Raw genomic sequence first — 119,668 nt, 5'->3', positions numbered from 1 at the left:
CTAAAAGTATAATTTTTTCGTGTTTATGGTTGGTATCTATGTTTTCAAGTAATTTCTAACCTATTTTTAAGTTTTGATTTTTTTCGATCCAACTGTAGTACATTAAAATTATTGTTCAAGACATGCAGCGAACTTTAAGCTTCCAATATCTCAAGAAGGAAGCCTCGTAGAGATTTTTAACAAAAGACCTTTTTTCCTTAAAAATGTAGGAAAACACAAGTTTAGTCATAAATAAATTTTATACCGGGTGATGAAAAAGTTATGCCCTTTTAAAGAGGGTTCATCGAGCGTTGACAACGTCCTCTACATTGTGCATCGAAAATGTAAACGGATTCTGATTTCTCATCCCCAAAAACCGCCCGATACGACATTTTTTATAGATAGCAGCATTACCAACCAAGAAATTAATTTTTTTGCTTTTTTTTTGTTTTCACTTAGACGCCCTGTATTTCGAAAACCGTCCCCTTTTGGACTAAGGTAAATTGGGTTAAATCGTCATGTTTTGACCTCAGAAATCTGTGGTAGAATTTTGTACAGACCTTTTAGAGACACCCTGTATTGCCTCCGCCATGCTTGACTGTGGGTATCAAGTTTTCAGGTTTCAGTTCTTCATTAGCTTTTCGCCATATTTTTCCTTTACCATTGGAACCAAAAATAATGTACTTATTTTCATCAGTAAACAAGACCGAACTCCAAAACTGAAGACCCTTTTCTAAATACTTTTTTGCAAATTCTAGGCGTTTTCTTCTATTTTGCTGCGAGATTAGGGGCTCTTTCCTAGGAGCCCTCCCATGAAATCCCTTTGATTTCAGAACTCTTCTTATAGTTTCGGCACTGACACGTTTACCAGTTTCTCTTCGAACTTGATCAGCCAATTTCGGAGCTCTAATTTTCGGGTTTAACGCAACTTCTCTAATAATAGTACGAATTTCGCGGAGGCTCATTTTTTTAGGGCCTTCAGATCGGGGTTTATTATTAGTTTGAATTTAATAAATAAAAGTTTTTTATGATAGTGTGCACTGTAGAACGAGCTGACTTGAGAGTTTTCGCCATGTCACCGTAAGATTTTCTTTCGTTTCGTGATGAAGCTATTAGTTCTCTAATTTCTTTTGCAATTTCTCTTCGCATTGTGCTGCTAGAGATTCATAATTCGATTTAATGAATTTTATTGAAAATTTTACACTAAATTAAAATATTATTTGTGCATATTTTTGCGATAAAATCTATGAAACCCAAAAAAAATTGTAATATTTGTGGTATTTTTACCTGTATATTTACTTTTGTGAGATCAAAAATTTCGATTTTAATTTTTTTTCTTCCAACCTATTAATCGAAACCCAAATTTTTAATTACCAATAATAATCATTTATGAGAGGATTTCAATATACAGGGTGAGTCGGGAGGATCGTGCCAATCTTCCGGAGCGTGTTGTACATGAAAAATAAATGTAAAAAAACTCAAATGTTTTTATCCGATTTTCATTTGTTTACAAGTTATAGCGTAAATAAAATTAAAACATAAAATTTAAAAAAATTATAAATTTCATAAGAAATTTCATAAATTAACGTTCTGATATCATAGTAAATGTTCAAAAATATTGCCATTAACTTCTAAGCATTTTCGGCTTTATCTATGAAGAGCATTCGTTATGCTCCTGATTGTTTCATGTCTTTCTTTAATAGCAGCTGCAGCATTTCTAACGCGTTGAATTAGCGCATCTTGAGTGTCCACTTTTACTCTGTACACTTCAGTTTTAAACCAACCCCACAAACAATAGTCTAGTGGTGTCAGGTCTGGAGACCTTGGAGGCCAACTAATAGGGCCACCACGACCAATCCAACGTCCAGGAAAGGTTTCGTCTAAATGTTGCTCAACCTTTATGTTTTAATTTTTTTTACGCTATAACTTGTAAACAAACGAAAATCGGATAACAACATTTGAGTTTTTTTACATTTATTTTTCATGTACAACACGCTCCTGAAGTTTGGCACGATCCTCCCGACTCACCCTGTATTTAAAAATATTTTTTGGATCATGATTCCAACTATGAAATGATACGAATTTGCCAGGTGTACGTAGACTTATGTGACTGACTGTATGTCCATTTCTAAAGTTATGTTTTTAGTACCGTGGAGTTTTGATCGCTATATCTTTCCGCCTTTTAAGATCGATAGTTTTATCGAAAATTTCAAAACTCGATTCGCCCTCTTAATGAAAACATGTAAATCGAAACTCAAAAGGAAAGTTCTGATTTCACGTTTCATACTGTCCAAACGGTTTTCACTTTGCTGAAGGAGCAATTCCGAACCGCTCTGAAACGTATAAGCGGTTTTTCATGGCTTTCCAACACTGCTGTGCTTCATACACCTGAATTGCTACAATTTTCCATTCTCCTTACATCTCTTCTTACAATCCTTACAAATTCGTTTTGACTTGAATGTCTCATGTAGATCTGTTTACTTTGTACTGCGCTGTTCAGATCTGCAGGCCACGTTGATCATGATATTTTCCTTGTATTCAGAGATAGCATGCGGCACCCGTTGCCGTAAATAAACAAGGGTTTCACGTTGTAAATGTTAGGAATATATTTTTTGTTAATTTAATATCGATTATATCTACAGGGTGTCCCCCGAATGTGGTCTCTATCCATATGTTGGAAACTATGACTAGAAAAAATTTCGAATTTCGGTCCCATACTAAAGTAGAGGTGATCTAGTAGTTAAAAATATTTTTATTAAAATACCGCTTCAGATTATACCGGAAATGAACATTAGCTCTTTTATTTTCAATGAAACGCCCTGTATATTTTATCAAACTTCGATTCTACGGAACGTTATGAACATTTTAAATGTATGATGTTTCGTACCAAAATTTTACGATTTTTGAAATATTTAGAACTTTCTGCAAAAAAATGACTGTTCTAGCCATTAATGTGTTTTCTAATAATTCACAAATTACCTTTTCAGTTATTTCATCACCAACTTGTTCCTTGACTTGTTTCTCCCGTAAAGTAGCAGATACCCTAATTTTAAAAATATCTACTTAGTATGCTTTTTAGTACTTTTCGTGTTGGCCCCGTTTTTTCTGGATAATAAATACTAATTTTGTGATATGTTTTTTTTATATTTCGTTACATTCGCCATGAATAATATACCGGGTGGTCCATTTAACCTGACAAATCGGGATATCTCGAAAATTACGCATCAGATTGAAATAAGTTTCAAATGAAAGTATTTTGTCTCGAATGGATAACACTAACGATGACTTCCCAACTCTTTCACTTGGGGTTGGGGCGGGGGTAACTTTGAAATCTCAAAGGGCAACCCTCATTTTTTATTGCAGATTTGAATTTTACGATAAAAATTACTTGGAATTTGTCCGAAACTTTTTTTTCAATTCGCCACAGATGGCGCTGTAATCGGAAAAATTTGCTTTATTCTGATTCTGAAAGAAAGCATCGTGTCTTTCATATTTTTAATGGAAACTTGTTGTTTTTTTTAGAATAATTATTATTATTCATTTTATCTTACTGTTAATCTCGATTTTACAGGAAATTGTCTTACTGATCTGTCAAAATTAACAACTACCGACATGTGTAGGTCTGCTTGTTTCCATAGACATTTTTACGACGCACTTGTTTTCATGGCAAGCTTCGTTAAAGTTTCTGGTATTTTTTTCACGTTACATGTTACTTTACATGAACTGTTTAAAATTTGAGATGTTTTTATAAAATCCAATTCCCGTTAAAATAAATAAATAAGTAACAATAAATAAACATGGCACTTTGCATGAACTATTTAAAATCCATATTACTCGAAAACGGAGCCTTATTTCGAAGTCGACAAAAAGCACCTTTTTAATCTAGAAAACCATGCTTTTTCAATTCGTGTAGTCAAAATGTAGGAAAAGTTACGAGTAAAAAAGTTAGGGCCTAAAATAACCTAAGCCAGCCCTGTTTAACACACATCAAAACAAGATGTTTAAATTTCGTTTAAATTTTCTAATTTACCATAAAAATCTGAGTTAACAATCAAGATTTCATGACTTTATCTCAAACCGTTTCGAGTATATCGATAAAAAACCACCTTCAGGGTTCACCTTTTAAAAGTGTCTAGCTCCCTTAGGGTCCATTTGCCGACCTATGTTTATATGAGGTTTTCTGCCTATTTTTTGTCGTACAACCACCCCCTGAAATATTTACCTCTAATTTCCGGACACCCTGTATTTTCTATGACCAAACATAGACTCGTCAATCTAAAATGTAATACTATAATATTTATTTATCAATGTGTTTATGTAAAATTGAATCATAAAGAGATTCTGGAACTAACCCGAACTAACCTGAACTACAACACCTTGACCTCCAGTTTTAGGCATTTGTTCCTGCATTTTGGAGAAAGCTTCTGTTACCATTTCCCTACAATATCTTACACGATTGGAAATTGTGTCTGTAGCAAGCAGCTTTTCCCCATCTTGCGTACAAGCTCGTTGGATTTGTTCATAACTTGAACCGTGAGCGTAATGGTAAAGTATACTAGTATAAAAAGATTAAATTAAAAAATATATATGTATATATATTAATTAATTAATACTCACATGAATTCACTTTGAATTGAAAGCCGAGAATTTTCAAACCATGTGCCACTGGAGGCGAATATGTCAGGTCGACATTTATTCCGTTTTGGACATCGATATCGACCCAAATTAGTGTCAGAGTCAAAATAATGCGAAAAACGCGCAACTGGTTCGGAATGACCTTTTGTTTTGCTTCTACAAAATGGCGGCTTCGGAAGAAGTCCTTCTCGTAAAGCTAGTTGATAGCCTTCTTCACGGGTTTTAGGCAACATATTATCAAACCATTTATATTCCATGATTCCAACTTTAAATTTCCAAATAAAATCGTTTACCTATATCGGTCCTATATAGGTCGGACTTTCTGCGCCATAAGGGCGCCTACCATCATAAACCCAACCGTCGGGCGCATACCTATATCGGTCCCTTTTATAGGGGCATTGGAGACACGCTAAATTGCGGATCTCAGCATTAGTTCAATTTAGACTGCGTCTATTCACAAGTAGCGTATTTCCCAAACATAAAATAACCTTCGGTATGGCTTTTTGGGTGTCGTCGTCACTCCCTCCACATAAAATCTCCCCAACAAATACTGACATACATTGGCGTAGCTTAAGGGACTAACTACGGCTAGTTTACAATTAAAATTAACTAATTACCTAACTCAAGGCACCAATAATACTGCAACTTACCTAAACTTACTTCAACTTATCTCAATTTACTTTCATTTATCCCACCCAGCACCCCTGTTCGCTCCACGGTCCCGTAAGAGAGCCAAGTATTGAAATAAATGTGGAAAAGCAAACTTTTGAATAAAGCATTTCCGCACCAAAAAAAACATATTGGTGAACTACTAAGCGAGTAGATTACGGGGAAAAAAAAAGTAACGCTCTAAGTGGTTTCCGTGATATCCAAGTTGATCCGAAGATGGCAATAAAACCTAGTCGGCGGGTCAACAATAGCTAAAGTCCTCGGGAATAACATGGAATTCCCGTAAAGAGGTACGCAAAGGGCCCAATTACGATTACAGAGCAAAGAGCGGTGATACCGTTTGACTCTGATAATTAACGACCCACAACTACAGCGACCCAAAAAGCGCGATTAAGAATAAATTGAGTTTGCTCAACTCTTCTTTGAATTTATGGGATTTTTTAGTGGGTGAAACCCCACACAGGCTGGATGCACGGGCACCAGTATCGTCTTCCGCCAAGATTTTTTATCCCCAGGGTCGCGTCCCCAAAAAAAAAAATGGGCTATCGACCTTTTGGTCTTTCTGCCCTTGAGTGTATACATTTCATTTTAGGGTCTCACTATTTGCAATTTTTCTTAAACTAGGTGTTGTGTAAGCGGGACTAATGCAAGGGGTAAGAGAATAAGGTGTTAGGATAGGGTTTATGTTTGGAAGTGTTCTAAGAGGGTGTTTGTGGGAGAATGGAAGCGTGATTGTCTAGTTTGTCTTGTTAGGCACAGTGGGGTCAGTAGTGCTAGATTGTGAGGATTGTTTTTCCATTTTGTTTGGATGTGTTGTAGTCGTTCCGTTATTCTTGTCATGTGCGTGCGTTCGTATAGTAGTTGGTTAGATGGGTTGTGTAGTGGGTTTTTGGGGTTTCTTATTTTTGTGATAGTTCGTAGGGCGATATGTTCTGTTGTTTGTATGTGTTTTATGGTCTTTTCCGGTGTGTTTGCTCTTAGGATGTGTCCGTAGTCCAGGAGTGGTCTGCATATGGATTGGTATATTTTTGTTGCAGTCTTTGTGCTGACCCCTTTGTCTTTGTATGTTAGTGACCGGAAATGCTTTGCCCTTTTGATTGTTTCTGTTCTCATGGTCTTTACATGTTTAGTGAACTTCAGTTTAGAGTCGAGTATCATTCCTAGGTATTTTACGTCATTCTTTGGTTCTGTTACTTGTCCGTCCGCTGTTATTATTGGGGAGTTTGGTTTAATTCTGTGGTTTAACAATAGAAGCTGGTTCTTGCCAGCATTTGGTATCAGCCTCCATACGTAAAACCACTTCATTGTTTGGTTAGTAAGTGTTTGAAGTCTTTCTACAGCCTTCTTGGTGTTTTTGTCGTGTACTATAAGCGCCGTGTCATCCGCGTATTGTAAAATGTATGCTGCTTTGTCTATGTGGTCTTTGTCCTGAAGGTTATGATTGTACATGTCATGGCAGTATATGTTGTAGAGTAGAGGAGAGAGTGAAGAGCCCTGCGGTAGGCCTTGTTGTGGGGAAAAAGAGAACAATAGAGTATTGTCTATACGAACTTCTAGTTGTCTGTTTCCAAGGATGTTTTTTATAGTTGTTATCAAGCATTTTGGTGTTTGTATTATAGTTCGAAGAGTTTGTACAATAGTCCTTTGTGCCAAACGGTATCGAAGGCTTTGTTGATGTCCATGAATAGACTTGCTGATTTTCCTCCGTTTAAGTGTGTCGTCTGTACGTTGTTCGTTAGGACCAAAAGTGGGTGGATTGTCGAGTGTTTTGGTTTGAATCCGAATTGATATATTGGAATGTGTTGTCCGATTCGTTTTTCAAGTCCGTCCTTTATGATGTGTTCGAAAAGTTTGCTGATAGTAGATAGTAGGGCGATTGGCCTGTAGCTTTGGGTTTTAGTGTTGTCCATCCCATTTTTTGGAATGGTTATTATTATTCCATTCTTCCATGATTGCGGTATCGTGTTGTTCATAAGACAGTTATTTAGTTGATTCCGGATTTCGGTGTGCCTTTCTGGCGTCAGACCTTTTAGTACTTTACTCTTTATTTTATCTTTTCCAGGCGCTGTGTTTTTAATTTTGTCCAGGGCTTTGGCGTATTCTTCGTCCGTAATTATCTCGTGTCTAGGGTTAGTTTGTTCGGTGAAGTAATTGTCATACCAGCAGTTTACTCTGTTCCAGTTATCTTTATCAAATCAAAAAAAGTCTAAAACTATTTTACCTATTTACAGGGTGTCCCACAAGTATTTCATTATATTTCAGTGGGTAATAGTACATTGAAAAATAATATGACTCCTTATATAAACATATTCCAATAATGCTTCATTAAGAAGATACAGGGTGTTAAACTTTACTTAAAAAATCCAACTTTTATTGATATATTCAAAACCGTTTGAGATATGTCGATTATGTATTGAACAAAATGGCCACCAATTTGAACAGTTTCTATAATGTTATAGCAAATAAATAATATTTAAAACAAACTTAATATTATTAAAACCATTTAGAGAATATCGTGCATATAGACGGTATTCAATTTTTTACTGGCAAACGATGCGTCGGACGAAAGAGAGTCAAGTGAGCATTTCTCTTCTAAATGAAATTAAACTTCTAAAAATAATTTTTATTTTGATAAAAAGCAGTGGCGCACCATGTTTTTCTTTAAAAATGTGCTGAGAGGAGTCCGTACGCACGCCACTGGAGAAACGAAAAATAGCCCTTTTACATAAATAAATGCGTCTACATTAACTCTCAAAACATGCCAAATTTCACTTACATATCTCAAACGGTTTTGAATATATCAATAAAAGTTAGATTTTTTAAGTTAAGTTTAACACCCTGTATCTTCTTAATGAAGCATTATTGGAATATGGTTTATATAGGGAGTCATATTATTTTTCAATGTACTATTACCCACTGAAATATAATGAAACACTTATGGGACATCCTGTATATTCTTATGAAATGCAATACAAGCATAAATAATTTTTAATGCATAATTGGGTCCTATAACTTACTAGAAACAGCTTCTTCAGATTAGTTATTATCCTATTTCTTAATATATGTAATAGTTTATCATATAACTCGATCTCTTGAAGATGACACTCACGGCTTGATTGGATCTTGCTGAGTTTTCCTGGATAAAGAGTCATTTAATAGGTGTACAAAATGAAACTGAGCAATGAAGTTATATACAATAAGAAAACATACTTAGAAACGTTCAATTCGCCTGCAATTGTAAGCAGGTGTTGTTCATTTATGACTTTTTATATGATAAAAGTTTCAGTTGCTTTGGAGCTGTAGTTCAGTGCACAAAACGTAAATAGAGACGTGGACATAGCAATATTTGAGAAAATCAATGTTCTTCAGTTTTAAACTGGGAAAAAATGCTGCTGAAACAACAGAAATGGTTAATTCGGCTTGGGGAGGTTGGAAAATCCACGCCAAACTGAAAAACAGCTTGCAGAGCAATGAAGAGTAACTCAACGAGCAGCTTCAGTTCGATTGCATGGAATGGGAAAAATTCAAAAAGCAGGAAAATGGGTTCCTCGTGAGCTAACCGAAGACGATAAAAATCGAAGAGTTGACATCTGCATGAACTTGCTTTCTCGGTATAAAAGAAAGAATTTTCTGCATAACATTATTACGGGAGATGAAAAGTGGATTTTCTATGACAATTCTAAGCGCAGAAAACCGTGGGTTGACCCAGGCCAGCCATCCACATCGGTTGCAAAACCAAACATTCATGCCAAGAAAATCTTACTGTGCGTCTGGTGGGATTGTAAAGAAGTCATTTACTATGAGCTTCTGGAACCCGGTCAAACTGTTACAGCTGACCGTTATCAGGCCCAAATGGTCAAATTAAGCGATGCTTCGGAGGAAAAAAGACCATTTACGGGCCAAGGAAGTCGGAAAGTGATATTGCTCGTCCGCATACAGCTAAATCGACCCAGGAACTCGTCTTCTCGTTAGGCTGGGAAATACTCCAGCATGCGGCGTATTCTCCAGACTTGGCTCCTTCCGACTTCCACTTGTTCAGATCCATGCGGTCTCCTTTAGCTGACCAACGATTCTTTAACGTTGAAGATATTCGAAAATGGCTCGATAACTATTTTTCGTCGAAACCACTGAGCTTCTATCACGAGGGCATCCATCATCTACCCAGTAAATGGCAAAAGACCATGGACAGTTATGGAAATTATTTTGATTACTAATATTTTCAATAACTATGTTTTTAATGAAGCTTAATTTCACCAGAAAATGCTCAGTTTCTTTTTGTACACCTATTATATGCTCATACACACATCGTTCGTCACTTTTCAAACTTTGAACTTCAATAACTTCAGCAAATTTGGACCAAATTTTATCAACAACGACTCAAATGAATCAGTTCGAAGATCTCTTTAACGTGATAGAGACAATTTGATTGTATTTTGTCGAGTTTTCAAGATAGAGAGTTATTTATGGGCTCAAACACATATTTTTTGTGACTTCGAATTTTGAACCTTAATAATTTCGGCAAATGAGCTCCAAATTTCTTAAAAATTGACTCAAATGAATCAGCTCGACGAGCTCTTTAATATGACTCGTGCAGTTTCATTGTATCTTATTGAGTTTTCCTAATACAGGGTCATTTATAATTCTTTGACAGTCTTGCACGAGCACGTGCACAATTTTTCCGTCGTATTATAAGAATTCGTCATACAGGGTGGCCCATCGAAAACAGTCCAGCAAAATTTACTGCTTTATATGTGAAAATTTGGAAAAAGCCTCGGACCCGTAACTTTTGTATTCGGGGGGACAAATTTCCACATTAATTCTATCGCTGTAACTGCAACCCCTTAGCGGGGGCGGCATTCGCCCTTATTTCTTCAAATGGAAAGGGGTATGTTGTGATACATCATTTGAATGGGCATTAAATTGTCTTTCAAATGGCGTTTCGTTTTTTACATTTGAGCTGCGCGTCGCCGAGAAATGTAATTTTCAACATTTTACTGGACTTTTAATTTTCAAATAGGTTTGTGAGTAACAATTTTTTGTAAACTAACAAATACCGGTGGAAAATTCGATTTTACCTTCAGTAAAGTAGTTTATGTGGGTAATTCGTTATTGCTGTGCAATTCTTTTCTTTCGGTTCGATAAAAATGGCTTATTCTGTTGCGGAGAAAGTGGAAATTATTGAATTGTGTTTTATAAACAATCAATGCGCAAAAGTAACGGCAACTTTGTTTAATGAGAGGCATGCAGACAGACACATACATCATGGTTACATCCTACAATTAGTAGCAAAATTCCTTTGAGGATGTTGTGTATGCGCTTCGTGGAAGATATGTGGGTTAATATCTGACCAATATCTACAATTGTGACGATTAACAATGCCATTTAAAGGAAAACTTGCTTCGTCCGAAAAGCAAATATTGAAAATAAAGTTCTGATTTTCAGTGGCTCGTTGGCTTATGAGTTCGCAAAATTGTAGTCGGCGGTCAAAATCGTCTTCGTTTAATTTTGTAGGGGTGAAATTTGTGTGATTTTAAAATTCTGCGAATGCTGGTTGCGCTTATTCCAGTGGAAGTCGCCAACTGTCCTGTACTGGTTGTTGGTTCTAAAACCATATGTCCTAAAACTCCTACCTCCACCGCCTCATTTCTGACCGGGTGTCTACGATTCTTTTTTACGTTAAGAATTGAGCCAGTTTCTCTAAACTTCGCTACTAAATCCAGCACATACTCTCGGCTTACATGCTTGTCCCCATAACGTTCGTTGAAAACATTAACTGCTTGGTTCGCACATTTTCCATTTACAAAAAATAATTCAATAATCTCAACTCTCTCTGCAGTTGAATAAACCATTTTTAACGATTAACACAGACGATGAATTACCAGGTCACCTGAGAGTCACAAACCAAACGGGTTTAATTTTCGATGTTTTCGATACTTCCAGGCAAGAACTTGTTGATAAGGATTTTATTTTTAGTACAGCAAAAAACATTAAACTTTGTTCATTTTGAATTATTTATCAAAAATGACTAAATCGCATCTAACTTCAATAGAGAAAAAGAATAAATGTTAATTTGATTATAATATTTAATTTTTTTTTAATTCATAAAACCCATTATTATTACCTAACAAAATCCATGATTTTAGCTTTAAGTGTGGTTCATGAAGAAATAATGGTTTTACTCATCCATCAGTGGTTGTTCGAAAGTAAGACATTTTGGTATCACCATAAAGCCCTTCAAAAAACCTTTAATTTGATGCATAACTCGACCCCCCTTCCCATTTAAAATTCCAGGGGTGGTTCATCCCCTGCCCAGGGGGTGAAGGCAACCACCGTAAATATCTAATAAAAAATCTTCCCCCTCCACGTTAAAGTTGACGTGTCCGAGCATTTTTGCATAACTTTTTTATTAACCGAGAAAACAGCTCTGTTTAGTTTTAGTTGGCGCACCCTGTATGTACAATCCTGCACTTAAAGTAGGCAACTATTTATACATGCAACGCGTGCGTCTTGGGTCTTGTTATTGGGACCAGACGAGACGAATTAGTGACGGACGGCCGATGGGATTCGGAATAGGTTAGGACGCATTGAACCAGTGATAAAAACCAGTGAACATAGTTTTTATTTTAGATAAAATGGATATGAAAAAACTGATAAAGGATTTTCGTCAGTTCCAACGTGAACGACAGAAGGCTAAGTTAGTGAAGAAGAAAATGTCGAGCTTCAATGTTGTGAAGTTCCAAAGAGGGGCTGTCGAAATGGCAGACGTACTCGTAAAAGTTAATCAGGGCGTTGATATTACTTTCAGAGACGAAAATGGGGAAATATTTTTTGGTCTAGAAGACACCGATATAACGGCATTTGATAACGGTGAATCGGACGACGAAGATGAACACACACTGAGTGTAGAGCTTTACATCTTCCATGGACGGGACACTGTATCATTACAATTTGCAAGTCTGGTAGAAAAGCAGAACTTCGTGGCAGTATTGGAAACGTTTTTACGGTTTAGGTGAGAAATTACATACATACAGGGTGATTCTAGATAAACGGGACAAGCAAATATCTTTAAACTGCGAAGAACTACAAAGAAATGTTCGAAGTCTTCTTTATTTTTGGGGCCTCAACTTTCTATGTCAATTTGTTTTTTCCAAGGTCACCTTCACCTGTCATTTGGGGTCAATTTGATTTTTTCAAATGTAACACTCAATTTTTTTTTTGGAGATTCGAATTCTTTGTTGCAGTAAAAATATTTTTACTTGAAACATTTTGTGCTAAAATTAACGAAATTCATAATTACAGGCACAAAATAAAAAACATTTCATTAAACTTTATTAATTTATTATAAACAAATTCAGTCCAACAGATGTTTGAAGTGGTTCCCCTACGGTTCAAGGCACTTAACAATTCTGTTTTGAAGTGATTGTTTGGTATTGTCCAGCATTTCAGTTGTAACGTTTCGGCAAGCGTTTTCGATCCGAATTTTCATGTGTTTGGAAGTACTTGGTACTCGATTATAAACTACTTGTTTTAAGTGACCCCACAAAAGGAATCTGGTGATCGGGCTGACCAGTTAACTTCACTACCGCACCCAATCCATTTTTGTGGGAAACGTTCGTTTAAAAATTCTCTGACATTTCTAGCATAATGAGTGGGGCAACCGTCACGTTGAAACCACATTGTCAACCTTTGCCCCGAATTAACTTCTTCGAGAAGGAGTGGCAGATTTTCTAACAAAAAATGACGATATTTCTCTGCATTCAGGTTTGCATAAAAGAAACATGGCCCAATCAGATATGTACCTACGCTGTCTTTTGTCGGAGTCCCGGGGAAGAATACTCTGATACCGGGTGTTATTTTATACGTGGATACCGCCACGAAAAAGCAGGACGATGGGCGAGAGAAACTTCACTACTTAACGTCAACAAATGTCTCTATTAGTTTCTAAAGGTTGAATAGTACAAAAAAAATGGTTATAAGGTGAGGAAAAACCGTTTGTGTGTTTCTCGTAAAAACAAACTGTATTTTCTTCTCTGGTTTCCCGACCTCGTTAAGTTTGGATCACCCTCCTTTTTCTTCGTTGACCAATCCGGGCCCTGGTGGGTACCTTCCCATGGGTCAGGATTTTCAGGGTGAAAGTGATCCAAACGTGTACCTTAATGGGATTTTGCCATTGATGTGTCAATTCATGAGTTCTGCGAATGGTCGAGTCGCTGATATTTATTTAACATACTAGGTGGTACATGTCGTGGGTCAGTTTTATGTTTCTTCTAATCAAACGCAGAACCGCCCTTTCGGTTTGATACTTTTATGAGTTTTGCTTTGAGACATTTAACATATAACGGACTCAACCATAGATAACATGGCGATGTGGATGGGAATCCAACACTTTCCACTTCACGAAACCGGCGTGGATTCTCAACCGAGTAATGATGCACGTTGTGGCGAGTCACTTCACCGTGGTTCGTGAAGCAGGATTCATCAGAAAATAGTATATTTGAAAAAAAATGTGCATTTTCATGGAGTCTTCTTTGTGCCCAAGTACAAAAAGTCACTCGATTTCGGAAATCATCACCATGTAATTCTTGATGCAGACTTCCGTGGTATGGATGAAAATAAAGAAGACTTTGTTTGAACATTTTCCTTGTAGATCCTCCCGATTTCAAGATATTTGCTGGTCCCACTTATTTAGAGTCACCCTGTACATGTATACAAGTATATTTAGGTTTTGTTCATTTTGTAGCAATGGTTCCAATAACCCAACCGACTCGGGAACCTCAACACTCTCACAATAAATATTTGTGAAGTTTCGTATCTAAATGAAAGTCACACAATTTTTGACCATCGGGAATGGAATCTCTAGAAACTTGTGACCACGTCGAGGCCATAAAACAATCACCCCAGTGCCCCATTCCAAGAAGAGGGGCGGACCCGATAAGGGACGATGGTTCTTGTTGGTAACTAGACAGGGAGGCAATCGAGAAAGGACCCTGGTAATGCTAACTTGGCCTGAGAAAAGGGGCTGACTATTTCAAATTTGTAATAAAGCTAATAGAAACAAACATGTTGTGTGTTAATTAGTGCCATTGTTTAAGCCAGGGGCTTCCCGAGTTCCTGCCTAACGGTGGCGACTGCCTCACTAGGCACTCAAAGAGATATCCAAATGCGCCGGAGGGGTTTTGTACTTGAGCCGAAGGATCAGACGGGCCACCGTCAAGAAATAATGGAGATCCGAAAGTTCGAGAAGGTACAGAAACTCTGTTACACGAATCACATTAAATTTAATCACAGACTAGTTGGAATGCAGGGTTTGATTGACGATTAAATGATTAACTACAGATTTCTATTGCGACGAGATGTGTTAGAAGTTGGTAAAGTGATTTATTCTAACTTGTGAAATCGAGAGAGGAGAGAGAAGTGGCTGTTAAAGCGACGAGATGAGAAACGGTTCTGTTTTCCGTCTATTGTTATTTATTGCCCAGATGTTAGGGCATTGCGTAAGAGCGATTTTTATGTTAGAGTTTCTCCAACAGCCTTGATCTAGCTCTTGCAGATTCCCTTCCGAACCATTACAGTTTTTTTCCATTTCTATATAGCCCTCCAGCTAGAAGCCAGGGGCACGAGCTCCGATAGGCACCTTCTTCCCTGTTTTCTCTTCTAGTCTCATGTTCCCAATTCTCTTTGGCAGATTCTTATCTCTCATCCTTCTCCAGTCAAACAAACCACACACCTGTTTCCCCAAACCGGAAAAAAACAACTATGATCTAAACTTTGGCACATATCTATGGCTTCTTACCCGTTCAAGCAAATATAGGGTGCGCCAACTAAAACGAAACAGAGTTGTTTTCTCGGATGATGAAAGAGTTGTGCAAGAATGCTCGGACATGTGAACATGGATTTATGCTACTCTTCAAAACACTCGCCAACGAATAAACCCTGCTCAACAGGGCATGGGGCGCAGTGACGTGCTGAATCTTCCATAACTCCTTTATTCCAACAAACTTTCCATTTTTTTCGCATTATCCTATTGCCCTTACCTTCGCGAATTTCGATTTTCCGAGGGGTGCGGTTATGAGAGGTGTTCGATTGCCTTTCAGAAGGTCCCTCTTCTGGGAGCGTTTCCTCTATGATTGCCAAACGGAATTCGTGGCATGACAAACGTTTTCTGGAGTTTTTCCTGCGGAGGAGGAAAGAATTATATAAAAATGTCTGGAACATGTGAATTCCCTCTTTTTTGTACCAACGCAACTATTTTCGAACGTGGGGATAATACGAAATCATTTGATCCATACGATCAGTCCCACCCATGTATTCGTTACACTTTGCAATAGCTTCAGGTTTGTCCCTAATGTTCCCTTTTTCATTTGGTGTTTGCACCAAGTCGATGGAAAACCCTGACGATATGCGGAGTAACTCTCTTCTGTCCCTCCGTTGTCCAGTCATTATACAGGTCTCGATATGCTGCCCTTGTCCGTCCCGTCTGCAGTTTTGTTCTGACAACAGCTTCAGGATTGTCCTCTCTGTTTGCCCTTAAGTCCCGGTACAGTGAAGTAAAGCTGTCCGTAAACAGACAATGTCCCTCCTTCAAATGCTCTCTCATTAGGTTCTTTAATAGTTTTTTAGTAGCTGCTACTCCTTCAGTCTCATCTGACGCACCTGTATACAGGGTGTCCCCCTTAAAGCTGTGATTGAAGATTGCTCAAAAAAATTATATGAAAAAAGTTTCAAATGAAAGTTGTCCGGAAGGGGGGGGGGGGTCATGTGCCACGAAGATGGCGACTTTTAGCCAAAACGTCATTTCAAGAGTAAACTTTTTGTTCAAGTAGCGACCCCGTATTTCTTGCAAATCCTCGTGGACCCTTAAAAAATTTATATCTTTTATTTAAACAATTTTTTTATTAGACTTTTTGCTGCAGAGTTATCCTTGATTTTTTCCCCGTTTTTAAGATACGCCACTGAACGTCGGTTTTTGTTAAATAACTTTTAAAGCGTTTGGTAGAATTTGATAGTTTTTAATATGATCGATACTAGTTAAGGCCCCTTAAAAGCGCACGTAATACACAGTGTGTTTCCTAAATGTTAGGCAAAAATTTAGGGGGCCATTCTCTGAGTAATTTTAAGGTTTTGACCCATTGACGATTAGGACGATAGGAAAAATGCTTCGTTTCCTAGATACAGGGCGATAAACGTTTTTCGTGAAGTTTACTAAAAGCCACAATAATCCTTCGAAATGACTGCCGTCAGTTTGGACGGATGCACTTAATCTTTTCCTTACCGACAGACGAACTCTTTCAAAAATACCACGACTGTTTTCTATTGAATCGCACCCATTAATTATGCCATTTCTCAAATCTTCCAGGTTTCCCATTGGATCAGTGTAAACTAATGATTTTAAACGACCCCACAGGAAGTCGTCCAGAGGGTTTAAGTCTGGGGATTTAGCTGGCCACAAGTGAGGTCCGCCACGACCAGTCCAGCGATCTCCACATGTTTCCATTAGAAATTCGCGAGCGATCCTACTAAAATGCGCTGGTGCTCCATCGGGGATAAATCATGTGGCACTTTTGGTTGCCGATGGAAATATCTTTACGGAATTCAGGTAACGACTGTTCTAAAAAGTTATGATGAACTGCGCCTGTAAGTCTTTCTGGTAGAAATGTTGATGCAATTGGCCAATCGCCCACAGCTCCAAAGAAAAATTGCGTTGAAAATCAACTTCTGGAGCTTGGTACGGGTTTTCCTCGGCCCATTCATGATTGTTGTGGAAATTTCTTATCGGACTTCTCGAGAAATTTCCACACTCCGTGGTTCCTTTAATAAATTCCGTCCGCCATTTCATCTAGAAAAAAAGACGCAAGTTTTTCCCAGGGTTCTCCGAGGAAGAAACTGGCCAGAATTGGCTTTTCTCGATTCGACTATGTTTTTAGGAAAAATTTTGGATGGTCCCCCGTCGTTGGTTCTTCGATTCGAGTCGTCGCCAGTGTCGACTAAAACTTCCTCTAGGATCCGTCGAGTTTTGTTCTGTCCTCGTCGTTTAGTTTCCCAGATTCCGTGGTTTCTTGAATAAATTCTGTCCGCCATTTCGTCTAGAAAAATCACAAGTTATTCCTAAAAATCAAAATCTTAATGTCTGTCCAGACATACGATTCAAATTTTCCATTAACCAGCAATGAGTGACGACTGAATTAGCGTGACCTAATAATGGAAATGTCGATTCGTCCGTAAAATTTTTACTGCCAACAAAGAATTCGAATCTCCAAAAAGAAAATTTGGGTGCTAACGGGGTAATGTATGATTCCGTTACTAGGCGTGAGCGTGGGAAAGGGCCAGTATCCAAACCTGAAGAAGAAACTGACCTTGGGTACTGAGTACCCTTTTGTACTACTTGTACTATTTTGTTTTCACTTCTACTATTGCTACTCTAATTTTTCCCCACCTGTACTCTCAATCCTCGTGGAGATGATGGTCGTGCCGTTTGTTTTTTGAAGCTGCTTAACCCTTTTAATCTCCTGCCCCCGGCATTCGTCAACCGCCACTCGTGTAAGTGTCGCTTGTCAGTGCGGGTTCTCGGAGTGGACGGCTCTCGAGCGAACAGTGCACCGCACTAGAAATGAATTCACTAAATAAAATCAGCTGACAATTCTTGTTTATGTCGGATAGTGGTCGTAGGGCTTTCACTATCCGATTGTTCGCAGGATGTAGAGTGGTTATCGGTACTTGTGAATGTATATATTTATGTAGTACATAATAAACTTATGCCTAAATGTGTGCTGTTAGAATTTGTTAACAGGAAATTGTGGGAGCCAGGTTTCACCGTGTAGGGAGAAAAGAAGCGTCGCAGATGTACGAGGGTGCCCTGCCATTTATCCCCCCCCGCTGAACGTTCTGGAACGCCTTGCCGCAAGATCTGGAGGCCGTTTTCTCGCCAGCTGTTTAAATCTCCTAGGGAACCGACAGATTGTTGTGGTGCACGTCAAACTGTCATAGTCTGACGGTTGACAGCTTGACGCGCCGCCGGCTTCTCCATAACACTTCCCTCCCAGATACGGAGTACAAAATTTATTTTAACATTGTGCCTGTGCTAAAAATTATTACCAGAAGGCCTAAAGCTACTAAAAATTATAATTGGAATCATGCTAAAGGCTTTAGCATCGGACTCTGGCGCTAGACGAACCGTACCCACTTGTCTGTGTCGTGAAGGGGTTTTGGGTCGGTATAGGAGTGATCACGGGAGGTAGGATCTTGGGCTAGGATAAAAGCCGGTTTGAGACGGCCCTTAGAGATGTTGATTTCTCTGTGGTTGATTAAGATGGTGAAATACTTATCAGCACGGCTTTTTACAGGGAAGGGACCTTCATATGGGGGTTGGAGCGGTTTCCTAACTGCGTCGTTACGTACGAAGACGTGCGTACAGATATCTATTTCCGGCGCAATGAAGATTTTCCTTCTACTGTGGTTGCTTGAGGGAACCGGTTGCAGGAGTTGCATTTTTTGTCTCAATTGAGCGACAAATGAAGTGGGGTCTACATTGGATTGCACGGACTCGAAGAATTCTCCAGGCAGATATAGGGAAGTTCCGTAAAGCATCTCTGCTGGTGAGACACCAATTTCATCTCTCAACGTAACATGTAAACCCAGCAAGATTGTAGGCAAAACCTCCGTCCAACGCTCTGTTGGATAGGCCATTATTGCTGCCTTCAGAGTTTAGTGCCAACTTTCCACTTTGCCATTAGTCATGGGGTGGAACGTGCTTGTTCACAGCCCAGTAGTATGCCAGAGATGCCAAAAGGGAGCTTTTGAACTGTTGCCCTTGGTCCGTGATGATTTTTTGGAGAGAACCGAATCTGCAAATCCAATTGCTGTAGAAGGTCTTGGCAACCGTATCGGTCGTCATATCCTTCATGGGAAATGTCTCAGCCCAACATGAAAATCGATCAATACATGTTAGCCAATATGCAAACCCGTTAGAAGAGGGCAGTGGATCAACTATGTCTAAATTCACAACTTGAAATCTAGCACCTGGAATTTGGAACTGCTTGAATGGAATTAAGGTGTGTTGGTGGACTTTAGACTTCTGGGAATCAATGCAGGCCTTAGTCCAGTTGCGGATATCCTTATTCATAGCAGGCCAAACAAAATGAGAAGAGATGAGTTTAGTTGTGCTCCTAATGCCTGGGTGTGAGAGATTGTGAAACTTGCTGAAGATCATTCTTCTGAGATTCTGTAATGGAGGATCTAATCTTTGCACCATTGTCATCACAGAAGATGAGAATGTCAGAACCTGGTATGTTACATTGTTTGAGGTGTAGGGACGTTCCTTGTTGATTTTTGAGTATTTCTTGCAGCTCAGGTTCAGAAGACTGGTATCTGTTGAATAATACAACTCTAATGACAATTAGATTTTTTTAGTTATTATACTTAAGATAAGTCTCTTTTGATTACGGCATTAAAACACCACAGTGCGATTATTTATTTCGGCAAATCTAAAGCGGTTGTTGTTTGATTATTTTTCAGTGGAATGATTATCAAGCAAAACGGCATCACAAGTCAGTCCGGCTCCAACAATCATCCGAGTGAGCACTATTTAACGGGATCAATTTCTTTTTTATAATAATCACACCTTTATCAATAAAATAATTAATACTGTGTTAATTATTATACCTTTGTTTCTGGCAACAATCTGGGCTTGACCGCGGAGAAATGGAAAAAGAAAGTTTCCCACGAACCAAGGGGTGGTGTCGGCTGGGATTGGTCAAGGGCTGATCGCGGTGAACTCCCTCCAGCCTCACCTTCCTTGTGAGGCTAAAAATCGGGGCGGGTGAGAGAAGACAAGAAAAAGAAAAGAAGTGATCGCGATCGGAACGAAGCTTCTTCCCTAAACTCAACTCTATTACAACCCTAAGTACTCAAAGTCTGTCGCTCAACGCTCTCTCTCCCGTTTCTAGCAGATTGTCGGTCCGTGAACGCGAACCTCTCTATCTCCAACTTCTGTCTCGTAACTCACATGCACAACCTTACACCAACCGTACAGGTAAACCTTTTCAGATCTCGGGCAACTCATTAGCTACGGTAACTCTGTAGTGTACGCAAGTTGTAAAGTGATATCTGTAGGGTGAAGTAAATTCATTAGTTCGTGCCACGGAGTTTTTTGCTTCCTCAACCCTTGGAACCATACACCTCAATAGACGAAGCATCGTCTGGTCCTTCGAATGTAACAAACCTCATCAGCGAAAGGGAGATACCTCCTCGGGTGCCTTGTGAGGCAGTCGATTCTGTTAGGCAGAAACTAAAAACCCCTGGCCTAAACACCTGTCCACAGCCTCCTTCAGGATAAACACCTCAGTGCACTTTTCCTTTTAATACACCTCTTCCCTCACGAAGCTGTAACCCAATGTTTTGTTTTCTTTTAGTCCTCCTGCTATCTGTGTTATTGTCCGTCCTGTCTTTCCTCAGTCAGTTAACCCCTCCAACATCACTGTTATATCCTCGGAGCCAACAGATGGGGCGATCCCCTCGGGCACGGTTAAGAGCGGATGTAGCAGTTGTGGGGGCAGAGTTCAGCCACCTCGGGGATAGGTCTCGCAGGTCCATCCGGAACTGGGGGAGTTGGACGATGCGAGAGGGGAGAGTTTCCCGTTCTTGCGCCAGACCAGCACTCTGGTCAAGAGCGGGAAAGCAAAAACGAGAGAGAGAGACTCGTGTTTTTCAGAAGACTGAAAGGCACGGGTCAGAGAGAGGTGCTGGGGGCGCTTCCGGCGCTCTTCCAGACGATGAGGTTGGAGGGGAGGATCCGGGTAGTCGTCCCACTGGTGTCGGGGGCGAATTCCTGGTCTCAAAGGCAGCGGCGATGCATGATCGGGGAGACGGCCTCAGGGTTCTCCTCTGCATGCCTTTTGGGGATAAAGGGGGGGAGTGACTGTCTCTCCTACACCCGCCCAAGCAGGAGGGGGCAGGAGGGACGAAGAAGTCCTCTTTGTTTCGAAGGGGGAGAGGACTATCTACGGCGACACCCTGAAAATGGTCAGGCAGCTGGTGGTTCAAAGCGGGACTAAGGTGGAAATATGCTGCGTCAGGGAGGCGTAACGGGGCGAAGTCCTCTTGACCCTGCCGAAGGGACGGGAAGAAGGGAGGAGATCCGCTCTATCCTGAGCAAGAGGTTTGAGGAAGAGCGGGTGAGAGGAGGGGATGCCCGCCCAATTAAACGTCTCGCAGTGGAAAAAGTCGCATATGCAGCGCGGTTGTGAAATACTAAAGCCTGACGCATCGTAGATTCGTTAGTGTTGCGCACCTCGGGATTTAAGCTTGACGTGCGAGGCATAATAACTCACTTCGCAACCGCGATGCATAATACAGTATTATTTTCAACTATAACATGTATTTACAATTCGGAATAATTCTATCACGTTGTTTGGTTCGACCTCTGCCAATTAAAAGTTTTATTTAACGTTAACGAATAAAATGTGCTCTATTCTAAGGGTTACTTGCCCCTCGCAATCGTCCCCTTGTAGAGGGTGACATGCCAATAACTCGCAATGGCACGTCTCGGGAATGGAAAAACATGGAAAAAATTCATCGAAAACGTTTTTACAGTAAATAGGGGGAACCAAGATTACGAACTTACTAATCCCCTTCCCGGCCTCAGCAACATTAAATGGCAACCCCCACCTGTAATGCCTCATTTTGAAGCTCTTTAAAAGTGCTTTGGGGTGGTGTTAACTAACGTCGCATTTGTCCCAGCAGGTAGCAATATAGTAAATAAAAAAGAAACGGAACGTTTGTATTTACCTTTTGTTTAATTAAGTGTTCAAAGTGGTTTCCGCCATTGTCCTGACAATAACAGAGCCTTAAAATAGCCCGACATGCCTAAATACTTCTTTTTTGCAGTACCTCAATTGAGTTGGGCTGCTTTTTAAAAGCAAAAGATTTTAGGTGGCCCTGTAAAAAAAGTCAACGGGTGTTAGGTCTGGACAACTTGGCGGCCGCAATATAACGCCCGGTCAACCAACTCATTTATTTGAACGGTGGTCATCTAGCGATCGCCTATCTGGAACCACGTGGTGAGAAGGTAACCCGTAGTGGTGAAAATGTAGCGAATCCTCGTTTAAAGACGCATTTCCTCGCATGTCACCCTGGCTTTCTAACTCACGAACGATGAAAGGTTCAATTGCGGTCTCAATGGTGCGCGCCATTGTGGAAAAAAAAATGAAATGAACCATTTAGCGACGCTGATGCTCAATGTTTCAAAAATTAGTCAAAAATATTGGTCGAAACCTTCTTAATTGGTCTCAGTAGCAAAACTAAGTGAAGTAAATGAACGACTGAAAGCAGAGCTCCGGATAAAGAAAACTACTAATTTTGCTGGACAAAATGTCTATAATGTAGAAAATGTGCGTGTAAACTCTTCAAAATCTCTAAATAAAGAGGAAAATTATTATTTGAAAAACTACTCTGCCCTTCGATACGATTCTGAAAATTTACATTATACATTTTTTTTTCAATATAAAACTTCGATAACTGCTTGAACAAACGTGTTGTTAGTTAATACTATCGGAAACCGGTTTAAAAAAACCTTTAAAATGAGGTATTACAAGTGGGGGGGGGGGGGGTGCCGTTTAAAATTGCAAGGTTGGGGCAGCTGGGGGCTAGAGGGAAGGCGCGGATAGGTTGGGGAATGCGTGATTTTGTTTCCGCCCTACTTATTATGGAAACGGTTCCGAGAACGTTTTCAAATCTTGTTTCATTCCAAGTCTTTCAAAATCTATGTATAGTTAAAGGTCCAGTTACTAACAGATTCAACAATTTTCTAACAAACATGCAAACATTAACATGAACAAACGTACCAGAACGCTCGTTGCACTTAAAAGTAACTATAAATCGCTCGGTTGAGTGTTCTATGTACTTTTTTAACCGTCTTTTACCTGCCACGCCCGTCCGTCAGTCGTAACAATACGTCAGAGACGATTCGATTGGGCTGTTGCTGAGATGCGAATCTTGTCAAATTCAGCATTCTCATTTAGAACAAATCTGCAAAAGATAAATAAAATTAGGTTTCACTATTAATAAATGTTAAATAAAATTTATACAAAATTTAACAGTATAATTACAGCGAATTTCGGTCGTAAAGTACTCTGTAGGGAGCAAAAATTGGGTACTCTGCAACCGGAGGTACGCTATAAAAATATAATAAAAAAATTCATATTTTTCACATCTTATGTATGTTACGCACATACGCCTTTACGTATCTAAAAGTTTGAACAAATCTAATTGCACATAGTTCCTCACGCACACATTATGTAAACTTTTGAGTGTAACACATAAACGAACAAATACACGAATGAAATTTTCCAAAAAAAAAATCCTCGACTCCTTCAATTTTGTTTTCAAAAAGTACCTTCTGTGACGTGTCGTTTGTGTCAGTGACGTCACTCGTATGCAAAATATGACGTCATCAATAAATTTTTTAAACGACACCGCCGACTTTTTTTCCGGCATGCGAAGGTGCGTTATTTCTACTTCATGACTTGTGGGAAAATATTAGTGTGTTACGCAACAAAAACTTCGAGAAAATAAAACCGGAAATTTGAAAATGAATTATTTAATTTATTTGAATAAATGCTCGAATTGACCACCATTTCGAATTCGACAGCGTCCTGGGGGGTCAACAATTCCTGGTTGGATTCCGTGTAAAACCTCCGGTACAATATCGTTGCATTGAATTCTTATCCCGTCTTTCCGCTCTTCAATGTCGACCGGTGCACACTACATTTTCAAGGTGACCCCAAAGAAAAAAATCCAACGGATCGAGGTCTGGAGATCTCGGCGGTCACTCGACGATGCCACATTTTTCAATCTATTTATTCGGAAATACCTGATCAAGATATTCGCGAACGATGACCACAATAATGTCGTGGAGCCTCGTCCTGTTGAAGGCATAAATTTGCGTTAATCGTTCTCGGGTTGTTTATATCCGGAAATAAGTCTGTCAGTGCAGGAACCACATGTTCTTGGGAAAATCGAAGGAATTGGAGGCCATCTAAATTTCCTTCGCAAAAGACTTCTTATTATTCTTCCATAGGTAAATTTTTCCAAAATACTCCGAGCCTCTCCCACCCATCGAGGATTTTCCGATGCCCAGTACCTGCAATTCTGACCGTTCACTGACCCATTTAATGTGAAAGTAGCCTCATCGGAGAAAAGGACATTTTTGGAATAGAAGTAGATGATGGTTATTCATATTTATCGAAACCTCGCAAAACCACATTCTTCGATCTGGGTCGTCTTCACTTAATTCTTGTACCTGGTGTGATTTGAAAAGTTGCCATTTTCTTACCTTCAATATTTTACTCACCTTGGCAGACATGTGGTGAGAAGATTTTCGCTAATCTGACGAACGCCACTCTGTGAATTTTCTTCCACGGTCAAAAGAACATTTAATTTAAGCTGTTCATTAAATTTAGGAGCTCCATTTCCTGGTCGATCGTTAACACCCTGCCAACTGTTGATTGCGTCGTGAGCCTTTCCGGGTAGTTATTATTAAGCAACTCGCACGCTTCTTGTAGTGATCGATCTCTGCACCTCATCAGCATTAAAATTTCAATTCTTTGGGTCACAGTTAAGGCCAATTCTGAAAATAAATGGAATTAGAGTCAAACGTGGCAACCCCCGGTAGGTGAATGCAACTTTATTGCTAGAAATAGAACAATTTTATTTGAAATATTTTCCAAAATTTACACACAAAATCTGTAATTATTTACAATTTGTTTTGCTCTTTTTAGTACATTTTATTCAGCAAAAAAGCCACTCAAGGAACTGTTTTTGACTCACGAGCAAAGTATTCGTGTTCAAATGAGGTAGTTCATTTTTGGATTTTGAATTTTATTTTCTCGAAATTTTTGTTATGTAACGTACTAAGAATTTCCCATAAATCATAAAGTAGATATAACGGACCTTCAAATGCAAGAAACAAATCGGGGGTTGTAATTTAAAAAATTACGGACGCCACTGGCCCAAACGATACATCAATAGAAAGCACTTTTTTAAAGCAAAATTAACGCGTTCGAAGATTTTTTTGGAAAATTTCGTTCTTCAGAAAAACAACGAATTTATGCGTAATTTACAAACGCAGTGCATGTACATAGTCATACGTAGGTACAGTGACTTCTTTTGTGTACAGTAAAAATCGGGAAACGGGACTTCGATGTATGTGTTTGGTATTAGTTTTTGCTTAGAAGAGAAAACTAGGACATTTTGAGAATCGGCCCGTTCCCAGGGTTACCAGAATGCGTCTTATCATTCAAAATTTCGAGACGACTGGATGTGTTTCGCCCCTGCATCATAAACGCCCCCCACAAGATAGCAATGAAAGGGAGGAACAGGAAATCACGGTTTGTGCCAGTGTTGAGGAAAATCTTGATCAGTCCCTCAATGAAATGACGAACCGAGTAGATGTGTCACATACCACCGCCCGCAGAGTTTCGAGGAAAAACAGGTACACTTCGTACAAGGTGAAAAAAATGAACCAAATCTTTCCTGAAGATCATGAGATACGGCTGGTTTTTTGTGAAACAATGATGGAAAGGGCCAATAATCATGAAAATTTCATCAAAAACGTCCTTTTTACGGATGAATCGACATTTCAATTATTAGGTCACGCTAATTCAGTCGTCACTCATTGCTGGTTAATGGAAAATGTGAACCGAATGTCTAGGCAAACATTAAGATTTTGATTTTTAGGAATAACTTGTAATTTTTCTAGACGAAGTGGCGGATGGAATTTATTCAAAAGAAACCACGGAGTCTGGGAAATTAAACGACGAGGACGGAACAAAATTTGACGGATCCTAGAGGAAGTTTTAGTCGACACTGGCGACGATTCGAACAGAAGAACCGACGACGGGGAATCATTCAAAATTTTTCCTAAAAAATAGTCGGATCTAGAAAAGCCAATTCTGGTCGGTTTCTTCCACGGAGAACTCCGAGAAAAACTTGCGTCTTTTTTTCTAGACGAAATGGCGGACAGAATTTATTAAAGAAACCACGGAATGTGGGAATTTAAATGAGAAGGACGGAACAAAAATCGACGAATTCAAGGGGGGGGTTACACACTCGTACCGGAGAAGGCGAAATCCGAAGTTCCAGCAATGGGGGGCCGTTCAAAAAACTCCGAGTGTCCGGTTCAAACTCGAGCGAAAGGGGGAGCACAAATTTCTGGCTACTCCAAGACTTTGACGAGAAACTGCGCGGCGAACTGTAATAACCATCGGGAGGTCGAAATATCGGCAAATCAAGTGGGAGGTGGATGCAGTAACCCTACTGAAAGATGAAAAATAAATAAATAAATAAATCCTGGCTCTGTTCGATGGAAGAACTAGCAAAAGATAAGCAGGGGAAGATAAAGAGGCAGATCGTTGTGCTTCTTGTTTCCACACTGCACCGAACGTAACCTCGTCGCGCGACTACGAACCAACTACACTTAATCCTCCGCCTTCGTCGACGTTATATCCCGCGAGACAATCCCGAGTAGACGCAGGACAAGAGTGGTAACCCGAGGTTTCTAGTTGGTAGACGCAGCAGGCATATCCCACACTATCCAGCCGCCAGGACACCGAGCCGGACGTCTTTTGAAGATTTCCCTCGTGAAAAAAGGAGGTATTTTGGGTGACCTTGCAATTGGTCTGTTTTTCATTGAGGGTACTTTGAATAGATTGAAATACCTTGATTTGCTCCAGGCACAAATTATTCTAAAAAACCTACAATTAGAAATTAATTTAGAAGATGTATGGTTTCAGCAAGATGGTTGTCTTACCTACAATGCCGCTCCTGTTCGAGAATGTCTTGAGAGACATTTCCCAAACAGAGCGATAAGTGGACGGGAAACCATTGTATGGCCAGCAAAATCCCCTGATTTAAGTCTTGCAGATTTTTTCTTGTGGAGTTATGTCAAATCTATAATTTATAGATTTCAAGATGATAGTGCTAATCATTTTGATGAGTTGCGAATTGAAATTCGAAATTGCATGCAAGCTACTAGTCCAAAAACACTCGCAAGAGTGCGGTAGGCTTCTTATGATCGGTTCGGTTACTGTTCTGCACAAGGAGGGGGCAAATTTGAACATTTAATGTACTTTTTATTAACAACAAATGTTAATTGTTTATTTATTTATTTATGGAATTTTACACTTACATTTAAGTGTTGCATTTATTTTATTTAATTATGAGAAGAAAAATTATTTGAAATAATTTTGATGGCAAATTTTAAATAACGATTAAGCTCCCGGCCGTTTAAGAGCGAGTCGGCAACGTTGCAGAACTCCCCCTGTCCATCGTACCAAGCGAGCAGTACTGCAAATGATCTTTTTCTTTTTGTGGGGTCACGACCCAAGGGGTAAAAAATCTTGCCAGAAGGCGATATTGGTGCCCCTGCAACGAGCCTGTGTGGGGTTTCACCCACTAAAAAACCCCGTGTAGCGAAGAATTTCGAGTTTGAAAGTTCGAATTTCTCGAGCGCACTTCTGTCGTTTCATATGTGAGCTAGCAGAGTCGAGCGGAACTATCGCTTTTTACTCTGCTTTCGCTCTAGGCCTTTTCTTGCCTATCTGGGAGGCGTTTGATACCTCTCCTTTCTTTTGACTGGAGTTACCTCCCCAACGTGGAGTTCTTCTGCCCTCTTCTGTCCGTCTGGGCGCTTCTTTCTTCGTTCACTTGATTGATGTGTTTGTGCTTTTAACGAAGATGGGTCAGAAGAACCAGGCAGGCTATTTCGGTTTTTTTTTTCATCATTGCGGAAGAAGCCTTATGGCTCTGGTCTTTACCTCTAGCCTGCAAATGTTTGCTTGGTCATATGCAGGTCTGTTCTTTATGGTCATCCGTTATCTTGTAACTGATGTTTTGGTCTTTTGTGCAGAATGGCATGCTCCAGAGTGTAATCTGTTGCTTTCCTGATCAGTTCGTTTCGGTGTTGCTCCACTGCTTGGAATGTCTCGATATCATGTTCTTTCATGATGTCCATCATTGTTTTGATCTCTTTTTATTGTCTGGTTGCAAACGTACCAAGGTGCGTTTAATGCCGTTCTGAAAGCAATGTAAGGGAAAAGTAGAAACCAAAACGTGGAAATTAGGCAATATAACGGAGAATCGAGTCGAACCGCTGATGATAAATGTAGACTTTAATCGTTCTAATTTCTTAAGTTTTAACTTACTTGTCAGTACTTAAAATTAGTGTTTTCTCTATGTTATCTGTTTGTATAAAATGCATTAAATTTTGGAAAACAGATTTGTTTTTATTGGCAAATAACGATTAAAATAAATGTAAAGTTCATGCAGAATATCTAATCATAACAATAACATAACCCTCAAAGGCCCGAGCTGATAAACAAGGATTGTCAGCTGATTTTATTTAGTGAATTCATTTCCAGTGTGGTGCGCTGTCCGCTCGAGAGCCGTCCACTTCGAGAACCCGCACTGACAAGTGACACTTACATGAGTGGTAGTTGTGGTGGAGCTAGAGGACACCGACATTGTTGACGAAAGCCGGCCGCGGGAGATTAAGAGGCTTAGGCAGCTTCAAAAAACAAACGGCACGACCATCATCTACACGAAGGTCGAGAGTTCAGGCGGGGTAAAATTAGAGTAGCAAAAATAGACGTGAAAATAAAATAGTTAAATAGTACAAATGAGTAGTCAGTACCCAAGATGTGCTTCTTCGTTGGGTTTGGGTACTAGCTCTTTCCCACGCGCACGCATAGTAACGGAATCATCCATTACCCCGTTAGCACCGACTGCGCGTTGCGTTCTCCTACATCCTCTCGGGACGAACAAACTCCTATAAGCCCGACTCTAACAACTGAACAATGTCGCCAACCGTTGTATGTTTGGTTGTCTACATTGTTGATCACGTGACAGACAAACAATTCTGAAGGCACCGCATAATTATATGAACAATCCTGCACTTAAAGTAGGCAACTATTTATACATGCAACGCGTGCGTCTTGGGTCTTGTTATTGGGACCAGACGAGACGAATTAGTGACGGACGGCCGATGGGATTCGGAATAGGTTAGGACGCATTGAACCAGTGATAAAAACCAGTGAACATAGTTTTTATTTTAGATAAAATGGATATGAAAAAACTGATAAAGGATTTTCGTCAGTTCCAACGTGAACGACAGAAGGCTAAGTTAGTGAAGAAGAAAATGTCGAGCTTCAATGTTGTGAAGTTCCAAAGAGGGGCTGTCGAAATGGCAGACGTACTCGTAAAAGTTAATCAGGGCGTTGATATTACTTTCAGAGACGAAAATGGGGAAATATTTTTTGGTCTAGAAGACACCGATATAACGGCATTTGATAACGGTGAATCGGACGACGAAGATGAACACACACTGAGTGTAGAGCTTTACATCTTCCATGGACGGGACACTGTATCATTACAATTTGCAAGTCTGGTAGAAAAGCAGAACTTCGTGGCAGTATTGGAAACATTTTTACAGTTTAGGTGAGAAATTACATGCATACAGGGTGATTCTAGATAAGTGGGAGAAGTAAATATCTTGAAATCGAGAAAAATACAAAAAAATGTTCGAAGTCTTCTTTATTTTCGGGGCCTCAACTTTTATATGTCAATTTGTTTTTTCCAAGGTCACCTTCACCTGTCATTTGGGGCCAATTTGATTTTTTCAAATGTAACACTCAACTTTTTTTGGAGATTCGAATTCTTTGTTGGCAGTAAAAATATTTTTACTTGAAACATTTTGTGCTAAAATTAACGAAATTCATAATTACAGGAACAAAATAAAAAACATTTCATTAAACTTTATTCATTTATTTTAACACTTTTATTAATTTTGTAGTGAATTTTAATTTATTATAAAAAAATTCAGTCCAACAGATGTTTGAAGTGGTTCCCCTACGGTTCAAGGCACTTAACAATTCTGTTTTGAAGTGATTGTTTGGTATTTTCTAGCATTTCAGTTGTAATGTTTCGACAAGCGTGTTTGATCCGAATTTTCATGTCTTTGGAAGTATTTGGTACTCGATTATAAACTACTTGTTTTAAGTGACCCCACAAAACAAAATCTGCTGAAGTCAAACCTGGCGATCGGGCTGGCCAGTTAACTTCTTTGACATTTCTAGCATAACGAGCGAGGCAACCGTCATGTTGAAACCACATTGTCAACCTTTGCCCTGAATTAACTTCTTCGAGAAGGAGTGGCAAATTTTTTAACCATAAATAACATGGCAATGTGGATGGGAATCCAACACTTTCCACTTCACTAAACCGGTGTGGATTCTCAACCGACTAATAATGCATGTTGTGGCGAGTCACTTCACCGTGGTTTGTGAAGCAGAATTCGTCAGAAAATAGTACATTTGAAAAAAAAATCGCATTTTCATGGAGTCTTCTTTGTATCCAAGTACAAAAAGTCACTCGATTTCGGAAATCATCACCATGTAATTCTTGATGCAGACTTACGTGGAATGGATGAAATTTATGTGCGTGTAAAATACGCCAATTTGATAATTCTCATTCAGATGAAGTGGTTGAGCGGTTTCACGTTTTTCTTTCTCTCCAAATTGTCTGTTTCTAAGAACCGAGTCAAAACACGATAAAAAGTGTTACGTCCTGAAACATTTTTGTCGCAAAGGACAGGTGAAGGTGTGACCTTGGAAAAAACAAATTGACATAAAAAGTTGAGGCCCCGAAAATAAAGAAGACTTTGTTTGAACATTTTTTTGTAATCTTCCCGATTTCAAGACATTTGCTTGTCCCACTTATCTAGAGTCACCCTGTATATGTATACAAGTATATTTAGGTTTTGTTCATTTTGTAGCAATAGTTCCAATAGTCCGGTTGATTCCGGAACGTCAACGCTATCGTAATAAATGTTTCGTATCTAAATGAAAACACGAACTGTTGTGTGTTGAAGTCACACAATTTTTAACCATTGGAAATGGAATCTCTAGAAACATGTGACCATGTCGAGGCCATAAAACAATCACCCCAGTGCCCGATTCCAAGAAGGGCTCGATAAGGGACGATGGTTCTTGTTGGTAACTAGACAGGGAGGCAGTCAAGAAAGGACCCTGGTAATGCTGACTCGGCCTAAGAAAAGGGGCTGACTATTTGAAATTTGTAATAAAGCTAATAGAAACAAACATGTCGTGTGTTAATTAGTGCCACTGTTTATCCCAGGGGCTTCCCGAGTTCCTGCCTAACGGTGGCGACTGCCTCACTAGGCACTCAAAGAAAAATTCAAATACGTCGGCGGTGTTTCGTACTTGAGACAAAGGACCAGACGGGCCACCGTCAAGTAATAATGGGGGACCGAAAGTTCGAGAAGGTACAGAAACTCTGTTACACGAATCGCACTAAATTTAATCGCAGACTAGTTGGAATACAGGGTTTGGTTGACGATTAAATAATTAACTACAGATTTCTATTGCGACGAGATGCGTTAGAAGTTGGTAAAGTGATTTATTCTAACTTGTGAAATCGAGATAGGAGAGAAGTTGCTGTTAAAGCGACGAGATGAGAAACGGTTCTGTTTTCCGTCTATTGTTATTTATTGCCCGGATGTTAAAGCATTGCGTGAGAGCGATCTTTATGTTGGAGTTTCTCCAACAGCCACGATCTAGCTCTTGCAGATTCCCTTCCGAACCATTACAGTTTTCTTCCATTTCTACATAGTCCTCCAGCTAGAAGCCAGGGACACGAGCTCCGACAGGCACCTTCCTCCCTGTTTTCTCTTCTAGTCTCATATTCCCAATTCTCTTTGGCAAATTCTTATCTCTCATCCTCCCCCAGTCAAACAAACCACGCACCTGTTTCACCAAACTATAATAGAAAAAAAAAGCAACTACAATTATGATCCAAACTTTGGCTTCTTACTCGTCCAAGCAAATATATAGGGTGCGCCAACTAAAACGAAACAGAGTTGTTTTCTCGGATGATGGAAGAATTGTGCAATAATGCTCGGACGCGTCAACATGGATTTATGCCACTCTTCAAAACACTCGCCAACGAATAAACTCTGCTCAACAGGACGTGGGGCGCAGTGACGTGCCGAATCTTCCATAACTCCTTTATTCCAACGAACTTTCCATTTTTTTTCGCGTTATCCTATTGCCTTTACCTCCGCAAATTTCGATTTTCTGGGGGGTGCGGTTATAAGAGGTGTTCGATTGCCTCTCGGAAGTTCCTTCTTCTGGGAGCGTTTCTTCTATAATTGCCAAACGGAATTCATAGCATGGTTAAGAAATAGGCCCTATTGTTCATAGATAATAAGTAGGTTAATTCGTATTTCTAGATCTTAAGCTACGCTCCTGTACAGCAGAACCTATTTCCCAGCATAGTTCAATAAACATACCATCTCAAGAAGTAAAAGGTTCGTTTAGTGCGGGGAAATATGCTCATTCCCTTTTGCGGCACTAAAAATTGGGATATCTTTACGATAAGTTGAGAAAGCGTATCGTATATATCTTAATAAAAGTACGTCGTAAAAGTACCCGCCTAACGGTCGCATTTTTATAAATTAGGTACCAGATGCGTGAAAGACGACTTCAGAAGGCAGCACGCCTCTGCCTGGAGGTTCTCGAATTTGGTACTTAAGAACTGGGAGAACTGGGAAATAAACTATTTACAACAAATTTTGATTTTTCAATCCAGTGGGAGCATGCTCTTGTCTATCCTAATAGGAATACACCAAGCAGGAAGACATTTAAAAAAATTGAAAATAAAATGCATGAAACGAAATCTTTAAAAATCAAAGAAGAATTGTGCCAATTAATGTAAGGAGAAGTCTGATAATTCTAATCTATAATATTATAGGCAAAATCCCAATGCCTCTTTGCGCATTGGAAGTTTGCAAATGAAAATTTACAAGTTTACAGCTGTGCAAAAATGAGCAGATATTCGCATTCAGAACAGACTAAATTGTTGTAACTATATGTTGAATCGCTAAAGGGACAATCTAAATTTCTTTAAAAATGTGTTATAGACAGATGAGGCAATATTTTCAACAGTCGGTGTGTTTGACAGACAAAACAGGCGTACTTGGTCCAGCCGCAATCCAAATTTAATAAAAGAAGTAAAAGTCCAAGGCAGAAAAAATTTTGTCGTGCGATGTGGTATTCGACGAGTCAACGGTATTAAGGGTTTTTAAATGAAGACTTTTTTGATTTAATCGAAAATCTACAGCACACATCTCGTGTGCGGTTTCCTAAATCGGGGGAATATTACGAATGGATAACAAGAAACGGAATAATTCCATGGCCACCAAATAGTCCAGACCTCACCCCTTCGGACACCTTTTTACGGAAGTATCTAAAAAACGAGATATATGTTTGCGAATTGGATGATACATTAGATGCGATGAAAAGGAAAGTCCCAAATATAATAAATCGCATCTATCGAAGTGATACGATAACAAAATGTCTAAAAAATTTGGAAAAAATATACAGGGTGTCCCGTAAACCTTCGACAATACTTCTCCTGATGGAAGGTCCATCCTTTGGAAGTCAGAAAACGAAAAAAAAATAAAAAAAATCTTAACGAAAGTATCGTGGACTTCGAGATATTTACACTTTTTTCAAAATCGACAAGAACTGACATCACTTGATATTTCGTACTATCACTGTTACACCACTCCAAGTAGAGAAGCAAAATTTCTGTATTAGTTTCCTCAATGTTTATGGTTCAAAAGCGCATCGATAGATCTTACATGTACGCTTCGGATTAAAAAAAAAAAAAACATTTTTATCTTAACGGATTCCTGATAACTCCATTTCTATTATGTAACTGTTGTTCCTTAGTGTAGCGATTGATGTACAGCTATCTTGAAGCCCACAGGCTCAAAAAGTAGCGTCGTTCTTCTAGATTCTGAAATGGTATAACAAGTATGCGTTCCTTGAACAGAAAATATTTGCTTGACCCGTTAGAATGGATGGAACAAGTACAATTTTTCCACCACGTTACAAAACAAAGGGACGGATTGATTGTTCTCTTAAAGTCCTATGCACCGATGTTTTTGGTATATTAAGTTGAAGCCCCAGTCTTCTCATGCTGTTACGAGCATTCTGCTCCGGATTCTCCAAAATTTCTTCCTCCCGTTTTACCGGTAGCGCTCCATGGCGCTCACATAGATAACGTCGAGCAGCGAAGCTGCCAGCTTCGCGGCGGTTTCTCTCCGATCGCGCAAGAATTTTCCAGTTTGGAGTTTGCCGATTCGGAAATCTTTCCGCATAAATTCTGACACAGTCACGATCATTTCCCTGACAAAATCCCAATGTGAGCAACACATCTGTTTGTTCTCGAAGCGCATACATTTTTTAAAATTTCCTCGAACTTTGGCAAATCTAATCGATCACATGCATTCACCGACATTATCAACGATCGCCGGCGCTTTGGTCAATTACACAACACAGGCGTTGCATTCGTTGTAACTTGTTTTTCAGAAATCGATGTGAAAATTTTAATTTTTTTTCATCTAATGGAGGCTCCAAATCAAAATTCAGTAAGAGATAAAAAAAAGTTGCATTTGCAGTACTGCTCGCTCTTAACCGGCCGGACGCTTAATCGTTATTTAAAGTTTGCCATCAAAATTATTTCAAATAATTTTTCCGGCTCATAATTAAATAAGAAAACAAATGCAACACTTAAAAGTAAGTGTAAAATTCTATAAATAAATAAATAAATAAATAAACAATGAACATTTGTTGTTAATGAAAATTAAATTAAATTAAATTAAATTAAACGTTCAAATCAGCCCCCTCCCTGTGCAGAACGGTAACCGAGCCGATCATAAGAAGCCTGCCGCACTCTTGAAAGTGTTTCTGGACTAGTAGCTTGCATGCAATTTCGAATTTCAATTCGCAACTCATCAAAATGATTAGCCCTATCATCCTGAAATCTATAAATTGTAGATTTGACATAACTCCACAAGAAAAAATCTGCAGGACTCGAATCAGGGAATCTTGCTGGCCATACAGTGGTTCCCCGTCCACTTATCGCTCTGTTTGGGAAATATCTCTCGAGACATTCTCGAACAGGAGCGGTATTGTAGGTAGGACAACCATCTCGCTGAAACCATACCTCTCCTAAATTAATTTATAATTGTTGGTTTGTTAGAATAATTTGTGCCTGGAACAAATCAAGGTATTTCAACCTATTCAAAGTACCCTCTACGAAAAACGGACCAATTGCAAAATACCTTCTTTTTTCACGAGGGAAATCTTCAAAAGACGTCCGACTTAGCGTCCTGGCGGTTGGATAGTGTGGGATACGCCTGCTGCGCCAACCCACTAAAAACCTTGGGTTACCACTCTTGTCCTACGCCTATTTGGGACTGTCTCGCCGGATATAACGTCCACGAAGGCGGAGGATTAAGTTTCTTCCCCTGTTTATCTTTTGTGAATTCTTCCGTCGAACAGAGCCAGGATTTATTTATTTATTTATTTTTCATCTTTCAGTCGGGTTACCGCATCCACCTCCCGTTTGATTTGCCGATACTTCGACCTCCTCATGGTTATTACAGTTCGCCGCGCAGTTTCTCGTCAAAGTGTCGGAGTAGTGAGAAGTTTGTGCTCCCTCTTTCGTTCGATTTTCAGCCGGACACTCGGAGTCTTTTTGAACGGCCCCCCATTGGTGGAACTTCGGATTTCGCCTTCTCCGGTACCAATTTGTAACCCCCCTGGATTCGTCGATTTTTGTTCCGTCCTTCTCATTTAAATTCCTATACTCTGTGATTTTTTTAATAATTTCCGTCCGCCATTTCGTCTAGAAAAAAAACGCAAGTTTTTTCCCAGGCTTCTTTGCAGCGGCGCGTCAAGCTTTAATCGGTCAGGATGACAGTGCGACGTACCCTAGAGCGATCTTCCGGTCCCTAGGGCCTTCGGAAAAATCCTCCCACAGAACTTCCGGCAGGACGTTCTAGAACGTTCGGTCGGAATAGTACAAAAGACCGTAGCCAGCCACCAAGGCAATTCGTTCTCTCTTCCCTCGCCACCGGGAAACTTGGGTCGAACCACATAGCTCCCACAACCACTTAGTGAATACACTCGAATAATTCAAAATCAAATATAAGTTTTTTTCCATTTATTTTGTACAAGTATATATACATATTTACAAATTCCTAAAATCTACTCCACATCCTGAGAGAGATCGGACAGCGAAAATACTTCGCACCTGATATCCATCCGACAGGCTGATGGGACTCGGAATAGGTTCGTACGCATTAAACCAGTGATAAAAACCAGTGAAGGTAGTTTTTTTTTTTTTAGATAAAATGGATATGAAAAAACTGATAATGGATTTTCGTCACTTCCAACGTGAACGGCAAAGGCTGAGATAGTGAAGAAGAAAATGTCCAGCTTCGATGTCGTGAAATACCAAAGAGGGGCTGTCGAACTGGCAGACATAATCGTAAGAGTATATCAGGGCGTTAATATGACTTTCGAAGACGAAAATGGGAAAGGGTTTTTCTTTCTAAACGACACCGATATAACGACGTTTGATAACGGTGAATCGGACGACGAAGATGAACACACACTGATTGTAGAGCTTTACATCTACCGTGGAGAAGAGACTGTATCATTACAATTTGCAAGTAGAAAGTAGAAAAGCAGAACTTCGTGGTAGAAAAAAAACGCAAGTTTTTCCCAGGGTTCTCTGAGGAAGAAACCGGCCAGAACTGGCTTTTCTAGATTCGACTATGTTTTCAGGAAAAATTTTGGATGGTCCCCCGTCGTCGGTTCTTCGGTTCGAGTCGTCGCCAGTGTCGACTAAAACTTCCTCTAGGATCCGTCGAATTTTGTTCCGTCTTCGTCGTTTAGTTTTCCAAATTCTGTGGTTTCTTGAATAAATTCCATCCGCCATTTCTCTATTTCTCTCATTCATTCGAGAAAAATCACAGGTTGTTCCTAAAAATCAAAATCTTAATCTTAATGTCTGCTTAATGTCATAAAGACTATCGTTTTTTATTATTTTAGTAAGAAAATAAGCACTATTTTCCTAATTGTTTTTATTTTTCTCGCAATAACAACATATATTCAAACGTTATTTTGTTTATGTTTTTAAATTCATTAAAAAAATACTAATTTTACTAAATTTTAAAATTGAAACAAATATAATTATTTTTGAAGTAAAAAACTTTTTCACTTCCAGAAAAAATGAATTGTTTAATTAATGCTTTTTTAGGAAATACCCGAATTTTATCAAAAGTTAAAACAAAATGATAGTTTTTTTTAATGAAATAGGAATTTTAAATTAAGAGTTTCGTGTCAGTCATGAAAACATTATTATTCTACAGGGTAGTTCAGGTTACTTTCCAGTCGACCTCCCAAAAAAAAAAGGGGGAAAACAATTACCAAAATTACCAAATTCATCCATTTTTTTGAAATCGAGTTACAAATGCAAAAGTTACATTATACATTACAGGTGTTTTCATTTGAAATGAGTCACACTGTGTATAAGAGCACCAGAAATGCATGGATGGCATCCAAACTTTTTAAAAACTGGTTCTATCAACAATTGCTCCCTGAAGTAACGTTATATTAATTCTATATGTATAGTATACGCCTTTCCGGATACTAAATTAATTTCAGGTTAAGTGTTTCTTAAAGTCTTAAAATCTCCCCGAAAAAACTTTATTACTGTTAGAAAGTGAAAATGCCCCATAGCAAGTTAAGTTTGAGGTTCAGCCAAACTATTTTTTAAAAATTTATTTTACAGGAAACAACACAAAATGTAACTAACAATACGGTTACAAAAATTATGATTCCTAAATCTACGTTTTTCCCTATTTATATTAAAATATATGCTGACCATGCATAAGGCTTCCAGAACATTATGAACTTAATATTAAATCGCAATTAGGGGTAATACGTTTTCTAATCGCAAATTCTAGATGGTAGTAAACACTACGCAGTTTCTTATTATTTAATTATTAAGCAAATTGTTGTGATATAACTCCTCCATCCTTAAGAGGCAAACTTAATGGAATGGGTTTGACTGTTAGTGTTTTCTACTTCATTATATGTTTTTTCCAATGTTTTTCTCTTATTACAAAACTTTTTATACCTAACTATAAGAATACTAATTATTATTGAGATTATTATAAATGTCCAAAGAGTTGCACTTGACCACATTGATATCTCATCTAGATGGCTTTCTTCTATGGGTGGTAGATGATCGATAATGTCCTTTATATGGTGGCTTTCTATAAAATCCATTCTTGTGAGGTTGATTACTATAGATGATTGATCATTTGGCACATAATCCATTTGAACTTCTGGTAGAATAAATGCAATTCCTTGACTTATTTGCATTTTGTTAATAAATGTTTTTCCTTCTATAACGAGTTCACAATCAGTTGAAAATTCAACTAGGGTAGGTGCTCCGATTTCCGTATAATGATCCGATGGACACTTTGACAGTACTTGTATCGGCATTGAAGGAATTATTAATAATTTATTGTTTGCAACTTGTTCTATTAATGTTTGTTGCAACGATACATGGGTCTTTTGGCATCCTTTTAAGGGACGGTTTGTCAATAAGTTGACGACACACTCGTCGGCAGAGTTTTCACTTTCCTTGCAGAAAAATATTCTTCCAATGTCTGGGCAGATGTGTTTTTTAAACTGCAGGTTATCATTGCTTTGTGCCACGAAAGGGAATTTTAAGAGAAGCATGGATTTTCTTTGGATAACGGAATATAGGCGATGAAAGTTATAAACTTCTGTTTTCAGGATTGGGATATGTATTGCAAAAATTATTCTTCCTTTGACAAAAGATACTTGCGTTCCCAATAATTGATAATACTCTACTGAGTTATTTAATTTAGGTATTTTATCATCTCCATAAATGTTACTTAATTCTATTAATAGTTCATTAATTTGAGAAATGGATATTACAGTATTATGTATCGAATTGAGTTTTGCAAAAACAACAGCATCTTCTAAATTGTCCAAGAATGAGATTAAACTTTGACAATCTAAATTAATTTGCGTTAAAATATTTTGAATACTAAGGTACTGGTCTTGTTGGGGAGTGGACTGTATTCTTCTATGGTTTTTGGCTATTAACAAGCCCCGCGGGGTATTTTATTTGTAGCACATTTATTCTTTTTCAAACCAGCTTAAGAACTAACACCGAGCTGCTAAAAACGTGTCTTGATTATTATATATTCTAGGGTATTCCCCTTTTCTCGAGAAGTTCTATTATTTTCCGCTCCCACCTTCCGGCGCTAGCAGCGCCGGAACCGACGTAAGTCAGGTTGATGCCGGGGCGCGGGAGTTTCGAATCTAATAGAACCCCTGGGATTCTAAACAGGTCTTGATTCCTAATTATTCGATCTATAGTACTTTGAACTAATTCTATACCTCTTTTAAGTTTTTCTTGATTATCTGAAATTATTTGCATCGTTTTATTAAGAAAATTTACAATTTTCTGAGATATTGTTATTTGTCCATTTATAGTTTTTTCGAACCTTATTTGATTCGTTTCCAAATTTCTAATCGCCTTATCATATTGTTTTCCATCGTCAGAGTCCAAATTTCCGAATATCCATTTATTAAAGTGACCAATTACGTTTATTAAACCTCGTTTTCTTTGAAGATTTGAATTTGGATAAAGGTTGAATATTTTCTTTTCAATTGTGTTTATAAAAAATTCTGTTCTAGGAAGCAAATTTCCAATCAATCCATGATAAGATATCGGATTCGATATATTATCTTTAGTTATACAGTTCCTAATTGAATCATATGATTTCTTAATATTAATTAATTGCGAAAGTAAGGACTCCATTTCTACATAATACAGAAATGTATGTTTCGTATAGATTATTCTTGCTGATCCTAATTTAATTGGTAACAAAGGATTTGGAACTGAAATAAATTTTGCTTCTTCATTCCTTGCTGGTTGAAGGCTGATTGTCAGTATTATTAGCACAAATTTTGGAGTCGTCCTGAAAAATTTTGACTGTTGTATTTTGAGGTCTTTTAAGTGTATTCTTATGATATTCCGCATTTGCAGTTTTTACTTTAATTTCTGATTGATCTTTTAAATCATAAATTTTAAATTTTGGCAGGGCTTTATTACGATTCTTCGTTTTCACGTATATTGGTTTATCTAAGGGGTAGAGTTCTGGCTCTTCTCGTTTCTCATTTCTTTTTAAAATTGTTTGTTCTTTTATCTTGTGATTCTGCTGGGCGATTTCTCTATATAGTTCTTGACAAATTTTTTTATGTTCCTGAACGTAATGTGATATAATTACGTGATCATTCATGTCTAATGAATCCGAATTATTTATATGCCCTTTAATTATTTCAAAAGGTGTAAATTTAGTAACACTGTGGATTGAATTGTTATATCCCAATACTGCTCTCTTCATAAGTTGTTCGGGATTCAAATGTTTATTAGTTTCTTTAAGGCAACGATAATGTTCAATTATTGTTGAATGAAACCTTTCGACAGGAGAATTGGAATTACTATTCTTGGACGTGGTAAAATGCAAGTCTATTTTATATAGTTTACAAAAATCTTCTAAGTCAGCATTTTTAAACTCTGATCCTCGATCACAAGTGATTTTTAGGGGAAGTCCATGATGTGTAATAAAGTTGAACAAATTTTCAGAAATAGATATACCCGTTATACTATCTAACAAATAGGCTTGGCCGTATCTGGAAAATGTATCTATGATTGTTAAAAATGATTTATTTTCTATCCTAAATGTGTCTATATGAATATGCTCAAAAGGTTTGGAAGTTGTTGGCGTTAAGTTAAACTTAATGATTGGTGGGTTCCGGTCATATTTATTTCTTTGACATATCTCACAGTTATTAACATATTCTTCAATATCCGAATCCATTTTTGGCCAATAATATTTTTTTTGTAACGCAGTTTCCATCTCTGTTATCCCCCTATGACAAGTTTTCGTGTTATGATGCAGATCTAATTTTTGTACTTGATCTTCCTTTGTTAAAACATCCTCGCGCATTTTTGTACATTGGACAAATTTAAATGAAGTGTTTACGAAAATATTTTGCATCGTAACAGTAAAAATTTCTCCCAATTGTGGTTCTCGAAACAAAAATGCATAAGAACGTTTAGGACTGACATATTCTTTCACGAACTGAATAATCCCAGGAACTAAATTATTTCTTGGCAATATGACATTAAACCTTGTATTGTCAAAAATCTGTTCCTTTTGACACCTTACCGCTGGAATATCTCCCATTATTACAAGAATTTGATTTTTATATCCATTAAATACTCTCTCTGTGATTGGTAGATTAAAAATGGGATTCTCTAATGAGGTATGCACTGTTTCTAAATCATCGTCAGTATTCTCATTGGTTTCTTTTGGAATTTCCTTTAATTTCGATATTTCTTTATTTCCGCACTTATTATCGGGTGGTTTGATTTGTATATCAGATATAACATTAATTTTTGGTGGTTCTATATTTTCTAATATTTCTTTAACCGTTTGTTCATCTAATTGTGGGTACCTTTCTATGTTTTTGCAGAATTCTAAAATTTCTTCATCACAATCGCCTGGATTGTTAACTATTGAAGCAGTTTCTAAAGCATTTAAATCTTCTTTTGGATTTCTTGACAGTGCATCCGCTGCTGTATTAGAGTTTCCTTTTTTGTATTTAATTGTATAATCAAATTCTTCCAGTTTGAGTCTCCATCTCACTAAACGGCTATTTGGTTCTTTTAAGGAATAAACCCATTCAAGTGGTTTATGATCTGTAAAGATTGTGAATTTTGTTCCAAATAGGTATGGACGATAATATTTACATCCCCATACAACTGCGAGTAATTCTTTCTCTATTGTGGAATAATTTGTTTCGGCTGGGTTCAATGTTCTAGATGCATAACCGATCGGATGTCCATTTTGAGATAAAATAGCACCTATAGCAAAGTTTGATGCATCTGTATTGAGTTCGAATGGTTTAGAAAAATCCGGATACGCTAATACTGGTTCAGAAGTTAAAATATTTTTACAAGTTTGAAAACTATCAAGAAATTCTTTAGTGTGAACAATTTTTTCGTTTTTCTTTAAACATTTTGTCATTGGTTTGGTTATTTTAGCTAAATCTTTAATAAATTTACGATAATAACCAACTAATCCTAGAAAAGATTTTATTTCTTTAACGGTTGTTGGTAAAGGAAAATTTTGAACTGCTTCAATTTTCTTCGGGTTTGGTTTTATTCCCGATGGTGTTACTACGTGTCCCAGAAATTCTACTTCTTTACGAAGGAATTCACTTTTATCTAATTGTATCTTAAAGCCTGCTTGACGTAATTTGGAAAATACCAGTTTTAAATTTTGAATATGTTCCTGGAGGCCAGTGCTAAATATAATAATATCGTCCATGTAAACCATACATATTTTATTTTGTACATCTTTTAAAACTTCATCCATAACTCTTTGAAACGTGCTAGGGGCATTTTTTAATCCGAAAGGCATTCTGAGATACTCATAGTGACCATTTTCTACTGTAAAGGCTGTTTTTTCAATTGAATTTTGGGCCATTTCTATCTGATGGAACCCACTAGCAAGATCCAGAGTCGAAAAGTATTGTGCACGTCCTAGCTTATCTAATATATCACTAATATTTGGAATGGGCCATCGTGAATCTATAGTTTTCTCATTGATTTTTCGATAATCTACTACGATCCGCCACTTTTGTTTCTTTGTTGCATCTATCTTCTTCGGCACAATCCATATTGGTGAACTCCAAGGACTTGAGGATGGTCGAATGATTTCATTTTCCAGCATTTCTTTAATTTGACGTTGAACCTCCTCCTTATGAATAAATGGGTATTTATATGACCTAGTGTGTACAGGAATTTCATCTATTGTTTTTATCTCATGTTTAGTTTTTGACGTAAATGTTAGTTTATCACCGGGTTTGAGAAATATGTCAGAGTACTGTTTACATAATTTTATAATTTCATTTCTTTCCTCCTTATTCATGTGATCTGTTCTGATTAATTTTTGTATATCATTTATATCTTCACAATTTATATTGTTTAAAAATAACACATTACTTTCCAATTTTCTCAAGTCACATATGTTGTAAGTTTCTTCTTCAAACGGTTTTACTGGAAAGCGTTCTTCCATTGTAACGTCAATGGTTTCCTCCGAATAGTTCTGAATTTCTACGAGGGCGTATCCATTTTTGGAAGTACTTACGCCTTGTGAAATCATCATTCCGTCCAGGTCAACAGGATCTATTAAGATATCGCCCTTAAATATCGTTACCGGAATTCTCTTGACAGTCTTTTCACGTGGTTTTAAAGAAAAATGATAGAATTCATCTAATTGATGCCTAATTTTGAAAGGAATTTTAACTTTGGTATTTACTAGAATTCTATTCACTAAATCTATATTCAAATTTAGATTCAATAAATCTGTCAATCCCAAGATTCCGTCAAAATAATTGTGAAAATCAAATAATATAAATTCGATACCATCATTAATATTGAAGTCTTTTAGAATTGGAATGTTTGCGCAATATTTTGTATTCTGACTACCCAAAGCCGTTTTAACAATATTTTCTGATTCCCAAATGTTGTTCGGAAAATATTCTTTGACAAATGTTGGTTTAATTACTGAGCGACTACTACCCGTATCTATTAAAAGTTTTATTTTAAACGACTTAATTTCTATATAAGGTAGGGCACCTTTCAGTGAAATATTAACTTCTGTCATCGGTGCATTTGCTGTTTGAAAACATTTTGAAAATTTCCTTTCATTTTTTCCTCTACATTATCAATTTCTAGTACAGTATTTTGTGGTTCTACCGTGATTTCAGGGTTGTAATTAGTTTCTTGATTGTAACTATCTAACTGGTTTCCTTGATCTAAATAGTCTTGAGCAAATAATTCCTCACTGATCACATTATTAGCATTATTTCTTTGGAAATAATTAGGATTTCCAAAATTTCCTGAATTATTCCTAAAATTTGAATAATTAGTTCGAATCGTGGGGTTTTTTGATGTAGTTGACATTGGGGTTGGTTTTGGTAACTGGTCTGACCTTATTTGACCAGGTCTAAATACGTTTAAAGGTTTTTGATTTCCAAAAACTTGTCTATTCGTAGGGTATCGTCTTGGTGGTAAATCTGTTCTTGGACAGGGAAACGAATTACTTTGATTTTGATTTTGAAAAAATGGATTTGATCGTTGCGAATTATAATTTCGGGTGGTCATTTCTTGATAAAAATTTTGTCTCGCCGGTCTATCTTCTAAACGACCGTACAATGATTGGAAATTATTGAATTCATTGGCATAAGCCATTGCATCCTCTAAACTATCAGGTCTTTTTAGATGCATATTATTTTTCAAAATTCCTGTACATCCTGCAATAAAAGTATCCAATGCTGTTTTTTCATGATGTCTGATATCCCACTGTTTTTGTGTTATGTTAATGGTATTATCGTTCCCGATACGTTGGATAACATTGCTTAAAATTAATTGTACTCTATTCCCAAAATTTAAAAGATGTTCACCTTTTTCAGGCCTAGTCCTAGTTAATTCTTGCACTAAATTATCTAGGTCTCTTCTATCAGAAAAACACTGAATTAAGCAATTTTTCAATGTTATCCAATCCTTTATTTCCGTACGATTCCCTACTAACTTATCCTGGATTGATTCGAATATGTGTGTACAGTGAAATCTCCCATAAGCGGACACCGGTGGTCGTCTTCTATTTGTCCGCTTATAGGAGGTGTCCGCTTATTAGAAAATGTGAAAATATAGATGGGTTTTTTAAAACTTATTTATTAAATAAATATTTTATTCAATTAAGAGAGTAAAATAAGAATAATCTTAACTAATCAGCCACAAAAAAAGAAATATTTTAAAATGAGAAATTAACAAGTACGTATATGTATGTACATGTATGTACTACATATATACATACATATTTAGGTAACTAAAGTTTAGAAGTAAAATACTCAGTAATTGAAGTTTGACGGGTCTTTTTCTTCATAAAATCCTCTTCAAAATGTATCTCTAACTTACTTAACATTTCGAATCCTCTCAAATCACTGTTCTTCAAAGAAAACTCTTTTAATTTATTTACATTATTAAACGCGTCACTGTAAGAATGGATTTTACTATCGCTCATATTATTGTTGTATATCATCGTATCCGATTCATCTTCAGAGTCTATCTCTTCCGTGTTTTCATTAGAAATTGAAACTTCCATTTCTTGATCTTCAACTTGAACAGCGTTATCAACATTAATAAAAGCATCTGTATCAGTTTGTTCATGTCCAGCATGTCTCATCATTTTGCACACCTCCGCAAGTTTTGATAACGGGACTTCGTCATCTGGGTCCCAACCCTCACCTGATATTGGTGTAACTTCATATCTAAACCCAGCTTTAGTAAAGCAATTCTTTATGGTCGTAGAAGATACTTGTTTCCAAGCTGAATGAATGAAAAACACCGCCTCCAGTACATTTATACATTTGGCTAACTCATTAGCGTTGTTAACACTGTCCATTTTTATTAAAATGTGTCTTAATATAATTGAGCGGTAACATATTTTAAAATTCTTTATTATTCCCTGATCCAATGGTTGACACAAAGCTGTCGTATTTGGTGGTAAGAAAATTATTTTGATATTCTGCAGATTGAGGTCTCTTGGGTGAGAAGCGGCATTGTCCATAAATAATAAAATCTTCCGTTTTTCCCTGGCCATTTTGTGATCAAACACTTGTAGCCATTCTGTCATGATATTACTTGTCATCCAAGATTTGTTATTTGAATACCACGTGACAGGTAAAGTACGTAGGTCCAACTTCTTGAAACAACGAGGCCTTGCTGATTTTCCGATAACTAAAAGCTTTTCCTTCTCACCTGCCATATTTGTACAGTGTAAAATAGTGAGGCGTTCTTTGGCCATTTTTCCACCCGCACATTTTTCACCTTTTAAAGCGAATGTTTTTTCGGGTAAGGCACGAAAGAAAAGGCCAGTCTCGTCACCATTATAGATATTTCTTGGCTCGTAGTGTTTCAGTAACACCGAAATATTGTTCTTGAAAATGGCGACGTGCTCCGTATTGACAGTAGCAGCCTCTCCTGAAATTGAACGAAACGTAATGTTGTGTCGAATCCGAAATTTTTCAAGCCATCCAGAAGAAGCGCGAAAATCCTGGTACCCCATTTTTTCTGCAAGTTCTTTCGCCTTTGATCGAATTATAGGCCCTGATATAGGAAAATTTTTATTCCGGGCTTTAACAAACCATTCATAAGTTAGTTTGTCGATGTTAAATCCCTTAGTTTTGAAGAATGATCTCTTCTGCTCCGAGTTAAATGATGTAACACAACTGTTTAATAGTTGTTCTCTCTTCTTAATTATTTCACTTGCCTGGGTTTTTCCTATATTAAATCGGGCCGCTAAGTTACGTACACTAAGTTTTTCTCTATCGTAAACTTCCACTACTTGCAGCTTTTCTTTTAAAGTTAACAGACGTTTTGTTGGAGCCATTATTAACATATAAACACTAAAAACACACAAGGAGAAATACTACTACTACTACGACTACTCCGAACGTTGCGTTAAATACAAATGTAGTAGACAAAAATAGTGGCATGGTTATACATACATAATATGCCTTTCGGGAGTCCGGTAATTCCTCTACGAAAGACGTGCGGCCAGGCAAAACGTTGCCATTCGTTAAATATATTAAAAGGAACGGCAACGTTCATTCGAAAATTATTTCCTGGTCGCGGGCTAAATAAATGTCCGTTTATGAGAGAAAAAATGTAAAAATGGAGTTAGATTCAATGTCCGTGTCCGTTTAATAGACAGTCCGCTTAATAGAGAAATATTTATTAGAATATCTTATGGGAAAGAGTTGGTCCCCAGAAAACTGTCCGGTTATTAGAGAGGTCCGCTTATCGGAGGTGTCCGTCAAGGGAGATTTTACTGTATTTAATTCATCATCCTTAAACATATGGTAACTGGAAATTATACTCTCACATCTGTCAACAAATCTATTTAATGTATTGCTATCACCATCATAAGGTTTAAGTGAATTTAACCGAGATTGGAACAAATCCCAATTTATTCTTTTTTGTACTATACTAGAAGAACCGTCACTAGAAGTCATTTTTAAATTTTTTCTTGTACTTATATTACCTTTTATTGAGACGTTATTTAACTGAGATGATAATTCATCAATTGATTTATCAGTTTCACTGTCTGACATATATATGTTTGCAATACCTAATTATCCCTATCAAATCCTTATACAGAGGGTTCAATGGACAAAAGGAAAATTTGTGGCACTTACCCACGCCTCATCCTTAGCAGAGGATAGTCGTTGGTCTCAGGCTCGATTTCTTTTTCAGATTCTCGTTGCGGGTGCTTTTCGCTGCTTCCTGTTTTGGTTGTAGTGAACTTTTGGTAGTGTTTTCTTAATCGTGCAATTCGATTTTTTTTTTTTTTTTTTTTTAACACTTTTTCAAAATATCCTACCAACTGCGCCAGTTAAGTTTGAGGTTCAGCCAAACTATTTTTTAAAAATTTATTTTACAGGAAACAACACAAAATGTAACTAACAATACGGTTACAAAAATTATGATTCCTAAATCTACGTTTTTCCCTATTTATATTAAAATATATGCTGACCATGCATAAGGCTTCCAGAACATTATGAACTTAATATTAAATCGCAATTAGGGGTAATACGTTTTCTAATCGCAAATTCTAGATGGTAGTAAACACTACGCAGTTTCTTATTATTTAATTATTAAGCAAATTGTTGTGATATAACTAGCATCCAGCCATTAAAGAATTGAAAAAGTGACGGATGTTTTTTGTAGTCTTCATGCCACCAAGCGTCACCCCTCTAAACCAACCTATGGATCAGAATATACCAAGGCTTATAACTACAGGGTACTACAGAAACAGTATTCTGAGTTCCATCGTCGCTGTAGACGATACAATGGGAGAAGCTTTGAAGAAATTTACTTTATGAGATGCAGTTATTAATTAGACAGTTTCACGCAAAAAAAAAGTTATGTCCTTCAAACTATTATGAAATACTAGCAAAATACAAAAACAAAAACTAATGAGGTTGATAAAAAGGATTTGGCGTTGTCTATTATAAAGCAGCATTTCGATGAAGAAAAAGTCTTTATAATGCCCTAGAAGTGACTATCGTGCTTCTACAAGCTATAGTACCCTTTGAATGTACAATTTTTAATGTGAAAGAATAGAATAAAGACACAATAGTAGAAGATTTAAATCTGGAAGGCAAATGTAACACCGATAATGACTCTCAAAAAAGTGATGGTGAAATCCAAGAAGAACTACTTAATAAAGTTTCACACTCCGACGCAATTCAAGCTCTAAAAGTAGCAACGGAATGGATTAAACAAAATGTTTTAATCGTTACTGAAATAATTATCCTAAATATGTATGTGAGCATTCTCTGTCCATGTTGAAACTATTAATCAATTATCTGAAAGTATCACGGGGTTCTGGCTCTAAATTCCTCCAAAGATAAGTGCCACCAAGAAAATGGTAAAAGGGCTATCATGAATCCCCTACCAAGCTATTCCCCGGATTAGCGTGGGAAGAGAGGGTTGTTTACAAATTTCTTTAGCGTAGGTGAGAATAACGTTTAGGGGTTTGGTACCCGTGGGAAAAAGGGTGGACAGCCCTTCCATTTTATCGGTTCTCTCAAAAAGAGGGGACGTGTGCTGTATATGGATATCGGGTTGTATCGGGATTCCATTTTTGGTTCGCGAAGAATAAAGAAGTGCTCTGAGAATTGTTTTTTTTATCTCCACCCTTGGACATAGAATCTTACATGTATATGAAAAAGCGATTGTGGCAACGGTTTTTATTAAACAAGACCAAATTAAAATAATATCATATTTTTCATTAAAGAATTTGTCATATTTGTAAACATATATATATAATTATACAGGGTGTTCCTAATTATCGTGTACTGTTGGATAATGCTTTCTTTTATAAGGCAAAATTTATGAAGGTATCACTTCCATAAGATACATATTTTAGATAGATATGTTTGGTCTAGTCCCTCCAGGATTATATAATCACACCAGGTTCGATGTATGGGTGTCTGGAGCGATGCTTGATATTTTTTTTTTGCGTCCTGATATAATAAGACACTCTTCTATTATCTGTCGGACCGTGCATATCAGAAATAGTTGATCATTAGTAGTAACAGTTTTTTTCTTTTAATCCCCATCACCGAAGATGTACATACGAAAGGGGGGTAATTCTTTGGCTCATTTCACGACTAAAATGTCATATAAACGTAGGATCGCGAAAGCTTCGTTACCAATCTACAGGGTGTTTAAATTTTAAAAAAAGTCAGGTTTTTCTTTGCAGCTTCTGTAGTTTTTGAGATGGTTGGTTAAAATTTGTAATATAGTTTATGACGGAGAACTTACATCATTGATCAAGTCAAATAATTTTGTTAATCTATAGAATGATATTTTTTCAGTGGTCAGGGCCTCTTTTCTCTCTGACCATTTAGCAATGCGTGGATGGTAAATGCTACAATACACGATGACTTCTTAATTTTATTAATAAACTGTTTAAGATCTTGTAGTTTTTTCGTATCTACATCGGTTATTGAAAAAAAATAAATAAATGAATTTTTGGTCAGATTGTCAACATTTCCGGTAGATTGGACGTTTCAATGATTTTTTGTATTCTTATTATAACGACTATACTGTAAATAGCGATAGAAGTTAAACGGTAATTTTTATTTATTTTTTCTAAGTACTCATTTACCAATACTTTCGTGACTTTTTGGAAAATACATAAAATATTATCTGAATCTGCAAACTTTAATTTTCATTTTTGATTATGTTTAGAATCACGTGTAAATTTTTTCGGTAATTAAAAATGTATTTTTTAATAAGTAATCAACTTTTCCATATTGCATTATATAAAAGTAGTCGTTAAGCAGCATAAATAAATAAATAATGTCAATGTTCAGTTAAAAGAAACAAATCAGTTTTCATAGAGACTGCGAGCAGTAAATGGAAAAGAATGAATTAAGGCACCATTCCTTTAATTGAGTTAATAAAAATATACAGTATAAATGAAATATTAGAAATTTTGACTTTATGTGAACCTAAAAATTAAGTTATTCATTGCCAGCTGATTTGTGCTAAGCTCTTTACATGGATCCGTTTCATCATCAAAATAATAATACACCTAAAACCTTATTAATGCTTAACGAAGCTTTATAATAGCCCATGAGCCCAGGAGTTTCATTTCACAGAAATGTGTATTTGACTTCAATTTAAATTCTTTGTCAATTGTAGGTATAAAAATTTGCTGTGTAAAATTATAAAAATTACTGTTATCAAGGTAACATTGTTTTACCTTAATATGTATATTGCACATTACATACCTATTACAAAACCTGATAATTTCAAAATCAAAATGAAAAGTCTGAACTAATGCAAGAATAACATATGGATGGATGTTCTATTTCAAACTTCAAAACTTTATAATGTTGTTCTTTTGATTTTGTTCAATCACTTATTTAACAATATTTTTAAAGTTTACAATTATCAATATCCGACATGACTATTTTCACTTAAATATAAGCCAACTCCAACAAAAAGACTGTTCAGTCCTTATCAAGTGGCTAAAAGACTGTTTAAAGCAAAAAAAAAATGTATTCAACCCAAAAAAAAAGGTAAAATCTCATTCCCGAGAAATTTCAACATTTCAACCGCACAATTATCAGCTTTTTCAAATGAACCATTAATGGTAATATTATTACTTTGGTTGGATCCCTAAATATTATTGTCACTTCTGACTGAACCTCTTGGAATTCACTAAAAACTCAAACATGTTCGCAAAAGTCAAAATATATATAAAAATCCTTGAGGTGAATGGAGCACTGGGTTCTTTATTTTTTTAAATAAAGAACCCAGTGCTCAGAATATATAATAGAATACTTCCAGGAAAACAAGAAGATTTGCAAATCACTATATTGCACACTCTACTTATAAATATATTATAAATTACCATTTTACATGATGCCTCTCCTAAATAACGTTATAGCAGTGAAGTAATGACGGTGTATGATTTCGACCACAAAACATGGAAAATATATATATATATTTAAGTGGTGCTTGGATAGTAAACATTTATCAACTTTAATGTTGCTTAGGACTAAACATTTTTTTTTCTGACTACATAGTAAAGTATAAGTAGCACTTTAATAACAGTTCCAATTATTTGGATCAAAAGAAAGGATAACGTGTTATTCAGAAGAAATCTAATTGTGACCTGACCTATATCAAATGGAACACTAATGGTGACTTTTTTATTTTGAATGTATTGACATTATCACCATTGCCGACAGAATGTCCTGAAATTTTCCAAAAACCCAAGGAAAAATCACTCAGAAAATCCGGATATATGTAATTCGTGAAGATTGATAGAAGAGAAATGAAGACTTCAATGCTCAGAATACATGACTTATAGGCACTTATATGAAAAAATAATGAGGTTTGCAAATCACTACATCGCATATTCCACTCATTAACATATTATTAATTTACATTTCATGTGGTACGAGGAAAATATAGTTAAGAGTAGTGGGACTATTAAGGTGAACTATTTTAAGCAGGAAGTATGAAAAACGTTCAAGTGGTGCCTGGGTAGAAAATCTTTATCAATTATAATGTCCCTGAGGACTGGTACTGGAAATTTATTTCCATTACCTACAGCACGAATAACATTTTAATAGCTGTTTTAAGTATTTAGCAGTAAATTAATTTGTAATAATTACCTTAAAATCTCACACAGTCATTAACAAGACTTAAGCCGCTATCGTTTCGACCTTACCGCCTCACCGGCCGGGATCAAAGAAAGATTCACAGAAGTAAAGTAGTAGTAGAAATGTATTCGATACGAATCGATACATCGATATCGATATACGGAATAACATCAGTACACTATTTATTAGGTATATTATCGATCGTTCGACAGTTTTATAATTAAGTTTTTAGTATTGAGAATTTCTTACCGTTATACCTTTCTTGAAGTTGAGATTTTATATCGGCAATTCAAAAATCGATTCGCCTCTGATTGAAAAAACACGAATTGAAGCATATTGCATTCCCAATCTACTAACTCACTAAATTTAGATAGGATTACTCATCCAACTTACTCAACCTTATGTTTTTGTTGCATATTTCATTGTTCAAACTCATTTCGTCTTGTGTTTCGACTCTTTTAGGTTGTTTTTATATTTTTTTACTAACATTTAGCTCCCTTTCTAATCAACTGTACGAACAGAAGTGTTGCACGTAGTAAATACATTTTTGTAAATTTAATTAATTATCTATGGTAGATTAGAAGATAAAAATTCACGAACATTATATAATTGTTCACAACATATTTATTGATCACAATAATGAAATAAATATTGTTAAAAATAAATTTAAAAGCATTTAGAGAGTCTTTTACATTAAAAATGCAGGTGTACGAATAGAACTGTTGTATACTGTAGGTACCTTTCCGACATCGCCGTATTTTATGCCCCTGAATCGATTTAGTTCTCTGCCTCTCTACCTGTCGATCCTTTTTTTCAATTTATTTCCGTTAGTAAGCCTCGAATGGATCTATATAGTTTATACTGCGTGTTTTGTTCTATAGGCCGTATTATCGACGATATTTGTTTGATATTCGAAGGTGGTTTAAGATGGTTTTCTGGATCGTTAGTTGTTAGCAATAAATAAAACTATCATGAAAATTGTGATTTCCACAAGTGGTATCACCCGACATCATCTTCTGGATGTACGAGTGCCAGCAGAGGTTTTTATTTTTGTAACTCCGACCACTATTAACACCTTATGAGTGTTGTAATGCCCCCTTAGGCTACGCCTACGCATTACGGTGTCTTAGTAAATTGCCCTGGGATGACCGCATGTTGGGAACCCGTCATTTTTCTTTAAGGGTTCCCTTACATAAAGAACCTTTCACTCCTTACTCCTTATTAAGATTGACACTGCGGTTTTAACCATAGTGTCAATCCAACAATCTCCGTTGCATTCGTATTGTGAAACGTATACGCTTTAAATTCCTCGTTTACACAAGACTCATTTCCAAATGAGTTATTGAAAATTACCTTAAATCCTCTTTTTAACGTTATATTACTGATAATACATTATAGATTCAAAGATTTCTAGAATTATTTGATAGAAATAGGAAAAATTAATCACTTGAAAAACGTAAATACCCTACAGCAGTGGCGTGCTAATATGGAGTGTTCAATTTGTTTTAACGATTTACAGTATATCAAACGTCGAAATCGAAGGGGTGTTCGTACAGTCAGTCTCAAATGTCTACATACACTCTGTAAATTGTATATAACTAATAAATTAGTGAATGCACTTTCTTCTTTTGTTAGTTATGCAACGATACTACTCTAGTAACAATACATAAATATAAAAAAAAATTATTTATTTACATTCCTGTGTAAATAAAAATTAAAAATCAAGAATTTCTAGCCCACAAAAGTCTACATACACTCTTAAATATAATTTATCTATTAGTTTGTATTTAATATTTCCCTCTATTTGAGTCAAACTCTGCTTCAAAACGTTTTGGTATTGAATTAAATTTTCTGTAACGTCAGAGGGTCTTTTTGCCCACGAAGTTTGTAAAGCGCGTTTTAATGTTTGTTTTTTAATGTTCTTAATTATTTTAAATCTTTTAGTCTTTCTTTCTAATGCATCCCATAGGTGTTCTATAGGGTTCAAATCAGGCGACTGAGGAGGTGTGTGCAATTTTTCAGATACATTATATAAAATTGATTCACGAACAGCCCGAACTGTATGTTTAGGATCATTGTTTTGTTGAAATATTCAACGATCGCCAAACTTCAGTTTTTTGACTAATTGAATCAAATTGTCTTACAATATTTTTAAACATTGTAGATGGTTCGTGGTATTTATTATCAATGAAAACTAATTTTCCAATCTCGGCCGCTGATATTGATACTCAAACCATGACGTTACCTCCTCAATATTTAATAAACGACACTAAATTTTGAAGTGTGAGCTCTTTAATTACCCTTTCCATACTTTACCCTATCCGTCACATCCAAAAATGTTAAATTTACTTTTATTGCTAAATAGTACGGTTTTCTAAAACTTGAAGCGTTTGTTTAAGTGATTATTATCACCCTCTAGTCTTTTCTATCTGTTTGCTGAAGATATAAATAGTTTTCTTCTTTGATAGTTATTTGATCGCAATATACGTCTTACTGTATCATCACTAACAGTCTTTCCGATATCATTTTTAATCTCTATAGCAAGTTTTGGAGCACTTGTTTTGGGTGCTGAAGAAACTCTTTTTAAAAGTGATCACACATCTCTTTCATTTAATTTTCTTGGGCGACCAGATCTTGCTTTATTGCTTGTATTTCCTCGATGATTATTATAGTTTTTAATGATGGTTCGAATTGTACTGCGAAAAAATTTTACCATGGTTGGTATTTTTATTCTTCCTATAATTTTCTATATACGATTTTTAAACAAGTAGAATACTAGAGAATGTTGATCTCATACTACTTTAAAATATAATTTTATGCACCTTTCAATACATCATTCGAAAGAGCAATGGTCAAAGAGGTTTTTAAAGATATTTGAACGACTCTTCCATTTGCATGTTTCTCTTTATTTACTTACAAAGTCAAGGTTTGACATTAGAGAAATTCATTTATGAAATTTTAAAGCATCACAATTTTTTTTCATATGCAGATACTACTACATGTTTGATATCGATAAAATACATATTCAAGTTTATGCGAAAACCGATAGTCGCAACAAATGTTCTATTAAATTTTTGTTGTAACTTATACAGAAGTAAACGGCAAATTTGGTAAAATTCGGAAAAGTGTCGATATCTGGAAATGCGTGACACTTTGTATAATAGTATATGTATATGGTCAAATACGTTCACAATCATCTTACCTTTCACCCTCTTTCGGATGTGTATCGGTAAACCAAACAACCAAACACCCTGTATAGTAACATTCACTTTAATACGCCCGTCCCGTGCATGAGTTCATTGTGTTTTAAATTTTTACAAAAATTTCGGTAATTACCAAATCAAATAATTTATTTATTATGTTAATTTGTTGACGATTTGTACTTTTTCTTATTTTACTACTTATTTATTGCATTTTTTTTAAATTTAAATTAGAGGAAAATCAAACAAAAATGGATTTCGATGAATCTATGTCTATGGCTTCAGTAAGCATTTTAACCAATGTGTCTGTAGAAACTGATGTCGATGATGAAAGAATCAATTCGTCCGATGAAGAAGTAAAAAGTCAACCCTCGACATCTAAGGGCGCTATAACTATTTCAGTTGTGGATAGAACTTTTTTCAAAATTTGTTAAAGAAAAATTTATTTCCACAAAAATATAGCCCAATGTAGAAAATGTTTACGGGAAAAAATTTTAATATCGAGAACAAAATCTTCATCAAATTTTATTTCACATCTGAAAAGAGTTCATAGTAATAACGTTTATAATGATTACAAACAATGCAAACAGTATGTAAAATATTCTATATTGCCAAAAAAATGTTGGAAAAAAAATCGGTGATTTCGATAAAACTGATTTTGAAAATGTTTTGATGAAGCATGTTATCCATACTATGGCTCTATTAAACCTAGCGGATGATATTTATTTCTGAGAAATGTTCATATCTTTGAGAATATCAACATTAGGACTTCGTATTATAAGCTATAGAACTTTAACTCGAAAACTGGAAGAGCTATATATGCATATTACGATGTGTACAAGTATGAAATGCGGATTTTTTATTCGAAAAGAACCTGTTAAATTTGAAAGAACGATAAAGGATGGAGTATTGGAAAAAAAGGTTGGAACTCTTTCAAAATTTCAAATATTTTGTTAAAATTTTATAGGTAAACACTCTAGATTACTACGTTATAATTAGTATACAATTGGTAATACGAGTATATTCCAAATATAATTGGCTTTGAACTATGTATGTAAACAGGTAAATCTACAGACAAATTTAGTTTTCAGCCTGGACAAAATGGTAGAAACCGAATTTTTTTAATCATTTTTTCTAAAAAAATGTTTAATGGAAATTCCAATTTGTTTGCAATTGAAACATATATTAGTATGCCTTAAGGTGTTGCTGTTTTTAGTAATTCGCAAGAGAGAATACTACAGCTACTTAATGAGGTTGCCAAGCAAAACTTTATTGTAAGTCAATTACTATTTAGAAAAACGACAGTTTCACGAATTATAAATCACTTTAAACGTGAAGGAACTATGAAACCCAAGAAAAGTTTAGGTCGATCGCGAAAAACTTCACGTAGATTAGATAAGAAGATTATACGACTATCACGAAATAATTTGTTGACTTTATTTTCAAACATTATGAGTATCATCAATGAAACTATTCCTACTGGAATTATGAATCAAACACACAAACAAAACAATTATCGTTATAATGTTGACGTTCCCGAGTCGGTTGGGCTATTGGAACCATTGCTACAAAATGAACAAAACCTAAATATACTTGTATACATGTACAGGGTGACTCTAAATAAGTGGGACAAGCAAATATCTTGAAATCGGGAGGATCTACAAGGAAAATGTTCAAACAAAGTCTTCTTTATTTTCATCCATACCACGGAAGTCTGCATCAAGAATTACATGGTGATGATTTCCGAAATCGAGTGACTTTTTGTACTTGGGCACAAAGAAGACTCCATGAAAATGCACATTTTTTTTCAAATATACTATTTTCTGATGAATCCTGCTTCACGAACCACGGTGAAGTGACTCGCCACAACGTGCATCATTACTCGGTTGAGAATCCACGCCGGTTTCGTGAAGTGGAAAGTGTTGGATTCCCATCCACATCGCCATGTTATCTATGGTTGAGTCCGTTATATGTTAAATGTCTCAAAGCAAAACTCATAAAAGTATCAAACCGAAAGGGCGGTTCTGCGTTTGATTAGAAGAAACATAAAACAGACCCACGACATGTACCACCTAGTATGTTAAATAAATATCAGCGACTCGACCATTCGCAGAACTCATGAATTGACACATCAATGGCAAAATCCCATTAAGGTACACGTTTGGATCACTTTCACCCTGAAAATCCTGACCCGTGGGAAGGTACCCACCAGGGCCCGGATTGGTCAACGAAGAAAAAGGAGGGTGATCCAAACTTAACGAGGTCGGGAAACCAGAGAAGAAAATACAGTTTGTTTTTACGAGAAACACACAAACGGTTTTTCCTCACCTTATAACCATTTTTTTTGTACTATTCAACCTTTAGAAACTAATAGAGACATTTGTTGACGTTAAGTAGTGAAGTTTCTCTCGCCCATCGTCCTGCTTTTTCGTGGCGGTATCCACGTATAAAATAACACCCGGTATCAGAGTATTCTTCCCCGGGACTCCGACAAAAGACAGCGTAGGTACATATCTGATTGGGCCATGTTTCTTTTATGCAAACCTGAATGCAGAGAAATATCGTCATTTTTTGTTAGAAAATCTGCCACTCCTTCTCGAAGAAGTTAATTCGGGGCAAAGGTTGACAATGTGGTTTCAACGTGACGGTTGCCCCACTCATTATGCTAGAAATGTCAGAGAATTTTTAAACGAACGTTTCCCACAAAAATGGATTGGGTGCGGTAGTGAAGTTAACTGGTCAGCCCGATCACCAGATTCCTTTTGTGGGGTCACTTAAAACAAGTAGTTTATAATCGAGTACCAAGTACTTCCAAACACATGAAAATTCGGATCGAAAACGCTTGCCGAAACGTTACAACTGAAATGCTGGACAATACCAAACAATCACTTCAAAACAGAATTGTTAAGTGCCTTGAACCGTAGGGGAACCACTTCAAACATCTGTTGGACTGAATTTGTTTATAATAAATTAATAAAGTTTAATGAAATATTTTTTATTTTGTGCCTGTAATTATGAATTTCGTTAATTTTAGCACAAAATGTTTCAAGTAAAAATATTTTTACTGCAACAAAGAATTCGAATCTCCAAAAAAAAAATTGAGTGTTACATTTGAAAAAATCAAATTGACCCCAAATGACAGGTGAAGGTGACCTTGGAAAAAACAAATTGACATAGAAAGTTGAGGCCCCAAAAATAAAGAAGACTTCGAACATTTCTTTGTAGTTTTTCGCAGTTTAAAGATATTTGCTTGTCCCGCTTATCTAGAATCAACCTGTATGTATGTAATTTCTCACCTAAACCGTAAAAACGTTTCTAATACTGCCACGAAGTTCTGCTTTTCTACCAGACTTGCAAACTGTAATGATACAGTCTCTTCTCCATGGTAGAGGTAAAGCTCTACACTCAGTGTGTGTTCATCTTCGTCGTCCGATTCACCGTTATCAAATGCCGTTATATCGGTGTCTTCTAGAAGGAAAAACCCTTTCCCATTTTCGTCTTTGAAAGCAATATTAATGCCCTGATGTACTTTTACGAGTACGTCTGCCATTTCGACAGCCCCTCTTTGGAATTTCACAACATTGAAGCTCGACATTTTCTTCTTCACTAACTTAGCCTTCTGTCGTTCACGTTGGAACTGACGAAAATCCTTTATCATTTTTTTCATATCCATTTTATCTAAAATAAAAACTATGTTCACTGGTTTTTATCACTGGTTCAATGCGTCCTAACCTATTCCGAATCCCATCGGCCGTCCGTCACTAATTCGTCTCGTCTGGTCCCAATAACAAGACCCAAGACGCACGCGTTGCATGTATAAATAGTTGCCTACTTTAAGTGCAGGATTGTACATACAGGGTGCGCCAACTAAAACTAAACAGAGCTGTTTTCTCGGTTAATAAAAAAGTTATGCAAAAATGCTCGGACACGTCAACTTTAACGTGGAGGGGGAAGATTTTTTATTAGATATTTACGGTGGTTGCCTTCACCCCCTGGGCAGGGGATGAACCACCCCTGGAATTTTAAATGGGAAGGGGGGTCGAGTTATGCATCAAATTAAAGGTTTTTTGAAGGGCTTTATGGTGATACCAAAATGTCTTACTTTCGAACAACCACTGATGGATGAGTAAAACGATTATTTCTTCATGAACCACACTTAAAGCTAAAATCATGGATTTTGTTAGGTAATAATAATGGGTTTTATGAATTTAAAAAAAATTAAATATTATAATCAAATTAACATTTATTCTTTTTCTCTATTGAAGTTAGATGCGATTTAGTCATTTTTGATAAATAATTCAAAATGAACAAAGTTTAATGTTTTTTGCTGTACTAAAAATAAAATCCTTATCAACAAGTTCTTGCCTGGAAGTATCGAAAACATCGAAAATTAAACCCGTTTGGTTTGTGACTCTCAGGTGACCTGGTAATTCATCGTCTGTGTTAATCGTTAAAAATGGTTTATTCAACTGCAGAGAGAGTTGAGATTATTGAATTATTTTTTGTAAATGGAAAATGTGCGAACCAAGCAGTTAATGTTTTCAACGAACGTTATGGGGACAAGCATGTAAGCCGAGAGTATGTGCTGGATTTAGTAGCGAAGTTTAGAGAAACTGGCTCAATTCTTAACGTAAAAAAGAATCGTAGACACCCGGTCAGAAATGAGGCGGTGGAGGTAGGAGTTTTAGGACATATGGTTTTAGAACCAACAACCAGTACAGGACAGTTGGCGACTTCCACTGGAATAAGCGCAACCAGCATTCGCAGAATTTTAAAATCACACAAATTTCACCCCTACAAAATTAAACGAAGACGATTTTGACCGCCGACTACAATTTTGCGAACTCATAAGCCAACGAGCCACTGAAAATCAGAACTTTATTTTCAATATTTGCTTTTCGGACGAAGCAAGTTTTCCTTTAAATGGCATTGTTAATCGTCACAATTGTAGATATTGGTCAGATATTAACCCACATATCTTCCACGAAGCGCATACACAACATCCTCAAAAACTAAACGTTTGGGCGGGTATTTTTGGGGATCACATTATCGGACCATATTTTATTCCCGGAAATCTGACTGGCGAGACTTATCTTCAGTTGCTGGAAGACTTCGCTTATCCCCAATTAGTAGGTCTTGTGGAAAATAATCCGGATTATTCAGAAAATCTATTGACATTCCAACAAGATGGTGCACCACCGCACTATGCTTTAGCCGTTCGGCAATTTCTAAATGAAAATTTTCCTAGTCATTGGATTAGTAGAAGGGGTCCAATTGAATGGCCTGCAAGGTCTCCAGATTTGACTCCATTAGATTTCTTCTTTTGGGGTCATCTCAAGTCGAAAGTGTACTCCACTCCTCCAGGGACTTTGGAAGTTTTGCGAGAACGTATTGTTAATGAATGCCGCCAAATAACCCCCGAAATACTCCAGAAGGTACGACAGAGATTCGAAGCAAATTTATTTCACTGTCAGGAAGTTAACGGACAGCATTTTGAACAATTGATTTAGGTGATTTTATGCGTTATGTATTTGTAGTATTCATAAAGAAATAATCGTTTTACTCATCAGTGGTCGTTCGAAAGTAAGACATTTTGGTATCACCATAAAGCCCTTCAAAAAACCTTTAATTTGATGTATAACTCGACCCCCCTTCCCATTTAAAATTCCAGGGGTGGTTCATCCCCTGCCCAGGGGGTGAAGGCAACCACCGTAAATATCTAATAAAAAATCTTCCCCCTCCACGTTAAAGTTGACGTGTCCGAGCATTTTTGCATAACTTTTTTATTAACCGAGAAAACAGCTCTGTTTAGTTTTAGTTGGCGCACCCTGTATATTGGGGGCAGAAAGCTGTAAATGATGATACTAGGAATCTGTAGCAGATTGCACTACTGGTTCCTAGGTGGTGGGCTGTGGTTGAGGTAGAAGTCTGTAGTGAAATGAGGCAAGGAATCTGCAATGCATTGTACTACCGGTTCCTAGGTGGTGAGACTAGCTAGAGGTAGAAAACTGTAATGGATGAAGCTAAGAATCTGCAGTAGTTTTCACTACCGAGTCCTAGGAGGCGAGCTATGGTCGAGGTAGAGATTTGTGATGAACTAAAGCTAGGAATCTACAGTAGTTTATCCTACTGGTTCCTAGGTGGTTACATGGTTAGGAACAGGACAAACTGAATGTAGATTTTGGCTTTTGGACTTGAGGGTGACAGTAAAACAACATGGAAGATTTATTTTTATTAATGTGCTTGGGGTTGGGTAAGCGTCGTTGCTTTCCTTCGTGACTGATTTGGCGGTAATAAAACACCTTGCAAACAAAATTGCCGTTTGTTATCCGCGATTCTCGCAGGATTAAGCGCGTTGTCGTTCCAACTGTTGCTTGAGTTTGACCATTTCTACGATGGCATTCGTGCAGCGGTTCCAAGTTACTTTCCTGGTTAAAATCGTTTCTGTCAAATTCCCCGGAGTCAGGGCGTCCACACATGCCTCTAGTTCCGCTTTTTGAGCCGCGAGATCGGGACACCGGAAGATACAGTGTTCTGCGGTGTCTTCGACGTCGCGCATACTGCACTCTTGCTAGAAACGTCACAGAAGTTTTAAATGAACATTTCCCACAAAGATGAATTGGGTGCGGTAGTGAAGTTAACTGGCCAGCCCGATCACCAGATTTGACTCCAGCAGATTTTTTTTGTGGGGTCATTTAAAACAAGTAGTCTATAATCGAGTACCAAATACACTGACTTTCAAAAAAACCGCAACGCCAAGAAGAACACATCGTACACGTTTGAAATTCTGGCATTACGTTGGGTCGAGTAATAGATAAAAACGATCAAAATATCAAAAGAAAATTATTATGAATAAGTGAAAAAATTTAATAATAATTTAATAATGGGTGGTATCTCCTCTTAAATTAATGCATTCCTGTAAGCGACGTGGCATGCTTAAAATTAAATTGTCAATATCTTCCTGTGGTATTGTATCCCAGGCAATCTGCACCTGCTCGCGGAGTTCATCTATGGTCTCTGGAGGGCGAGCTAAACGTTGAAGTCTCTGACCCATTATATCCCATACATGCTCTATTGGGGACAAATCCGGAGACCGAGCTGGCCAAGGCAAAGTATCCAAATTTTCAGCTTCCAAATACCTCAAAGCATCGTTGGCTACATGTGGTGGTCGTGCATGTATGGTACAAGAACCGGTTCTAAGACACTATTAATGCACCTCTGGGCATTGAATCTATCATAAATGAAAACAAGAGGAGACCGACTACCATACTGGATGGCACCCCAAACCATGACACCTGGTGTTAAACCAGAATAACGCCTTTCCAAAAAGTCCAAATTTAATCGCTCTCCTCTGCGCCTTCTAACGCGTAACCGTCCATCAGATCGCCATAAACAAAATCGGCTGAACACGATTCTTCTCCACTCATCCACCCATTGCACTCTCAGACGACACCACTCCAGTCGGGCCACCCTGTGGTTTCGTGATAATGGAAGCCGACGCATAGGATGATATGAATTTAGTCCAAAACTTCGAATTCTGCGATACATCGTACCAAGGGAGACCCTTCGATTTAGGGTGGCCACCCAGTTAGCACCAAGAGACGGAATTGTTTCAAACAGGGCGCTTGTCGCTGAACGACGAATCGTCGGTCTTCGCGTTGGTTTGTCATACTTGGACGGCCACTACCACGATGACGATTTACTGACCCTTCGTTCGTTAGACCAATCTCTCCAAGCTCTTAGCACTGTTGATGCGTGTCGATCCAATCTACGTGCAATTTCGCGGAAAGGTAAACCTGCCTCATGCATACCAACAATTCTTCCCCTTTCAAAGAGAGTTAACTGCCGATAAACTGCATTTTGGCGTACACGAGGCACTTTGCACTACCACACATTTAATATGGTACTAACAATGATACCTTTATCGCTATCCGCCTGTAAAAAAATTTACAAAAAGAACGATCGTCACAGATAAAAAAGTAAAGAAAAACTTCATATCGCATTAAAATGCGAACTTGAAATTTTTATCATTTTTTTCTCTTTACAAGTCTAAAATCATACCAAAATTTCAAATACATACAATGCGTTCTTCTTGGTGTTGCGGTTTTTTTGAAAGTCAGTGTATATAAATAAAGACATGAAAATTCAGATCAAAAACACTTGTCGACACATTACAACTGAAATGCTGGAAAATACCAAACAATCACTTCAAAACAGAATTGTTAAGTGCCTTGAATAGCAGGGGAACCATTTCAACCATCTGTTGGACTGAATTTTTCTATAATAAATTAAAATTTACTACAAAATTAATAAAAGTGTTAAAATAAATGAATAAAGTTTAATGAAATGTTTTTTATTTTGTGTCTGTTATTGTTATGAATTTCGTTAATTTTAGCACAAAATGTTTCAAGTAAAAAAATTTTTACTGCCAACAAAGAACTCAAATATCCAAAAAAAATTGGGTGTTACATTTGAGAAAATGAAGTTGACCCCAAAAGACAGGTGAAGATGATCTAGAAAAAACAAATTGACATTATAAAAAGTTGAGGCCCCAAAAAATAAAAAAGACTTTGAACATTTTTTTGTAGTTCTTCTCGATTTCAAGATATTTGCTTGTCCCACTTATCTAGAATCATCATGTATGTACAGCTAGGGTCGTATAAATAGCACACTTTTAATATTCCACATAAGTTTTAATAAACATATACAATCTAATCATTTTCCATGTTTAAATATTTAATATATCTAGAAAATCAAAAAAGCATATAAGTTTTCTAAGATATATGAAAAAATTACAAAAAAAATATATTTAAAAAAATTATGAGACAAATAAATAGCACACTTCTAATTTCGTTCATAAAAATCTAATTTTTTTAATATTTAGTGGGATATCCATTTTGCTGGATAACTGCTGTCAATCTGGCAGGCATAGACTCTACCAATTTTTGGCAAAAGTCGTTAGGAATTCCATTCCACGCTTCTTCAATGAGCTCCCACAATTCATTCATGTTTTTGGCATTTTTGCCACTTAAATCATTTTTAATTCTTTGCCACAGATGTTCTATTGGGTTCAGAGCTGGGCTCTGGGCTGGCCAATCTAAAACATCTACCGAGTTGTCTTTAAGCCAATTCTTTACCAGTCTAGATGAATGTTTAGGGTCATTGTCTTGGAAAAACTTAAAAGTAACTGGCATAAATTCCTCCACATAAGGTTCCATAATGGTTTCCAGGATGTTTTTTTAGACAAATCGATCCATAATTCCATCTATCCTATGAATCGGCCCAACACCTTTCCAAGACATAGCACCCCAAACCATGAGAGATCCTCCACCAAACTTCACAGTCTTAATTGTGTGCGTTCATTAACACTCTGTTTAGGAGGTCGACGAACATGGATTTTTCCATCCATTCCCAGACGATTAATCTTAGTTTCATCACTAAATAAACATTTTTTCCAAAAATTAATGTTTTCTGTTAAATATTTTCTAGCAAAAGCAACCCGGCGAAGCCTATTCCGCCGAGAGACAAGCGGTTTTTTTCTGGCGCAGCAACCACGAAGATTTGCTTCATACAATCTACGTTTTACTGACTTCAGCGACAATTGGATACTATGGTGTTGAATTATTTGTCTCCTAACTTCACTTGCACTCCAAAAAGGATTTGCTTTGCTCATTCTTACTATAATTTTATCTTCTCGTTTGGTAGTTTTTCGTTTCCTAGGAGCCCTTACCGTGTTTTCATAACTTTGTGTACTATTATACAAGCGAATAGCATTGTAAACTAGCTTTTGAGAACATCTTAAATCTTGGGCTATTTGAGAAATATTCTTTCCCTCGTTTTTGAGTTGCATGATCAGTTGTCGCATTTCAGGTCCACAATGTCACTTCCTTCCCACTTGAAAACCTAGCTTATTATTTAAGATGTAAGAAAAAAACATTTACTTACTGTTTTATACAACCTAAGAAGATAGAAACTGCTTTTTAAATATTTAACTTTAAATTTAAGCCAAACATGCTATTTAAATGCCGAATGTAAAATAATAACTTTTAATTTAAAAAACGAAGAAACGTGCAAAAAGGCAAATCTATAGATGATTGTTTTTTAGGGTTTATCAGAAGAATATTCTATAGTAAAAATTCCTATTTGTTTATTTACAATTTAAAAAAATATATGAATTTAGTATGTGTGCTATTTATACGACCTTAGCTGTATGTAATTTCTCACCTAAACTGTAAAAACGTTTCCAATACTGCCACGAAGTTCTGCTTTTCTACCAGACTTGCAAATTGTAACGATACGGTGTCCTGTCCATGATAGATGTAAAGCTCTACACTCAGTGTGTGTTCATCTTCGTCGTCCGATTCACCGTTATTAAATGCCGTTATATCGGTGTCCTCTAGACCAAAAAACCCTTCCCCATTTTCGTCTTTGAAATGAATAGTAGCGCCCTGATATACTTTTACGATTACGTCTGCCATTTCGACAGCCCCTCTTTGGAATTTCACAACATTGAAGCTCGATATTTTCTTCTTTACTAACTTAGCCTTCTGTCGTTCACGTTGGAATTGACGAAAATCCATCATCAGCTTTTTCATATCCATTTTATCTAAAAGAAAAACTATCTTCACTGGTTTTTATCACTGGTTTAATGTGTACTAACCTATTCCCAGCCCTGTCGGCCGTCCGTTACTCTATCGTCTCGTCTGGTCCCAATAACAAGACCAAAGACGCGCACGTTGCATGTATAAATAGTTGCCTATGTTGCGTGCAGGATTGTACATAATTATACTGTGCCTTCATAAATGTTTGTCCGGCTCGTGATAGACAATGTAGACGACCAAACATACAACGGTTGGTGACATTGTTCAGTTGTTAGTGTCGGACCTATAGGAGTTTGTACATCCCGAAGGGATGTAGGGGTAACGCAACGCGTGGTCGGTGCTAACGGGGTAATGTATGATTCCGTTACTGGGTGAATGCGTAGGGAAGGGCCAATATTCAAACCCGACAAGGAAACTGGCCCTAGGTATTGAGTACATGATACTGTTTAACTGATTTATTTATATTGCTGTTCTGTGGTTGCGCAGCCTGTACTGTCCACTTGCGAGCCACCAACCTTCTTTTATCATGAACCCCAGTCGTAAATCTCTTGGGGTTCCCCTTTTTCTTTTCCAAGCTAACGGCTTTTTGATATTTCCGCCCCCGCCACTCGTGTAAGTGTCACTTGTCAGTGCGGGTTCTCGGAGTGGACGGCTCTCGAGTGAACAGTGCACCGCATTGGAAATGAATTCACTAAATAAAATCAGTTGACAATCCTTGTTTGTGTCGGATTAGTGATTGTAGGGCTTTCACTATCCGATTTAAGATTGTTCGCAAGATGTAGAGTGGTTATCGGTACTTGTGAATGTATATATTTATGTAGTACACAATAAACTTATGCCTAAATGTGTGCTGTTAGAATTTGTTCACCAGAGATTGTGGGAGCCAGGTTTCACCGTGTCGGGACGAAAGAAGCGTCGCAAATGTACGAGGGTGCATCGTTTTTTTTTTTTGGACGCGACCCCGGGGATAAAAAATCTTGGGGGAAAACGATACTGGCGCCCGTGCAACCAGGCTGTGTGGGGTTTCACCTACCGAGGGTGCATCGTTGCGCAACCTTGCATTTTATACCCTCCGGCCAAACTTTCTGGAACGTCCCGTCGGAAGTTCTGGTAGCCGTTTTCTGCCGGCTGTTTAAATCGCCTAGGGAACCGACAGGTTTTTCTGGTGCACGTCATACTGTCATAGTCTGACAGTTGACAGCTTGACGCGCCGCTGGCTCCGCCACAATACTCCCCTCCCAAATACGAAATACAAAACTTATTTTAACATTGTGTCTGTGCTAAAAATTATTACCAGAAGGCCTAAAGCTACTTAAAAGTTATAATTTGAATCATGCCATAAGCTTTAGCATCAGGCTCTGGCGCTAGACGAACTGTACCCGCTTCTTATCTGTGTCGTGAAGTGGTTTTGGATTGGTATAGGAGTGATCATGGGAGGTAGGATCTTGGACTAGGATAAAAGCCGGTTTGAGACGGTTCTTAGAGATGTTGATTTCTCTGTGGTTGATTAAGATGGTGAAATACTTATCAGCACGGCTTTTTACAGGGAAGGGACCTTCATATGGGGGTTGGAGTGGTTTCCTAACTGCGTCGTTACGTACGAAGACGTGCGTACAGGTATCCATTTCCGGCGCAATGAAGATCTTCCTTCTACTGAGGTTGCTTGAGGGGACTGATTGCAGGAGTTGCATTTTTTGTCTGAATTGAGCAACAAATGAAGTAGGGTCTACATTGGATTGCACAGACTCGAAGAATTCTCCAGGCAGATATAGGGAAGTTCCATAAAGCATCTCTGCTGGTGAGATACCAATTTCATCTCTCAACGCAGCATGTAAACCCAGCAAGATCATAGGCAAAACCTCCATCCAACGCTCTGTTGCATAGGCCATTATTGTTGCCTTGAGAGTTTGGTGCCAACTTTCCACTTTGGCATTATTCATGGGGTGGAATGTGCTTGTGCACAGCCCAGTAATATTGTCAGAGATGCCAAAAGGGAGCTTTTGAATTATCGCCCTTGGTCTGTAATGATTTTTTGGGGAGAACAGAACCTGCAAATACAGATGCTGTAGAAGGTCTTGGCAACCGTATCAGTCGTCATATCCTTCATGGGAAATGCCTCAGCCCAACATGAAAATCGATCAATACATGTTAGACAATATACAAACCCTTTAGAAGAGGGCAGTGGACCAACTATGTCTATATTCCCGACCTGAAATCTGGCATCTGGAATTTGGAACTGCTTGAATGGAGTTAAGGTGTCTTGGTGGACTTTAGACTTCTGGGAATTAATGCAGTCCATAGTCCAGTTACAGATATCCTTATTCATAGTAGGCCAAACAAAATGAGAAGAGATGAGTTTAGTTGTGCTCCTAATGCCTGAGTGTGAGAGATTGTGAAACTTGTGGAAGATCATTCTTTTAAGATTCTGTGTAATGAAGGGTCTGATCTTGGGACCATTGTCATCACAGAAGATCAGAATGTCAGAACCTGGTATGTTACACTGTTTGAGGTGTGGGGACGTTCCTTGTTGATTTTTGAGTATTTCTTGCAGCTCAGGGTCAGAAGACTGGTATTGGCCTAGAGCTTTGTAATCAATTGATTGTGGAGTGGAAATGAAAGTAATTCTTGAGAGGGTGTCGGCCACAATATTGTTTTTACCACTGATGTGTATGATGTCCGTGGAAGATTGGGAGATGAAGTCTAGGTGTCGAATTTGCCTTGGAGAAGCTTTGTCGGACTTCTGTGGAAACGCAAATGTAAGCGGCTTATGATCTCTGAAAATGCTGAAAGATCTGCCTTCTAGAACATATCAGGAATATTTGATTGCCGAATAAATGGCAAGTAATTCTTGATCATAAGTACTGTAGTTCCTTTGAGCATCTGACAATTTTCGAGAGAAAAAATTTAGAGCTCTCCAAGAGTTATCTTCGAATTGCTCAATGACAGCTCCCATTGCATGGTCTGATGCATCGACTGTGAGGGAAATTGGAGCTGCGGAACTAGGGTGTACCAAAGAGGTGGCGTTGGTTAGATCCAGCTTGCATTGTTTGAATGCAACAAGTGCTTCCTCAGTCCAGACTAACGGGGTTTTGTCATTCTTTTTGCAGTTGTTATGCATGTTATGGAGAATGCCTTGATGATGGGCGGCCTTGGGAATATATTTCCTGTAAAAATTGAGCATGCTGAGGAAACGTCTAAACTCCGAAACTGTTTGAGGAACAGGAAAATTGGAAATGACAGCTACCTTTTCCGGAAATGGTGTGGAGCCTTGTGCGGAGACTAGATAACCTAAGAATTTTACCTGCTTTTCACCAAAAGTGTATTTATGAAGGTTCATAGTTAACCCGAATTCTTGCAGACGAGTGAAAACAGACTTGAGATGTTCCTGATGCTGTGCCTCGTCTGTTGATGCGATAAGAATATCATCGATGTAAGGAAAACATAATTCAAGATTTCAAAGTACCTCATGGATAAATCTTTGAAAGGACTGGGCTGCGTTCCTCAAATCGAAATGCATCCTTGTGAATTTAAATAGGCTGAAGGGAATTATGATGGCTGTCTTGTGGATTGACTCTTCTGAGACCGAGATTTGATGATAAGCTCGCACCAAATCTAAGGTGGAGAAAATCGTGTTCCCGTCTAGAAAATGGGTGAAGTCGTGGAGATTGGGTATTTATCCAGAACTGTAGCTGCATTCAGACGACGATAATCGCCCACAGGTCTCCATTCCCCGGGGTCTCTTTGGGGATTAGATGCAAGGGACTGGCTCAGGCGCTCTTAGAAGGGCGGCAGATACCCATGTCGCGGAGATATTGAAATTCCTGTTTGGCTATTTTAAGCTTATCAGGAGCTGGACGTCTTGCCTTAGAAGAGATGGGGGGACCGTTAGTGTGGATCAAGTGCGTTGAACTGTGTTTGATGTCGATCGGGGTAGGAGAGAATGTGGTGATTTTGGGGAATTGTTTGAGGATGTCATAATATTTGCTGGATGAGGACAGGCTACGGATCGAGACAACACTAAAAGATTTAGTTATTCTGACTTTATGCAGATCGGTGATGCTGTTACTCATGTCGACCAAGATGTTGAAACGGTGTAGGAAATCAGCTCCTATTATTGCGTGATCCATTTTTGCTATAATAAAATTCCATGTGAATTTTCTTCGAAGATCGAGACTCACAGACAACCGTTTGGTACCAAAGGTGGGTATCTGTGTGTTGTTGGCCGCGTACAAAACGCGTGACGTTTCAATATATTGATTTTTGATTGTTCTAGGAACCAGCGAGACATCAGAACCAGAGTCGATGAGAAAGCTTATGCCTGTCATGTCGTCCTTAACTACTACCCTACGACTAACTAAACTTGATGAAGTTGGGAATGGCTGCATCTGGATGTTATGGCGATCTGGCGGTCCCGCGTCTCCAATCGCCGAAGACTGCGTAGGCAGCTAATTTTCCTGCTGGTAGCTGCAGAGTTCGACGCATCTCTTAGCCTTGTCCTTAAATTTTTGGTGGTATTAGCACGCTCCGGGGTTTGCCGGTGTCGGTTCAGCTTCGGTCCTCTGGGGCCGCGTTCTGGGCTTACTCCGTCTTCTCACCTCCCTGGTTAGCTGTTCCATTGCCCTCTCCAGCCTGTTGATTTTTTCGACAATCCGGGGGATGGTGTCTGGGGAGGAGGGGTTTGGAAGGTGCAGGCGTGTGGCTGTGCGATTTCGGAGATCTTGTCAGCCAGAGTCACCATTTTGTCCAAATGGTCGCTGCAGCCGGCCAGAATGGACTGTATGAATATAGACAGCTGTTACATCCATAGGGTCTTCAAAACTTGTGGGGAGACCGCTAATCCCCCTAGGCTCTTCATTTCGTTCAACAAATGTGTAAGGTTTTTTGTCGCCGGGCTCCATCCGCGAGAGGAGTTTTCTGAGTCCATTTTCGTCGGACTCGGCGAATAGCGAGATTAATCTACTATTGAATTCCTCATGCTTGTTTTCGGTAGGTGGGTTGTCTAGGAAATCCGAGACCTGGTCCAAGATTTCCGGGTCTACCGCAGCGACTATGTGGTGGTACTTCGTCTGGTCGACTGTGATGCGGGTCAGTGCGAATTGTGTCTCCAGGGTCCTGAACCATGTTTTGGGGTTCGCCTTCCAAAATAGTGGGTCCCGTACGGACAGTCTGCTCACCCGAGACGGTCCAATTGTCGCCTCGTCTGAGTCAGGGAATGTAGCTGGTTGGGACGTCGCCATGGCTTCTTGGTTGGACTCTATTTTGGTGTTCTTCTTTAGGGGTCACCAATTTTCGGATTAATGGTCGTAGGGCTTTCAGTATCCAACTTGAAATTGTTCACAGGATGTAGAGTGGTTATCGATACCTGTGAATGTATATATTTATGTAGTAAACAATAAACTTATGCCTAAATGTGTGCTGTTAGAATTTGTTCACCAGAGATTGTAGGAGCCAGGTTTCACCGTGTCGGGAGAAAAGAAGAGTCGCAGATGTAAGAGAGTGCATTTTTTTTTAGGGGAGGGGGGCGACCCCGAGGATAAAAAATCTTGACTCTTTATCTAGGAAACTCAACAACATGCCGTCAAGCCGTGTGTGTCATCTTGAAGAGCCCGTTGAGTTTATCCTTTGAATAATTTTTAAAGGTACTTGGAGTTCATTTGCCGAAGTTATTAAGCATCAAAGCTTGAAAAGTCACGAAAAAAGTATGTTTGAGCACATAAATATGACTCTTTATTTAAGAAACCTAACAAGATACAATCAAGCCGTATGTGCCATCTTAAAGAGCTCGTCGAGCTGTTTCTTGGAGTAATTTTTGAAAACATTTGGAGCTCATTTGGCGAAGTTATTGAGCTTCGATGATTGAAAAGTTTTCTGGATAGAGTCATTTATGTGCTCAAACACACATCTTTTGTGACTTTTTTAACTTTGAACCTTAATAACTTCAGTAAATGAGCTCCAAATGCCTTCAACAATGACTCAAATGCATAAGCTCGAACTGCTCTTTAATATGACTCATACTGATTGTTATTGAGTTTTCCTAATACAGGGTCATTTATAATTTTTGACCGTCTTTTACCGTGTACAATTTTTCCGTCGTATTATAAGGATACGTCGTATGTGAACCCATGTTAGAAGAGATCGTACTGGAGTCTATTAAACACTAAAATGAATTTTTAGAAAAAAAAATGGAATTATACAAAAATCTCTTTCCGACCCTTTCTCAACGCTTGTGAAGTGGGTCTAGGTCGAGAAAAAACAGCTTTTTAAAATTTGGCCATAATCAGCTAGACGGATAAATTTTAATTGCATTTCTTAGCCATGGGAGTGAAATTACGGTTAAAACGTACTTTCGTAGGCTCGATTAGATTCTCCTGCCTCAATTCGGACACGTTTATTTTTCAAATATTTTCGACGATCACATAGTGGAGGTTTCGTGTACTGTGGCAATCCGTGTTCTATACGATTTTGTATTAATCACTGGCAAAAAATATTCTTGGCCTTCACCTTAACCAAATCATTGCTCCCTCAAGTCCCAAAGTGATTTTACCGGTTTGAAGATTTAAGTTGTTTCTGCTTCGAGTGATTACATTCATAGTGCGGTGACCGCTTACAAAGGTAAGTTCTCAAAAATAATTTGTTCTAAACCTTTTGTACCGAAACTTACACACCGACAACACATAAATACACAACAATTTACAGTTGAGTATTTCATTGCTTTGCATCATTAGAGCTGGCTCTGTAGATCGCATCGTCGAATTTGCTCATTGCAATGTTCAAGTTTACAATGCAAAAACAGGATTTGTGATATTTCTATTAGACGGCAAGACCGAATCTCGACCACATGTGATACATCATCGTAATCGAAAAAAAAGCTGAATCCAGAAATGTGAGAATCCGAAATGGCGCCCGTAAAAAAAATTAAGTTGATGATGGTTCCGGAAAATCGAAACGTCGGATTCCCAATTTCACACTGTCAAGTTGCTGAGGGGAAAAAGTGACTATGAAAATGTGCCAGCCATTTTCATTATCTCTTCAAATGAGTCGAGAAAAAAATAAAAACCCGATATTTCGTATTTTCCCGGATATTTCCGGAAGTAATCGAAATTTTATAGTTTCTCAAAGCTCGAAAATGCGCAACTTTTCCCTAATTTTACCGACCGTTTCGTATCTCTTCAAATAACCGAGATCTCCCGTGATCGAGCTCGTGAAACGGACACTCTGTATAAAAGCGTCCTCGCGTAAAGCAACTAAGTTTCCCAATATCATTTTTTCCAGGTGTAAACTTCCTCTTTCTCACTTTCAGAATCGTCCAGAATGCAGCTGATGCAAATATGCCTAACTTTGACCACTTTGTTGGTGTTGAGTCACTGCAACGGAATTGAGCCGTTGAGTGCGTTTACCACTGGAAATTGGCAATTTACGGCACGATTGTATAACGTAAGTCATTCTTCCTCATAATATCTTTTATTCCGAGTGACGCAATTAAGAGGGACAGCGTTGCTCAAGGCTTCACGATGACGTCAACATTAGCCGTCATAGAATGGGGGAGAGGGGCGCACTTCATTTGGGGCTGGCGCGCATTAGTTGCTGACAACCTTTGAAGAATGTTGATTATTAAGAGGTTTAAGAGAGAACGTTCTAGAATGGCATATTATCATAAGAAAACCATAATTTGAGCCTTAATAAACTCGGTATTCTCTAGCAAATCGCCGCTTCCAAGCAGGATAATAGATTTCTTTCATAAGAGGGCTGCTGCCCCGACATAAGTTCCCATAGAAATCTTCAGAGTCGTCCTCGAATTGTGTAGAAGACTCGCATATGGCGCCGCTGACTAAATCCTCCACATAAGCGAGAAATATCCTAAAGCTCGGCTCTGAATAATAGTCCGTCCAAAAAGGGCAATAGGAATTTGGGCGTGCGGTCCGAAATGACCCATGAATACTTGTTTCTGTCCACCCATAGTTTTACAAATTTAGGAAAATTCAAAAATCTAAACGAGGCACTGTCAGGCCTTAATGTCCGCAGGAAAAATTAATTCTTCATGGTTCTTTTCTAGGGCTGTGATATTTGATTCTGTATAAGACATTTTACAATTCCAACACCCAATCGCGTTTTGTTCTATCAAGTCGCAAAACTGAACCTCTCCGTCGGTGACCTGAATCTAACCCGAACTAACCCGATTTATGGTATGGGCATCAGGACCTAGAATCAACATTGTCATTATCCACATTATGCAAAAATTCCACTTCGGTTAACTTATACTTGACAAATTTGTATTTAATCGCCACAAAAACTGAAATGTTGAAAGATCTAGAAGCGACCGAAAGAAACGAACCTCTTTCGTTACTTGAAGAGTAAAATTCATGGTAACTATCCTCGGTCAGTGAGGAATTGTGCGGTATTTTCGTGGATACTGCAAATTCCCTGTTACTGGCCAGAGGGCTGAAGTATAAGTTTCTGAATCCATCTGGTAGGGTTGGGGCGAGACTAAGGCCAAATATGCCTTCAGTACCTCCATTGGAAGTTCATGTTGTCTACGTTAAAGTCGCCTAAAATCGTGACACAATCGAGGGCTACCGTAACTGTTAAGAAATGTGCTTTTCGAAATGCCAATAATTTGGCACCAATTGCAACACTCAGCATTGTTTACACATGCGCGGTTTGTTGGCGCCAGATCACGCATAGTTCCAGCCTACCGGTGCCATAAAGTCCAAACGCCTTTAACGCATTTATCTGTAGGTAAGCATTATTACCACTTAATGGCACTTCAAAATTTACACGTTTACAGATGTAAAGACGTCGGCGATAGCCCACCGACCCAAAATGATTCTTGCAGGCACAAACCCTGCATAAAAGCAGTTGAATTTTTTGGGACTGGCGCCAGTGAAATTCCAGAAAATTAAACTTCCTCTAAAGCAGGGTTTACACGTGCACGAGTCATTGGCGCCAGTGTTTTTGCACGTGTAGATACGCCAATAATTCGTAGTAACAAATATATCAAAAATAGTTGAAGCGTTTGACGCTGGCGCCAATAAACCGCGCGTGTAAAACCCTGGTTAATCACTTTGGCACTGGCGCCAGTAAGGCATGTACAGGATTCGCCATTACTCCGGCCTTGGTTCCTGGTGTCTTTGCATAAATATCAATATGCAATTTTTAGTACAGTACTCATTTATATTGGAAAGCTGCATGATTTGATAATATTTTTGTTTATACAGAGTGTTCCGTTTTCGCTGGGCAGCGTAAAGTTATAATTTTTTAAGTAGCAACCCATAATTTTTTTATGCCATTTGATGAAACCTTAATTTAGAAGGAAAATGCACTAAACATTTTTTAAATTGGTTGCGGCGTTGCCATATTAGAGAAATTTCTTTAAAAATGCAGCGTCAGAAAAAAATTGTCACAAAACCGGTGTTTTTTGAAATTTTGAAACTTGTTTTTTGTAAAGTAGCAAATGAAAGTCAGAGGTACTTAAAAACTTTAAAACATTTTTTTAATGCACCATACTTTTTTTTGTATAAGAGCGCTAATTTGCAAATTTTACAAATTGCTGAAACTCATTTTTTTTTAATGATACCCATGATTTTTTTCAATTCCTAATGTAGTTTTTAATTCTCTATTAATTTGCAATAACATTTTTTCATCTAACATTTACAGTTATAGAGATATTTGCAAAAATTTCAATCAAATTGCAACAGGCATTATTATAATCCAACAGATTTATTCTAGTAGGTTTTGCTTCTATTTAACAGAAGCATAAATTACTTATTTCATTTAGTTGTCATATTACCTGTCATTATCTTCTAATATGGCAACGCTGCAACCAATTTAAAAAATGTTTACTGTATTTTCCTTCCAAATTAAGGTTTCATCAAATGGCACAAAAAAAATTATGGGTTGCTATTTAGAAAATTATAACTTTATGCTGCCCAGCGAAAACGGAACACTCTGTATAAACAAAAATATTATCAAATCATGCAGATTTCCAATATAAATGAGTACTGTACTAAAAATTTCATATTGATATTTATACAAAGACACCAGGAACCAAGGCCGGAGTAATGGCGAACCCTGTATAATTAAACCCTGTTTTAGACTAAAGCCCCAATACCTTCACATTATAGTGGATCCGGGAATTTTTGTTATCACAACTATTTAAATCTAATTTTAATTATTTATCGGTATTTTCGAGTGGAGCTCATGTGACCACCCTGCCGACAAACTAAAATCCGATTATTTTCGTTAAAAATAAGAAGTTACACAAACGTTCGTCCATGAAATAGAGATTTCCTCCCACTGTACGACGTTTAAGCCATAGTCGATGTCGAAGCGACGTTGCACGCTTTCAAGGTTTTACGAGGGATGTTTCTGCAAATGTCCTCGTGAGAAGTATTTTAGTAACAAATTACAATCAGTAAGAAGTGGAAAAGGAATTAAGCGTCATCTGAAGCCTCGTAGATTACACGAAATTCAAGCATTGGGGGGGTTCAAACTCCGTAGCACAAATTATTGAATTTACTTCACACTACAGACATCACTCTAATTTACGCTCTACAGATTTACGACTTTATACACACTACTGATTTACAGAGTCTGTACTGGGTTGCCCAAGATCTGAGAAGGGTTACATGTACGGTTAGAAAGGTGTTTTACATATAAGTTACGGAATAGAGGATTGAAACAGAGAGTTTCGCGTTCACGGATCGGGAAGTGTTAGATTCTAGAAGATAGAGAGAGCGTTCGCGAACACTGAATTTTAGATAATGTCTGGTCAGAAGTGTTAGATTTTGCCTCCCCGGGATGTTGGGGCTGGAGGGAGATCGCCACGATAAGCCCTTGACCAATCCCAACCGACACCGCCCCCTGGTTTGTGGAAAGTTTTTTCCCAAGAATTTCCACGGTCAAAGCCCAGATGTGGCTCGCTGGTTCATTTGGTATATTTATTGGTGCCCCCCATAAATCGGAAGGAACCAATGCCGTCACCGTGGCTGAGTTTAGGCACGTAGGGGTAAGTGCTACATCGCGGGGTACGATGTGTATTGGGATTGTCCCAATGTCTTTAGGGCCTAATTGGAGCACAGCGATGCCGCTGATTTATGTTGGGTTTTTTCCCAACAACGAGGAATTCGAACCATAAACCATTTTTAGAGAATCTAACGGATCGCGACATCTGGGAGGCAACAAATGCAAGATGTGCAGGGGGCAACTTGGGGTTTTAACTTGCTCGATGAAGACATCAAGACTTGGTTCACTAAGTCTTGATGTCACCACCTAAGTTTTTCTAAAAGAGTTCTTAATACTACTTCTAAAGTTCAACTTAGGAAACTTTTTAATCATTTACAAGAGTGGGAGAGTTGGATAAGCTCCTGAACCTTAAAACTATTTCTACAAACGTCCTTAATTTCACATTCCTTACTTACACTTACATTCCCCTCCTTTATCCCATTAACAGTCCTTGCGTAGTTCTCGGGGTGAGGCTCCTTTCCCGACCCTTCCTCGAGGTCGCGGCGGTGGGAATGAGAGATCTACTGATCCCCCCCGATGACGTACTGATGGCGGGAGTTACGCGGTAAGACACTTTTCACGATCGGTGTTAACTCGCGGACACTCACCTAAACTCACTTTTCTTTCTCGGTTTTACACGGTCGGCGGTGTCGTACTCTCTTTTGCCTCGTTCCTAACTCGCGGAGTGGCAAACTTGTAAAAGAAGCCAAGACAAGAGAGCTTTTTCGAGAACCAAAAACAAGCAAGCTTTTTCAGAGTCAGCAAAAGAATAACAACCCTCTTACCAAATCTTGCCTGTCCTTAAATCCTACCTCTTCAAGGGACACCCATAGGCGTACCCCGACTCTACGCTTTTTGCCGTATTAAGGCGTAGCGCTTTAATGGCTAGATTGGGCCTTGTGCGTATCGTCGGTACGCGTAATTGCACCATGATTTTGGTTCCGACAAAGGCTATTGCTGGGAATTCCAACATTTGGTTCGTCCCTCATCTGGAGATAACGGTTGGAAAAACCCGGGGTTTGTCGAAAGTCATGGTGCAGATTGTGAAGCCCATGGGCGTACCACGAGGGTATTTTTCCCGATCGTTTTCTGTTTCTTATTTTATTAAAATAATTTCTAACCACATTTACAAAGTCTTAACCTAGCCTCATGAGAAGTTAGGGGAAACCCTGGGTGTTACCCATTTTATTGTTTTGGATGGCAGGCGGGTTTTTTTCTTTAACCTTTCGGAGGTCGCGCTTAAATCGAGACATAAAAGGTCGCACGCGGACTACTATTCCGTTATAGATTATAGATAAGATAGAATATAGATTTCAGTCTATTTCATCTTTTTCTCTTTGGTAATTATCTCGATTCCCTAGTATACAGGGTGAGTCTTAAGTAATGGGACACAGAGCAACGATGGATTTATGACATAAAAACAATGCAATATAGCTAAATTTATGTTATACCAAAAGTTGATAATAACTGAGATACAGGGTGCCAAAGTTGGAAAATGAAATCAAATTTTCCTTAACATCTCTGGAACAGTTCGGGCTAATTTCACGAAATTTCTTATATAGGGGTTTTTGGAGATGATCAATTCAAATTTATCGACGATTTCGGTGTATCTTCTAGAGGGTGCCACAATCGACAATTAGGAGTCATTTAAACCATCTAAACTTTTTTGTGCCACGGCGTATGTCATTTTGTCCTCATAAAATTTGTTCCCCTACCTTTCCTAGTTAAAAAAGTTATACCTTATTGGTGTCGCTAGGAGCAACGGTTTTCGAGAAATTCAATTAAGTAACTTAAATTCCCATTTTTTCTACTTGCTGACATGTAACAACATAAATTTTTTGTATTGTTAAAAAAGCACAAAGATTATATGAAAACAACTTAATACCGTAGTTGGTCTTCTATTGATATATTTATTTAAGCTCCAAACGGATATTTTAACAATAACTAAAAAAATTAGAAATTAAACATATTTTCCTGTGACAATAAATGTTCGACGTGTCCACCATTTACTTGGATACATTTTGCAATTCTTTTACAGAACGACCTCTTTATTTTAAATAGCAATTGTTCATTTTGAAATAATGTAGCTGCATTTTGAATTTTGTTTAATAATTTTTCAGGTGTATTTATTGTATTTTGGTAAACGGAAGATTTCATGTAACCCCATACACAAAAGTCCATAGGATTGAAGTCGGGACTCCGTGGGGGCCAGGGTATTTCAAATCCACGTCCTATACAACGATTGGCAAAACGTGTACTTAAGAAATCCCTTACTGGACGGGAAAAATGTGCTTTTTTAACAATACAAAAAAATTATGTCGTTACATGTCAACAAGTAGAAAAAATGGGAATTTAAGTTACTTAATTGAATTTCTCGAAAACCGTTGCTCCTAGCGACACCAATAAGGTATAACTTTTTTAACTAGGAAAGGTAGGGGAACAAATTTTATGAGGACAAAATGACATACGCCGTGGCACAAAAAAGTTTAGATGGTTTAAATGACTCCTAATTGTCGATTGTGGCACCCTCTAGAAGATACACCGAAATCGTCGATAAATTTGAATTGATCATCTCCACAAACCCCTATGTAATTTTTCAACTTTGGCACCCTGTATCTCAGTTATTATCAACTTTTGGTATAACATAAATTTAGCTATATTGCATTGTTTTTATGTCATAAATCCATCGTTGCTCTGTGTCCCATTACTTAAGACTCACCCTGTATACTGATTTGTGTGAATTACAATATCGTTGAGAATTTTATCCGAAAAAAAGCGACTAAAAATGTCTGATTCTTTTTTTACGTGTTTTAGACAAGTTTTGACACCTGGAAGATCTTTTATAAGATTTTCTTTTCGAGTCCTTCCATACCTTGCTATTGGATGTTTTGACCAAATTGTTGTTTTGTCTTTACCAGTGAAAGTAGACCCCTGTATTGAAATTTCTTCACCACTTTCAGAATCGGAATATTCTTGTTCGGTGCTGCTATCAATACATTGTATTTCAACCAGATCATCCTCTTCCAAATCTTTATCGTCATCGTCAAAAGTATCTTGTGGTATATCTTCCCACAAACACTCTTCCATAAGTTTTTTTAAATGGTTCTGTTCATCTTCCCAAGAACACATCTAAAAAATTAATAGTCCGTAACATTTAGATGTCTTTTTTGAAGAAAAAAACCAACTTACCTTGTTTAGTAACACAATTTTTACTTAGTTGTATACTTTTATTAAACACAAAATTAAGGCAAGGAAGGTCGTATGGGGAATTACCATCCGCAATGAAGAAAGTACCGAGACGAAACGCACTAAATGACGTACAAAAGCGCATGCGCCACTATTAACGCATTTTATGAGACTACTGTGCAGCGCCACAGCAGCAGGTGACGCATCACGGAATTATTTTAAATGTATTAATCTTGCGGAGCGAGACTCCGCGCGCGACCCCCGAAAGGTTAAGGGGGGAACGGTTCCTCCACAACACAATTTACTCAGACTTTTCTAGCAGGCTGAAGCAAAAACATTCCGGAAAATTCAGCTTTCTAAATAAACATAGATTTTCATGCATCATACACAGATAGACGAAATCATATTTCCCTCATCTGTGTTAAGAATCGAGCGAAATCCACCTTTAATGCGTCGCTCAAACCCGAGACATATTATTTCTTTGCTTAAACATCTCAATATCTGGTCTCAAATATCATCTGATCATCTGATCATCTGTTATGCTGCACGAGCGGCAATACGATCAAAACAGTTTAATGCGGATGGTAGGAGGTACAAATATGGACGTTGGCCGTAGTAACTGAGCAAAGCACACACAGGTGGCGCAACTGATAACTCTATCTGGTGAAGCCGCAAAAATTGGGCTGAAAACCGTTCCAGTGCCGACCTCAAAGCCCTATTAAAAGACTAAAACTGCAGTGTAGAGGAGGGAAACCGCCACAACGAGCAAAGGCGTGGTTTCATAGAGCATTTTGAAAGTATAAGATCGAAATTTCGTCACGTACCAATTTACCGACAGTATCAGTACCAACACCAACCAACACTCACTGCTGGAAACCATTCATGTAGGCTTTTTCTTAAGTTGTCTAGGGTTTAATTTCTGGATTTATACAATTAGGGCTTACTTACTAACTTAACTAAGAGGATACTCGCGTTCTTTCGCGACACTCCCGACACTTCGCCGAATCGTCACCTCGAGAAAAAAAAGAGCGTCCCCGTTTTCTCCAATACCTTAAATGCTATCTTCGGGGCAATAAACCAGCGGCGTACCCTAACCAGAGTCCGATTCCCGATCCGCCATGTGGCCAGTCACATCTGGACATCATAAACCATTCTTTGTCAGAACCCTGGTCGACTGTCCTTCGACCCTCTTTCCTGGTTCTAACAAAGAGATGCTCGACTTTCTCTTACTTCATGTGGCTCTCGACCAAGGGTAATTACAGGGAAAATTCCAGTAATGCTGCGAACCACATGAACTCAGTGACCATACACATGGGCGTATCATCAGGGTACCTCACTCCTTATTCCCCCAACATATCCTAAATTATAGCTACTTTACAATATACATCTTCCTATTTGCATCTCGATTTGGTCAGACGGCAACAATTATACTTATTGATTAATATTTACAAAATATTGTAGCGATCTGACAAACGGATCCTACATTCATATTAGCTTCTAGTGCAAATAAGTTTCAGCTACCGGTGTTGACTGGTGCCACGCACTGTGAATTTTCCGATATTGCAATTTGCTAGTTTTTCCTTGAAATTTGAATACAATGCACATGACTTTCCCTTAATCTCTTCACATGGCCCAATCCGCATCTGCATATCCTACTAAAGGATTTCTGTTTTCATAATACCACGACGTGACTATGTTGGTACTTTCGAGTAACTTGAATTAAAATTGAACATCGAATCAAAATTTCAATAAATATTTAAAATAAACAACGAGTATCCACTTCCGGTGCAACCGGAAGTATGACGTCATTGAAAATGTTTTAGATGAGGCCGTCACGAGGCTCTTAATCTTAACAAAACCACCAAATTTTGGTTACATTGTTGTTCGTAGTTTTCCTAAAACGTCTAGTGACGGTTCCCGGGGGAACCCCCGTGTAATGCACGCGATGAAGACCATATTTTGGCAAAATTTTACGGTGGTGGTTCTCCGGTCACCCGAACGAATCTGGGAGTTCTAATTAACTGAGCATTTTACTTACAAATTGTTCACCTCAGACAGTTCCATTTTCTTTGTCCTCATCACCTACAGGACGTTCCGTTGCAGACCACGGATTTCTCTATTATGTTTGATTTTTTTGGGGGGGGGCGACCCCGGGGTAAAAAATCTTGCCGATAAGACGGTATTGGAGTCCGCAGTACCAGCCTGTGTGGGGTTTTCACCCACTAAAAAATCCCCATGAATTTCGAGAATTTCGAGCTCGTGCTCAAAACCTCAATCGCTCTTTTGGGTCACTGTTGTTGATGGTATTCCTATGAGGAGAGTCAAGGAGACTATCGCTTTCTGCCCTGATTTCAAAATTTTCTCCTTCGGGAATTTTGCTGTTTCCCGGAGCTTTGGAGTCAGTTTTCCCGCCGATTGGGGTTTCCTTTTACTTTTTTCTGGTACTATTTGTGCTTTCCTTTGTTGTCAGCTGAGTTGTTACTGTAGATCAATGGCTCGCATTAATGAATTAGAAGTACCAGAAGGCGTTCTGGCGTTCTTATTACATTATTGCGATTTTTCCTTGGCAGTTTTCTTCCAGAGTTTTTGGCTTCATGCGGTCCATTGTTGGTTGAGTGTTGCTTCTCAGCCGTTGTCCAGCAGTACGTTGCCCTTCTTATCAGCTCGTTTGGGTGTTCCTCGGTGTCTCAGAAGGTCTTTGCTGCACGGTCTTTGATGATGTCCGTCATTGTTCTGTAATTTAAATCATTTTTTATTGTTTCATTGCTAACAAACCGGGGTGCTCCAAGAGCCGTTCTCAGAGCAATGTTTTCTACTGCCTGAAGACTCTTTAGGTGCGTTCTGGCTGCACAACCCCATGTGGTTGATGCATATGTTAGCTGCGGTTGAATGACGGTCTTGACGAGCGTGATCTTGTTTTTAAAGAGCAATTTGGACCTCCTATTTATCATAGGGTACAGTGTTGCCCTTGTCATTTTTGCCTTGTTCCTGGTTTTTCTTACGTGTTGTTACCACGTAAGTTTTTCATCCAGGTTCACTCCCAGGTACGTGACTTGTTTGGTCCACGGTATTGGTTTGTTTTTTATTTTGACTTCGTCTTCTGTTTTAATCTTTTCTTTTTTCTTAAACACGATAGCCTGAGTCTTTTCAATATTATATTTATTGATGTTAATTTTCCATTTTGAAAACCATCTTTCCAGCGCCGTAACTTCGTCCTGCAGGCGTTTGACTAGTAATTTTCCATTCCAGGATCTAGCCATAATCGCTGTGTCATCTGCATAAAGTCCTAGTTGTGTGCGATCCGTTTTCGGGGGATCTGAAACATAAGCACTATACAGAAATGGCGATAGTACCGCTCCTTGAGGTACTCTATTACGTTAGAACTAACGACGTCATGCTACTTAGAGGGTAGGTGTGTGCTTTACCTACGCATGCGTCTCTCTTCCCACGTTTCTTCCGGATGCTTTTGTAGTACCGGTTAGGGGGTACTGGTACCGACCCACGTTCGCTCACACTTTGCGTTTCTTTCACTACTTGTAGAATATAGAATACCAGATGCGGGAATTCCAAAGCGTTTCATTGCCGATCAGTTTAAGTTTTACGTGAGTGTCCATGGAATTGTCCCTATCGCAGGACGAATTCTCGGAATTTAACCGCAGGAACATGCAAAATAAAGGCTATTTTATCTTATTTGCGATCAAAGTTAAAATCGCCCCGGAATAAGTAGTTTGGTGCTGCCTCTGCATTTATGGGCTTCAGTGGAAGTTCGACTAGTTCTTGGAGATTTAAGGAGGGTTGAAATTATGTTGATTTATTTAGTCTATTTCACACTAGAATATCTGCCACCTCCAGCTGAGTTTAGCTTCATCTATGCCATTAAGACGGATAACGTCGTTTTATTAGCTGGACGAATTGATACATTTCAAGCGCGATTTATATTACTCTCACTTTCATATGAAATGCACCACCCAATAATAATAATAATTATTATTATTAAGTCTTGTAATTTTGGCAAAGTGATGCTTCGTGACTGAGCATCAAACAATCAAGTTTCACTAAAAAAAAATATATTAATTAAAAAGTTAATAATGTTCTCTTCGCGGCATTCTTTGCAACGAACGATCAATATCCTCCTGGGATGTTTCATTCCATGCTATCTCAAGGTGATGTCGTAGATCGTCCAAATTGTTTAGAATTCTCGGTAAATTTCGATTGATCATCGAGAGATGTTCGATAGGTGATAGGTCCGGCGACTGTGCAGGCCAAAGCAACATGCCGTGGGCTGAGAGGATGTTGCTGAATCCCTTCTTCAGACCACGAAGACCACATTCTCGCAATAGTGGTGTGGTTCCGATTCATTCTTCGGGCAATTTCATGAACAGAAAGTTCACTCTTCTTCATGCCGATAATTCACCCTCTATCAAAATCCGAAAGGTGGGAAAAATTTCGACGCTGACTCACTGGGGGCATCTTAAGACGTCCTGCGGGAGTTTAACAACAAAGTAACTGATATTTCCATGTAGATATTATTTTATTTATTTATTATTATTATTATTATTATTATTATTAACAAATGGATACAAAAATCTAGAAGATCCCTAATAAAAAAAAACCATTGCTGTTCTTTCTTTTGTACTGGAACTTTGATCATTTGATACTCTATAATGAAGCATTACTTTACCAAAATTAGAAGATTTAATTATTATTAATATTATTATTATTATTATTATTGGGTGGTGCATTTCATATGAAAGTGAGTGTACATGTAGAGACTCGTTTGATTTTAACTCATCCTATTTGCGCACGTACATGAGTATATGGCATAGAATAACATTACATAAAGGAACATAGAAGAACTGATTGTTTTTCTCAATACGTCAAGTCCTCATTTTATCTTTGATTATGCATGATATGTTTATTTCAGCCCCGGTATCACTAATGCAGGAGCAAACGTCTGTACCTGCTATAGAATTCTTAATGGATCATCCCTTCATTTTCTACATCAAATTTCAGGACGTTTTGCTGTTATTTGGAAGAATTTCGCAATTTTAACTATGCCATAACGTGTTGCTAATTCATTGAATAAATATATTTTTTTTTCAATCATTTCGTACCCACATTTGTGCTTAACGCTGATGGGAAATTACATGTTACCAGATCTAACCTGAACTAACCCGGCTCGAACATTTATTGCAGTGTTAATGAATTTTTTGTTTTTAGTAACTGCGGTATTTCGACAAGGATTTCTTCTAGAAGAGACCGCATATTTTATCGTTAATCATCCATATATTTATTTTATGTGGATGAATGAAGTAATATCGTTATTGGGGAGATGGATGATGTAAACTAACTATATTATTTAATTAAAATATCCTCTGGTGCTCATTATATTATGACTGGTAGCATTCCCCTAATAATAATAGCCGCGTGCCATGTTGGTCTGTAGCGTCCTGTCCGATCACCAAAGTGTGGCGATTCACGTCGTGGTTAGGAAAACAGACGGGGGTGACCGCAGTTAAGGCGACCGACCCTCTCTGCATCATCACCGAACCGACCCTGCATTGGTACTTATCAAGCGGTATTCCAACTATTTTAGGAATACAGATTTTGTCTCTTATTATGAGGATTTTAGTAGTATTAAAAGCTAGAAAGAATCACCTAAATTCCTTCACGTCGTGCGTTTGGTCCAATTCATCAAAGATTGCGTGATACCGGTTCATTGAACAAACAATGCTATTTATTCGGAATATCAAGATCAGTATCTACTTCTAAAGCAGAAGAAATTTTAGCACGGATAGAGCATAATCTAGAGAGGAGTGTGCGAATGATATCAGCTGCGGTGGGAATTAGTGTTCCTCTTGTTCGGAAAACCCTCCACGAGGAGCTGCTCTATCCATACCATGTACAACGAGTACAGGCCTTAAATCCACTCGATCGTCAAGCACGTTTGGTTTTTTGTCGCTGGTTTCTACGCAGTGATGCTGACAATCCCCGTTTTCTTGCCAACATTCTTTTTACTGATGAGGCCGGATTCACACGAAACAGAGTTGTTAATTTTCACAATACACATGTTCCATAAATCCCCATGCTCTAACGGAATCTCGACATCAGACGCGTTTTTCGTTAACTATTTGGATGGGTTTTGTAGGCGACAGGTTTTTAAGTCCTGTTGTTTCACCAAACCTATTAACAGGCGCTGTTTACTTAAACTTCCTGCAAAACACAATGGGCGACCTTTTTGACGACATTCCTTTAGACGAAAGGCAACAAATGTGGTTTCAGCCTGATGGTGCTCCAGCTCATTTTTCGATTGTCGTTAGAGAGCATTTAGACGAAACTTTTCCACGTACATGGGAAGGACGGGGCGGACCTGCATTGCGGCCTGCAAGATCGCCCGATTTCAACCCTCTAGATTTCTTTTTTTGAAGATATTTGAAAACATCGGTCTATGGTCCTCCTATAAATAGCCTCGAGGAGCTGAAGCTACGGATTAATCAAAAGTACCAACAAATTCGAGCCAACGAGGGAGTTTTAGAAAGGGTCCGAATATCCTTCAGACAAAGATGTCAGGCCTGCTTGGAAATAGAAGGAGGGCACTTTGACACCTTATGTAACTGTATTTTTTTTGAGGTTCGTAGATAATAAATAAGTAATAGGGAATTAGAAATAAGTCTTTCAAAAAAGAGTTTTGCAGACCCATGTTTACTAAGACTTGTTGCTTAATTTAGTGCATACTTTTATCACTTTAAATATTTTACAATCTTTTTTTAACACCCTGTAGACCAATATGTAAAAATCCAAAATATGTATATAGCCAAAATTATAAGACCTACGCAGCTGAAAATCTCACAAGTTTCTGGATTCGTTCCAAATGACTTACGAGTATTTGAATCAAAAAAGGCCGAAGACTACCATGAAAAAATGAACGGAAGCTCTTTTGAAAAGTTGTTCAAAAGAATATTACCTAAACTCCAGGAAAATAGAGTCACGGTATTAAATAACGCCCCATATGATTTTAGAAAGTTAGAAGGAATTTCTACAATGGCATCAAGAAAATCTAAAGTATGACAATGGCTCCAATCTAAACACATCAATTTTGAGGAGGATTTATTTAAGGCGGAACTTCTGTTAATAGTTAACGAACATAAAGGAAAATACAACAAATACATGATGGACGAAGTGGCCAAGGCTGAAAATAAAACAGTGTGGAGACTCCCACCTGACCATTGTGAGCTTAACTCGATAGAAATTATATAGGCGGACGTCAAGAACTTTGCAGCTGACCATAACATTTAAATATGCCGATGTGAAGAACACTTTTGATGACGCCCTAAATGATATTACTGTTGGCAAATAGCATAGATGTGTAAATCATGTAAATGGAAAAGTAGAAACCAAAAGGTGGAAATTAGGCAATATAACGGAGAATCGAGTCGAACCGCTGATGATGAATGTAGACTATAATGGTTCTAATTTCTTAAGTTTTAACTTACTTCTCAGTGCTTAAAATTAGTGTCTTCTCTATGTTATCTGTTTGAATAAAATGCATTAAATTTTGGAAAGCAGATTTGTTTTTATTGGCAAATAACGATTAAAATAAATGGAAAGTTCACGCAGAATATCCAATCATAACAATAACATAACCCTCAAGGCCCGAGCTCGTAAACGAGGATTGTCAGCTGATTTTATTTAGTGAATTTATTTCCAGCGCGATGCACTGTTCGCTCGAGAGCCGTCCACTCCGAGAACCCACACCCTGACAAGTGACACTTACACGAGTGGCGGTTGACGAATGCCGGGAGCAGGAGATTAAAAGGGTTAAGCAGCTTCAAAAAACAAACGGCACGACCATCATCTCCACGAGGGACGAAAGTACAGGCGGGAAAAAATTAGAGTAGCAATAGTAGAAGTGAAAACAAAATAGTATAAGTAGTACAAAAGGGTATTCAGTACCCAAGGTCAGTTTCTTCTTCGAGTTTGAATACTGGCCCTTTCCCACGCGCACGCCTAGTAACGGAATCATACATTACCTCGTTAACATCAACTATGCGTTGCGTTACTCCTACATCCCCTCGGGATGTACAAACTCTTATTGGCCCCACACTAGCAACTGAACATGAAACCAACCGATGTATGTTTGGTTGTCTACATTGTTGACCACGAAGCGGATAAACATTTATGAAGGCACCGTATAATTATATGTACGATCCTGCTTCCAACATAGGCAACTATTTATACATGCAACGTGCGTGTCTTTGATCTTGTTATTGGGACCAGACGAGACGAATTAGTGACGGACGGCCGATGGGATTCGGAATAGGTTAGTACGCATTAAACCAGTGATAAAAACCAGTGAAGGTAGTTTTTTTTTAGATAAAATGGATATGAAAAAACTGATAATGGATTTTCGTCACTTCCAACGTGAACGACAAAAGGCTAAGTTAGTGAAGAAGAAAATGTCGAGCTTCAATGTTGTGAAATTCCAAAGAGGGGCTGTCGAAATGGCAGACGTACTCGTAAAAGTATATCAGGGCGCTACTATTAATTTCAAAGACCAAAATGGGGAAGTGTTTTTTGGTCTAGAAGACACCGATATAACGACGTTTGATAACGGTGAATCGGACGACGAAGATGAACACGCACTAATTGTAGAGCTTTACATCTACCGTGGACAGGAGACTGTATCATTACAATTCACAAGTCTGGTAGAAAAGCAGAACTTCGTGGCAGTATTGGAAACGTTTTTACGGTTTAGGTGAGAAATTACATACATACAGGGTGATTCTAGATAAGTGGGACAAGCAAATATCTTTAAACCGAGAAGAACTACAAAAAAATGTTCGAAATCTTCTTTATTTTTGGGGCCTCAACTTTTTATGTCAATTTGTTTTTTCCAAGGTCATCTTCACCTGACCTTTGGGGTCAACTTGATTTTTTCAATTGTAGTGTCTAACATTTTTTTTGGAGATTTGAATTCTTTGTTGGCAGTAAAAATATTTTTACTTGAAACATTTTGTGCTAAAATTAACGAAATTCATAATAATTACAGGCACAAAATAAAAAACATTTCATTAAACTTTATTAATTTATTTTAACACTTATTAATTTTGTAGTAAACTTTAATTTATTATAAAAAAATTCAGCCCAACAGATGTTTGAAATAGTTCCCCTGCTGTTCAAGGCACTTAACAATTCTGTTTTGAAGTGATTGTTTGGTATTTTCCAGCATTTCAGTTGTAATGTTTCAACAAGCATTTTTGATCCGAATTTTCATGTCTTTGGAAGTATTTGGTACTCGATTATAAACTACTTGTTTTAAATGACACCACAAAAGGAATCTGGTGATCGGGCTGACCAGTTAACTTCACTACCGCGCCCTATCCATCTTTGTGGGATATGTTCATCAAAAACTTCTCTGACATTTTTAGCATAATGAACAGGGCAACCGTCATATTGAAACCACATTGTCAACCTTTACCCTGAATTAACTTCTTCGAAAAGGAGTGGCAAATTTTCTAACAAAAAATGACGATGTTTCTCTGCATTCAGGTTTCCATAAAAGAAATATGACCCAATCAGATATGTACCTAAAATACCACACCAAACATTCAAAGTCCACGATCGCTGTCTTTTGTTGGAGTCTCGGTGAAGAATGCTCTGATACCGAGTGTTATTTTATACGTGGATACCGTCACGAAAAAGCAGGACGATAGGCGAGAGAAACTTCACTACTTAACGTCAACAAATGTCTCTGTTAGTTTCTAAAAGTTGAATAGTACAAAAAAATGGTTATATGGTGAGGAAAAACCATTTGTGTTGGATCACCCTCCTTTCCCTTCGTTGACCAATCCGGACCCTGGTTGGGTACCTTCCCACGGGTCAGGATTTTCAGGGTGAAAGTGATACTAACATGTACCTTAATGGGATTTTACCATTGTGTGCGTGTCAACTCATGGGTTCTGCGAATGGTCGAGTCGCTGATATTTATCTAACATTTTAGGTGGTACATATTGTGGGTCTGTTTTATATTTCTTCTAATCAAACCCAGAACTGCCCTTTCGGTTTGATACTTTTATGAGTTTGGCTTTTAGACATTTAACATATAACAAACTCAATCATAAATAACATGGGGATGTGGATGGGAATCCAACACTTTCCACTTCACGAAACCGGCGTGGATTCTCAACCGACTAATAATGCATGTTGTGGTGAGTCACTGGACCGTAGTTTGTGAAGCAGGATTCGTCGAAAAATAGTACATTTGAAAAAAAATTGCATTTTCATGGAGTCTTCTTTGTACCTAAGTACAAAAAGTCCCTCGATTTCGGAAATCGTCACCATGTAATTCTTGATGCAGACTTACGTGTTATGGATGAAATTTATGTGCGTGTAAAATACACCAAACAGTACTCTGCGAAGGACCTGCATCTCGAGAAATTTGACGAGTGCTGTGAACGTGAGAATGTGAGAATTTGCGGCTACTGCACCTAAGACGCCAATTTGATAATTCTCATTCAGATGAAGTGGTTGAGCGTTTTCACGTTTTTTTTCTCTCCAAACTGTCTGTTTCTAAGAACCGATTCAAAACACGATAAAAAGTATTACGTCCAGCGACATTTTTGTCCCAAAGGACAGGTGAAGGTGACCTTGGAAAGAACAAATTGACATAAAAAGTTGAGGCCCCGAAAATAAAGAAGACTTTGTTTGAACTTTTTTCTTGTAGATCTTCTCGATTTCAGATTATTTGCTTGCCCCACTTATCTAGAGTCACCCTGTATATGTATACAAGTATATTTAGGTTTTGTTCATTTTGTAGCAATAGTTCCAATAGTCCGGTTGATTCCGGAACGTCAACACTCTCACAATAAATGTTTCGTATCTAAATGAAAGTCACACAATTTTTGACCATCGGGAATGGAATCTCTAGAAACATGTGACCACTTCGAGGCCATAAAACAATCACCCCAGTGCCCGATCCCAAGAAGAGGGGCGGACCCAATAAGGGACGATGGTTCTTGTTGGGAACTAAACAGGGAGGCAGTCGAGAAAGGACTCTGGTAATGCTGACTTGGCCTAAGAAAAGGGGCTGACTACTTGAAATTTCGAATATAACTAATAGAAACAAACATGTCGTGTATTAATTAGTGCCACTGTTTAAGCCAGGGGCTTCCCGAGTTCCTGCCTAACGGTGGCGACTGCTTCAGTAGGCACTCAAAGAGAAATCCAAATACGCTGGCGGGGTTTTGTACTTGAGTCGAAGGACCAGACGGGCCACCGTCAAGAAATAATGGGGGTCCGAAGGTTCGAGAAGGTACAGAAACGCTCTTACACGAATCACACTAAATTTAATCACAGACTAGTTGGAATACAGGGTTTGATTGACGATTAAATTATTAACTACAGATTTCTATTGCGACGAGATGCGTTAGAAGTTGGTAAAGTGATTTATTCTAACTTGTGAAATCGAGAGAGGAGAGAAGTTGCTGTTAAAGCGACGAGATGAGACACGATTCTGTTTTCTGTCTATTATTATTTATTGCTCAGATGTTAGGGCATTGCGTGAGAGCGATCTTTATGTTGGACGTTTCTCCAACAGCCACGATCTAGCTCTTGCAGATTCCCTTCCGAACCATTACAGTTTTCTTCCATTTCTATATAGCCCTCCAGCTAGAAGCCAGGGACACGAGCTCCGACAGGCACCTTCCTCCCTGTTTTCTCTTCTAGTCTCATATTCCCAATTCTCTTTAGCAAATTCTTATCTCTCATCCTCCCCTAGTCAAACAAACCACACACCTGTTTCCCCAAACCAGAAAAAAAAACAACTATGATCTAAACTTTGGCACATATCTATGGCTTCTTACCCGTTCAAGCAAATATAGGGTGCGCCAACTAAAACGAAACAGAGTTGTTTTCTCGGATGATGAAAGAGTTGTGCAAGAATGCTCAGACACGTCAACATGGATTTATGCCGCTCTTCAAAACACTCGCCAACAAATAAACCCTGCTCAACAGGGCATGGGGCGCAGTGACGTGCCGAATCTTCCATAACTCCTTTATTCCAACAAACTTTCCATTTTTTTCGCATTATCCTACTGCCTTTACCTTCGCGAATTTCGATTTTCCGAGGGGTGCGGTTATGAGAGGTGTTCGATTGCCTTTCAGAAGGTCCCTCTTCTGGGAGCGTTTCCTCTGTGATTGCCAAACGGAATTTATAGCATAACAAATGTGTCCTGGAATTTTTTCTGTGGAGGAGGAAAGAATTATATAACTATGTCTGGAGCATGGAAATCCCCCCCTTTTTGTACCAACGCAACGATTTTCGAACGGGGGGGTAATATGAAATCATTTGATCCATACGATCAGTCCCACCCATGTATTTGTTATACTTTGCAATAGCTTCAGGTTTGTCCCTAATGTTTCCTTTTTCAGTTGGTGTTAGCACCAAGTTGATGGAAAACCCTGACGATATGCGGAGTAACTCTCTTTTGTCCCTCCATTGTCCAGTCATTACACCGTCTCCATATGCTGCTCTTGTCTGTTCTGTCTGCAGTTTTGTTCTGAACAGCTTCAGGATTTTCCTCTCTGTTTGCCCTTAAGTCCCGGTACAGTGAAGTAAAGTTGTCCATAAACAGACAATGTCCTTCCTTCAAATATTCTCTCATTAAGTTCTTTAGTAGTTTTTCGGTAGCTGCTACTCTTTCAGTCTCATCTGACGCACCTGTATACAGGGTGTCCCCCTTAAAGCTGTGATTGAAGATTACTCAAAAAAGTGATATGAAAGAAGTTTCAAATAAAAGTTGTCCGGTAAAGGGGGACATGTGCCATGAAGATGGTGACTTAGCCAAAACGTCATTTCAAGAGCAAACTTGAAGTAGCGACCCTGTATTTTCTTGTATATCCTCGTAGACCCTTAAAAAATTAATATCTTTTATTTAAACAATTTTTTTATTAGACTTTGCTGCAGAGTTATCCTTGATTTTTTCCCAGTTTTTAAGATAGTCGAAATTATTGCATTTTTTTCTAGAAAAATTTTGCAATGCACACCTGTATATACATACAGGGTGTCCTGGAAAATGTGGACATGCTTTCGGATATATATATACACAAGATGTCAAAATAACATAACAAGTTCTCATAAAAAAAAATTCTATAGACCCTCCCTATCAAGACATGGGCCCCTAAAATACGCCACTGAAAGTCGGTTTTTGTTAAATAATTTTTAAAGTGTTTGGTAGAATTTGATACTTTTTTAATATGATCGATACTAGTTAAGGCCCCTTAAAAGCGCATGTAATACACAGTGTGTTTCCTAAATGTTAGGCAAAAATTTAGAGGGCCATTCTCTGAGTAATTTTAAGATTTTGACCCATTGACGTTTTTGGGAAAAATGCTTCGTTTCCTAGATACAGGGCGATAAACGTTTTTCGTGAAATTTATTAAAAGCCACAATAATCCTTCAAAATGACTGCCGCCAGTTCGGACGGATGCTCCTAATCTTCTCCTCACCGATAGACGAACTCTTTCAAAAATACAACGACTGTTTTCTATTGAATCGCACCCATTAATTATGCCATTTCTCAAATCTTCCAGGTTTCCCATTGGATCAGTGTAAACTAATGATTTTAAACGACCCCACAGGAAATAGTCCAGAGGGTTTAAGTCTGGGGATCTAGCTGGACACAAGTGAGGTCCGCCACGACCAGTCCAGCAATCTCCACATGTTTCCATTAGAAATTCGCGAGCGATTTTACTAAAATGCGCTGGTGCTCTATCGGGCACAAACCACATGGCACTTTTGGTTGCCAATGGAAATGTCCTTACGGAATTCAAGTAACGACTGTTCTAAAAAGTTATGATGAACTGCCTCTGTAAGTCTTTCTGGTAGAAAAGTTGGTGCAAGTGGTCAATCGCCCACAGCTCCAAAGTAAAATTGCGTTGAAAATCAACTTCTGGAGCTTGGTACGGGTTTTCCTCGGCCCATTCATGATTGTTGTGGAAATTTCTTATTGGATTTCTCGAGAAATTTCCTTCGTCGACAAAAAGAACCAACGACAGTGGTCGTGGAATTTGCACCTGGAAAAGCCACTGACAACATGGAATCCCCAAAGGAAAATCTGTAGACAGAAGAGCCTGAGCACGTTCTACGTAGCACGGGTGCAACAAATTTTCTCTTGAATCTTTCCACACAGTCTTATCCCTAACATCCAAAGCCCTTCCAGTTTTACTAGTAAAAGTGCCTGGATTGTCCTGTGCTATGTTCAACATGATTTCTTCCAATTCTACCATCCTCACTTTCGCTGGTCCTCCTGCACCTCCACAACGTACCTGTTTCACGAAGGCGCAGCTGAATTATTTCGGACATTTTCCGATCGGGAACGTTACGATTCATTCAATTCGACGCATGTCGGTCATCTCAGCACTGGTAGAGGTGTCCATGATGAAAAAAAGATTAAAAATGACAAATTTGAACGAGTGTTCAAATTAAATGGTGTTCAACGTGTTCAGTGGCGTAGTTTTCGAGCTTCACACCATCTTGCTACGTCTATTTTAACCATAAAAAAATTGTCAATGAACATTTATGGCCTTGTGCCTAGGGAGCGAAGTATTTTTCCTAAGATCGTCAAAAGGTCAAAAATTTTGAACATTTTTAGGAGAATAGCCCCCTAAATTTTTGCCTAACATTTAGGAAACACGCTGTATATGAATTTTGTCTTTGAGATAGGGAGGAGTAGAATATAGACATTCGTTTAGGAGATTGTTTAGGGATGGGCGGCTTGTTTCGCCTAGCTTAGTTCTTGGTTTAAGAGGTGTAAAGGCTCCACTTCTGACGTTGTGCATTGTCTCGCCATGCTTACACCAACCCCTCCACCTTGGTATTTGGTCAGTTCTTGTCCTTGTCTCCCCAAACATGCCCCCGTCCACGTGATCTCCTTTAAGGCAATTAAACGCTCCGCCCCTTTTCCCGTTGATGCCGTTTGGGTCAGAGTAAATCAATTTTAAGGGTAGTTCTGCATGTTCGATCTTGTCTGTTCTGTGCTGTCTTATGGTTCTGTTGGTGAGTTTCCTTGCGGGTCGTCTATGTCGAACATCAGTATGTACATGAAGTTATCAAAAAATACTACTTTTGAGTCAACTCCGAAGTCCTCGACGGACCTCTTTCTCAGCTTGCGGTGAAGTCCCCATTGTTGTTTCCGTTTTTATTCATGTCGTTTTCATATTTGTTTATTGTGAGGTCATGTGTCGTAATTGGCGCATGTGTTTTGTTATTTTTGTTGTTACACTTAATCTTGATGTTGGCCATCCCTCCTGTGGGCGCGCTAGGGCACTTTATACCCCAAACAGCGCGGTCTTCAGTGGCAGCGGTAATTCATACGAGCTTGTGTAGTTTCAAACACTCTGCATTTTCCTTCACTGCTCTGTACCTAAATATCTCGAAATCCACGATACTTTCGTTAAGATTTTATTTTTTTCCGTTTTCTGACTTCCAAAGGATGGCTCTTCCATCAGGGGAAGTATTGTCGAAGGTTTACGGGACACCCTGTGTATTTTTTCCAAAGTTTTTAGACATTTTGTTATCGTATCACTTCGATAGATGCGATTTATTATATTTGGGACTCTCCTTTTCATCGCATCTAATGTATCATCCAATTCGCAAACATCTATCTCGTTTTTTAGATACTTCCGTAAAAAGGTGTCCGAAGGGGTGAGGTCTGGACTATTTGGTGGGCATGGAATTATTCCGTTTCTTGTTATCCATTCGTAATATTCCCCCGATTTAGGAAATCGCACACGAGATATGTGCTGTAGATTTTCGATTAAATCAAAAAAGTCTTCATTTAAAAACCCTTAATACCGTTGACTCCTCGAATACCACATCGCACGTCAAAATTTTTTCTGCCTTGGACTTTTATTAAATTTGGATTGCGGCTGGGCCAAGTACGCCCGTTTTGTCTGTCAAACACACCAACTGTTGAAAATATTGCCTCATCTGTCTATAACACTTTTTTAAAGAAATTTAGATTGTCCCTTTAGCGATTCAATATATATTAACAACAATTTAGTCTGTTCTGAATGCGAATATCTGCTCATTTTTGCACAGCTGTAAACTTGTAAATTTTCATTTGATTCTTTTTTTTTAACTTTATGTAGTAGTCCTCTAGATAGATTCATTTGCAAACTTCCAATGCGCAAAGAGGCATTGGGATTTTGCCTATAATATTATAGTTTAGAATTATCAGACTTCTCCTTACATTAATTGGCACAACTCTTCTTTGATTTTTAAAGATTTTGTTTCATGCATTTTATTTTCAATTTTTTTAAATGTCTTCTTGCTTGGTGTATTCCTATTAGGATAGACAAGAGCATGCTCCCACTGGATTGAAAAATCAAAATTTGTTGTAAATAGTTTATTCCCCAGGTCTCCCAGTTCTTAAGTACCAAATTCGAGAACCTCCAGGCAGAGGCGTACTGCCTTCTGAAATCGTCTTTCACACATCTGGTACCTAATTTATAAAAATGCGACCGTTAGGCGGGTACTTTTACGACGTACTTTTATTAAGATATATACGATACGCTTTCTCAACTTATCGTAAAGATATCCCAATTTTTAGTGCCGCAAAAGGGCATGAGCGTATTTCCCCGCACTTAACCAACCCTTTTACTTCTTGAGATGGTATGTTTATTGAACTATGCTGGGAAATAGATTCTGCTGTACAGGGGCGTAGCTTAAGGTCTAGAAATACAAATTAACCTACTTATTATCTAAATAGGGCCTATGTCTTAACAATGCTATAAATTCCGTTTGGCAATCACAGAGGAAACGCTCCCAGAAGAGGGACCTTCTGAAAGGCAATCGAACACCTCTCATAACCGCACCCCTCGGAAAATCGAAATTCGCGAAGGTAAAGGCAGTAGGATAATGCGAAAAAAATGGAAAGTTTGTTGGAATAAAGGAGTTATGGAAGATTCGGCACGTCACTGCGCCCCATGCCCTGTTGAGCAGGGTTTATTTGTTGGCGAGTGTTTTGAAGAGCGGCATAAATCCATGTTGACGTGTCTGAGCATTCTTGCACAACTCTTTCATCATCCGAGAAAACAACTCTGTTTCGTTTTAGTTGGCGCACCCTATATTTGCTTGAACGGGTAAGAAGCCATAGATATGTGCCAAAGTTTAGATCATAGTTGTTTTTTTTTCTGGTTTGGGGAAACAGGTGTGTGGTTTGTTTGACTAGGGGAGGATGAGAGATAAGAATTTGCTAAAGAGAATTGGGAATATGAGACTAGAAGAGAAAACAGGGAGGAAGGTGCCTGTCGGAGCTCGTGTCCCTGGCTTCTAGCTGGAGGGCTATATAGAAATGGAAGAAAACTGTAATGGTTCGGAAGGGAATCTGCAAGAGCTAGATCGTGGCTGTTGGAGAAACGTCCAACATAAAGATCGCTCTCACGCAATGCCCTAACATCTGAGCAATAAATAATAATAGACAGAAAACAGAATCGTGTCTCATCTCGTCGCTTTAACAGCAACTTCTCTCCTCTCTCGATTTCACAAGTTAGAATAAATCACTTTACCAACTTCTAACGCATCTCGTCGCAATAGAAATCTGTAGTTAATAATTTAATCGTCAATCAAACCCTGTATTCCAACTAGTCTGTGATTAAATTTAGTGTGATTCGTGTAAGAGCGTTTCTGTACCTTCTCGAACCTTCGGACCCCCATTATTTCTTGACGGTGGCCCGTCTGGTCCTTCGACTCAAGTACAAAACCCCGCCAGCGTATTTGGATTTCTCTTTGAGTGCCTACTGAAGCAGTCGCCACCGTTAGGCAGGAACTCGGGAAGCCCCTGGCTTAAACAGTGGCACTAATTAATACACGACATGTTTGTTTCTATTAGTTATATTCGAAATTTCAAGTAGTCAGCCCCTTTTCTTAGGCCAAGTCAGCATTACCAGAGTCCTTTCTCGACTGCCTCCCTGTTTAGTTCCCAACAAGAACCATCGTCCCTTATTGGGTCCGCCCCTCTTCTTGGGATCGGGCACTGGGGTGATTGTTTTATGGCCTCGAAGTGGTCACATGTTTCTAGAGATTCCATTCCCGATGGTCAAAAATTGTGTGACTTTCATTTAGATACGAAACATTTATTGTGAGAGTGTTGACGTTCCGGAATCAACCGGACTATTGGAACTATTGCTACAAAATGAACAAAACCTAAATATACTTGTATACATATACAGGGTGACTCTAGATAAGTGGGGCAAGCAAATAATCTGAAATCGAGAAGATCTACAAGAAAAAAGTTCAAACAAAGTCTTCTTTATTTTCGGGGCCTCAACTTTTTATGTCAATTTGTTCTTTCCAAGGTCACCTTCACCTGTCCTTTGGGACAAAAATGTCGCTGGACGTAATACTTTTTATCGTGTTTTGAATCGGTTCTTAGAAACAGACAGTTTGGAGAGAAAAAAAACGTGAAAACGCTCAACCACTTCATCTGAATGAGAATTATCAAATTGGCGTCTTAGGTGCAGTAGCCGCAAATTCTCACATTCTCACGTTCACAGCACTCGTCAAATTTCTCGAGATGCAGGTCCTTCGCAGAGTACTGTTTGGTGTATTTTACACGCACATAAATTTCATCCATAACACGTAAGTCTGCATCAAGAATTACATGGTGACGATTTCCGAAATCGAGGGACTTTTTGTACTTAGGTACAAAGAAGACTCCATGAAAATGCAATTTTTTTTCAAATGTACTATTTTTCGACGAATCCTGCTTCACAAACTACGGTCCAGTGACTCACCACAACATGCATTATTAGTCGGTTGAGAATCCACGCCGGTTTCGTGAAGTGGAAAGTGTTGGATTCCCATCCACATCCCCATGTTATTTATGATTGAGTTTGTTATATGTTAAATGTCTAAAAGCCAAACTCATAAAAGTATCAAACCGAAAGGGCAGTTCTGGGTTTGATTAGAAGAAATATAAAACAGACCCACAATATGTACCACCTAAAATGTTAGATAAATATCAGCGACTCGACCATTCGCAGAACCCATGAGTTGACACGCACACAATGGTAAAATCCCATTAAGGTACATGTTAGTATCACTTTCACCCTGAAAATCCTGACCCGTGGGAAGGTACCCAACCAGGGTCCGGATTGGTCAACGAAGGGAAAGGAGGGTGATCCAACACAAATGGTTTTTCCTCACCATATAACCATTTTTTTGTACTATTCAACTTTTAGAAACTAACAGAGACATTTGTTGACGTTAAGTAGTGAAGTTTCTCTCGCCTATCGTCCTGCTTTTTCGTGACGGTATCCACGTATAAAATAACACTCGGTATCAGAGCATTCTTCACCGAGACTCCAACAAAAGACAGCGATCGTGGACTTTGAATGTTTGGTGTGGTATTTTAGGTACATATCTGATTGGGTCATATTTCTTTTATGGAAACCTGAATGCAGAGAAACATCGTCATTTTTTGTTAGAAAATTTGCCACTCCTTTTCGAAGAAGTTAATTCAGGGTAAAGGTTGACAATGTGGTTTCAATATGACGGTTGCCCTGTTCATTATGCTAAAAATGTCAGAGAAGTTTTTGATGAACATATCCCACAAAGATGGATAGGGCGCGGTAGTGAAGTTAACTGGTCAGCCCGATCACCAGATTCCTTTTGTGGTGTCATTTAAAACAAGTAGTTTATAATCGAGTACCAAATACTTCCAAAGACATGAAAATTCGGATCAAAAATGCTTGTTGAAACACTACAACTGAAATGCTGGAAAATACCAAACAATCACTTCAAAACAGAATTGTTAAGTGCCTTGAACAGCAGGGGAACTATTTCAAACATCTGTTGGGCTGAATTTTTTTATAATAAATTAAAATTTACTACAAAATTAATAAAAGTGTTAAAATTTTTCTCCGCCTGTACTTTCGTCCCTCGTGGAGATGATGGTCGTGCCGTTTGTTTTTTGAAGCTGCTTAACCCTGTGGTGCACTATCCGCTCGAGAGCCGTCCACTCCGAGAACCCGCACCGACAAGTGACACACGTGTGGCAATTGACGGGGGCGGGAAAATCAAAAAAGCCGTTAGCTTAGAGAAAAAAAGGGGAACTCCAAGAGATTCACGACTGGGGTTCTGGATAAAAGGAGGTTGGCGGCTCGCGGGAAGACAGAACAGACTGTGCACCCACGTAACAATCATTTAAATAAATCTGTAAAAAGTATCGTCTTGTATTCTGTTCCGAAAATCATTTTCCTTGTCGACACCAACTGCTCGTTGCGTTACCCCCGATCCGATCGGTATACGCAAGCCCCTGGAATCTCGACAAATTGGTGACCCCGACGTGATCAGCGCCCTACGAAGCTCCAGCACCAGGAACTGCGAAAACTCAATAACACATCAGTACAAGGATCATGGAGAACCCAGGCCCGTCCGAAACCGACAACACCTCCGCAATGGTAGACAGAGTAGCGGTAAAGCCTCCTCCGTTTTTTTGGACAGCAGATCTAAAACTCTGGTTTCGCCGACTGGAAGCACAGTTCAAACTAGCTGGAGTCACAACGGATGAGACCAAGTTTGAGTACGTGGTCAGCGTTCTCGACAACGAAGTTATGAAGCAGGTAGGAGATTTGTTATACAACCCCCCAGCTGTGGACATGTTCCCAGCAATAAAAAACAGGCTAATCACATTATTCTCTGAGTCCGATGAGCAGAAGTTTAGGAAACTAGTCTCACATACAACATTGGGAGACAGGAAACCATCTCACCTGTTAAATGAAATGATGGGATTAGGCGGCGCATCAGTGTCAAAACAACTGCTCAGATCAATATGGCTGCAGCAGCTCCCAAATCAGATCCAGTCAATCCTAGCCGGTAGCAGCGATCCACTGGAGCAGTTGGCAACGAGGGCAGACCAAATCGCAGAAATCCTACAGCCCGGCGTGTACCAGATCCGGCAACAGACCGAGACTCCTGATCTGCCAGCATTAGTTGAAAACCTGCGACAGCTCACTCTGAAGGTGAAGGAAATAAGGAGAGACACACGAGCCCGGGAAAGATCACAGAGCCGGAGAAGATCAAGATCTCCAGACGGAAGACAGGAGGACGCTGAAATTTGCTGGTACCACCGAAGATTCAAGGAGAAGGCCACCAGGTGTACGAGGCCTTGTAATTTCAAGGCGGAAAACTAGGCCCCACGTTGCCTGAGGCGAACGGCAATGTGGGACAGCCAGCTCGCCACGCGCCCAGCTCTCCAGCCCCTACAGGTAACAAAATAAGTACGTATAGGCTAGTTATTAAGGACAATTTAACAGGAATTAGGTTTTTTTATTGATTCTGGCGCCGAGGTATCGATAGTCCCCCGTTCCCATAAGGACCAGCACGTTGATACCCTGTTTAACTTGCTCGCAGCAAATAACACACAAATCCCCGCGTACGACAGCAAGCACTTAGCCGTCAGCCTTGGTCTGCGGCGGAAATTCATGTGGAACTTCATTATAGCTAAGACGGATATCGCTATCATAGGCGCAGATTTTCTACACCATTTCAACGTGCTTGTCGATATGGGACGCGGTAGGATCATAGATGGCATTACGCAAGCGGTTAGGTATGGTCAGGTAAAACTTGCTAGCACGTATTCGGTATGTACCATTCCGGCACCCTGCAAGTATAGTGAAATCTTAAGGCAATTCTCCAACCTCGGCACCTAACGATTTGAAGCATAGCACCTCACATGCCATACACACCAACGGACCGCCGGTTTGTTCAAAAGCGAGACGGTTGCCTCCGGAGAAACTTAAGTTGGCTAAACAGGAATTCCAGTACCTGCTCGAGATGGGTATCTGCCGACCTTCAAAGAGCCCTTGGGCTAGCCCCCTGCACATGGTCCCAAAGAAGGCAACAGGTGAATGGAGACCTGTGGGAGATTACCGCCGCCTAAATTCATCGACAATTGAGGATAAGTACCCGGTCCCGAACCTGCACGACTTCTCAAATTTTTTAGAGGGAAAAACTATTTTCACAACACTGGATTTGGTACGTGCATATCATCAAATCCCCGTCGATGAGGACTCAATTCCAAAAACCGCGATTATTACCCCATTCGGGCTGTTCGAATTTACTCGTATGCAATTCGGATTGAGAAACGCAGCGCAATCTTTTCAGAGATTCATACATGAAGTACTGGAAAATTTGGACTTCTGTTTCCCATATATCGACGATATCTTGATAGCTTCCGAAGACGAGCCGCAGCACATAAAACATCTGAAAACAATATTCGAACGCCTACAAAAATTCGGGTTGACCATCAACCCGGAAAAATGTGTCTTTGGCGAGGAACAGGTCAAGTTCCTGGGTTATCAAGTCTCTCCGCAAGGTTCCACACCGCTCCCGGAGAAGGTAGCCACTATCGTTGGTTATCCTCTGCCTAAGACCGTCTCAGACTTAAGGCGTTTTCTCGGTATGATCAACTTCCACCGAAAATGCTTACCCATTCCAGCCCATAACCAACGCGTCCTCCACGAATTGCATAGGAATGGCAAGAAAAATGATAAAACCCCCATAAGTTGGACGGAGGAAACTCGAGCAGCCTTTGAACAGTGCAGGAAGGACCTAGCAAACGCTGCGACCCTGGTGCATCCTAGCTCATCAGCACCCATTTCACTCACGGTTGACGCGTCTGATTTCGCAATGGGAGCAGTAGTCGAACAATTCGAGGACAACTCATGGAAACCACTCAGTTTCTTTTCGAAGAAATTCTCGAAAACTGAGAGGAAGTACAGTACATATGACTGAGAACTGCTCGCTATTTACTCAGCTGTAAAGTATTTCAGATATATGTTGGAAGGAAGGCACTTTAATATCTTTACCGACCATAAACCGCTTACATATGCCTTTAGGCAGAAGTCCGACAATTCATCTCCAAGGCAATTCCGTCATCTGGATTTCATCTCGCAGTTCTCAACGAATATAGAACACATCAGTGGTAAAAGCAACGTAGTAGCCGACGCTCTCTCCCGGATCAGTTCAGTTGACGCACTCCAACCGGTCGATTACGAGGCCTTGAGCAAACACCAGGCAGACGACCCGGAGTTGCAAGCAATATTGGGAGACCCTCAAGGAACCGCATTGAACCTGAAACAATGCAACGTACCTGGTACTGAGGCGATCGTTTACTGCGACGACAGCAACTCGAAAATCAGACCCTTTATTACAAAAGGTTTCAGACGATCTATCTTCGACAGATTCCACAACCTTTCCCACCCAGGGATAAAGGGAACCACCAAACTGATATCCGTAAGGTTCGTCTGGCCATACATGAATAGGGATATTCGAGACTGGACCAAAGCCTGCATCAGCTGCCAAAAAGCAAAAATTAATAAACATACTTACACACCATGGAAGCAACTGCAGGTCCCAGACGCACGCTTCCAAGATATCAATATAGATATTGTCGAACCACTACCACCGTCAAACGGTTACAGGTATTGTCTGACATGTATAGATAGATATTCCTGCTGGGCAGAAGCATATCCGATGGCCGATATGGCAGCAGACACTGTCGCGAAAACCTTTTATGACAACTGGATTTGTAGATACGGGACCCCTCTCAAAATGATTACCGACCAAGGCCGACAATTCGAGAGTTCCCTTTTCAGTGCCCTATCCATTTTATTAGGTTGCAAACGAGCGCGCACAACACCATACCACCCCATAACGAACGGCAAGGTGGAAAGGTGGCATAGGACCCTTAAGTCCGCAATTATGGCTCACGAAACAGAACGCTGGACGGAAGTGCTACCTACAATCCTGTTGGGATTACACTGTAATGTGAGAGACGAGGTAGGTGTATCACCAGCAGAGATGTTATATGGAACAACCCTACGACTCCCAGGAGAATTTCTCGAACCCTCCAAACCAGATCACGACCCAACATCCTTCGTGCAAAAACTAAAACAGAAAATGAAGCTATTACAACCCATACCCACTAGCAACCACAGCAGCAGAAAAATCTTCGTCGCTCCGGAATTAGAGACCTGCACACACGTCTTTGTGCGGAACGATACGGTGAAAAAGCCTCTCCAACCCCCCTACGAAGGCCCCTTACCTGTTAGAAGCCGTAGTGATAAATATTTTACCGTCACAATGAATCATAGAGACATCAACATCTCCAAAGATCGACTGAAGCCAGCTTATATACTTTCTACGGATCCTACAACGCACGACCATACCTGTGCCGGCCAAAATCAGTTAAAATCCGTAGATAGTAAAGTAAAGAAAACGGTACGTTTCAGTACACATTGTAAATAATATTTCCAGCAGTTACACTAATTGTATTATTATTCAGGTGTGTCGTCTTTATGTCTAAGCTTAGTAGTAGTACATTCCTTGTAACCCGATACTCCGTTTCTAGGGGGGGAGTATTGTGGTGCACTATCCGCTCGAGAGCCGTCCACTCCGAGAACCCGCACCGACAAGTGACACACGTGTGGCAATTGACGGGGGCGGGAAAATCAAAAAAGCCGTTAGCTTAGAGAAAAAAAGGGGAACCCCAAGAGATTCACGACTGGGGTTCTGGATAAAAGGAGGTTGGCGGCTCGCGGGAAGACAGAACAGACTGTGCACCCACGTAACAATCATTTAAATAAATCTGTAAAAAGTATCGTCTTGTATTCTGTTCCGAAAATCATTTTCCTTGTCGACACCAACTGCTCGTTGCGTTACCCCCGATCCGTTCGGTATACGCAAGCCCCTGGAATCTCGACAACCCTTTTAATCTCCTGCTCCCGGCATTCGTCAACCGCCACTCGTGTAAGTGTCACTTGTCAGGGTGTGGGTTCTCGGAGTGGACGGCTCTCGAGCGAACAGTGCATCGCGCTGGAAATAAATTCACTAAATAAAATCAGCTGACAATCCTCGTTTACGAGCTCGGGCCTTGAGGGTTATGTTATTGTTATGATTGGATATTCTGCGTGAACTTTCCATTTATTTTAATCGTTATTTGCCAATAAAAACAAATCTGCTTTCCAAAATTTAATGCATTTTATACAAACAAATAACATAGAGAAAACACTAATTTTAAGCACTGAGAAGTAAGTTAAAACTTAAGAAATTAGAAGGATTATATTAGGTCGTGTAGTATGAAATGAGTAGAATTGAATTGAAACTTTAGTCATTTTTTTTTCATATGAAATGTTTTTATTGTCAATCGAAATATGCACCACCATTATCAATACACTTCTGCCATTTAATGGGAAGTTCATTGATTCCCCTGCTGTAAAAGCCTGCAGGCCGGGAGTGGATAAACTCATGGAAGGCAACTTTGACAGCCTCGTCGGAGTTGAATGTTTTCCCTACCAAGAAGTTATCCAAATTTTGAAAGAAGTGGTAATCAGTGGGTGCTAAGTTGGGTGAATAAAGTGGATGACGAAGAGTTTCCAATTCCAACTCTTGTAGCTTGGCCAAGGTGACTTGTGCAGTGTGTGGCCGAGCGTTGTCGTGCAACAGTAGCGGTGCGCTTCGATTGACTAATCTTGACTACTTAACTGTCAGTTGCCTCATCATTTCGGTCAGTTGTCGGCAGTAGACATCAGCCTTAATCGATTCACCAGGTTTCATGAAGCTGTGATGGATGACACTTGTGTTGGACCACCAAATGGACACCATAAGCTTCTTTTGATGAAGATTTGTTTTCGCACAATGTTTTGGTGGTTCATCTTGATCCAACCACTGTGATGAACGTCTGGTATTGTCATATAGGATCCATTTCTCATCACAAGTAACAATCCGATTCAAAAATGGATCGTTATTATACTGGCACAACAAAGAAACACAAGCTTCGAGACGTCGTTCTTTCTGTATGTCGCTCAACTCATGCGGTACCCACTTGTCCAGCTTTTTCACCTTACCAATTTCAGCCAAATGAGTCAATATTGTTTTTTTGGTTACACTGAATATTAACGAAAATTCGAACGCACTTTGACGTGGATTCGCTTCCACCACGGCTTTCAGATGATCGTTATCCACTTGAGTTTCAGGTCGTCCACGTGGTTCATTTGTTAGGTCAAAATTGCCAGAACGAAATTTCATGAACCAACAAGATACTGTTTGATGTGAAGTGACTTCAGTACCAAACACATCATTAATATTGCGAGCCCTCTGAGCTGTTGTGGTTCCACGGTGGAACTCATATTTCATTAACACACGAATTTCACTATTTTGCATGGCTGCACAAAAATTTTTATAAAAATAAAAGTTTTCAATAATTTTTAACACTTTAAACTCTGATCGAAAGAGGAAGAATGTGCCTTTTCCACATAAAAAAGTCAAGTCCAAATATAGATTTAGAGTGAAGTTATTCGCAGTTGAATGTGGCATTTCGAGAATCTACTCATTTTATACTACACGACCTAATATATGGATGATTGGCGACAAAATATGTAGTTTCTTCTATAGAAGGAATCTCTGCCGAAATACCGCAGTTACTAAAAACAAAAAATTCATTAACACTGCAACAAACGTTCGAGCCGGGTTAGTTCAGGTTAGATCTGGTAACATGTAATTTCCCATCAGCGTTAAGCACAAAGGTGGGAACAAAATGATTGAAAAAAAAATACATATTTGTTAAATATATTTAATAATTAACTAGCAATATGTTATGGCACAGTTAAAATTGCGAAATTCTTCCAGAAAACAGCACAACATCGTGAAACTTGATGTAGTAAATAAAGGGATGATCCACTAGGAACCCTTTAACAGGTGGAAACCGTTTCACTCCTGACATGTAGCGCCAGACTGAAATAAACATATCATGCATAATCAAAGATAAAATGAGGGCTTGACGTATTGAGAAAAACAATCAGTTCTTCTATGTTCCTTTATGTAATGTTATTCGATGCCATATATTCATATACGTGCGCAAATAGAATGAGTTAAAATCAAACGAGTCTCTAGATGTACACTCACTTTCATATGAAATGCACCACGCAATAATAATAATAATAATAATATTAATAATAATTAAATCTTCTAATTTTGGTAAAGTAATGCTTCATTATAGAGTATCAAATGATCAAAGTTCCAGTACAAAAGAAAGAACAGCAATGGTTTTTTTTTATCAGGGATCTTCTAGATTTTTGTATCCATTTGTTAATAATAATAAATAAATAAAATAATATCTACATGGAAATATCAGTTACTTTGTTGTTAAACTCCCGCAGGACGTCTTAAGATGCCCCCAGTGAGTCAGCGTCGAAATTTCTCCCACCTTTCGGATTTTGATAGAGGGTGAATTATCGGCATGAAGAAGAGTGAATTTTCTGTTCATGAAATTGCCCGATGATTGAATCGGAACCACACCACTATTGCGAGAATATGGTCTTCGTGGTCTGAAGAAGGGATTCAGCAACATCCTCTCAGCCCACGGCATGTTGCTTTGGCCTGCACAGTCGCCGGACCTATCACCTATCGAACATCTCTCGATGATCATTCGAAATTTACCGAGAATTCTAAACAATTTGGACGATCTACGACATCACCTTGAGATAGCATGGAATGAAACATCCCAGGAGGATATTGATCGTTCGTTGCAAAGAATGCCGCGAAGAGAACATTATTAACTTTTTAATTAATAATTTTTTTTTTTAGTGAAACCTGATCATTTGATGCTCAGTCACGAAGCATCACTTTGCCAAAATTACAAGACTTAATAATAATAATAATTATTATTATTATTGGGTGGTGAATTTCATATGAAAGTGAGAGTAATATAAATCGCGTTTGAAATGTATCAATTCGTCCAGCTAATAAAACGACGTTATCCGTCTTAACGGCATAGATGAAGCTAAACTCAGCTGGAGGTGGCAGATATTCTAGTGTGAAATAGACTAAATAAATCAACATAATTTCAACCCTCCTTAAATCTCCAAGAACTAGTCGAACTTCCACTGAAGCCCATAAATGCAGAGGCAGCACCAAACTACTTATTCCGCGGCGATTTTAACTTTGATCGCAAATAAGATAAAATAGCCTTTATTTTGCATGTTCCTGCGGTTAAATTCCGAGAATTCGTCCTGCGATAGGGACAATTCCATGGACACTCACGTAAAACTTAAACTGATCGGCAATGAAACGTTTTGGAATTCCCGCATCTGGTATTCTATATTCTACAAGTAGTGAAAGAAACGCAAAGTGTGAGCGAACGTGGGTCGGTACCAGTACCCCCTAACCGGTACTACAAAAGCATCCGGAAGAAACGTGGGAAGAGAGACGCATGTGTAGGTAAAGCACACGCATACCCTATGGACGATTCGCCCTATAGGTAGCATGACGTCGTTAGATCTAACATAATAGAGAAATTCGTGGTCTACAACGAAACGTCCTGTAGGTGATGAAGACAAAGAAAATGGAACTGTGTGAGTTGAACAAACAATTTGTAAGTGAAATGCGTAGTTAATTAGAACTTCCAGGTGCATTCAGGTGACCGGAGAACCACCACCGTAAAATTTTACCAAAATATGGTCTTTGTCGTATGCATTATACAGGGCGTTCCTCCGGGAATCGTCATTAGACGGTTTAGGAAAGTTACGAATAACAATGTAACCAAAATTTGGTGGTTTGGTTGAGATTAAGAGCCTTGTGACGGCCTCATCTAAAACATTTCCAATGACGTCATACTTCCGGTTGCACCGGAAGTTGATACTCGTTGTTTATTTTAAATATTTATTGAAATTTTGATTCGACGTTCGATTTTAATTCAAGTTACTTGAAGGTACCAATGCAATCACATTGTGGCATTATAAAAACCAAAATCCTTTAGTAGGATATGCAAATACAGATTGAGCCTGTAAAGAGATTAAGGGAAAATCATATGCATGTAAAATTCACGGTTCAAGAGTGGAGAGAAACGACACAATTCTCAGTGCACTTCTTTATTCCTCGTAAACCAAAAAGGGAATCCCTATACGACCCGGTATCCATACACAGAACACATCCCTTCTTCGTCAGAGAACCGGTAAGATGGAAGGGCTGTCCATCCTTTTTCCCACGGGTACCAAACCCCTAAACGTCATTCTCACCTACGCTAAAGGAATTTGCAAACAACCCTCTCTTCTCACGCTAATCTGGGGAAGAGTTTGGTACCAAAAGCCTGTACCACTTTCAGATAATGCCAATTGATGATCTTAACATAAACAAGACGTGCGAGGAGATTCATGACAGCCCTTTTACCATTTTCTCGCACTTATCTTGGGAGGAATTTAGAGCCAGAACCCCATGATATTTTCAGATAATTGATTAATAGTTTCAACATGGACAAAGAATGCTCACATGCATATGTACGTCAGGCTTTGTATTTAAATTTCAGGGTGGGACTAATGCTTGAAAAAGTACAAACAAAAACTAGCAGTTTGCGATGATAAAAAATTCACAGTTCATGGCACCAATCAACATCGGTAGCTGAAAATTATTTGCACTAGAAGCTTAATTGCACTTGAAGCTTATTTGCACTAGAAGCTTATTTGCACTAGAAGCTTATTTGCACTAGAAGCTTATTTGCACCAGAAGCTTATTTGCACTAGAAGCTAATATGAATAGTTTTCAGTAGGGAGTGTTGCTTGGTGTTGGTACTGATATTGTTGGTAAGTTGGTACGTGACAGACAAAGTTTCGATCTTCTACTTTTAAAATGCTCTATGAAACAATGTCTGCTTGTTGTGGCGGTTTCCCTCCCCTATATTGCAGTTTTAGTCTATTAATAGGGCTTTGAGGTTTGCACTGAAAGAAGCATAAATGTGGTTTTCGGCCCAATTTTTGCGGCTTCACCAGATAGACTTAACGGTTGCGCCACCTGTGTGTGCTTTGCTTAGTTACTACGGCTAACATCCACGTTTTTACCTCCTACCATCCGCACTAAATTGTTTTCATCGTATTGCGCTTGTGCAGTATAATATCTTAAGTGTGATATCTCAGATGATCTTCAATATTTGAGATCAGATATTGAGATGTTTAAGTAAAGAAATAATATGTCTCAGGTTTGAGCGACGTATAAAAGGTAGATTTCACTCAGTTCTTAATAGAGATGAAGGAAGTATGATTTCGCCTATCTGTGTATAATGCACAAAAATCTAAATTTATTCAGAAATCTGAACTTTCTGGAACAGTTTTGCTTCGGCCTGCTTGAAAAATCTGAGTATATTGTATAAAGAGCATTGTTTGTTTGAGGATACCTGGTGTACCAGGTATACCGGTATGAAGTGAGCGTCAGGATGTAAATGTCTCGATATAGGGCATTTGTTGTAAACAAACCTTTTCTTTTGTTTGCTTGGTTGGTATGCAAACTGACAAACATATTTAGTACAAATCAGATCCTTGAACAAATAACAATGTATTATTTCACTGTGTCAGAAATGTCGAATTTTCTACCACAAAATGATGATTTGGGAAAAGCATTAATTTTTTGCTTTCATTTGGAGAAAAGCGCAGCAGAGTCGCATCGGATGCTTGTCGAGGCATATGGCGATTGTGCTTCATCAGAAGCAACGTGCAAAAGATGGCTTCAACGGTTCAGAAATAACAATTTTGATGAGGAAAATGAGGAACGTGGCAGGCCACCAAAAAAGTTTGAAGACGCCGAACTGCAATCAATATTGGATGAAGATGACACTTTGAGTCAAAAGCAAATGGCAGAAATGATAAATGTTGCACAACAAACAATTTCTGATCGTTTAAAAGCTATGGGAAAGACCAAAAGTGTGGAAAATAGGTGCTGCAAGAATTGAATGAAAGACAGATGGAGAACTGAACAAACACCTGTGAAATGTTGCTTCAAAGGCACGAAAGAAAATCAGTTTTGCATCGAATTGTTGCTGGAGATGAAAAATGGATTTATTTTCGAAATCCTAAACGGGAAAAGTCATGGGTTGATTCGGGACAACCATCAACATCGACTGCTAAACCTGATCGATTCGGCAAGAAGGCAAAGCTGTGTGTTTAGTGGGATCAGAAAGGTGTGGTGCACCACGAGCATTTAAAACCCTGCGAAACCGTTAATACCGTTCTTTGCCGACAACAATTGATTAATTTAAACAATGCATTGATCGAAAAACGATCAGAACGGGCCAGAAGACACGGGAAGGTAAGTTTGCTTCATGACAACGCACCTGCACACAAAGCAACACCGGTTCATGATACCAGCAAAACACTTGGCTGGGAGTTGCTACCCCATCCGCCGTACTCACCAGACTTGGCTCCTTCGGACTACCATTCGTTTTCATCGATGGGACACGAATTGGATGAGCAGCACTTCGATTCCTACGAAGAAGTAGAAAATTGGGTGTCTAATTGGTTTGATGCCAAAGAAGCCCATTTCTATTGGCGTGGTATCCATAAATTGCCAAAAAGGTGGTCAAAATGTGTAGAAAGCAGTGGTCAATATTTAGAATAATTTTTTTTCTCTTGTTAAAATTGGTGTTTTATTTTCATAAACTAGCGCTCATTTCATACCGGTAGACCTGGTATTGTTAGTTAATTGTTAACAAGGACTCTTCAATTAATGCAGTACAAGAAATGATGACTGAGTTCTTCGAAAGAAACCTAACCAACTCAGGTTGCCTAGAGCCTTATTTGGTCCTTAATTTTGCGCGTGTACGTGTTTGGGTCGATTCACCCCTTATCGATACGATAACCGTGAACTACGTAGATTATTGACTGGATTGATCGATTAGAAAGGACTACCCTGAGGTCGCAGTCTCAGAGACACTGTTTTCGCGTATGAGAGAGACTAAATCTTCTTAATTTAATAAAGATTTATTCGTGCCATTAACAACCATACAATATCGAGAGATTAAAAGTATGTTGATGAGAAGAGTCTAGCGCGCACGTGTCCGTAAAGAGGTCAGGAGGAAAGAGAGAGTCTTCAGTTTCGCACCCTCCTTAAGTACCGATACGGAGGCGCATCACCCATGGGCGTACTCCCGATAAGGCCCATTAGCGGCTTCTAGGCTACCTTGTCGCGTTAAAACGTACCGCATAGAGGCATGGTCGCTGGGTCTTTATTGGAGCCCAGCCAGTGTATTCGTTTGGCGGTACCTTTAATTTAGATTCGCAATTTTAGACAAAGAATAGCGCTGGAAATCCCAATCATAAAATAACTTCCCTTCACCGAAGATGGGTGTTAAGCGCTGGGAATTCCACCAGTACCACCCAAAGGCTGGGGCTGTCCATGGGCGTAACCTCAGTTTCTTAAACTCACTTTTAACATTTAAACTGGTAGATAACATAACTACACTGACTTTCAAAAAAACCGCAACACCAAGAAGAACGCATCGTACACGTTTGAAATTCTAGCATGACGTTGGGTCGGGTAAGAGATAAAAACGGTCAAAATATCAAAAGAAAATTGCCGTGAATAAGTGAAAAAATTTAATAATAATTTAATAATGGGTGGTATCTCCTCTTAAATTAATACATTCCTGTAAGCGACGTGGCATGTTTGAAATTAAATTGTCAATATCTTCCTGTGGCATTGTATCCCAGGCAATCTGCACCCGCTCGCGGAGTTCATCTATGGTCTCTGGAGGGCGAGCCAAACGTCGAAGTCTCCGACCCGTTATATCCCATACATCCTCTATTGGGGACAAATCTGGAGACCGAGCTGGCCAAGGCAAAGTATCCAAATTTTCAGCTTCCAAATACCTCAAAGTATCGTTGGCTACATGTGGTCGCGCATTATCCTGTTGAAATGTGCTTCCAGGATGGTCGTGCATGTATGGTACAAGAATGGGTTCGAAGACACTATTAATGCACTTCTGAGCATTTAATCTATCATAAACGAAAACAAGAGGAGACCGACTACCATACTGGATGGCACCCCAAACCATGACACCTGGTGTTAAACCAGAATGACGCTGTCTGAAAACAATCAGACTTTTTCGGGAATGCCAAATGTCGGCAATAAACTACAACGAAAGGGTATCATAACCCTGGAAACTTTCCCATAATGGAGTCCCTTGAAGAAAAATTTACACTGTAAAAATTTTCCAAGAATCCCACTGCAGTACATCTGTGATATTGGTTGCAATTAGCCATAGTCGTAGAAAAGGTCGTAAACCCTGGTGATTTCAAGAAAAAAAAACCCGACTAGAGGCAAACAAAGGACCAATCCCTGGTACCGCGGAGGACGTCCAATTCCAGTAATTCAATAAAGGGTCGTTACCGTGTGATAAGGGAAGGGTGGTGGGAACTGACTGGTGAGACTTCCACCCACTTTTTAGTCAGTTCACACTAGACCTCATCAGAGATTAATAATTCGCAAAAAGTCAAAATTTGCCCGTGAAATCATCAGACACCGAGCACTTGTCAACACCTTTAAGCTAAGAGCTTTGCTAATATACAAATTCAAAAAGTCAATCAAGCAATTCAATCCAACTCAGTTTCTTTCGGTCTGACAAAAACGAGAGTGGTCCTTCGGCAACCAAAAGGTTTAGAACCAGCCGCGGAAGCAGAACCCATTAACTACTACATTGTCCAGGGGAATGACAGGATTCCCCTCATGACAGACGCCTTTCCAAAAAGTCCAAATTTAATCGCTCTCCTCTCCGCCTTCTAACACGTGACCGTCCATCAGATCGCTATAAACAAAATCGGCTGAACACGATTCTTCTCCACTCATCCACCCATTGCACTCTCAGACGACACCACTCCAGTGGGGCCACCCTGTGGTTTCGTGATAATGGAAGCCGACGCATAGGATGATATGAATTTAGTCCAAAACTTCGAATTCTGCGATACATCGTACTAAGGGAGACCCTTCGATTTAGGGTGGCCACCTAGTTAGCACCAAGAGACGGAATTGTTTCAAACGGGGCGCCTGTCGCTGAACGACGAAGTCGTCGGTCTTCGCGTTGATTCGTCATTCTTGGACGGCCACTACCATGATGACGATTTACTGACCCTTCGTTAGACCAGTCTCTCCGATCTCTTAGCACTGTTGATGCGTTTCGATCCGATTTACGTGCAATTTCGCGGAAAGGTAAACCTGCCTCATGCATACCAACAATTCATCCCCTTTCAAAGGGAGTTAAGTGCCGATAAACTGCATTTTGGCGTACACGGGGCATTTTGCACTACCACACATTCAATATGGTACTAACGATAGTACCTTTATCGCTATCCGCCTGTAAAAAAATTTGCAAAAAGAACGATCGTCACAGATAAAAAAGTAAAGAAAAACTTCATATCGCATTAAAATACGAACTTGAAATTTTTATCATTTTTTTCTCTTTGCAGGTTTAAAATCATACCAAAATTTCAAATACATTCAATGCGTTCTTCTTGGTGTTGCGGTTTTTTTGAAAGTCAGTGTATTTAAAAGATCAGATTGTAATAGTTTTAAAGGATCTCATAAAGAGTATTTTTTAATAAAAAAAAAAAAAAAACATTGCGATGTTACCCTCAGTATGTTCAATTGATTTTTTTTCACAGCACAAATTGTAGATTCTGCGACACCATACTTTTTTGATAAACTTGTAACACTCATACCATTCTCTGAACTTTTTGTACTGCCGCTTTTTGCTGATAAAGTTAACAATTTTCGCTTCACAATGATGAACTTTGCATAAACTTGTAATGTGCACCTGTCGCGGTATACGCAAGCCATACACCGATGAAATTAACCCTCCGTCCCTTTCGAGTCTTTCGACATTTTCGGGGAAGTCCCTATCAATGTGGGAAGGAACATGTTACAGGTTACCACCTTAATAGTGCATATTGCCAACTAGTGTTTCTGTTCACTTAATCGAGATCAACGCCGTTCACTCTGTAGAACCCGACGTTATTTGAACTAAGTGTTCACTGTAGCGGGTGGTTCACATAATAGGGTGTTCATATAACCGAGCGCCTACTGCAATTGAAAGCAGCAAACACATGAAGAATCCCAAAAAAAGTCACTTACCGATAGTTGTAGCTGCAGCTTCAGTTCCAAACTCGGTTACATTGATAAAAGCCTTCTGGACCGCTGCAGACACCTTCAAAGGCTCACTAGAAATCCCACTAAGATCCGCACTATCGCTGAAGACCTTTTTCAACCCCAACTAAAGAAAAACTATTTCCAAAAGCTAATTTCAAAGATGAGACTTGTTTTTACTCTTTCTAAGATGGGCCTCAGGTCATACTTGCTCTCAACAAGAAAAGAAGGCAGAGTTACAGACACGTGTTCATACTCCAACTTTTGGGGTTTAAGAAGGGGATGTATGTCTTTTTCTAGGGCTGCAAGCCCCTCGATTTCGTCGGGGAGGACGATGGTCATTGTAATATTATTTCCATTGTATGGCAGCTCCAAGAATTTGGCTTTAAGCGTTGGAGATTCGTAGTAGCTAAATGACGCATTTAGTTTCATCATATCAACTTCTTTAGTGTTTGTTTTGGTTATATAGAAAGTCTCCTTGTTGCTGTACGAAAACTCGCTCTCCCAAGTGCCTAAATACTTTTGGTACTTCAAATAGACGGGAAACTATTACTTCTTACCCTTGAAATGTAAAGCGTTTACCAGGCACAATCTGATAAAATCATCGATATCATTAGGATAGACTATGTTCCTGATTTTGTTGTTGGTGTGCTCTTCCACCCATCGGTTAATTTTTTGAGCTGCTTCAACCCTTTTAAAACTCTAATTAACAATGTTAATTATTGTAAAAATCAACAATATACCTCAGTGAAGTTAATATTTTCGATATCGGCGTCATAATTTTCGATGGCTCGCTTTTTGAAACTGTCCAGAATTTGGAAATTTTTATTAACGAACAGTTTTTGGCTGACGATAACTGGAAGTCGTCGGATTTTCCTTTTAACAAAATAAAGAAATTTCTGCAACAAAAAGAGTTTAGCAAGGGCGCAATGATAAAAAAAAAACATACTTAAGGGCTTCTTCGGTCGTTTCTTGCGCGGGCAAATTAAGGGCGGAAACGAACTCTAAATGAGTGTCATTCTTGGCACCAGCCGCGGTCAAAGCCAAGATTACTTCGATTGAAAACGGGCTGAATATGAAGTTTTGGTTGGGCTTATCCTTGAGAATTTCCTGCAATGGAAAGAATTTCCTGGTTTACTTATAAAGGCAAAACTTTTTGATTTGTTGAACTTTTTTTTTCTTACCCCATAACGCTCGTAGGAACTGCAACTTTAGTTTTTAAAATGTCACCCGCTATTTTCGAACCGTTTTGTGAAACCTATTCTTATGGGCGTGTACATATACAGGGTGGCCCATTTAAAACCCATCAACATTCAAAAACACACAAATTGAAATCTTTTTGATTTGATGTTCCATTTGATCCCCGTCCCATTTAAGGTTCTTGAGGGGGATGCGACCCCCGAAAAAAATTCCTTTCAAGATATTTCGGGTGGACTGTTTTAGGTGGGCCACCCTGTATATCCGATTTTATTGGGGTTAGATACGAAATATTTTCGAGGAAAAAATTCTTTTCCTTATCGTATCCGAAGAAATTAAAATTGATAAAAACAAAAAAAAATAACATGAAGGCCTTCTGTATTTTTTGAAAGTGTGTAATGTACCCACTCATATCGAATGGAAACAACCAGACATAATTACAGAACAATTAGGACGTCACTATGTTAGTACAACAAATTCATAATTAACGAGGCTAAAGGTCTAAATCCATTTCACTGTAATTAAATAGGTTAAAGGTCTAAATCTACCCTTAACGATATCTAGAGATACGAAGTAGTATATAAGAAAACACAAACGCAAGAGTTCGAGTGAGAGTTCGAGAAGAGCAGTTAAGAAAGAAGCAACTAAGAAACGAAAATCAACTTTATTCGTGCCTAACAGAAATCTACAACCTGTGTTCGTAATCTTGTACCTTCAAGTTTGTTAAATAAAGGTGTTTTACTGAATTCGCGTTTAGCTTCCACCCTGTCACACTACAAGTGAAGTAAATGGCATTCCAGAAGTTGCAATTTTTCATTAAAAAAGAGTCAGTGCCAATTTTTTTGCGAGGTGAAACAGAGCGGACAGCTCGGTTACCTGATTTAAATCTCTGTAACTTTTTCCTCTGGGGCCATTCAAAATTTCACGTTTATAAGGTCAAATAACGTAGTTAACTTGGGGGCTCTTGTCGTCGGTATAACGCGATCAATCAGGCGTAACGAACCTATTAACCGCCATTAGGATAAATCATCTTTTTAATCAACCCTATTTGTATTTCTCATGGAGAATTGCTTAGTACCCTGTACTAACTTAATCTTTAGCCCTGTTAGGGACCTTAAGCCATTGGTTCTTTGTTTTTGTTGTTAATTTTGATTTTGTTATGTATTTTATATTTTATCCCTTAAGTTACGCCCATGTATGGCGATATTTATTCCGAGAATACCATTTGGGTGCCAGACCACATGGCCCGTCAGGCCAAAACTAAGGGTACGTTTTGGCTGAGGAATATGCTACTAGTCAAAGGAAGCTGTCTCGGTCGGGACTATTGCCATGATGGGCAGTTTGTTGGGCCTGCAATATTCCCAGAAAAGCGACTAGTATAGGCATTCCCCAGATGGCCGCGATTTATGGGATCCGGCGTAGCCATAGCCCGTAAGGGCTCTTGGTGGTGGTGCGCCCCTGGTCGGAATTCCTCGGGTTTAGTACTTAAGGGATAACCGAAGTAATTTTTCTCTTTTTTCTTCTGTTCGTGTGGAAGCTGCATTCGGTGTCGGGACATAATCAAAGTCATATTGTGTAACCCGCCCAATTAAGCATTCTCCCTCTTCCTACTTAGACTAAAATTCTTTCATTGTTTGATATAAGTGTAAGCTAAATAGAGTCCATTCTTTTGTAAACCAAATTGGTGTTTTCGTGGTTTCATTTGTCGAAGGAAACCCTTAACAAGCCCAATGACCAAGCAATCAGCCGAGTCCGGAGTTCAACCAAAGGACATTATGTAGGAATTAATGTTACAATCACCCCTCTATTTGATAAGATGCACGTAAATACAGACTCAGGGTAGTAAAGAGGGTTCGGTTAAGAACCATTTTCAATAACAGTCGATTACAATAGTTACATAGTAGAACCAACGCGTTTCTTTAATAATAGTGTCCGTTGCCCTGCACCGAGTTACATTACACAGGCTAGACACCTGTGTTGAAGTGGGATCGTTCATTATGAAGAATTCCACTGTGCTGGAATAAAGGCGGAACACACTTTGAGCAAATAGTTTAAACATTAAGTAACACAAAACCGCTACGAAAACAGCGGAAAAACTACAGACTCTGACGGACACTACGATGAAATTGTTCTACAGATGGAGACTGACACCGAACCCAACAAAAAACCAACTTCTACTAACAAACCACAGAATCACTCACGGCTCACCGACAATAATCCCGGACGGACACACAACCAAACCTACCAAACACATTAAATATCTAGGAATAACAATCGATCACCAACTCAAATTTACAAAACACGTACAAAACATGAGGACAGAATTTAAGAAAAGGACTAAATACTTTCGACTACTGACGTACAAAGACAAGGGAATATCCACAAAGACAGCCACAAAAATATATAAGTCCATCTGTAGACCATTACTGGACTATGGACACATAATAAGAGCTAACTCCACAGAAGAAACTAAACGGCATATACAAGCGAAGGAACAAATCGCACTGAGCCTAACTACCAAAATAAGTCATCCCGAGAGCCCACTGTACAATCCATCTAACGACCCACTGTAACGCACATGTGTGAAAAGAATAACAGACAGACTGCTACACATACGGACGAAATGGAAAAACAACCCTGACAACTGGACATTACTGACACCACTTTGCTTGACTGGACAGACCGAGCAAGCGCAGTTCCGGTTCCCCAACAAAACCCTCTACGCAACATATGATGACATGTAAAAACATAATGTTATAATCTCTAACAAATAGTAAACAGGCTGTAATCATGGGCGGAAAGACCAAGAGGGTCGATAGTCCATTTCTTCATTGTTTTGAAGAAATAAATGTTATATATACAGGGTGTTTCATTGGGAATGGGACATGGCGAAACCCGAGATAGGGGCCACCGAAATATGACGATTGGACGCAACATGCCTTACGTCAGTGTTGCGCGTTACAGAGTTACAGGGTGTGATCCTGGAATCAGAATGTAAGCGAAATGCGTTTGCAAGAATGGTAGAGAAAATCATGAATGCGAAACGTACGAGAGAGAATGAAAGAAGAAGAATGTTACAGGGAGAAGTCCTCCGTGAAGTGGACCGGCCTGAGCCGGATTAATTGGCGCGATGCCACCACCCCCCTGAAGTAATGCCTTTAGGCGGTTCTTGTGGGGGGGGGGAACAACGGTGAAGAGAGGTGGGTTTTTAGTGGGTAGGCGCCTCCCTTCAGGGGGTGAATCCCACATACCCGGTCGCCAGTTCATCAGACCGGGTACATTTGGAAGGATTTCCCCCTCTATAAAAAAAAAAAAAAAAAAAACTTCGGCAAATGAACTCCAAATTTCATAAACAAAGTCGCAAATTGATCAGCTCGACAAGATCTTTCACATGACGTAATACATGATGATTTTATCTTGTTGAGTTTCCAAGAAAAATAG

General features: G+C 38.6%; 4 protein-coding genes, 4 long non-coding RNA genes and 1 pseudogene across 19 annotated transcripts; 3 read left to right on the top strand and 6 right to left on the bottom strand.

Moving 5' to 3' along the window:
- The first annotated feature begins 11,797 nt into the window (after nt 1-11,797).
- On the top strand, nt 11,798-72,480 carry LOC136349669 (uncharacterized). Of its 5 annotated transcripts, XM_066301368.1 has the most exons (10): nt 11,798-11,856; nt 11,911-12,292; nt 14,024-14,319; nt 14,380-14,527; nt 16,640-19,148; nt 67,953-68,135; nt 68,182-70,080; nt 70,154-70,937; nt 70,989-71,368; nt 71,983-72,480. In XM_066301368.1, exons 1-3 carry the CDS (start codon nt 11,841-11,843, stop codon nt 14,073-14,075), a joined length of 450 nt encoding a protein of 149 aa, XP_066157465.1. In that variant the 5' UTR covers nt 11,798-11,840; the 3' UTR covers nt 14,076-14,319; nt 14,380-14,527; nt 16,640-19,148; nt 67,953-68,135; nt 68,182-70,080; nt 70,154-70,937; nt 70,989-71,368; nt 71,983-72,480. The 5 variants fall into 5 exon arrangements, 4 of the variants coding, with proteins under 4 accessions (XP_066157465.1, XP_066157468.1, XP_066157467.1 ...); XM_066301371.1 differs by lacking the exons at nt 67,953-68,135; nt 68,182-70,080; nt 70,154-70,937; nt 70,989-71,368; nt 71,983-72,480 and adding an exon at nt 19,378-19,932 and having other exon boundaries at nt 16,640-19,331; XM_066301370.1 differs by lacking the exons at nt 67,953-68,135; nt 68,182-70,080; nt 70,154-70,937; nt 70,989-71,368; nt 71,983-72,480 and adding an exon at nt 19,795-19,932 and having other exon boundaries at nt 16,640-19,564.
- LOC136349676 (uncharacterized) lies at nt 17,995-28,627 on the bottom strand. The gene is made up of 3 exons (XR_010733865.1): nt 28,479-28,627; nt 24,629-24,904; nt 17,995-23,304 (listed from the first exon to the last, which is right to left on the bottom strand). It is a non-coding gene; the product is annotated as an uncharacterized lncRNA (long non-coding RNA).
- On the top strand, nt 28,634-32,833 carry LOC136349668 (uncharacterized). 2 transcript variants are annotated; one of them, XM_066301366.1, is made up of 5 exons: nt 28,634-29,333; nt 29,388-29,769; nt 31,106-31,407; nt 31,468-31,615; nt 32,811-32,833. In XM_066301366.1, the coding sequence occupies exons 1-3, from the start codon at nt 29,213-29,215 to the stop codon at nt 31,152-31,154; spliced, it is 552 nt and encodes a 183-aa protein (XP_066157463.1). In that variant the 5' UTR covers nt 28,634-29,212; the 3' UTR covers nt 31,155-31,407; nt 31,468-31,615; nt 32,811-32,833. The 2 variants fall into 2 exon arrangements, with proteins under 2 accessions (XP_066157463.1, XP_066157464.1); XM_066301367.1 differs by lacking the exon at nt 32,811-32,833 and having other exon boundaries at nt 28,634-28,897; nt 29,052-29,333; nt 31,468-32,656.
- LOC136349677 (uncharacterized) lies at nt 36,352-52,809 on the bottom strand. The gene is made up of 2 exons (XR_010733866.1): nt 52,092-52,809; nt 36,352-37,190 (listed from the first exon to the last, which is right to left on the bottom strand). It is a non-coding gene; the product is annotated as an uncharacterized lncRNA (long non-coding RNA).
- Nucleotides 52,827-59,059, bottom strand: LOC136349672 (uncharacterized). Its single transcript, XM_066301373.1, has 3 exons — nt 59,012-59,059; nt 58,576-58,957; nt 52,827-56,844 (listed from the first exon to the last, which is right to left on the bottom strand). The coding sequence occupies exons 1-3, from the start codon at nt 59,025-59,027 to the stop codon at nt 56,799-56,801; spliced, it is 444 nt and encodes a 147-aa protein (XP_066157470.1). The 5' UTR covers nt 59,028-59,059; the 3' UTR covers nt 52,827-56,798.
- LOC136349673 (uncharacterized) lies at nt 61,499-66,045 on the bottom strand. Its single transcript, XR_010733857.1, has 3 exons — nt 65,940-66,045; nt 65,504-65,885; nt 61,499-61,850 (listed from the first exon to the last, which is right to left on the bottom strand). It is a non-coding gene; the product is annotated as an uncharacterized lncRNA (long non-coding RNA).
- A 15,839-nt stretch (nt 72,481-88,319) lies between the features above and the next one.
- On the top strand, nt 88,320-104,687 carry LOC136349666 (uncharacterized). 3 transcript variants are annotated; one of them, XM_066301364.1, is made up of 4 exons: nt 88,320-88,387; nt 88,441-88,822; nt 100,047-101,337; nt 104,484-104,687. In XM_066301364.1, the coding sequence occupies exon 3, from the start codon at nt 100,486-100,488 to the stop codon at nt 101,260-101,262; it is 777 nt and encodes a 258-aa protein (XP_066157461.1). In that variant the 5' UTR covers nt 88,320-88,387; nt 88,441-88,822; nt 100,047-100,485; the 3' UTR covers nt 101,263-101,337; nt 104,484-104,687. The 3 variants fall into 3 exon arrangements, with proteins under 3 accessions (XP_066157461.1, XP_066157460.1, XP_066157462.1); XM_066301363.1 differs by having other exon boundaries at nt 100,047-101,349; XM_066301365.1 differs by lacking the exons at nt 100,047-101,337; nt 104,484-104,687 and adding an exon at nt 90,884-91,193.
- Nucleotides 97,945-104,318, bottom strand: LOC136349674 (uncharacterized). 5 transcript variants are annotated; one of them, XR_010733859.1, is made up of 4 exons: nt 104,178-104,318; nt 103,926-104,020; nt 101,770-103,871; nt 97,945-101,732 (listed from the first exon to the last, which is right to left on the bottom strand). It is a non-coding gene; the product is annotated as an uncharacterized lncRNA (long non-coding RNA). The 5 variants fall into 5 exon arrangements; XR_010733860.1 differs by having other exon boundaries at nt 97,945-102,887; nt 102,944-103,871; XR_010733861.1 differs by having other exon boundaries at nt 97,945-103,407; nt 103,463-103,871.
- A 2,577-nt stretch (nt 104,688-107,264) lies between the features above and the next one.
- Nucleotides 107,265-116,140, bottom strand: LOC136349632 (serine protease inhibitor 42Dd-like; annotated as a pseudogene).
- Nucleotides 116,141-119,668: the final 3,528 nt, after the last annotated feature.

Source organism: Euwallacea fornicatus, chromosome 39 (assembly GCF_040115645.1).
Source record: "Euwallacea fornicatus isolate EFF26 chromosome 39, ASM4011564v1, whole genome shotgun sequence".
In the NCBI taxonomy this organism is placed as follows: Eukaryota; Metazoa; Arthropoda; class Insecta; order Coleoptera; family Curculionidae; genus Euwallacea; species Euwallacea fornicatus.
The sequence above is the reverse complement of the archived record's forward strand: the minus strand, read 5'-3'. Positions and strand labels throughout refer to the sequence as shown.

Coding starts and splice junctions, on each gene's coding strand:
- LOC136349669 (XM_066301368.1), top strand. Junction 12,293..14,023: donor GAAACGTTTTTACGGTTTAG/GTGAGAAATTAC, acceptor TTCATTTTGTAG/CAATGGTTCCAATAACCCAA.
- LOC136349668 (XM_066301366.1), top strand. CDS start 29,213: ATGAACAATCCTGCACTTAAAGTAGGCAACTATTTATACATGCAACGC. Junction 29,334..29,387: donor GCCGATGGGATTCGGAATAG/GTTAGGACGCAT, acceptor TTTTTATTTTAG/ATAAAATGGATATGAAAAAA. Junction 29,770..31,105: donor GAAACATTTTTACAGTTTAG/GTGAGAAATTAC, acceptor TTCATTTTGTAG/CAATAGTTCCAATAGTCCGG.
- LOC136349672 (XM_066301373.1), bottom strand. Junction 56,845..58,575: donor GAAACGTTTTTACGGTTTAG/GTGAGAAATTAC, acceptor TTCATTTTGTAG/CAATGGTTCCAATAGCCCAA.
- LOC136349666 (XM_066301364.1), top strand. CDS start 100,486: ATGGAGAACCCAGGCCCGTCCGAAACCGACAACACCTCCGCAATGGTA.